This window comes from Aplidium turbinatum, chromosome 1, assembly GCF_918807975.1.
Source record: "Aplidium turbinatum chromosome 1, kaAplTurb1.1, whole genome shotgun sequence".
NCBI classification, from domain to species: domain Eukaryota; kingdom Metazoa; phylum Chordata; class Ascidiacea; order Aplousobranchia; family Polyclinidae; genus Aplidium; species Aplidium turbinatum.
In genome coordinates this window covers 16,326,427-16,470,605 of record NC_137472.1, presented here as the reverse complement: position 1 = coordinate 16,470,605, position 144,179 = coordinate 16,326,427, and the positions used below count along the sequence as shown (strand labels likewise).

At 37.7% G+C, this 144,179-nt stretch overlaps 4 protein-coding genes and 1 pseudogene across 6 annotated transcripts; 4 read left to right on the top strand and 1 right to left on the bottom strand.

Annotated features, from left to right (window-relative positions):
- Nucleotides 1-9,870: 9,870 nt before the first annotated feature.
- On the bottom strand, nucleotides 9,871-26,721 carry LOC145784066 (uncharacterized). Its single transcript, XM_082595852.1, has 8 exons — nucleotides 26,064-26,721; nucleotides 20,952-21,086; nucleotides 20,120-20,164; nucleotides 19,244-19,285; nucleotides 18,321-18,362; nucleotides 17,462-17,503; nucleotides 11,563-11,731; nucleotides 9,871-10,634 (listed from the first exon to the last, which is right to left on the bottom strand). The coding sequence occupies exons 1-8, from the start codon at nucleotides 26,719-26,721 to the stop codon at nucleotides 10,388-10,390; spliced, it is 1,380 nt and encodes a 459-aa protein (XP_082451978.1). The 3' UTR covers nucleotides 9,871-10,387.
- On the top strand, nucleotides 12,816-13,857 carry LOC145775253 (uncharacterized; annotated as a pseudogene).
- A 9,609-nt stretch (nucleotides 26,722-36,330) lies between the features above and the next one.
- LOC145774383 (glutathione S-transferase 3, mitochondrial-like) lies at nucleotides 36,331-47,027 on the top strand. The gene is made up of 4 exons (XM_082585623.1): nucleotides 36,331-36,351; nucleotides 40,939-41,116; nucleotides 43,303-43,425; nucleotides 46,771-47,027. Exons 2-4 carry the CDS (start codon nucleotides 41,000-41,002, stop codon nucleotides 46,942-46,944), a joined length of 414 nt encoding a protein of 137 aa, XP_082441749.1. The 5' UTR covers nucleotides 36,331-36,351; nucleotides 40,939-40,999; the 3' UTR covers nucleotides 46,945-47,027.
- A 27,927-nt stretch (nucleotides 47,028-74,954) lies between these two features.
- LOC145768687 (glycerol-3-phosphate dehydrogenase, mitochondrial-like) lies at nucleotides 74,955-92,124 on the top strand. The gene is made up of 15 exons (XM_082580255.1): nucleotides 74,955-75,107; nucleotides 76,168-76,333; nucleotides 77,317-77,401; nucleotides 78,599-78,736; nucleotides 79,716-79,879; nucleotides 80,350-80,499; nucleotides 82,456-82,600; nucleotides 83,578-83,771; nucleotides 84,042-84,176; nucleotides 85,060-85,224; nucleotides 85,694-85,839; nucleotides 86,156-86,365; nucleotides 86,751-86,885; nucleotides 87,506-87,604; nucleotides 90,507-92,124. Exons 1-15 carry the CDS (start codon nucleotides 75,006-75,008, stop codon nucleotides 90,624-90,626), a joined length of 2,154 nt encoding a protein of 717 aa, XP_082436381.1. The 5' UTR covers nucleotides 74,955-75,005; the 3' UTR covers nucleotides 90,627-92,124.
- A 9,791-nt stretch (nucleotides 92,125-101,915) lies between these two features.
- Nucleotides 101,916-138,423, top strand: LOC145768612 (mitogen-activated protein kinase kinase kinase kinase 5-like). Of its 3 annotated transcripts, XM_082580152.1 has the most exons (27): nucleotides 101,916-102,105; nucleotides 103,152-103,209; nucleotides 105,790-105,880; nucleotides 106,502-106,566; nucleotides 107,448-107,503; nucleotides 108,177-108,224; nucleotides 111,013-111,180; nucleotides 111,374-111,513; nucleotides 111,975-112,059; nucleotides 112,335-112,421; nucleotides 113,128-113,260; nucleotides 113,901-113,950; nucleotides 115,050-115,099; nucleotides 121,414-121,452; nucleotides 123,297-123,323; nucleotides 124,616-124,712; nucleotides 125,067-125,516; nucleotides 126,039-126,092; nucleotides 128,635-128,700; nucleotides 128,997-129,156; nucleotides 129,856-129,955; nucleotides 131,046-131,208; nucleotides 132,047-132,167; nucleotides 132,537-132,689; nucleotides 134,117-134,212; nucleotides 134,849-134,975; nucleotides 136,145-138,423. In XM_082580152.1, the coding sequence occupies exons 1-27, from the start codon at nucleotides 102,004-102,006 to the stop codon at nucleotides 136,239-136,241; spliced, it is 2,883 nt and encodes a 960-aa protein (XP_082436278.1). In that variant the 5' UTR covers nucleotides 101,916-102,003; the 3' UTR covers nucleotides 136,242-138,423. The 3 variants fall into 3 exon arrangements, with proteins under 3 accessions (XP_082436278.1, XP_082436285.1, XP_082436294.1); XM_082580159.1 differs by lacking the exon at nucleotides 121,414-121,452; XM_082580168.1 differs by lacking the exon at nucleotides 125,067-125,516.
- Nucleotides 138,424-144,179: the final 5,756 nt, after the last annotated feature.

The window sequence follows — 144,179 nt, the reverse complement described above, 5'->3', positions numbered from 1 at the left end:
GGTCTAGGAGGCCTTCCCCAGAAAATTTTGAAAAATTGCTTTGAATTTAGGGCATTCTGAGAGCATGTTCAACAAAAATTTGGGTATGAATATTATTGTAAAATGGTGCTGTCCGGTGGCATAGCAAAAGGATGAGATCATGCTTTCTTTGGCATTTTTTGGAAATAAAGCTATGTCTCTATGTTGAGTCTGGATGCAACCTATTTCGTCCCCAGAAAAATTCGTACCCCGATTTCGTACCCTGAAATCGTGTAACAAAATCAAATTTCGACCTATTTCGTCCCCTGAAAAGATCGAGAGAAATTTTGAAATGTTTGCGGCAACTTCGATCAGCGACTTCGGCTCTGTTGTTTTTTTCTCTCGATCTTTTCAGGGTACGAAATGTTCAGAGGACAAAATAGGTTGCATCCGTTGAGTCTCTATGTATTGTTGTTGCTGATTCCTTTGTTGAATTCACTTGTGGTATTTTTCCATTGGAAATGACAAAATTACTGCATTTTCTGAGTAAATTGCGGGCCCTGTGCGATCGCACGGTTTGCACACCCCAAAGACCGGCACTGTTGTAAAGAATCTTAGACATAACTTACTTGAAGATGTTAAACTTGATCACGTTACTCGGCTTCGTATGCCTATGGTTCAACAAGACAAACTCTCTACCGAAGCTCAATCTTAGACATTCATTGTAACATAATAAACGCCATTGTTTTGCGGTGAAGTGAGTAGACCTATTGGGGGTGAGCGGTGAGAACAGAGCTGCGAGCACTGGGGCGCAGTGATCGCTTCCATTTGTGAGAAAATTTTCTCATTCGAGGAAACCTGATCAACAAGTTCATAAAAAAGAAATTTGTGAGAAAAAATTAAGAAAATCAAAAAATGAGGAAATCATGAAGAAATAAGACATTAAAAAACATCACTTAAATACAAAAAATTGCAAAAGGGTTGGTCGCGTTTAATTTTTACGGACTTCACACTTAATGAAAAAATTAGTATTTTATTGAGATCTATTTTATGTTGATTCAACGCTTGTAGACGTTGCTGATTACCAACTTTAACAGTAGCCTTTGTCTAGTTTGTTAAGTGAAGTGAATCGGGAAAAATGTCCAGAGCTCGTCGCATAACACAGACAGCCCAATCTTTATGCAAAAAGAAATCGTGGCTATAAAATGTCGAGTTTTTATTGCAGTATATAGTAACATTGTTTATATTGAAATGCCAAAAAAACGCTTCACCAACTTAATATGACTAAGGGTGAGCCCCTCAACAGAGATTTGGACCCACTAACTGGGGTTTTGAAAGCGGTAAATAGGGCCTTGCATAAATTAAGCTATGTTTTCATAATATCGAGCGTCTGTAGCAACATTTAGGCTACAACATCTTTTTTCATTTCAAATAGCCAAAAAAAATTAAACGACTTGAAATGAGTGAACCCCCAAAACAATTGCGCCCCCCAGGGGTATGTCGGGCGGTTAGTACAGCCCTGCTACCGAAGACCACTCTTGAACAATAACATGTTTGCACTACACAATCACAACATCGCTGAAAAAAAATCAACATTTTTCCTGCGTACGCCACTGGCTATGGGGATGCTACTGCTAGCCAGTGGTGCCGAAGTAGGGGGGGATGGGGGGGATATATCCCCCCCAATATTTTGGCAGCATCCCCCCCCAATAATTCAGAAAAAATTAGTTGCTATGAAGTTGTACTTCGATTTAGTTGTTTGTAAGCATCTCGAATTGCTGTTGTTTTTCTTTTATTGATGTTTAATCACAGTTCTAATTGTCTTGGATTTGACGCTAGACAATGAAGGACCTTCATTGAAGGTATTCCGGAAAAATTTGCTGCTAATTTTATTTGCAAGCACCACGGCAAAGAAGAGTCCCTGAAAGATTGGGTGGAGGCTCGATGGCAGCTACTGCAGACACTCAACTGCATTAAGTTATAAAATACTTTACAATCAGTTCATGGACAGAGTTATGTCTGAACTGACCGAGAGGTTTGAAAGTAGCCTGAATTCTGATTTGGCAAAGTATAAAGAACTTGCACGAATTTTCAAGACCGGCTTAGTTCCTGAAATGGTCAAAAATTATCCAGAGCTGAATAGACAATCGATGAGTTATCAAATTGATTCATTCAGCAAGGCAACAGCACCAAAATCTCTGTACGATGCCAAAAGAGCTTACCAGGCGTTGTCCGAGTTGAAAAAAACCTCTCTATTCTCAAATACTCCAGCTGATTAAGAACCTCTTTTTGCCCGGTAAGCTTTGCTGCTTGTGAGAGGTCGTTTTCCAATCTTCGTAGATTGAAAACCTGACTGAGAAATACTTTGGGACAGGAAAGGTTAAATGCTAGCATTGTTTGCAACATTGACCAAAATATTCTTAATGACATCAGCATAAATGACAGTGCTAATGTATTTTCAATGAGCACTATCGTAAAACGCAATTTGGTTGTAACAAGTTCTTGTGATGTGTTTGAAAGTTAGCATTTTTGTCATAAATTTGCAAATGTTCTTCTGTAGCTTCGATTGTTTTCAGTCTCCTGACTAGTGACTTTGTCCTATAGCGCACTAAGTGTAGTGATTCTAGTGAAGGAGAGGGTAAAAAGAAAAGTAGCCTATAACTTCTGTTGTTTTTTTTGGAAAAACTAAGTATTCATTGGAAGGTCATAGCTTCGAATCCAGCTGGAGGTAGCAATTTTTCTTTGCTTGTTTCTTAATCTTGCAGCAGTCATTCACAAGAGCACAGGTAGCGCTTTTATCTCCACTATTTCTTGTCTGTGTATTATGCTGTTAGCAGCTAATTTACCGAGGTCCGGTGATTGTTTAATAAACCTAATAGGCCTACCACAACCACTAAAATTGTGTATAAAAGTATGCATCCCCCCCAATGTTCAAAATTGTCTAAAATTTGATAAAATTTTGATTTATCCCCCCCAATCCTGAACTAACTTCGGCACCACTGCTGCTAGCCATTGTGTTTCGACCCTTGTTGTCAACGGAAACCAGCCAAACACTTTAGCAGTGCAATGCAAGATAGCGGTTTTTACGCAGAGACACTTTAAGACTTTTTATTGGTGTACTCCGCTCATGACAAAGCTTCCAGGTTGTGTAGATGAATAGCTGTCGCTTCGCTACCGTTTTGTTTCAGATGAAAGCTAACGCCACCGTTTTGACGTGTCTGCCACATGACATGAGTTGCATAATGAAGACCAGTTAGCTTGAATCTTACACACATTGACGTAAGATGTGCTGACGATTCACGTTCCGCCATACTATTACTAAGAGAGTTTACAACATAACACGCAGTGTCGAAATGGTTAAACATATATTATTAGACAGGCTAACAATAGTACTATGATGCTCAGCTTCAGGCATGACTTGCAAAAATATCCACCTTGTGCTGCAATTATTGTTCTCTTCCGTATTCTCCCGGGACTTCGACTAGTACAAGTAAAGTCCCGAGTATTCTCCAACAATTATATCACGTCAAACTCTAACAACGCCAGCAATAAGAAGAGTCGGTTGTCTAAGCCAGTGGTTCATACTCAATTTTTTACTTTGATCTGGCGTCGTCATTGACACGCAAACAATTCTATACTGGCCAAGGATAAAATTGAATGGAACAGCACAGATTTACTGTATATAACTTTGCAATAGGCCAACTTTGTTAAAATCAGGGTTTAGGTTAAGGGTATCAAACTCAAATTGCTCTAAGAACCAAATGAACACTGTCTTGTAAAAGCATGAGGGTGGGTAGCAATGTACATTGTACAATAAGAAGTCAATAAACAAAATAACACAGCTAAAACGCAATAAAAAGGGTAGTAAAAACACATCAAGAACGTTTGTTAGATCGCAAACAAAAGTAGTAAAAACAATGAGATGGAAAAACACTGTACCCACGCAAACGAAAAAGAAAAACAGAAAAGAACGCGAACTAAACGATGGACCTGAACAGTAAAAATTTTGCAATCAACTTTCAAAAACGCGCAAAAATTTGAAGAACTAACTTCAGCAAATATCAAGATTACTGTAGGTCTACTATTGCGATTACGACACAATAATTGAATAGGCAATGTGATTGTGATATACAGTACCGTAACAATGCCAGTTTCCAGCACGCAATAAAATGGCTCGACAGAAGAGCAGAACAGTCGTGTGAAGTTTGATTTATTGAGCAATTTTAAAGTGCATTTTATCTTTCTAAATCTATAGAAAAAGTTGCACTGTAATTGTTGATTATTTTAAAGTTTAAAAATGCATCGTGGGCCGCACCAAAAATCCTTGCAGTTGAGATCCTTGGTTTAGCTCAGGGGTGCCCAATCTTTTTGACCTAAGATCTACTTCGTAAGTAAACAACCTCCCGAGATCTACAAGATCAGCGCCAACATCGCAAAGCCGCACAGATCGTTATCAATCATCAACATGAGCAAGAGCAATAATTTGATATGTCAACCTATATTTATTGAAACATTTTCGAGCAGAGTAGCGTACCTGCTTCTCTTTAACAAAACCTATACCATTAATATAGAAATAGATTATTATGTAGTCGACAGGAAAACACGTTAAATATATGCACTATGCAGTTCAAACGAATAACAACATTTTAGCTGTTTAACCACCAAAAACTACCAGTGAAATCAACACCACTGCAGTGTCGTACATGCGCATTTGAATGAAACGTAATGTTTGTCGCAAATCTCCCGTTTTTTTCGTATTCAGGTTTACGCTTGACAGTTGAAGATTTGGATTAAGTGGGTGGAAAAGCAAGGAAGTTAATCTTTGTGTCCACTTTTAGGCATGCATTTTAAGTGTCTTGCAAAAGACACAGCCACATGCTTTAAAAGCGGTGTCAAACCGGCGCTCTTTTGAACGTTGAACCATGGCACACACCAGTGGCGTACGCAGGGAGTGGCCATTGGGCCATGATCCCGCCCCCCGCCTTGAAAAAATGTTGTTTATTTAGCGTTTTTGTGGTTGTGTAGTGGAAAAATGTTATTAACTTATTCAAAAGTGGTCTTAGGTTGCAGGCCGTGTTTACCGCCCCTCATACCCCTGGAGAGCACGGTTTTTTAGGGGCCCACTCATTTCAGTTTATTTAATTTTCTTTCTTGGCTAATTGAAATGAAAAATGTTGTAAATAGTGCTGCAGAAGCCTGATATTTAATAGCTTAAATTATGCAAGGCTCTATTGAACGCTTCCAAGTCCCCAATTAGTGAGACCACATCTCTGTTGAGAAGCCCACCTATATTCATGTTTAGTTGGTGCAGCGTTTTTCGGCAATTTTAATAAAAAATGTGCAACAATGGTAGAAAAAACTCGATGTTTCATAGGCTCATAGCTTAGGCTGCATCCATCGGTTTTGTATTGTTGATCATCATTTGGAATGACTATTTTAAATCAGCGAAACCAGTAAATCTATGCCGTTTTGTTGAGTTTACAGTACGGTAGACATAATAGCCTATTATTACGCTCTCGCTTTTTTGAAAAATGTGTTTCAACGGTTGATGGCATGAGACTTGTTCAAAATTAAATGCTCATGAAACGACGAAGATATTCAATCATAGCATCCAAAAGCGTTGACAAGGTGTATTTTTGTATTCGAGATGATTTTTTTAATTAATAAAAACATTTTATTAGGAGGAGAGAAGGAGCTTGCAAACGGAAGGAAACTTTATGTCGCCAATTTTTGTAACTGCCTTGTTGAAATAGGTTGTTTTGCATTCAACCCAGCGTCTTATTTTATTTTTTCAAGACAAACACTGCGTCATTCTTTTTCCTAGTTTTTCGTTTTTGTAGAAGAAATGAACTACAAGCTCGTATAAGAAACACGATCGACTAGATTGGTAAAAAAGGGGGCCTTTGCTCAATAGTGGGCTACTACAGGTTGAAAATGATAATGATGATGAAAATTTTTATTAAAACTCCTTAGCCCTTTACATTGTTATGTAGTCAAACATGAAGTCTTAACAGATTGTGAAGTCAGTCTGATGTGTTTGATCCGAATTCACAACCTATGGTTTGAAAAACATTTTAGGCATCTTTATTAAAAAGTAGAGACCCACTAGTGAATTTTAGAGAGGAGGGAGCAAGATGGTGCTCACACGCCCTGTGAGGCAAGCTTTCTTTTCGTGATATGTGTTGTGAGTGCGATACTTTTTGTTTAAAGTACTCTAATCAATTACATTCGGCATTTAAACTTTCACAGAGATTCGATGTAGGTCTATGCTTCAATCTGAAGACACTGCCTCTAATTCAAACTATTAGGCTACAGTTTTACTTATCTGTTTAGGCCTACCACAGTGGCGTATCCTGGTGGGTTGAACAAGGGAAGCAATAAAACTCGTGGCGGTGGGAGTAATTCTGGGGGGGTCCGAGGGCATGCCCCCACGGAAATTTTATTTAAAATTACACTCAAATAATGGTTTATAGTGCTTTCTGGAAACATTTTTAGGGTAATATTTGTATGAAATTTATTAGCAGATAAACAGCTATTAACTTATTAAAGGTAGCTTTCAGACGAACGGGCAAAAACTGCGGCTCAAATTAGAGAACACCAAAAATTCAGTTTAACTGCTCAGTTACAGCTACCTACTGCTGTAGTAGCCAGGATAACAGTGTAAATCTAACATTAGGCTCAAACTTTTCCTTGCGAGGCAGATATAACCCTAAAGCAGTGGTTCCCAACCTTTTTGACCTTGCGGCACCCGATCAAAGAGATAAATAGTTTGCGGCACCCTGGCAAAACTGGATCAATTCTATGAGGTTTCTGTATTTCAAATAACTGTATGAAATAACACAGAATGAGTTGTACAGTATAGCGTGCGTAAATAAATGTTGTTATTCAAAAGTCAGTGTGAAATTTGGGCTTGACTTCTTGCACAAAGTCCCTTAATATCTGGGGGCACATTCGATAAAGCCACCCGCATTTCTTCCTCGACTATAAGCAGTCGTTCTCGTTTTTTAGTTCGTTACGCAAAATCCACTCTCACATAGGTATGACGTGGAAACCTGCAGCAAAAGCACAATAGCTTTCTTTCCAACGCAAGGATATTGATTTTGAGGATATTTTTAGGATATTTTTATCCAGAAGTCGTCGAGAGGCATCTGCTTGTGCATAAGTTTAAAATTTCCATCGTTACGAATGTCAATTAATTCTTCTTTAAGATTCAAAACAATATGAGAGTCCAGTAAAACTGGATTTCTCGATTTCTTTGCAAAATAAAATCATGAAACCTGGTAATAATGATGCATTTCAAACGTTTTTGTGGAAAGAACTGCAACGAGTCAACATCTCTTTCACGCTGTTTTTCCTGGGCGAGAAAACAAAGGCTTACCGCGGATTATCTACTTACCGCCAGCGACTTCCCCACTAAGTGACTCTCCAGAAAGGAGCCAGGAATAACTACGAGACGCGAAACTTAATATTATACGCACTGAAACTCGGTTAGAAATAAATAAATTCCGCACTTAACGGGTTAAAGTTAATGTAAAAAATGGGCCGCAGTATTGCAATACTGTATCTCAATATCTCGCGGCACCCTTGAGCATTGCAATTGGCACCCCAGGGTGCCGCGGCACCCCGGTTGGGAACCACTGCCCTAAAGCCTTAGATTTTCTCATTACGCACCGAAATAATACCCAACAGTAAGCAATTCTGAGATTGCTTCCACAGAGGCACAGATTAGTTGAAAGAAACCTAAATCGCGTAAACTTTGCTCTGCTTTTTTCCTTTGTTTCTCACCTTGTTTGTTCGTATAGCAAAAACAAGAGCAATGGATGCAATACGAATCTCTGATTCCTTAAGTTTCCAACTTTTTTATAATTAAAACCTACCTGAAATCATACGGGGAGATGAGTTTGAAACTGTTCTAATTCGTATTCAGGTAATGAAATTACGAAATCGTTTTACTTAAAAATATTATCTTCTTTTTTTCAATTTTGATAGGGAAAGCAATGCTTCCATTGAGGATACGCCCCTGGCCTATCATCATGCTTTTCGAGCTTATATTTCACCAACAAATAGCCTTGGCTACCTTAAACTTTGGTTAGACTGTAAAGTTGTATTGGGATACTCTTGATAAAAAAAATGTCAAGTGATATCGATAAGGGTGCCGTTTTCTGATGAACTCGCATTCCAGCAGCGTACAAGCTTGAAATTTTACTGAAGGCCGACCTGCTATAGGCATAGTGGCAGACAGAATGGCTGATATAAGTTGCTGATCTGGTAGCCTATATAGCAGTTTATAAATACAGACACTGTGAGATTTTGAGCTAATTTGGTGCTGTTGTAACTGTAGCGCCTGCGACTTTTCTTATGTTTCTTTACGTCTTGTTGCGGTTGTGAAACCTGTGATTGTTAGGAATTTGAAACGCTGGTACAATTTGGGTGTTTCCTTAAGGCCTGCGGCTTTTCTTATGTTTCCTTGCGTCTTATTGCCGTTGTAAAACCTGTGTTTGTTAGAAAGTTGAAACGCTGGCTACAATTTGGGCGTTTCCTTGAGAATTTGTACCACTTATTTGGGTTTGATACACATAGGCTATACGTAGTTTTACGTCGTTTTAGCGCTGTGAATCTGCCACATGCTGCATTGCTTGGAGCACTAAGCTTCCCTTAAATCATCCGTCTAGCGTAAAACAAAAATTAGTATCAGTATGGTTTCTCTCAGTCATTAGGTGGTGCGTTATTTTCAGTCAGAAGTCACAGAGGTAAACCGTATACCTCCGTGGGAAAGTTGTATGATAAAATTCCTTAATCCTTCGTCTGTATGCGATGACCGAAAGAAACACTCTTCTGAAAAAGTCTTTTCACGAATTGTATTTCAGGACACAGGACAGCTACACGAACTGTTACAAGGGATAGCGCAACACGTATGCACAAAACAACTCGTCATCACAAGACAGATTTCTGGATAAAGAACGGAAATTTCGTCTAGCTAGAACGCAAAGCAGAACTATTTAATATCTGACCAGCTTTCTCATCGACAATCTACAAAATAAAGAAACTAATTGTCATACTTCAAATGCACATAACTTGCCTCTATGACGTAACAGTCAACAAGTTTGTTGTGTAATTTCACACGAGTTAAATCTGGCTGATGTAATATTTCATAATTCGGAATGAAGCAAGACCTCATCGTTTACATAAATATTCCATGACGTAAGACGCCAGGTAAATTATGACTATTAACGGTTTTATGTTTGATCTGGGGAACGATTGCCCGTAACATCGGTTATCCACGAACTTTTTTCTTGAAAGTCACGGCGTCAGTTCAGTTATGGTCACAGTTTAGTTTTATGTTCTGAATCATAATTTTGATTAAGTTCAATTCATTCTGTTTGTAATCTAGTTAGTCATTATTTGGCTGCAACGTTTTCGATAAGGAAGTTTGTTTTTCTTTGTAATTTACTCATACTCGCAAAAAACCAAGGTATCCTTATCAGATCATCCCCACTACCACGCTGGTACTCGGGATGTTGCTGTAGCAGCTACAGGTAGGTATGAGCGGATGCTCTAGTTTAGACAATTAGACATCTGCTACATAACCAAAGAATGATAAAGCTTTGGTAGAGAGTTTGCTTTGTTGAACCATAAAGAAATAAAACAAAGTAACTTCAGCGGGTTTAACATGATGTATTACATACACATTACATAAATATAACATAATTAAAAATAAACTCTAATGTTTTCGACACGTACTGTGTCCTCATCAGGAATTACATATCTGCAATATACATAAAATGAAAATTGTAAGGTAAATTTGTCTTTGCACTATATTCTGTAACTGTTACAGTTATAGTGCAAAGTCAAATTTACCTTACAATTTTCATTTTATGTATATTGCAGATATGTAATTCCTGATGAGGACACACGTACGTGTCGAAAACGTTAGACTTTATTTTTAATTATGTTATATTTGTGTATGTAATACATCATGTTAAACCCGCTGAAGTTACTTTGTTTTATTTCTCTATAACCAAAGAAATAGTAGACTTACTGGACGAGATATTGGCACGTGCTAGAAATACAAATAACATCTGGCAACGTTGTTGGCAGAAAAAGTTTTTTTTCTTCTTTTTTTTAACGTGAAGCTAAGAGTTTTGCAGTGATCTCTAATTCAAAACTCAAATTTCAGCGATTTAAATTCTCAGAGCTATCATTTCAGAGATATAACGTAGGGTAGGCCTATATTTACCCTAGAGTTCAAAATCAAAATTACATCGACTTCCAGTCATGATTTTAGGTTATAGCACGTTGGCAAAACCTATGTTTACAGACGCAATGGTTCGGTTTTGTTAGTCGGCCTACAGTGCGGGTTTGGTAGTACTTTTCCAACAATGGATTGCTGCTGGTCGCCATTTGTCCGATAGAGAGCTGACTGTAATGTTTAATTCCATTCTCTTTCGCACACGGTTAAGAGGAAACTTGAGCATAGAGTGTCGTAACTGAGCCGGTCAAGATTATCCATGGCCGCACAATCATGTGCATTTTCGTTACGCGGTTCTCCAATTTTCCACAAAGCTTCAGCATCAGTTACAAGATCGCCATTAATCCATTTCCACGTTCCCTCCACGTCGATATCATTCATTCCGAGCCACATATCACTTTCGAAGTCCAAAGCATGATTGATGATCCTTAGAACAGAGTTAACAAAGTACGAAAGCGGTGAAGCAGGTTAGAAGTAAAACAATAAACAATTTCCTTGAGGGCTGCATGCTAGTGAAGTTTATTTTGTGAATCAAGACAACCATGTAGGAAAACATCTCCTTCATCGCTATCTGCTATTCCAGTGGTAGGATATTTTATATTGTTGAAATCAAAACCAGTACATTTGTGATGCCCAGCAATGCAAGAGAATATAACACAACATTTTTTCTTAAATGACAAACTGAAATCAAAATCGCTCCATTTAAAGTTTAGAAGTTTAGAAAGCAGTTTACACTTATGTCATAATACATAGGGGAAGATCGAAATGAAATTCTTTATGAACATATTAATTTAAATGAAATCAAGACAGAATTTCGTGTCAAAACAAACAAAACGTAATCTTAATATTTACATAACAAAGTAGCTTTTGTCAAAAAATAACGAGCCCAAAATATAGACACAAAATATAGTAACCTCAAAAACTAAACGGTCTTTATCTTCAGTGTTAATTATGTTTGATGAAGATGATAAAAAACAGGGATGAAGAAGATGATAAAGACAGTTTAGTTTTCGAAACGTTTGCTTGATATGAGCTTAGTACCAACATTTAAAGCTCGTTAGTGTTTAAAAAAACTTTTGTGTTGAACAACTGCAATTATTGCAGTCTTACTAATTAGCCAATCGCTTCGAATTCACTAAGAAACACTATTGCTTTTATTTTAAAATAAAAGCCAAAGACAAAAATTGCTTCCTAACAAAATAGGCTATTTTTGTTAGGAAGCAATCCTGATAGCGAAATAAGCAATTTGTCGCTTGAGCATTTTAGTAGCAAGAATGCTTTTTCAGCTATCAAGGGACAACTAATTTGCTAATAATTCTCATAACGTATCTTGCAACCACTGCTAGTAACCTCACCATCTATTAGTCCTATTTCGGACCCCGTAATTTGCCAAATCAGCTTCAATTCCTTTGCAAAACTCTCTGCTTTCTGTATAGTTTAAGCGGAACTTAGCTCGGTTATATTGATAACCATTCGACAAGCCAATCCATCCGTCATCTAATACTGCAAATCCGCTTCGGAATGCTAAGAAAATAAGTTACTACTTATTATTCACTGTTAAGTTGAATGTTGTTGAAGAAAATGCTGTGCTTGCATATTAGTGTGAATGCTGTTTAATTCTTTATGCTGATAAGCATGCAACCACCCAGTGCCGGATTAAGGGGAGGGGGGGGCGGACTGAGCTGAAGCCCAGGCCCCCCACTTTTGGGGGCCCCCACCTCAAAGAAAAAAATCTATTAATTTTTTGAGTTGCACAGCTGAAAATTGCTGCTTTAATTCGTATCTCAAACAAGCAGGGGCGGCTCGCCCACATGTGCTGCGGTGCTGCAGCACCCCTGCCCCGCCCCAGTTATTCCGTTTTTTTTTTTATCAAAAAACGTATTTATTTGTTACTTTCATATCCGGAAATAATAGGAATTTTTTTTTTGAAAAAAAATTATTTCAGTATTGGAAACACGGCTTGCGCTGTTTTTTTCATTTCGCCGCCGCGTCGGTTGGGTAGATTGGTACTTAGGCTAAGCAGCTGGGTAGGGCGATTTTTAAAATTTGTACCAACGCACTTTCATACAGGAGCAGAAATCGCCAAAATTGTTTTGGAGTTTTTGGAAAAGCTTAATATCAACATTGAAGACTGCCGCGGTCGAAATTATAATAATGCCAATATGAGTGGGCAAGTATAACGGTCTTCAAGCTCTTCTGCGCGAGAAATGTAGTGTAGCTCATTATGTGCTTTGCACAGCACATTCACTTAATTTAATCGGTAAATGTGCTGTAGAAACATGCCGTTCTGCCGCTGAGCTTTTTGAATTGTTGCAAGCAGGGCCGGATTAAGGCGGGGGCTGATGGGGCTGCAGCCCCAGGCCCACCAAAAAAATAGGCCCACCTATAACAACTTACAAAGAGCAACTGACATGCTTATTATCAGGATCGAAAAAATAAAGGACGAATATCATAGAACGAACGCTAACTGTGTAAACCAGTGGTTCTTAACTCATTTGCCAACAATTAAGCCTTCGTCTGATACACGTTGGGAGGCACACGATATGACGTTATAGGCCTACATGCGCCAAGAAAAAGTTATCAAGCAGTTCTTCAAGTCTTGAAAGCAATGTCTGATGACAATGACGAACAATCACAGACTAAAGAAACAGCCAAGGGGTTTATCTTGTCAATGGAAAAGCTTGAAACCGTTATTTTAATTGAGTTATGGTCTTGCATAATGGAACGGTTTTATAAAACTAGTCGGGCGCTCCAGGATAGCAAAATTACTTTGAATAAGGCAACAAATCTGCTTCAGGGTCTACATGACTTTGTTCAAAAATTTAGATCCCAATTTCAAAAGCTCAAAGAAAAGGGTAGAGCAGGGCTACTCAACTGGCGGACCGCGGTCTGAATCCGGACCTTCTGGGGGTTGATGGTGGACCTTGAGCTTTTGGAAGAATACCCTCTTTGCCACGTTTCAGGGCTTTTTTAAACATATTTCTACTGGAAGGAAGCAATTTCTACTGTGATTATCCTAATTGCTGGGGTCTTCGACTCCCAACCTCTCCAATACTTCCTCAGAAATGTAATTCGAGTTACATTTTACCTAAGAAAGTGGTTTGATAAAATAGTTTAGCTTTCGTGGTTGCGTGTGAAATAACTTGTTCACCGGACCGCTAAAAATATACAACTTGTCAAACTGGACCTTTGTTAAGATTAATTGAGTAATCCTGGGGGGGAGTATTAAATGGCTATCATCATTATATTGAATGAAGAAATTTCAAGAAGGAAGAGAAGAAAAGTATGCTTGGATAGCAAAGGTGGATCTGAAAACACATCACTTGATCCATCGTGCAGATTCAAAGTAGACTCATATCTGCCAATCATTGACCAAATTGTTTTGTGTATGAAATCCCGCATCGCAGCATACGATCGTCTTCAAATAAGATTTTCGTTTCTGGCGGAATTAAACACCATGTCTAACTGTAAAATTGAAGAGAGTGCTAACACATTGCTTCACTATTATCCAGATGATCTAGATTCTGGAAGAATCACTGCCTGAAGAGATGATTCATTTTTCTGCACTGCTTAAACAACACTATTTTAACAGCGAATGCAGCAAAAAAACTCGAATGTTTAGATTCATCAATGAAAATGAGTTTATGTAGGCTATGCATGTCCTAACGTATTTGTTGTAGGCTACTAAGAATGTATCTTTGTCTGATGATTTCTAATTGTTCAGGTGAGCGCTCATTTTCAGTGCTTAAAAGAGTAAAGAATCAACTGCGTTCATCCATGGACCAGAAAAGATTGCATTCCTTTGCTCTACTCTGCATTGAAAACAAAATTTTGGAAAAAAATAGACACCGATGATGTTATTAACAGCTTTGCTTTGTTTAAATCCAGAAAACATGTCATTTGAATGAGTTTAATATGTAAATACTGTACTTCGGGTATAATTTTTGTTATTTCATTTTAATTCTGATTGGTACAATGAGGGGAATGAAATATAGGCCTCAGATTACCAATAGCCCCAGGTCCATGAAAACCTTAATCCGGCCCTGGTTGCAAGCCTTTATTCATGTCTCGTCTAATCATCGTTGGCAAGTCCATCCAAAATTCCTAGATGGTTTGCCTGTTTTAAAGACATTATCTAATACAAGATGGTCAGCTAGATATGATGCAGTCTGTGCATTAAACAAAGGATACAGTGAGACCATTTTAGCGCTTGAAGAATTAGCCTCTGATGATGCTCAATCTCGAGAGAGCAAAGTCGAAGGAGAAGGATTTGTAAAAAAGAGACAGCTATTTTGCTTGAAATGTGGAGTGCAATTTTGAAAAGGTTTCCAAAAACAAGCCTGTCCCTTCAAAAAAGTGGATTGTGTTTGAATAATGCAGTAGCCTACAGTTGTTACAAAGTCTCATGAGCTTTGTCAAAAGCGAAAGATTCAACTTTGAAACGTAGGCTATGAAGACAAAGGTAGCCTGAAGAAATGTGGATCCAACACCTACGCAGGTTTTTCAAAACGAATTCAAACCCAACGTTATCGGCATTTTGATGAGCCCTCTACAGAGCCAACGATTTTTCCCCAAGAGATAAATGTAGAGTTGAAGTGTATCTTGCCATAATTGACAAACTATCTACAGAACTGAAGAAGCGTTTGAAAGCATACCGTGACGTCGAAAATAAGTTTGGTTTCATTTCAAAACTGACGGATGTCAGCCCTAACGAGATTCATCAAGCTATTCTGTGGCATTGATGAAAGAATATCCCATGGATTTCGAAGCCAATTTTCCAACTGAAACAGTTCATTTTGCAGAATTTTTCAAAGTGAAAACTGCTGATGGTGGAAAAGCAGCCTCAGAAAACCCTGATAAACACAAAGTGAAAGACAGTGTTGAGCTCAACATGTTCTTACTTCTAAGGGAAAACAGGTGCGTTGAAACCTTTCCCAATGTCTTCGTTGTTCTACGCATGTATTTGTGCATGATGGTCTCCAACTGCAGTGGAGAAAGATCTCTTTCAAAATTAAAGAGAATCAAAAACGAAGTTCGAAATTCTTCGCGGCAAGAGCGAGTTTGCAGTTTTGCAGTTTTATTTTTGATTTATGGCCTATACATGATATGAACATGATTCTGTTTTTATCGTGTGAAGCTGACAAACAATTCACAGTTCATACATAAAGTTGCGGCCAAAAACAAACGTTTAGTTTTTTTGTGAAACGATTAAGCATACTTTGACCAGGCTCTGCTTTGATCGCTCTGTATCTCAACAGTTTTGTGTTTAAGTATTCGATACCAAGCACTAAAAGTTTATTGCCATTGCTAAATTTGCTTTTCAACCAGAAAACGAATCTTTTCCAAAGAAATACTGTTGAAAATTAACCAGGTTTTTTTCTCACAATTTTCTTGGGCAAAATTGTTTGTTTTGAACACTACAGTATTGCACAAAATGAACATGTTATCGTACAGTATGTCAATAATCGCCTATAAGCAATTTGTATTGAAAGTGTTACCACTAAAAATTGTGGAGAAAGGATCGAGTTCACTTTGAACAGTGATAGCCTATCTCACAAACGGATACGTTTGTTGATCTGCTCTAAAATGATTGGTATAGCTTTCAAAAAGACAACTAGAGAACAGTGGCATACCTAGAGAATAGTGGCGTCGCTCGGGAAGTTTGAGCCCCTCTAATAAAGTCAGCATTAAACGAATTATGTCATTTTGTTGTTCTAAAAATAATATTCCTGTATAATCGCTTTTTTCGACCCCAATCGCAGCAAAAGCACAGTACCAACTACACAATACACACAACTCGGGGTTTGGAGGCCGAGCACCAGCTGCTGAGAAATGCTTTTAGCGTCATTGATCGATAACTTTTTTAGCGAAAAATGTCACTTGATAAGGGCCCCCACTTTCAGCTTAGCCCAGGGCCTCATAAACCTTTAATCCGGCCTTGAACCATCTATTTACTATTACAACACAGATATGCCTTTTATCGACAGGGCTCTCAAAGTTACGCACACAAAACTTTACTAGTTTACTAAACCATACCTGATTTTTCGAAAACAATAGGTTTCGTTTCAAGGTAAATTACTTTGTCTCACAGTTTGAGAAACACCACAATGGTGAAATACAACTTTGCCAACTATGTTGCTAAATGTTACCAAGTTTTCTCTATAAATTTGTCAAAATAAGCTACAGTAGCCTACGGTTTTCTACAAGGAAAATTTTGCCAACTTTTCTAATGAGAAGTCTATCAAAATTGTTTTATAGCCACAGGATTCGTCACAACTTCATTATTTCGTCACACTTGGATCCGATTTGACAAAATGGCGATAGCAGCCTAAAGTTGCACGTTATCAAAATCAAGCAATAGACCAGGGCTACTCAACTGGCGGACCGCGGTCCGAATCCGGACCTTCTGGGTGTTGATGGTGGACCTTGAGCTTTTGGAAGAATAACCTCATTGCCACGTTTCAGGGCTTCTTTAAACAGACTTCTACTGGGAGGAAGCAATTTTTACTGTGATTATCCTAGTTTCTAGGGGGCCTTGCCCCTTCATGTTAATTCGCCCTTCATGTTAGGGCTTCGCCTCCAGAGTCCCCAACACTTTTTCAGAAATCCAAGTTGAGTTACATGTTACCTAAAAAAGTGGTTGGTAGGCTACAGATAATTTAACTTTCAGGGTTGCGTATGAAATAACTTATTCACCGGACCGCTAAAAATATCCAACTTGTCAAATTGGACCTTTGTTAACATTAGTTGAGTAACCTTGCAGCTGCAATAGATGCAAACCGGCATTGAAGAGTTTCCCAGTGCTGCCGGATTGATATGTCAAAACAACTATGGAGATTTTATAGAACTCATAGATAGCACACTTTTATTCATTCATGTTTTTTATTTTCGACAATCAAAGCGAAAAAACAATATCTCTTTCCATAGCATAGCAGGGTTCTGAAAAAAGGTAGAAGCGACAAAACGCGAATATTAAAGCGTGCTCGAGAGAAAAATGATTTAGGCTACTAAATAGCCTACAAGAATTTTGGCACGGTCGCAATACATAGGCCTAATGAGAAAGAATTAACAGAAAATAAGAATTAAATGTTTTGCAAAATTAAAACTATTGGGTGATTAAGCTACTGTGTATTGATAATGATGAATATTTTATTAGATTTACAACGCAAGATTGCTTCAATTTGTTGCTAACTTATATATAGTGCATTACCGTATGCAAAATTTAAAACATTAGAATAAACGAGTTGTATTTACCTGATTGATTTGCCAGCTGTTTCTGCAGAGATGATGTTTTATCTGAAACAACCACAACACGAAATCGATAGAAATAGCATTTACCTCAGTAATTACAAAATGAACGTGTAATCTACAAAAGGCAAGAGCATGCAAAATTTGCTTTTATATCTACATACAACCATTCCTTTGTTGGCTACTTTAACAGTGGTGGCCTAATGACATAATATTCAAGCTGCAAGCAGTACACGTAGGTTAGTTATACCTACAAGCAGGGAGGGGGGGGGGTGATTTTAATTTCAACTTTAGCCCAGATTTTAGACACAACAGTATATTCTACGAATCTTAGAAAAAAAACTTTGAAATTTCCCTCCAAAATCCCCACCTTTACCGATGAAACCAACAAATTTTTTTTAATGTGTTTTAATACAGTAGCAAAAAATATTTGTACTTTAAATGCCATAAACAAAAAGTGACGTCCACACAATATAAGCAAATAAAACGCTAAAAGTAATTTTCAGGGTAGAAGAGAGGGGGGGGGGGGGGTTGGACCAAAATTAAAAAAAAAAATAGAGGGCGTAGAATATCTTGTTGTAGCCCATTCTAAAACCAGGGCTAAAGTTGGATTTGAAAAAAAAAACAATTACCCCTCCCCTTACTACAAAGCCGTATGCAAAATTTTGCTACGGGTGGAGAGGGGCATTCAATTTGAATTTTTTTGACGAATATCTAACTTACACTTGAAATAGTTAACTTCAAGTCAAATTACTGCACTAAGTTAAAAGCAGTGTAGTCTATATATACGCATATCCAATACAATTAGCAGTAGCAATAACACAAAACTATTGAACTTACAGTAAAACAAACAAATTCTATTTACCTGTTTGATTGGTCAGTTGTTTGTGTAGAGACTCTATTTCTTCTAAAACAACAAATCGACTTAGTTAACATCTTTACTTACATCAAAACATAAATTAAACTTTTTCAATTCAATTTATTTTTCTTTGTCGGAAAACAACAGCAATGATAAAGTTACCAACAGTTTACGGGAATAAAACCAACAAAAGGAAACGGCGGCAAAACCAAAGAAGTTTAAAATGCGCATGCGATGGAAATTTAAACTTTAAATTTACATTTAAATTTACATCGCCTTTAAATTTTAAAGGATACGTCGATGAAAGTAAATTTAAGCACGGCTACCAAACCTAACAGTTTAAAATAGATGAATTAGTTGAAAGAATCAGTTGGCTCCACATACCTAAAGCAACTGGAGGTCTGACAGTTGATGAAGCCATGCGGGGATGACTGAACCTTACAACCAATACAAAAAAAGAAAAATCAAAAACACGAGCATTTAAGAATAAACGTACGGTGAGCTTATTATACAAAAACTCTGTACAGTGCTTCGCTTTTAAATATAATGAAGTGAAGTGTTCGCAGCAACGACAGTGGTGGTGCAGTTTTAAAATGGGAATCGACAACTGATGTGTTCAGGAATATACACTAAGTTAATTATTGTTTGAACATGATATTAAAGTGATGATCATAAATGATGAAAAATGTAGTAAAGAAGATATGAAAATGGTCTTGATGGCATGCGGGTGACTTCGGTATCGGAGAGGGATGGAGTTTCTTGGCGTTTTTCAAATGAAAACTTATTTCTAAAGTAAAGTTTTGAAGTGATTATGCTATATGATAAAATGTAGTTTTAAATCGACTACATAATATTGCATGTGTTTTTTTGCTACAATGCTAGTGCATCAAAACCAACCTCAAAAACTTAAAATGAACAATTTATTTTACCTGATTGATTTGTCAGCATCTTTTGCAGAGACGATATTTTATCTGAAACAATAATAAACGTATAAAAATCACATTAACTCTTTAACAACAGTGTCCGCCCCGTTAGCTCAGTGGTTACACGTCCGGCTCAAGATGACGCGGTGCAAGTTCGACTCTCGGGGTGTGCGCTTGAGCAACGCATTCCAAGACTGCTGTCCATTCAGCGGCACCTAATGAATGGAATAATTCCCCGGCAACAACACTTCAACAATCGGAAAACTTCACTCTACCAACCTCGGTAACCGGCCCTGCGTCAAAAGCCTATACAAATATGCGAAACAACCAATAATAACCTATCAAGGCTTTGTCAGTCCGAGAATAAAGATCCAAAACCAACCAACCAACAACAACAAAATGAACTTGCATATCTACACTTACATACGAAAGTTGTTTACATGCGTGCAGTAGATCAGTCACCTACATAAGCTGCTCTTCTCAGTTCTACTGATAGAGTAGGCTACTCAAGCTGCGAGCACTAAGGTGGACGTCGCTATACGTCCACGCACTGAGCGTAGCCTACATTATGGTAGCTTATATAATTATTCAAAATACGACAGCAGTAACCCAAAGTTGTTAAACGTACACTTCGAGATCATAATTAAAAAGCTATTGAATTTGCAGATGGTTATGGACTCATTATACTGTCTTCTTTTATATCAATGAAAAACAAGAAATAGATGCCTGCATACGTATTATTTATTGTTTTTGCAGTGTGAAAATTTCATTGTAACCTGATCAGTCGTGGAAAGAAACACTTTTTTCAAAGAAAAATTATTCATTACTTGAATGGAACTAATCGCTAGAAAACAAACTCATGTAGATGATTTTTACATTAACCTGTAAATTTTGACTCCAGCCTTTTTTCCAAGTCCACCAACGTATCTGAAAGGTAAAACCAATTGCCAAAATTTGGTAAAAATGTGACAAGAAAACATCGATCTATGCTTGCTTGCTTGCTTTCCCAGTAGATCACAAACTTTAAAGGGTGAAATAAATATTTTTTATAATAATCTCTTGCAACCAATTTTTCATATCAGTCGTTGTATACTTTAATTCAACGTTTCCATTTACAATGCCAAAAATTGAAAGTATTTACAGTATAAGCATTTATATTGATCACGTATTAAATATAGGCTACTGTACTTTTTATTAAAAAAATGAGGCTGGTAAACTGTTTGTGACGTTAGTGCAAGGGTTATTCTAACGATATAAGAGACAGTCAATCGCTTTAAGTGGGCTGTTTGTTAGGTTGGTTCACAGAAACAAAAAGGTGCTTTTTATTATCATCATCATCAACAACCAACTTTGATCATACAGGCCATGAATCCTTTTGTCGAAGATGTGGCCTGTCTGTCTGTCGAGAGCGAAGTCTTCCTCTCCACCCCTTGCGGTTTGTTTTGTAGGAAGAGTCCATGTTCATTGTTTAAGGCTACAAGGTCACGCTTTACGAGTTCTTCCCAAGAAAGGTTTGGTCTACCTTGACCTCGCTGTGTTGCAACGTTGACGCATCTGACCTGAGAGATCCAACTAGGGCTGCGCTCAACGTGTCCAAGCCATCTCAGTCTTTCTAAATTGGAAGACCTCACTAACGTCTCTTATTTATGTGTATAAAAATTATTTGGCACAAAAAAGGTTTTTCTCAAATACGAAAACAACGATTTACCCTCACCACATTTCGCCTGATCTTGTCCATCTTGCTGGCTATTTGAATGCATGAAGACAGTCTGAACACCCTCGCTGTTTGGCCGAGATTCTTTTTCAGAATCATACGTTCTGCAGACAGTCGTAAGCTCTTGGTGGCTTTCTAAAATTGATGTGCAAAGAGTCAAAGTAAAAACAGTACATTTTACAATCATGTTCATTTTGAACAGTTGAAATGGTTGACTAAGATGCGCTTTTAATTCTGGCTTGTATCGGGAGACAAACAAATTGTCAAAATGACCAATTTGGTCGATCGTGGGCAAAATATATTCGCGGTTTTATCCACGGTGGAAAATAAAATTGTGTTATTCACGTCACGTGTGTAAGTAGCCTAAGGCTTGACGCTTTTTGCTTCTGGTGACAGCTATCACCAGAGATAAAGCGCTTATTGTGGTTGTGATGTTTCACAGCATTGTTTCAATGCAAAATGTATCTATCGTGGTGTGTTGCTGAGTCTGCTTTCACATTATTGCAAAGCCATCACATTATTCTTATTATTTTGAGGGCATACTGCATTTTTTACAAAGCTTTACCCTATTATTTCCATCTAGTCTCTTGATCCTTAATTTTTTCATAAAATGCAAGATCCCTGCTTGCATGCCGGAAGTTCTACCGCAGCATTGAGTCACCTCAGAACACATCTCATTCAAGAATATCGTGACAAGGAAAAATACAGTTTTGAGTAGACTATAACTTCCTGGAAAGTCTGCGTCATCTGGGTTGTGTGTAAATTAAAGGAAGTTGATGAATAACATTTAGCACAGGGGGACTTAAAAAAAACAGCAAAAACAACAAGACTGCTTCCAATGCAACTGGACTGGATGCTACGGACGTCGGACAATCGTTCCCCAAATCAAACGTCACATAAAACCGTTAAGGTCTACTTAACCTGGCGTCTTACGTCATAGAATATTACTAAAAAATGAGCAGAGGATGCACAATCCTTTGTAATACCTGTTGAATTGTATAACAATGCCTATGGATTATTACGTCACAGAAGCTGGTTACGTGCATTTGAAATATCGCAATCAATTCTCTCATTTTAGAAGTGTCGCTAGAAAGGTTGGTCGAATATTAAAACTGTTTTGCTTGTGCTTACCAACTAGACGAAATTTCCGTCTTTTATCCTCAGTAATTTGTATTTTGGTGACAAGTTTTAGTACGTACCGCGTTGCGCTTCTTTTCGACAGCCCGTGGCTATTTTTTCTTGAAATACAATTCGTGAAAAAACGTTTTCAGAAGAGTAATTTTTCGGTGCCATCGCATTAGGGATTGTAGATCATAGGGATGCGAAACTTCATCCGCTTTTGGCTTATCCGCAACACTAGAAGGGTTACGTTTTTTTCTAATTTACAAAATATTTTACTTTTTATGGGTTATATAAGAAGAGTTAAGTTGGTTTTAAAGTAATTTAAGGTTTTTAGTTGAAAGCAAGCCTGCAGTAAAGCGTAAAAAAAATGTCAAATTGGCAATTGACCCTTCTAATGTTGAAGGAACAACGGAGTTGCGCGTCCCGTAATGTACCGTCCCTACATCGCATACAGACGAAAGGATTTGGGAATTTTATGTTACAACTTTCCCACGAAGATATTATGGTTTATCCGCTGTGACCACTGGGTAATAATAATAATAAAAGGCCTAATCGTGTTTTCATTTGCGCCCATTGCGATAACATACAGTACACTGCGATCACAGATGCGATACAACAGACCAGGGCTTCCCAAACTGGGGGTCGCGACTAGAGATGTAAATGCAAAAAAACGTGTTTTTTTTCAAAAAAAAAATTGGGCCAAAAAAAACAGTTGTTTTTTGTTTTTTTTCATATTTTTCTGAAAAAGTTGCAAATTTTTTACAATTTGCAGTTTATTTTCATTACAGTGCTCTTGAAAAACATTGAACTAGTAAAAATGGTTTTTATGGTTGTGCTGAAATTCCTAAGTGTTTGTGCTTGGCAGCAGCATATGTTTTTTGCATGGTCCTACGTTGTTTCGCTTTCTTCTTCATTCTCAGGCATGTTTGTGGCAGTAGACCTGACAAACATTGAATTAATGCAATTTGATACATGACATAATGTAGATGAGTTAATTTCTTTTTCTTTTTATGGAAGTTAGCCTACGATGTTGGTATACCGGAACTGGTTATTCTTGTACACACTCAATGGGTTGACGAAATTTTGGCGAAAACAAGATGGCAGTATTCAGAACACACATTACCTTGTTTGTGGTAATTTACTAATGTAAGCTATTGCCAATAGCTTGTTTAAACATGTTTTTTAACTGATAGCTTAACAACGATGTATATGCTTTATAAATGTTGAAACAGAAGTATTCTTTTCGTGTGTTGTAAGGTCTTAGACACTTTGTCATTGATGCTTCTTGCAGATCATTTGTGACATAATCCAAGAGATCTTATCACTGATATTTTTAGCTGTCAAAAGTAAGTGCATTTGTCAGAAAAGGTTTAGGTTAAATGTTCCTTTCAAATGCCCACCACCCATGTTGACTATTGCTAGTAGGCTAACTACCAACCCTGAATAAAGAAGTTTTCCCTTTAAAGTGGAGTTTTTCAGCACTGCTCAGTGTTTACATAGTGAATAAATGCTTCATAATACTTTTAGATAAACGGTAAAAGAAGTAAAGGCAGACCAAGAATGATTTGGACAACAAACACCACAAAATGGACAAAATTAACTTATGAATGTGCAGTACGCACAGCTCATGGTCGAGAACAATGGCGCATTGTATCCAACCCTCCATACGAGGAAGGAACAAAATGATGATGATGAATACTTTTCCTGACAAGTATAAAGTTTTACCCATATTCCCGCAATGCAGGATAAAAATACAAAACAAACATCAAAGATGAAAACTTATTTTATTTGAGAACTAGGCCTACTACTGTACTTTTTGAGATAAAAAGAAATTGACCTCTTGTCGTTATGCACCAATAAAACCATAATGCATAACTTTAATTTTTTTTTTTTTATTGGGTAGAGGAAAGATTGACGAAAAGGTTGGCAAAAACAGAAAAGTGCTAAAGTCTCATCAAAGTCCTGCAAACTAGTTCAAATTGGATGGATTAAGTGCAACACATACTTTACATATATTGATTTCCATTAAGGATATGCTAGGGGATCTCCTGACTAAGAAGCAGCGGGCCAGCGATTCTCCATCAAGTATCAATTAATCATTCTTTATTACAAAATACATGGAAAATCAGCAGAGCCCTATTGGCATATGCATTTCGCTCTAACTTTAGAGCATCTTTAGTGCCTAAAAAGCAAACATAAAAAAGCAAAACCTAAAAACTGTCACTAAATAAATAAATAAATGAATCTGCAGTGGCCTAAGATACTGACCAAGACTAACTGCCAAAACTAACTGGTAGAATACTGCATAAATATTAACTGGCTGCGTAAAATATTTATAGGCAAATTTAAACTACAGTAGAACTCGGTTAATCCGGATTCGGTTAATCCGGATCTTCGCCTAATCCGGATGAAATTGGAAGTACAAATGATTTGTAATCTTTTTCTTAAGAAACAGCTTCGGATTATCCGGATTATTTAATCCGGATCTTCGCCTATTCCGGACAAAAGTTGCGTTTTCTCTATCGCTTTATCCGGATTTTCCCGACAATTTTGCCACTTTATGCTAAAACGTAACGTGGCTTATTGCGAGAAATTTCTTATCTATTGTTCCGTTAATGTGACGCAATAAATTATTGCGGATTTCTTCTTTTCATGAACAGTAATCCCTCCTAACGCAAAATTCGTGCGCAAATGCCCAAACTCGTACTGTCACTTGAAAAGATGTCAATCAATCAATGTTTTATTTGTCAGTAACAGGAACATAGGTACATGTTTGAAATATGCAATATACACAGTACAAAAGTTACACAAGTTCCCATACCGATATATATGTCGGTGGAATTTTCGGCGGTATGTCGGTGATGTTTTTCCAATAGAAGACTAATGTTTGATTTTTTGTAAGTTTTCCAAAGAAACTCGTCTTCCGTAACTGTTTTCAAAAGTTTTGAGTGACTACAGATTATTCCGACACGCATGTCTGAAGATATAACTTTTGCCAGTGTGTTCTTGCGTTAGACGCAGAGTCTACAAATACAATCGTTTTACATGCATAGGCTACTGCATTTCAAAAGAATTCTATCGCTAATATGGTGATCGCGCGTCTCGGAATTGACAGATGACCACACTAATGCGTTCAATTTCGGTGATTTTTACCGATACCCTTCTATCTAGGTAACGTCAGGCTTGATAAAAACCGTCATCGGTTAATCCGGATCTTCGCCTAATCCGGATGGAATCGCCGGTCAAATCGAATCCGGATTAACCGAGTTCTACTGTATATTTAAACTAAACTACACGAACCTAACTACTATGACAAAATAATGATGACAATGCGCAAAAACAAACCAAGGTTGATGAGAGTCGAATGGCTAAAGCAATACGTACAAAATGAAACTGTGTGAAGATAGCATGTCAAAATAAAACTAAGTGATAGAACATAGCAAAATCAATGGGTCCATGACCTAAGTGTTAAGTGCAAATCAATAAGATAGCGCAGCGATAAATTCACAATAAAATGAAGCTGGAAAAGCAGGACCAGCGATCAAAAACCTCTACTTAACAAGAGGCAAAATCATTCTCTTAATGTTAATCGAAGATTTGATTAGTGATGCCCATTTATCTTCGCACATGTCCAATTGTCCAAATCTGCAACGGGTGGCTTTTCAACAAATGTTACTGTGAAACAGTCTGCAATAGATGGTTTTGTGTTTATGTACAAAGAGTGGCAGGAGGCGTAATGTTTGAGTAATGCCGCCTTATCACCCCCCGGACTGGTGTCAAAAGTGTTCCATGCAGACCTATGGCCGGACCACCTGGTAGAAAAGCGATTGGAGGTTTGGCCAACATATTGTTCCGAGCAGAGTTTGCAGGAGGCAACATATATCCCGTAATCACTACAATTAAGGTCTTGCCGAAGTTTGATTACACTATCCCTAGATTGTATTACCCGGGTCCAAGGAACCATATTTTTATTATGGTTCCGGAAATTACCGCACAAAGCACAATGTCCACATGGTTTAGAACAGCCGAGTGTCTTTTCAAGATTGTCCGAAACTGCAATGGAACGGTAGTTGGTCAGGGTGTTGCCAAGAGTGAGAGGTCTTTTATAAACAATGCATGCTGTCGGTTGTAGGGCTTTTTCTTTGGCAGTAAGTTTCATGGTAGTGGAAAATGAAGAAGCCCAAATTGTGCGTTTATTGGTAGTTTTGTGATTCTTGGGGCCAAACCGTTCCTTCCAATTTTTTGCTAATGTAGTGATGCGTTCTACCATGTCCTGTTTAAAACCAGAAAAATTACATTTATTCTGTAGTCTTCGTAAAGAGTTAAAATAATCTTCATCCAGCTCGTTGAGACGTCTTAAACGTACACATTCACTAAAAACAATAGACTGGAAAATATGTGGGGGGTGAAAAGAAGAGCCGTGGAGGAAGGGTCTGTGTTTTGCTGTGGGCTTTTGGAAGTCTCTCGTGGTAAATCCTATTAGGTCAGATTGATCCGTAACATGAAGCACATCTAGGAATTCAACCTCTTGGTCCTTCAAAGCTGTATTAATGCAGCGAAATTTGAGCGAGAGGCCATATTTCGTAAACGCTTCTGTGAGCGTCTGTTGGATATTGCGTGTGTATTCGGCTCCTTCCGAAATCCACATTATGTCGTCGATAAACCTAACAAACAATACAGTATGTTTCAGTTGCTGGGCTAAGGACTTAATAATATAGTGGACTGCAATGTTGGCAATAGAAACCGAATGGTTGTCACCTGTGACAATACCGTTTTGCTGTTTGAAAAACGTTTTAAAACCCACAAACTACCTCCTGAAGTATTAAACACCATTTCAGTCTTTGATATTCCGGTTCGAACTTTACAATCTGCTGGAAATATTACCACTTCCAGAGTGACAGCCCTATTGGAATCCATTCTCAACCCCATTAGCATTGATTACTGCAAAAACATGGTTAATGAATACTGCAAAGATAGCCGGGACTATCTCATGAAATTGGTTAAATGGAAGGAAGGTTGGTTGAACGATAATTGCTCCTCACCACCTGGTGAGCAACCTATTTTCTTTTTGGTTGCCGCTGACGTTGCTGCTCTTTACCCAAGCATCCCTAGACATTTAATCGTACAGTCATTGCGAGAAGCTGTAAAATTGCACTCCGGTTTCAACGAAGTTGGTTCAACGAAGTTGATTGAGTTAGTTATGTTTTGTTTGGACAACGTTGTCACTCAGTATCGCGAGACGTTTTTCAAACAGCAAAACGGTATTGTCACAGGTGACAACCATTCGGTTTCTATTGCCAACATTGCAGTCCACTATATTATTAAGTCCTTAGCCCAGCAACTGAAACATACTGTATTGTTTGTTAGGTTTATCGACGACATAATGTGGATTTCGGAAGGAGCCGAATATACACGCAATATCCAACAGACGCTCACAGAAGCGTTTACGAAATATGGCCTCTCGCTCAAATTTCGCTGCATTAATACAGCTTTGAAGGACCAAGAGGTTGAATTCCTAGATGTGCTTCATGTTACGGATCAATCTGACCTAATAGGATTTACCACGAGAGACTTCCAAAAACCCACAGCAAAACACAGACCCTTCCTCCACGGCTCTTCTTTTCACCCCCCACATATTTTCCAGTCCATTGTTTTTAGTGAATGTGTACGTTTAAGACGTCTCAACGAGCTGGATGAAGATTTTTTTAACTCTTTACGAAGACTACAGAATAAATGTAATTTTTCTGGTTTTAAACAGGACATGGTAGAACGCATCACTACATTAGCAAAAAATTGGAAGGAACGGTTTGGCCCCAAGAATCACAAAACTACCAATAAACGCACAATTTGGGCTTCTTCATTTTCCACTACCATGAAACTTACTGCCAAAGAAAAAGCCCTACAACCGACAGCATGCATTGTTTATAAAAGACCTCTCACTCTTGGCAACACCCTGACCAACTACCGTTCCATTGCAGTTTCGGACAATCTTGAAAAGACACTCGGCTGTTCTAAACCATGTGGACATTGTGCTTTGTGCGGTAATTTCCGGAACCATAATAAAAATATGGTTCCTTGGACCCGGGTAATACAATCTAGGGATAGTGTAATCAAACTTCGGCAAGACCTTAATTGTAGTGATTACGGGATATATGTTGCCTCCTGCAAACTCTGCTCGGAACAATATGTTGGCCAAACCTCCAATCGCTTTTCTACCAGGTGGTCCGGCCATAGGTCTGCATGGAACACTTTTGACACCAGTCCGGGGGGTGATAAGGCGGCATTACTCAAACATTACGCCTCCTGCCACTCTTTGTACATAAACACAAAACCATCTATTGCAGACTGTTTCACAGTAACATTTGTTGAAAAGCCACCCGTTGCAGATTTGGACAATTGGACATGTGCGAAGATAAATGGGCATCACTAATCAAATCTTCGATTAACATTAAGAGAATGATTTTGCCTCTTGTTAAGTAGAGGTTTTTGATCGCTGGTCCTGCTTTTCCAGCTTCATTTTATTGTGAATTTATCGCTGCGCTATCTTATTGATTTGCACTTAACACTTAGGTCATGGACCCATTGATTTTGCTATGTTCTATCACTTAGTTTTATTTTGACATGCTATCTTCACACAGTTTCATTTTGTACGTATTGCTTTAGCCATTCGACTCTCATCAACCTTGGTTTGTTTTTGCGCATTGTCATCATTATTTTGTCATAGTAGCTAGGTTCGTGTAGTTTAGTTTAAATATAGTTTAAATTTGTAGCTAACTGCTCTTGGCTGATGCTGAGCTTCGTCGGAGTCTGCCTCGCTTTCTGACCTAGTCTTATTCTGAAACGATCCCTGTTCCATATCTAGAAAGCTAAAACCTCAATTGCTAAGGTAACAGGGATCAGTTGTCAGTAGATGTTACAGAAAATATATTTCGCACTTATTCAGTGCATCGTCAGTTATGATCAGAACTGACGATGCACTGAATAAGTGCGAAATATATTTTCTGTAACATCTACTGACAACTGATCCCTGTTACCTTAGCAATTGAGGTTTTAGCTAGCTAGTTTAAATTTGCCTATAAATATTTTACGCAGCCAGTTAATATTTACGCAGTATTCTACCAGTTAGTTTTGGCAGTTAGTCTTGGTCAGTATCTTAGGCCACTGCAGATTCATTTATTTATTTATTTAGTGACAGTTTTTAGGTTTTGCTTTTTTATGTTTGCTTTTTAGGCACTAAAGATGCTCTAAAGTTAGAGCGAAATGCATATGCCAATAGGGCTCTGCTGATTTTCCATGTATTTTGTAATAAAGAATGATCAACACATACTTTTTAAACATGTCTATGACAGCACAATGGTGCGATTAAGGGAAACAAACATGACTATGACATCACAAAGGAGTATTGAACCTCTTCAGGGAAAAGAAAAAACATCAAAATGTTTCCATCTTTCACTACATTTAAATGTAATTTGGGCTAAAAGTTGGGACTTTAGCACTACACTGCTTTTGCCAAACTTTTCATCAATCTTTCCTCTACCCAATGAATTTTTTTTTTTTAAAGTTACGCATCATGGTTTTATCGGTGCGTAACGACAAGAGGTTAATTTCTTTTTATCTCAAAAAGTAGTAGCCAAAACTTGTTTTAATGTTCATAAACAGATCACCCACCCAGAAAACATGGGGGTAGAGCTAAAACTTATCCAAATATGTTGAGCGCTTCTTGAGATATTGCCGTTTTTCTGTTGCTCCTTATCTATGAAGCCACCTAGTGGCTAAGGTTATTTCACTTATACTGTAACTCGAGAACCGCTTATGTGGTTTTCATCAAGTTTGCACCAAATGCACATCAACTGGAACAACTCTTGACGTTGTACTGGAAAAGGTGTGGTGTGCTGGTCAAAAGTGCCTTTGTGAAGCAGAAAAACAGAACACTGACCACCTGGTCCCAACATGCCCATTAACCAAAATCCCAGGTGGCTTCGAAACTGTAGCCTACACGAGTGTGGTACTGCATTTAACAACTGGCTGGACCAAATTACAGACAGTACTTGAGATGTGCCAACCATAAGACACTGTTACTACTATTTGAGACGATGAGAAATCTTTATGGCTCGTGTGTTGAGCCTTGAGATCTACAAAATTGCAATGAAACAATATACCAGACATACAGTCTGATTTGAAATAAGTTATACGAGTTATGAGACTGTTTCTTTGTTGAAAAAGACGCTATTGCCATGAGTTTACCCTAATTGCTGCATATTGTGACATTTAATGTCAAAATAGGTAAAAAGAACAAAAAAAAAAAACGAACAAAAAACAAAAAAAACGATAAAAAACAAAAAAACGAGCTTGTTTTTGTTTTAAAAACAAAAAAAAACTTTTTTTTTACATCTCTAGTCGGGACCCTTTGAGGGGTCGCGTAACGAACTTAGGGGGTCACAGAAAGTATACAAATTTTACACAAAGCACTGCATATTAACACGTATGTGCAAGATGCTGTAAAAGAGTTATTAACTTTATTAAGAGTCGTGCACTCAATAGGCTACCCGTATTTTGTAAATTTACATAAGTTAGTGAAATATGGAATAGGAGTTAAAAACCCTCTTTGCTGCATTGTAAACGTGGATTTCAAAACTAAAGTCAATGCTTTCAAAAGTTATTAGGCTAGTGTTAAAAAATTAAGTCGTAATTTTTTCAACGGAAAAAAGTTTAGACTTTGTCCACCGTTTTTAAAAAGGCTTTTCAAATTATGCTATTTTTCAGGTTTGTTTGAAAAAGGAGAACGAATTTAATTTGTCCTTCCAAGGGAAAACATCTATGTTTTTACATTGAAATCTAAAGTTGGAGCGTTCATCAAAAATTAAACATCTAGAAACAAAAAATTGAAAATGATTCATTTGAAATATTCTCAATTATTGAAAAGTTTTTGGCTAACAATGGCGTGGAATCAAACGTTATTAAGCTTCTGGTTATCGACACTTTTCAAGATTGTTGAAAGAGTTTAAAAAGTATTTTTATCTAAAATTGGACAATACCAATTTAGATTGGATCCAAAACCCATTTGCAATGCAAAAAACAAAGTACCGAGCACCTCTCTTTCAAATCTCAGAAAAAATTTGCAGATCTATTTTTTGACTCTAAGTAGGCTAGTGGCTTGAATTTTCTGGAAAAAAGTTTCACACTTTTTGGCTTAACCTAACGTGAGAGCGGAATATTCACAATTACAATGGCTTAACAGTAACCGCACTCCTACTGTTTGCCTCCACGTATATGTGCTTGTCATTGTTTTCAATGTTGGTTGATAAAATAGCCTACCGTTCCAGCGGAAGTAACATTAAAACCGCCTTGAGACCAGCATTGACAAACATCGAGCGATGGCTAGACCTGCTTTTCAGTAGAGAGCAGTCGCACCCATCACACTGAATAAATGTGTTTACTTTTTGGTTTTGTTTCCAGCAGGCTTCAAGTTGTAAAGTAGTAGGCTTCGATTACGGATAGCTTGTTCTTAGTTTTCGTTTAAATTAAGCTTTTCAATTAATACCACAAACGTATATTTCGCATTGTTTGTTCTTTTAACGGTAAAGGGTCGCAGAAAATTTTAGAAGATTAAAAGGGGTCGCGAGCAAAAAAGTTTGGGAAGCCCTGCAACAGACGACAGGAAGCAGCGAAGTGACATATAGCTGCGTGCTCTGGAGCAGTGTCGAATCTACGTCCTTTGGATGCTTCGTGACAATCCGGCTTTTGGCTGATGACGACAACTACTCGATTTCCAATCACATTCATCCGCTGCCCTGGACATCAGGTTCAAGCAGGCCTGGATTAACCATTGTGCTAGGGTGTGCTAAAGCACAGGGGCCCCGCAGACAGAGGGCCCCACTTTTCCTAAAAATGAAATAAATAAAATAACAAATTTTTCCTGAAAAAATTTTTCAAGAAAAAAAATTAAGAAAAGTGGGGGCCCTCTGTCTAAAAAAAGTAACACATTTATCAATATATCTCCCCCTTCACGTGAAATAAAAATATGGTTCTTATATTTTTTCTTTCAGCATAGAGTGTGATAAACTGCCTTCTCAGCGTAGAGTGTGATAAACTGCGACTTTTCAATTTTAATGCTATCCTTACAGACAGGCGCGGATTTATGGGGGGGGCCCAGGGGGCCCGGGCCCCCCGAAATTTTGTGAAAAATTGTATGTTTCCGCATCAAATGGTTTGATATGCTTCTAACCAGCTGATATTAGTCCCTCGGCATCACAATTGATGAAAATGGTTGTTTTAATGTCTATTTTCTAGCATATCGTAGCTATATGTCGTAGTATCATTGTTCATATCTGTTTAGCTTTTTCTTTCTTTTTAATTGATTTCCAAATTTTCTGCCCCCCCCCCCCCCGAAAAAAACTCTTAGATTCGCGCCTGCTTACAGACTTTGCAGCAAAGAAACCCAGAAAAAAGTCGTTCGACTGAATTTCATGTTAGTTTTCTAAATCCTATTGGTAGTTAGTAGTGAATGAAAGAGCAGTTTAGAATAGAATTCAGAATAACCTTTCATTGCAATTTGCAGTGTAGTGTGCACAGGGCCGTTGACAGGATTTCTCGGGCCCGGTACCCATTTATTTTCGGGCCCCCTTCATCGACAATGTTATGAATATAAAGGTTGTGTACAAAATTTTATTGATGTGCTGTTAAAATGAGGATGACACATGCCGTTCAATGTAGAAAATTAAGAGGAATATCATTTATATATTCTCAAAGATTTGTTGTATCCACAAATTTCCCCAACTGTGCAATTACGCATTAGGGATTTCTTTATAAACCGCAAAATCCTTGCTCTCAATCACGATCTTCGTCGATATGTTTAAAATTGTTGGAGTTTTCGACTGAAATTAATTTTTTGTAAAGTAGAGTAGCCGTAAGAGAGTAAAACATTTTTGGGGGGCGAAAATAATTTTCCCAAATTTTGTCTTTGCATATATATTTTCAAAAATACAAAATTATTCACAACCTCTGTGAGTCATCAACTTGGCCGTGTACAAAATACAAGCAAAAAAACACGTACAACAGCAAAACAAGGCTGAACTTACTTTAATCTACGTTCATAGACCTGCCTGTGTCCCAATTAAATAAACCATCAAATAAAAACATTCTTATGTATCACAAAAAATATACAGTATATTAAGCCTAACTGGATTAAAAAAAATTTGAACTGAGACTTTACTAATAACTGGATAACAAAAATTGCTGAATATTCATGTCACCAGATTATATGAAAATCTCCAGCCCAACTTCAATGAAAGGCCTGACCAAAAGTAGCTCAATCTTTTCAATTAAAAAATAGTCCAAAGACTCAATATTTGTAAATTTGCATTGAAAAATACTAAAATGACAATCCGCTTAGGCCTACTTATCAAACCAGTAACATTACTTAATCCATGCTGCTTCAAATCCTACAGCCTGAAAAGAATTGGACAGTTTACCATGCTATGTGCATCAAACTTCCACCTTTGAACAAAACTAGTTTTGATACCAAAAATATTGATATTATATTACAATATAATCATAGTCAATGTTTTTTCAGAAGATCATTACAAAGATAATCTTACTTCACAATGAAGCTGCTAGGCCTACTCAAATCACAAGCACTGAAGAAAAATGACTCCCAGATAATAGCTTCAAACTCAATCGTTGCCACAAAATACAGACCACATTACCAAAACATGACACAAAAATAGCACTGCTTACATTGCCTGATATATTAACTGCATGAATTGGATGACAAAACAACATAACATGTGTCTTTAGATTTGATTGTTGTTGCTCTAATTCTGTGTCATAGATAGTAAATAGCTGAGCATATCAACCCTGGGACTGGCAAAGACAAACAGCAGTTTATACAAAAAAATTCAAGGTTCAAAAAAATTCAATACAGAAAACAGTTAAAACATAGCTCACAAAAACATGAAATTAAATCCAGGAAAATTCACAAGTTGTTTTCATTTAATACACTTTTTCACTTTGTACTACAGTTAGTGGCCGGGATCAATGGTCACAAAAGTGGTGTATAGGCCTACAGTATGTGGCCTCACAACTGTTGTTTATTAAAGTTTATAACAAATGCTTATTTTGTTTGACCATATCTAAAAATGATAAGCTATCTTTGTAGTATTTAAGTCAAGTTTTGCAAGCATAGCATAACTCATGGTAAAATTGACTTATCCAATAATTGGATATTTTTGCCAAAATATTTTTACAAACAACTACATTAGTGGGATATAGAGAAAAAACAAAAACTTCATAAGTTCACCAGAACCCAGCAAGGTTTCAAAATTCTACCAATGAAGGAATGTAGGCTAGTGTGATATTCTAATGAATATCTGTAATAAGCTTATCTCAGCTTGTCGAAGCATTATTTTGCATTTTTTTCTGCAAATACTGAATCGAAACTTATTCTGTCCAAATTTTAATACCAAATATAAAAGTTTTCAAATTGCCGATACTCTGTTTTACATTGAAAGCAAAATGTTTTTTATACAAAATGCAACACTTTAAAGTTACTAAACTGGTAGAATGTTGAAAACTTATGGTAAAAATTGATTTGTCCAAATAACTAGACATTTTTCCCAAATGATTTTTATAATCAACTACATTAGTAGGATATTAAAAAAAAAAAAAACCTTGTGAAGTTACCAGTAGCCTACATAGTAGGCTTTTAAATCTTACCCATGAAGAAATGCAGCCTACAGCCCTACATGTTAGTGAAAATCAGTAATAAGCTTACCTCTGTTTCCCAACTGTACTTTTTACAGAGTGTTCTATTTTGCAGTTGTCGAATCGAAACTTTTTCTGCCCAGATTGCAATACCACATGCAACAGTTTTCAAAGTCGGTGATAATACATTTACATTCATTGGAAAATATTAATGTATCTCATAAATTTCAACAATTATGTAAAGTTTTTTAACTGGTGAGGCATCGAAACATTGTGATAAGATTGATTTGCCCAAATAACTGGACATTTTTGCCCAAATTTGCGACATTTTTTTTTTCAGCGGGGGGAGCAACCGCCCCCACCCCCCTGCCCGCCCACCTCCTATGGCTATGATTTGCAAGTAGCTAGAAGTGATTACCACCAAAAAATATATATATTCAGAATTAAAGAGTGGGTGAAGAAAAATATTTCGTGTTTTTGAAAAAACAATCCTGGTTAGGGAAATCACTATACCCGGAAGGGGGCCCGTTACTTTACCATCTGACGGCTGAAGTGGCTGTTTTAACCTCTGATGGCAATTCCTTTAGATCTGATTATATTAAGATCTTGATAATGTTTGAAGTCGCGGGGAATCTTTTAAATCCGGGCCCCCTAAATATTCCGGGCCCGGGTCCAAAAGTACCACCTAGACCCCCCTGTCAACGCCCCTGAGTGTGCAGTACTAACAGTGGTCCCTTGCTACAATGTTTTCCCTTGCACGGTTTCGTTGATTTAATGTGTGTGATTTTGCATCCATTGTAACGTAAACATTGTTGACTTAATCTGCACATGCTTATTTAATCATCGATCACGTGCTATTTCAAAGTTATCTAACTTACTTAAGCAAGGCTCGGTTTCCTTTGCAAGTGAAACCAGCTTACTTCCATTACGCTCCACGTAAGCTGGTAAGGGCCCCCATAAAATTCATTAGCACAGGGGCCCCATTTGACCTTAATCCGGGCCTGGGTTCAAGCCAATAAATTGTACTTGCAAAAACACTTTCAGTACAGTATTACAAAAACAATCACAATTTAAAAAAAGGTAGCCTATGCCGAGTAGTTGTCTTTGAATAGAATTATTGCGAATCATATGGCCAAGATACTTCAATTTTCTTGGTTTAATTGTTTGTACAATTTCCATGTTGGTTTGCATTCGAAACAGTACATCTTCGTTTGTGATTTTATGCCTCCAAAAAATGTTAAGCATTCTTCTTTGGTATGGTTTGATACTATCACAGTCTCTATATTACAGAGACTGTGATACCATCAGGATATAAAAAAATTAGCTTTGTGCAATATTTCACGCATGATTGCTCTGGTTGCTGAGCAATGACGACATGCATAACAACAGATGACAATGCACAACGTTTCCGAAAGTTTGGATAAAATTTTTTATTTGCTAACTTTGTTTGTAGATGCCGATTCTGAAGTCCAGAGGTAGGGTTGCCTAAACTGAGCCTAGGTGTACAGTATTTTGGACGAGAGGAATCTCTGGCAATATTGTAATTGATGTCCTTAGCCTTTTTGAACAATACTAGGTAGCCTACACTAAGTTTATTTGTTAATGGTTTACTTTAAAGACTCTTTAGCTTACCACCATCTGCACTTTACTTGGATTGCCCAGACTAGTTTAAGTTACGATATGATTGCTACTTAAACTAGCAATTCTTTAAATATGTGACAGTGCAAATGATTTATTGTATTTTAGCTACTGGTAGGTCTTTATTATAGGAAATCAAAAAGTTGTTTATCTGTAATAATAGGCAGAGGCTATTTCAAGTCATTATGAATACAGTATAGCATCTGAGGCTATATTTCCATGTTCACGCAAGCAAGATATTTAACTTCAATGTGCGCTCAAGCATGTTGTAAATACCGTTTTTTTTGTTTTTGCAAAACGTAAAGTCGGGCCAGGGAGTCGGGCATGTCATTCCCGATTAACCATTAGGCAAAGTAGGCACGTGCCTACAGGCCAGTCAAAAATCCAGGCCACTTTAAAATCAGTAGAAATTTAGTCATGTTTTCAAAATAATTATTTTCTAAACTAATAAGTAAGCTATTTATCTTAATAGCTCTGTTTTTCTAGATGAATTCAATCGCAAAAACGCGCAAAGTTGTTATTCAGTTAGGCATATGACCAAGTTTTTGCACGGTATAGGCTACCCTGTGTTGTAGTTGCAACAACGATCTTTGTGACAATGATTTGGCAACACTGATAATTCTAATTTTTTTTTAGTTGGCAACCCTAATTTTCGGGCCACTTATAAAATGTGCCTACAGGCCAACAGACCCTTAATCCGGCACTGGGGCATGTATAGGCCTAATAATCAACTTATGAAGACGGAAAATAAAACAAAAATAGCAAAACCATTAACCAACACGAAATTATTCAATACAATTAACTACTACAGTATTTTGGTATAACTAAATGTAATAAGCCCATCAAGTTGAGTTTTTGTCATAACTTTTATGCAAAATATTGTGATTGCAGTCTAAAGTCTTTCTGCATGGACTTTTTCAGAATCAGAGAAAAAGTTTATGCTTCAGATTAGAGCATATCTTGATGAATAGTTAGAAGATTACCAAAAAACTGACCTTCTTGTGTCTATTGCACAACCAATTTGAGAAGAAGCCATGCTAAATATTATCTTAATATAAAATAGAGTGAAGTAAATATATGCAGATTTTTTAAACGCTTTTTGTCAACTGGTTCTGTTGCAGCGCGGTCCAACTGCAGGCCCGCGGGCCAAACTTGGCCGCGAGTTCCGTTTTATTGGCAGGCAAACTGATAGTCACTAAGTCAGCTTCGCTTTAATCTAGCAATATCACTTCAATTTTTGTTTCTTTGTTATTATAATTGACAAAAAAGTTTGTGAATGATCCTTTGTGATGCATAACTATATCACTTTGTTCAAAAACTTTTCCCATGGGCGTGAGATTTAGTACACAGCCCCCAGGGTTTCAACGTTTTTGTTGTCAAAGAAAATGGAAAATGCTGCAAGCTTTTGGAAGTTAGTGTCAAAGGAGAAGTTTCCCCTTTAAAAGATGCTGTTCTGAACCTGTAGGCCACTCGATGTTTGGAAGTAGGCTACATACATTTGCGAATGTACGTTTTCGGCAATGTAGCCTACAATATTAAAATTAAAAATCGAAATCACCTTGGAAACGAGGCTCTTTGTCTTTACGCTTGCGTTCGCATGGCCACAACCAGTGTTTTTTAAGGTGTTTTGGGGGACCGAAACGGTCCCCCAAATTTCTCCAGCGGTTTCCCAAAATTTGGACTTGCAACTACAGTAGAAAAGTAATGGTTGTTTCTCCCTATGTCTTGTCGATAATACGAATATAGCCTACGATCAATAGTTCACGTCCGGAAAAAAGAATAAGTGGAGGTACAGCTAACAGCTGAATCAAAGAGTTCTTCACAAAAGAAGTGCACCTTCGATACTCGTCAATGTTTATTTCTGATTTATGGCGCATAATGATCAGTTTTTACGTGTGGAAACATAACAAGCAGAAGTCAACAAGCACACTTTGTTTGATTGTGCAGCAAACTTGTTTGGCGGCCGTGTTGGGCAGGCTGTTTGGTCGCTGTCACAATCATTTAAGCCAGTGTTTCTTAACCTTTTCTGACTTTAGCACCCCTGTAAATAGGCCTGAACAGTCTAGCACCCTCTAACTATCGTTAACATACGACTACTACAGTAGCCTACTACAATGCCGGACAAAAGTTTAGTGGAGGGCGAAATTTTGATATGCTTGCAGATAGTTGGCGATATATTTTGTAATGAAGTCTCTTGTTGTCTAACAAACTGTGCTGTTGTTTTAACGAAGTTGATTCAGGACTTGGTATTTGACTTTCATTCACCAACAGAAATTCAATTGTAACCAGTGGCGTAGCCAAGGGGGGGGTTTTGGGGGTTACAACCCCCCCTTTGGCACGCGTGTGACGTCATGATATTGAGAATGATGCTTTCAGTCTAAAAAAAGAATTGCCTAATTTTAAACAAAATTGCATTAAAAGAGCGAGTTATGCCAATACCAAACATTCAAACATCTCAGCCAGGAATTTGCAACAAGAAAACATAGAGGCTTAGCTTTATTTCCGAAAAATGCCGAAGAAAGCATGATCTTATCCTTTTGCTATGCTACCGGACAGCACCATTTTACAGGAATATTCGTACCCACATTTTTGTTGAAAAGCTCTCAGAATGCACCAAATTCAAAGTAATTTTTCAAAATTTTCTGGGGGAGGCCCCCCAGACCCCCCGCCGCTGGGTGGTCAAGACCCCCCCCTTTTAAAATTCCTGGCTACGCTACTGATCGTAACCATAGCCTATGTGCTATGTGCGTAAGTGTATCAACTCTATTAAAGCAACAGCACAGTTTGTTAGACGACAGGAAACTTTACCTCACTACAAAATATACCGCCTGCGATCAAAAAGCATGTTAAAATTTTGGCGCCGCCATTAAACTTTGTTACTTTGGCGAAGAAAAGCGATGTGCAAATTCATCATTTTGTTTATTCTTCAAAGCTACTCTTCAGGGGTACACAGTGGCGTAGCAGCCACTTGGCGGTTCTGGCTCTGCGCCAGGGGCGGAAAAATGAGCACACAGCACTAGAAATGAAGTAATGCAAAAATAAATAAAAAGTAAAACAAGAAAATGATTTACAAAGAGACAGCTAGCACACCTTGAATTTTTTTTGAGAGGCTAGTGCGAAGCAGTGAAACCACGTTTGATCGTAATGCAACAGCGTTTGATGTTTTACAGTGGTTAGCTAAATCACACATACTTGATTCGACACCATATTTATGCTTGTGTCTGAAACTTTATCTTACCATTGGTGTTTCAATTGCGAGCTGTGAGAGGATTTTCTCAAAGCTCAAAATGATAAAGTCGTATTTGCGTTCTACCGTGAATGATGATCGGTTATCAGCTCTATCGATTCTTTCTATAGAAAGAAACTACGTTCAAAAACTTGATTTTGAAGATATTATCGCTGATTTTACTTCGGGAAAAGCTCGAAAAGTTCAATTTTGAGGCGGCTATTGATCTTTTATTTGCCTAATACATTTGTTGTCCATTTTTTGTCTTTTATTTTTGACCTTAACGCTGATACAGAGAGGCTTCTTTCTCAAGCAATATGGAACCTCTGAGACGCGGCACATTATTTGTAATTATTTTTATTGAATAGATTGCTTGAACATGAAACTATTTCAAAATTTGCTGCAGTCTACTTAGGGCGGCATTTTCAACGAAAGCCAGGGGCGGCAGCATATGCTCCTACGCCACTGGGTACACAGGTCCTAATAAACCAAAATTTGTGTGTTTCAATGCGCGCAAATTCACGCATGCGGTGAATACAAAACTGCAAATACGTACCCACCAGGTAAGTTCTCACAAACTACTCAGGATCAAGTTGCGTACTTAAGAGATGACTACAATAAGTCAATAACAGCAAACCATATAGGCTACTTCGAAACAGCAATCATTGATATGACAACTGCTGATACTGGCAGAAAGACGAAAAAATGCAGAAAAGTAAAATGGAATTTTTTGATGTTATAGGCTACTGCATGCATTTAGCACCCCCTACAGTCTATTCCAGCACCCCCAGAGGGTGCTAGCACCCCCGGTTAAGAAACGCTGATTTAAGCTGTGCCTTGTCGAATAATTCATTTTATGTTGCGTTGATTGTATGTAGTTATGGCTATTTTTTGGTATTTAAATGGAACACTTGCGGTCTCTTAAAACTACTTAGCGGTCACCCAAACCAAACCTTAAAAAAACAACTGGCCACAATTACGATTCTCGTGGATTCCAACGCTGTTGCCTAAAATTAAAATCTAAAGTTGATAAAGTTAAAGATGATCCCCCTTTTAGAGTGAAACAAGCTGTAGAGATTTTAAAGAGTAGTAACTATAATGCCATAGGTTATGCATAATTTTCCAGCAGTAAGCCTATGAATCGCTATTTAAAAAACATTGGCCCGCAAGATAAAAAAAGAAAAGTGTTTGGCCCGTGATGAAAAGAAGTTGGACCACGCTGTTCTGTTGGATGCATTGAGCGCAATGTTACATGTAATTGTAATGCTAAGGAGTTTTAATGTCAATTTTTTGTTTTAGATTTTTGCCTTAATACATTACTTTAATCCAAATTGTCAAGTTTGCCTCTGTGTAGTTCAACATGTCTAGCTTACCCAAGGATTATGGCTTTGTAGCAGCTTCTGGCGTAGCAACATGTCTGCTAGTTCAAGGAATGGCATGCAGCGTGGGAAGAGCCAGAAAAAAGTACAACGTTCCTGTAAGTGATAGGCTATGACAGTGGTTCCCAACCTTTTTTAACCGGTGGACCCTTTTAGTCGATATTCAAGTCTAAATTCCCCCCCTATAAATTTCGTTTGTTAAAAACTCGTTTAGCCTACATTAATATTTTAATCTAAGTCTTGGAAAATAAACTAAACTTTCGCTAGTAGCCAAATAAGCTTTTTAACTTGTACGCCTAATATTCATTTTTATACTAAAATAATTTTCTTAATGAAGCACGGTGCTAAAAAGTATTTTATTCAAAGAATACACTCAAAATGCAGGAGTCAATGCATTTAACAGTCTGTGTGAAGCTTGTGATTGTTTGTTTCGACAACTCATGGATGTGGTGGAAAGTATTGGAAAGAGCACAACGAATATCATTGTCCACGTCTAATCTGTTTCTCTGTTTTGTTTTCATTTCGAAGAGTTGAAAAACTTGATTTGCATAGATAAGTGAAAGCAAACGAAAGGATACTTGGAATAGCTTTCTCTGTCACTTTGATAAAGTGAATGTCATCTGAAACACCGAGACCTAACCCTGGCACGCCGTTAGCAAGAAGCGGTTGACTTGATCACATCGAAATAAGTTGAGAATTAAAATAAAGTTTAACCAGCCTCATGTTTAAAAAGAATATATATTTCGCTACTTAGTAATGAGCATCTTCAGTTCTTATTCAAATAGAATCACTTTGAGGTAGGAATTACACATTCATGGCCAAAATCCAGTGACTGATTTTTCTCTGAATAAGTCTCTTGTGCAAGAATCCGTTTTGAGTTCTAAAAATTCATCCTGCAATTTATCGGAAGGTTTTCCATCAACAATGTGAACGAATTTCGTATTAAATCGAGCTCATCGTCATAAATTTCAGGAAAATATCGAATGAATTCTAGTTATAAAGCTTTAAGATGTTGCAAAATCAATTCTTTTTCCAACTCTGGAAGAACTTGTTCTTTGCCGTCAACAACCAGCGCCGATGATAATTCTAACTTTGTTTATTGACTAACTAACAATTGTTTATTCTAACTTTTCTCTTTCAATGATCAAGCTTGCTGGTGAAAGTTTCCAAAGCATCTTTAAATGCTGAGCGGTACTGGCATTTGCTTTTTGAAGGGCCACTCAAGCCAGGCTGGTCGAAAAGTAGAGGCCAGACCAAATTTAGTCCCCCTCGACCAGGACAGCAGAGCCTTCTAGTACCTTAAGACAATCCCCTAATAACAGTGACATTAATCAATCACTCTCCTCCAACCTGCCTTGAGCCAGCATGGAAGCAGTACAGCTTGTAAATTCACATGGTATCAATATGTCAATGGTTCATAGATACAGATAACCAATGTTGATGCGCAATCTGCTTTGAACGGAGATGGCGATTGAATATATACCGCATATTGGTGTGTTTCTCTTGCATATTCAGATTTAGTTTATTCAATGGACCAAACAAATAAGCAAGGAATCTAATCCATCTGTCATCATTCAGCAATGTAACAAATTCCAATTTTATTTAAAGGTCAAAAAATAATTTCAGCTCGTCTCTGAGCTTAAGCACTCGCTTGGTTACGTTTCCTCTTGAAAGCCATCAAGCATTTGAATGAAAAAGTGAAAAAGAAGTAGGCCTACGTGATGGTCTGCATCCATGTCAATGCATAGTTGCTTAAATAGTCGGGAGTTAATCTAATAATACATTCCTCTTTAACGCTCTAATGTAGACCAACTTACTGGGCTTAAAAAGGTTTACAATCCTAAAACCAAATTTCCCCCAGAAAATTGCAAAATTTCCCCCTAGTGGGGAATTCCCCCCGGTTGGGAACCACTGGGCCATGAGATGTGTTATGTGCTTTTGTTCTAATTATTGTTTTAAATATGATAATCTTCTAAAAACTATAAATGTATCATAAAAACTTTTTCTTAGACTCAGTTAAAACAATCAGTTGATGTTTTTCCTTTTCAGTCTCATCAAAATACTACTGAAGAGTTTACTGTTGCAATAAGTATAAAAAATTGAGGTCTTAGCAGGGCTGTGGAATCGAAGTCGTGGGGTCGGAAGAGTTTTGGCATGTCTGGAGTCAAAGTCGTTAAAAAAATGCCTAGTCGACCAGTTATAAATCGAGGAGTTGAAATCTTATACGGTAATTTTCGGCCTACTCCACAACCCTCGGTCTGCGAGATGTTTTCTTATTTTTTAGTATCCCACCATGTATGTGGACACGGAAAACAAATTTAATTGCATCCAGCGGATCCATCAACATACTTTGGAAGAGCACCCATGCATTCTTTTTATGCTAGCTTATGGAGGGCTTGAATATCCGGTAAATATTTTTCATTTTTACTTCAATGTCGCAATTTCTTCTAGTTCTGACACCTAAGGAGATTTTGGAAAGATTGATGAAGTAGTTTATTGGGATAGTCAAACGTTAACTAGTTAGATAAGTGGTCGAATAGTTCTACTTATGAGATGATAGATGAAAATTCTCAAACTGGCGAATGGTTCACCACTTCCAGCACATAAACAAATCAAGTTCTAAATAACAAACGTCTTTGTCGATTTCAAAATAAACATACACTACCACTTGCAACAGCTACTTTACAATTGGCAATAACTTCCACTTTACAATCTATTCATTATCGGCTGGAACTTTACAATCGTCTTCAATATTTTTTTATTACATTTCTAATCCCTATAATACACAACTCTAAACACAACTGTAATCAAATCAAGCGGCTATTTATAACAGGTTTGCTTGGACCAGAAGCTTCCAGAGACTAGGGTAAATATTGCATAACAAAAACTCATTCTGAATACTGAAAAGTTTGGGTGTTCATCAGGACAATTATCGTTTCTAGCACTAGTTGCTACGTTCATCTGATGAAATTGAAAGTAAAATTAACAACAAACAAGATGGTTTATTGCTTCACTGACGTTTCGCGCACCATGACAATGCGCATCCTCAGAGCGAATAACATACAAAATAAAATTTCACCAGGTTATATACTGCAGTGCGATTGAAGGCAAGAAAAAATAAAATAAAACACGCAATATTTTAAAAAATTGGCCAATAATGTGTGAGCGGTTACTTTCCTCGTTAAATTACGTAAAAACTTGTCTATTGTTGGAAGTTTTTACGTAATTTAACGAGGAAAGTAACCGCTCACACATTATTGGCCAATTTTTTAAAATATTGCGTGTTTTATTTTATTTTTTCTTGCCTTCAATCGCACTGCAGTATATAACCTGGTGAAATTTTATTTTGTATGTTATTCGCTCTGAGGATGCGCATTGTCATGGTGCGCGAAACGTCAGTGAAGCAATAAACCATCTTGTTTGTTGTTAATTTTACTTTCAATTTCATCAGATGAACGTAGCAACTAGTGCTAGAAACGAAAAACTCATTCTTCTGGTCAACAAGTATTGTGGTCAACAACAATAAATTTCCAGAATGTCACGTAGGCCTACATAGCAACTTTCTAGAAGCAGATTTCACAAACAGATTGCGTAAGGTAACTAAAGGTTACTATCGGTCAGTATCATCGAAACACCACAACAGAATTACGCAATAACATAGTTCAACCATTTTAGAACAAAAATATAGCTTGTCGCCCGAGCTACGCACATTGATTGTAACACTCAAACGTTACTCAATTTTATCAGAAAAAATTAAGTAAGTGTAGTAAGCCTTAAGTTGCTTTACTTTTGCTATATTCAATCAGTGACAAAAACAAATTTCGTTTTGATGGGTGTGAATTTACCTTCCTGACGTTGACGCATACCGGTATCGCTTGTGCTGAAGGGGCACGCTTGTTTTGATAAAATTAATATTGCTGCCGAAGTGATTCAATTTTTTCACTACTAAAAGATGCATTGGTTTTTCATTGTAATCGGGGCAACCAAATGTAAATGAAGTTATGTTTTTCTGCCATAGCCTTGTTATAAACTTGATAGAGCATTCCAGCCTAGATTTCAGTCTGATGCTGGGGCAGTGGCGTAGCCAGAAAAAATTTTTGGGGGGGCCAAATATTTGATAAATTGAAGAGAACGACAAAGTGTTTGATTTAAGACATCGCCACCTGATGTGAAATGGCGTATCCTGATGGGTTAAGCAAGGGAAGCAATAAAGCTGGCGGGGGTTAGAGCGTGCCGAAGGCACGCGTATTCTAGGGGGGTCCGTGGGCATGCTCCCCCGGAAAATTTTTGCAAAATTACACTAAAATAATGGATTATAGCGCTTTCTGGAAACACTTTCAGGGTAATATTTTTATGAAATTTATAGGCAGATAAACAGCTGTTAACTTATTAAAGGTAGCTGTTACACACGAACGGGCAAAATCTGCGGCTAAAATTAGAGAACACAAAAAACTCAGCTACACAAAAGCCCAACATAGTAAGCGATTCTGAAATTGCTTCCACAGATTAGTTAAAAGAAGCGTAAATCGCGTAAACTTTGCGCGATTTACAATTTGCAAAATTTATTTGTGTCTTTCTGTGTGTCTAAAACAAGTCCTGGGTGGTGTTAATAGCCAGATGTCTTGGAAAACGATATAAATTTATACAAATATTTTCAACAAAGGAACCCAAAATTTGAAAATTTGGGGGGGGCCATGGCCCCTTTCGCCCCCCCCTGGCTACGCCTATGTGCTGGGGGTGATTTGAAGAAACACTCTTAAGTTCTAAACTGTCCATTCACGGTTGTTGCAGAACATTGCAAATTCTGTGTAGGCTATCGCGTATTGAAATGTTACAAATAATTTGTTCCAACCCCAAAAAGCTAACATCCAATTGCGGACTCCCGCAACTTCTAAGAATGATGATACTTGGTGAAAAGCTTACAGAATTATTCCTGTAGCCTACTGTATTTTAATTTTAGTTATTTCTCTTCATTTAGCTGTTTTATTAAAGACATGTTGCATGGCTGGCTTATCGATCAGGAAGAAATAAAAAGAAGCATAAAAACAACATTTTGCAATGAATTTGGTTGCACCTTCAATCATTCTATAGATCCGGGGCACTAGCTCAGTTGGTTAAACTTTGGAGTTCATAAAAGAAGAAACGGCAAGATCAAGCGGCGCTGGCTTGACTCTCGAAGTATGCGCTTCAGGAGCGCATTTCAAGAACAGCTTTGTAGGCTACTCAGGGCACCCAGTGAATGATATAATTTACAGCCAACACTTTATCCACGACCGAAACCTTTGTCAAACTCGGGAACCGGGCATAAGTCAGTAGGCTAGTTCAAAGTCTCGAAAGGTTTGGGACGATTAAACCTTAGAAGCTTTCTCAGAGCGAGGGTAAAGATTTCCACAATTCAATTCCTAGGTCCAGACGTTAGATGCTGCACCCGATACCCGTAGGCCTACATTTTTTTGAATCATTTTTTGGAACAAAAACTTATAAGTACCTTATCGTAATAGCCTAGTTATTCAATTGCATGAAACCTTGAAATTTGTAACTATTCACAATACACAGCATGGATTTGGCACTACCAGAATTATTTCGGTACCAAAGCAACGGTTAAATGGGTAAAGGCCTACGTGTTTCTCAAAATTCTTTGCGGAAACGAGTTGACTAAAAATTTATTACTCACAACGCCATGTTCATCATAGGCCTAACTAACCTTTATTTTAATGAGTGAGGGTTTTTTTAACCGAACTGGTATGTTTAGAGAACTTCGGCTGGCCTCGCTTGCCTGTGGATTTTGGGAAGATTGGCGTTTGCTGCTGGTTACTCCACCGGTGACCCCAAAAAGAGGTCATGGGGGGCATTTGGTTGTTTAGCAACGTTGGGGCTGTTTGCCACCAGTACTGCATTCACTCTTAAAAAGCTAGATCTTATTTAAGCTTTGTTTTATGGAAGCAATATTGATTCAAGGTGTTTGTTTATTATGGTTGCTACAATTTTGAAGTAAAACTGCTATTTTTATGAGTTGTGTGTTATTTTTGTCATTGGTTTGTACAGGGATATTTATAACTACGGGATTGGAAACTATGTGGAACTCAAAATCATATTATGCACCAGTAGGGTCACTTTTCTTTGTGCGCTGCTTTGATAAATAATCACATAGATTGACCTCAAAGGGACGAACAACCAAAAGTGTAACAACCAATTCACCTGCTGTAAATTGTAAGGTCTACGCTTGCCTGGTTTGTTTATTTGCTTGTATTCCATTAGTGCAGTCATGTTGTATTTTGTTTGGTGTTTAAAAAATTTCCAGAATGACTATTGGTTTAAGTTCTGATGACATCTTAAACGGATTGGTTTCGTACCGGATTGGTCTGTGAATAAGTTGATGATACAACAGCATATTTCACTGATTGCTGAACACTTCTGATCCGTTTTGCAGTACGCAAAATGCTAAAGAACAACAGTACCGTAGGCGGTTTTTGGACTCGTTGCATTCATTCATTTTTTGGATTCATCTTTTTTTTCTAGCAGCGTAAATGTAGGCTACTTTTATAATCAATTAGGTTTTAATGTGATTGTACATTTTGTATTATTATTGTAAAATCGAATTTTGTATATCTTTTAGTAGGTATTTTATTTTGTTAATCTTTCTGTAGTCGTAGTAATGTGATGACCCTACTCGTGCATAGCACTGGATAGAATTTCCAATCCTGTAGTTATAGATATCCTTGGGTTTGGAACGAAAAAATAAGCGTAGGCTAAATGTTTAACAGGTTCATCATCTATTTTGCCGAAACATGAAGGTCGACTAGTTTGCAGCGACTCTTCCATCTTTCTATATTGTTTGCATCTTTTATTTTCAGGTTTCTTTTTGTCATGTCATCTTTCATGCTGTCATCCCAGGTTTTCTTTAGCCTTCCTTTTCTCACTTTTCATGTCACTACCTTATTCTAAACTCTCATTGTCAAATTGTTCTCATCCATTCGTTCAAGATGACCACACAAGTAGGCTACTCTTCATTATCCTCAACATCACTCCACTCTCTCAAGACATCATTTTAAATTTTGCCGAGAACTGTCTTGCCACGCATTAGCCTATCTACAAACCATCCTCATTTCTGTCTGACATGCTAATAATTTTAATGTTTAACATGTTAGCTGCATAAAAACACTTAACAAAAACAAGTGAAATTTCTTGGCGTGTGGGCTTGAGCAACGCATTCCAAGGACTGCTTTCCATTCACCGGCAGTGGATGGAATAATTAAAAGACAGCTCTTCAACAACCAGTGGAAACTTCACTCTGTCAATCTCGATGACGTGGTCTCCGTTGGCGAAGCTATCTCAATATGAGGATAAAGATTTCAACAATCAATTAACGCAAATCATGTCAGTTAAATTGACTTGTAGTCTTATGGCTGTAACTTAGCCTAAATCATCTTAAGGATACCGTAGCCTGCGTATGTTTACATATTGCGACCTTAATTGCTGCATAGGCCTTATAAAAAAAACAACTTAAAATGCGCATTTGAAGCAATTTCAGCCTGAATTTATAGTGAAACTTCGTCAAACAAAAAAAAACTGCGAAACTTGATGTCCGATGCAGAGGAGATATTTTCAAACTTAAAAAGTAGCCTATTAGGCTACTCCAACAAACCAACCTGCCACGCGCTAACCAACTGAGCTATCGGGGCGGACTAGAAATAAAACAATAAAAAAAATCTTTAAGATACATTCGTTACCTCTGCATTGTTGATGGAAGACAGTTGCGTTCAGCAGTGGTCTCCTGTCACCAGGGTTTAATCACCATCAACATAACTATATAGTAGAAACCGTGCAAATCAATCAATCATCGTGAAAACAAATAGTTTTTCTCCCAAAAGCAGGATTTGTCTCTAAATATAATGGACTTGGTGCAATGAAGTAGCCTATGTAGCCTACTTGACCTTAGATGTAACTGTGGAAAAAATAAAATAAGCGCACTTGCTTCAACTTGAAAATGTTACTTTCTGGCCTTTGAAAGCATCTCAAAAGTAGGCTTATGCCTGTTAATGTTATTAAGGCTGGGACTCACCTACATTGGTGGTCACAGCGGTAAACCATAATCTCTTCGTGGGAAAATTGTAACATAAAGTTCCCGGATCCGTTCGTCTGCATCTAATGACCGAAAAATAAACACTCTTTTGAAACGTCTATTCAAAAGTGTATTTCTGTAAAATTAGCCCGCGGCTATCGAAAATGGGACGCAACACCGTACGCCTCTAAAACTGTCACTACAGAACAGATTACTTGGATAAAAGACGGAAAATTTGTCCAGCTAGCAAGCACCAAGCAAACAGTTAAACTTGCGACTGACTTCCAACAAACAATTTTACGAATGACTAGAATAATTTGCGATATCTCAAATGCACGTAGACAGTAACTGTGACGCAATAATGAAAGACAATTATGAAGTCATTCAAACAGGTGTTCAAGCAGCTAATGCAATATTTCATCAGGTCTTACGACCGATGGTGCAATATTTGGACATTTTCTAGCAATTTCCATGACGTAAGATGCCAGCTAGGTTAAGTAGACCATAACGGTTTTTATATGACGTTTGATTTGGTGAACAAAATTGTCGGGAACATAGCGGCCCCTAGTTATGACAGTCTAGCATGGCATAACTAAAAAAGAATTGACGACAATTGTGAGCCAATGAATAAAAACACACGATACACAAATTGTTTGAATCACTCACTTTTAAGTTAATACGTAAATACAAAGGGCATGCAAAGAATGAACAACAATACGGAATAATACACGACGATACATGAAATTGGTACCATAGGTACATGCTAAAATGACGCTATATACAATGGTTGCGATAATAACCGACTGTTCCGGGCTCAGACAAGGGCGGCCACCGCAGACAAAACCAGGCTCAAACCCTAACACTTAGGTGTTCTTTACGGGGGCGAGGCACGAAATATCCCTCAACACGTAGTCTACTTTCACTTTCCCCGTACTCTCATCATAATTGCAGACGGCAACTTTAGCTCTACAAACCACAGGCTTCCCTTTCCTAATTTGTGGGACCACCTCATGCACCCTCCCAAGTTGATACTTCCCACGTTTACCAATGTCTTGGAGAGAACCCACCACTACAAGTTGACCAGGCTTCAAATTCTCGGCCATTTTTAACCATTTTTTCCGGCCCTGAAGCCCTGGCAAGTAAAAATCGATCCATTTACTCCAAACTGCTGAGAAAGTGACAAATTGAACCGATAGTCCCTCCTTAGTTGGTCACGATCATGTGGTTGCCCAACAGCACAGTATGGGTCTAAGTATGGGGTCAAAAGTGAGGCAGGGGTGATGACAGTAAAATCCCTAGGGTCGTCTTCAAAGGTACCAAAGGGCGTTCGTTCACGATCCGAACGGCACTGCCTGTGTACGTAAGCAGTTCAATAAAATTGGGCTTACGTACTGAAGAGTCCAAAATGTAAAAAAAGTATTTAATCACATCGGCCATGAAACCAAACTTACCAAGCCGAAATCTAGCCAAGACATCTACCAGAAGGTTTAACAAATCAAGACACGAAAACAATACATCATTAACACAAGTTCCTCGAAATTCAGACTTGCCATCGTAAACAATGCGCTTTTTTAATTGTGACGTCACAAAGTATGGTAAATACCACTGAAAGCCTTATACATTTTCTGCTTCACCAGCACGCTCAATATAGCCATTAGATTTAAGATCCTTCATGGTGTCAGTAAGGAAATCACAAAGTTCAGGTTGTTTTAAAGCCTTCTTCCTTAAAGCAGCAGCTCTATCTGACGCCAACACAAAATTGTTAGGTAAAGCAATATCTTCCTTCAACGGTACAGGTATCTCAAATCGACCATCTTTCAACTCAATATTCGGTTCAACAAGTTCTCTAGCCAAATTATCATTGCGAGACAATTCACAGGTTTCATTTTGCAACGTCAAATCCTGAATGACTTTATTCAGGTCTGCTATTTCCATATCACGAGACTCAATTTTACGTTGAAAGCCAGAGATGACATCCGACTCTGAAGACGTCTGCACTCTGCACACGTTAGCAACGCTTTCATCTAAGGGTGACTTACCACCACAAGCCAACCAACCGAGAGGAGTGAGCAAAGCATGCGGTTCACTACGATTTTCACCAACACGCTCCTCTTTGGCCCACATCAAATAAGCGTTGTCGTTGCCAATCAGTACATCTACAGTACTACAATCATTCAAATGAAACATATTCACGTCATGAAAATGACGGAAACCACTTAAATCCTGCTTGTGCGGTAAAGTTTTAACATCGTCAGCCCAAGCTGGGTTAACCACCGAAGTTATATCACAAAACAGTTCATCCGTCTCTAACGATTGGATGTTGAGTTTGACAAGGTCAGCACAAGTAGGTTTCTGACCAGCCAGAGTATCCATTTTAAACGACGCTTTATCATACGGTTTAACGCCAAGTTCGCACACCAAATCACTCGAAACAAACGTCAACTGCGAACCAGGATCATGCTGACAATACACCAACTTCGATTTGCCAGTCATTGGATTCAAAACACGAGCAGCAGTAACGCGGTTAAAGGCTGCTTTACCATTTCCAATCTTAACATTACGCACAGGAACTCTGGCACGAGCATCATCTTTGCCAATCGAATCCAGAGAATCACGTGACGTCACATAAAAATCATGCAGAAGAAAATAGTGTTTCCTATCATTGTTAGGGACACACTTACGACAGTTGTTTGCATGAACGCAATCCCTAACCATATGCTGGCGCAAACAATTCAAGCATTTGCCAGCTTTCACAATGACATCTCTCCGACCTTTAGGTGTCAAGCGCAAAAATTCTTTACAATTAGACAAAAAATGATATTCAACTTGACCACGTGACGAACAATAAAAACATGCCGGTATGTCTCTACGTCTGGCCACACCACCGCGCGGTGCGCCAACAGCAGTCGAGTACTGCGAACTCCCTGAAATCACATTATCATGGGGTTTTACCGACGTCTGCCTAACCGGACATGAAGGCAATTTTCCTTTGCCAGACTTTTTAGAATGCTGCGACTCACCAGAATCGCCCATTAGCATAATGCTAAAATCAGTCGACTTGCGCGTTTCCTCCCGTACTACAAATTCAAACAAACTCTGAAAGGTAGGCTCATCAGTGCCACCATACTGATCACCTAAAAAGTCAAGATAACGCTGCTTAGCGTCAAACGGGAGTCGCTTAGCCAAATCCAAAACAAAACGTCCTTCCAATTTGTCACGCTGACCATAAGCTTGCGCGTAAAGCAGACACTGCGACAATTCATCTTTAAACTCTTTCAAATCACTGGAAGAGATCGAAGTCAATTTGCTACCATAGCGATACTTTCTAATTTCCGGTTCGGCGAAAAGACCTCCACGAATCCCAAAACGCTGGGACAAGCGAGCTAACGACATTTCTATCCTGTCTTCTTCTGACAAGCCAGGAGTGTCGGAAACCAAATTAGCAATCGTTTGCGCAGCTGTTCTAACACAAGCTGCTTGTAACAAAGTCAAACGAGTTCCTTTAAACGGTGAAGCTGCCATTAAGGCCGTAACACGATTTTTAAAGAAGATAAATGGCATATTATTACCATCGTAACCAATCAAGGCCGCCTTATCGAAAAACGTCCTACTATTTTGGTATTCAAAAAAGCAATCCTGCTGTTGAGAACTCGATTTCGCGGGAGAAGACAAGCTATATTTCTTAAGGGGCTGAGTGGGCTCAGTCACATGCACAGCCCGATCACGATCCTCACAAACGTTAAAATCAGGAGACGCGATACGCCTCTCACAACCACTCAAATTACGTGTAGCTGGGCGATCAAAAACTAGCGGCGCAGAAAACTGTGAAGGGGGCAAGACATTACTTCTGATAGCGGCCCCGTGACCTGTACGCTCTGGGGGAGGAGTTCGGCTATAATTCGCAGACCTTGGCTCTACAGCCTTCGGAAGACCCTTAGCCACGGCCCCGAGACCTCCTGAAACAGCTTGAAAAGATGTGGATTGTACTGGTCCACTTACAGATTGAACAGGCGTCTGGAAAAGGTTATGTAAATTAAACTGCAATTTATGTTCACTTCTGGAATGGCTAGAAGAACCCTTCTTAGAACTACGCCGGGAGCCCACATCTGATCGATATTCAGCCAAAGCTACCTCTTTACGTTGTTCAGCCCTCAACTGTGCGTCTTTGAGTGCGAACTCAGCAGCTCTCGCTTCGGCTTTTGCGGCAGCCTCAACTCGTATGGCCTCAGCTCTCGCGGCGGCCTCAGCAGCTCTCGCTTCGACCTCAACTCGTATGGTCTCAGCTCTCGTGGCGGCCTCAGCAGCTCTCGCTTCGGCGTCAGCTTGTATCTGGAGCTCCTCTCGTCTTAGCTGCAGGTTAATTTGTGCAACTATCCGTGACGAGCTCTCAGACATCCTAGTGCTTACATTTGAGGCGCTATCCTCAGGATGTATGTCAGCACCCAACATATCTGAGAACTCATTTACTTTTTGTTCGAAGTTATTTTTTAACGAGTTAAATTCGGGGTCTACCCTATCACGAAGTTCTGCCAAGGTTGCAGAGTTAAAAATTTTAGTGAAAAGAGCATGGAAATGCCGTAAATCCTCTTCCAAGGTAGAGAACTTAGATCTAAAAATTAACAGTTCCTGCTTATCACTCAAAGAACCTAGGGGTACAGAAAGTTCCCCAATTTGAGTCAAAATATCCCTTCTAAGATGCCGGGCCTCTCGAACTGACTTAGCCTCATCGTTACTGGGTCCCTCCCCAGAATGGCCTGTCCGACCGCAAAGAACATCATCAGGCTTAAACTCAGTCGAGTCGACGGCGGTCGAGTCCTTGTCGCCACCGAGTGTAGACATATTAAATGTTGGGGCTAAATTTAACAATTAAAAAATTAAGTTACACAAACACACAAAATTATTACAGTAGTTATAAAAAACTTAACTGCAAAGACCGTAAAAATACAAAAAAGAATTTAAATGCACGATACCGTAGCTGTACGAGTATATGAAGTCCAAAAGTCCACAAAACTTGCTTGGATTCTTCGACTTGAATCTTCAAGCACAGATCGATTGTCTTTAATCTTCTTTCTTGCCAATGAATGTCAAAGTTATTTTTCGTCAGTACCAAACTGAGAAGAAATGTCTTTAATTTTCTTTTGCTTCTGTAGACTACCAACCAACAAGATCTTCTTTTATTATTTCTTTGCTTCTGTAGCCTACCAACCAACAACTTCGTCTTTTATTATTTTATGTGCTTCTAGTGCTTCTTGGCCTACCAGCTAACAAGTCTCGTCTTTTATTTTTTATGGTCACAGCGGTAAACCATAATCTCTTCGTGGGAAAATTGTAACATAAAGTTCCCGGATCCGTTCGTCTGCATCTAATGACCGAAAAATAAACACTCTTTTGAAACGTCTATTCAAAAGTGTATTTCTGTAAAATTAGCCCGCGGCTATCGAAAATGGGACGCAACACCGTACGCCTCTAAAACTGTCACTACAGAACAGATTACTTGGATAAAAGACGGAAAATTTGTCCAGCTAGCAAGCACCAAGCAAACAGTTAAACTTGCGACTGACTTCCAACAAACAATTTTACGAATGACTAGAATAATTTGCGATATCTCAAATGCACGTAGACAGTAACTGTGACGCAATAATGAAAGACAATTATGAAGTCATTCAAACAGGTGTTCAAGCGGCTAATGCAATATTTCATCAGGTCTTACGACCGATGGTGCAATATTTGGACATTTTCTAGCAATTTCCATGACGTAAGATGCCAGCTAGGTTAAGAAGACCATAACGGTTTTTATATGACGTTTGATTTGGTGAACAAAATTGTCGGGAACAATTGGAGATAAAATAAATTGTAATTCTCACAACAAACAAAAAAATGTTTTTTTCTTTACTGCTCTTTCTTTCTGTTACGGACCATTTTCATTTCAAACGTCATATAAAACCGTTCAGGTCTACTGAATCTTGGCGTCTGACGTAATGGACTATTGCTAAAAATGAGCAGATTGCAGAATCGTTTGCAAGACCTCTAAAACATTTGCAGCTGCATGCAGCATAACATTACATCATCGTTAAATCTTTAATTACTTGAACAAGTGTAAGCCAATCTTGAGCAGGTGTGAGCTAGACTTGAGCAGGTGTGGGTCAGGCTCGAACAGGTGCTTGAATAACTTATCATTGCCTATCATTATTACGTCACATAGCTGCTTACGTGCGTTTGAGATATTGCAAATTATTCTCGTCATTCGTAAAATTGTTGATTGAAAGTTAGTCGCATATTTAACTGGTTTGCTTAGTGCTGCCAGCTGGACAAAATTTCCGCCTTTTATCCAAGTAATTTGCATTGTAGCCTAGTGATAAGTTTAGTGGTGTATCGCGTTGCACCCGATTTCGACAGCCTTGGGCTATTTTTACAGAAATACAATTCTCGAATAGACGTTTTCGGAGGAGTGTTTCTTTTCGGTCATTGCATGCAGACGAACGGATCCGAGAATCTGGTACCCGGACATTTTGCCGAAAGACATTTTGCCGAAACCCATTTTGCCGAAACCCATTTTGCCGAAACTCATTTTGCCGAAAGGACTAAATGCCGAATGGACAAATTGCCGAAATTATACAAATGCATTATATGTATTATCATAACCTAATAACACATAAATGTCATTCACAAACAGATTTCACTCACAAATTATGTGCGACAGCGCGTAAGTATCCGACAGAAGTGTTATATGTATAAGCGAACGTCTAATACTGATCTCCAAAACCTGTGGAGACTGCATAGCCTATAGCCTATACTTATAGATGAGACTTGGTGTCACTAAGATTATTATTTAGGTTGGTTTGGAAAAGATGCATGAAACAACTCAGACACTACATCCTTCATCGGCGCTACCAAAGAGTCTCCACCTCTCATTAGCGATACCAAAAACACTCCATCCCTCACTGACGCTATCAAAGATGATTCAACTCTTATTAGAAATACCAAAAACACGCTGCTATATCATCATGCTTGTTATGCTCTTACATGCGCAGGAAATTAATAAAACAAAGCTTTTTTAACTATTTTATCTTGATAATGAGCTGCCATATTATGTATTTGTTCTACAATATATAGGCTACTTAATATCGTTGCTGCGAACACTTTATTTCTGTATGAAATCTGTAAATAGTCCTTGTTTTGATAGTCCGTTATGTAATTTCAATATGTGTGTGTAACTGTGTATATTAGTTTGTTTTTGTGATGTTGGGTTCAGTCGTGTTCTCATTGCTTTAAGAATTGGCGCTCCAGTTGTTCCAGGAACGAGGAGGCGACTGATTCTTAACTAATTCATCAACTTATTTTAAAGTATCAGGTTTGGTGGCCGTGCTTGACTATATTTATTGATGCATATACCGCAATATTAGATCCTTTCACGCACGTCTTAAACCATTAAGGTTTTGCCACCTTTTCCTTTTGTTAGTTTTGTTACTGTATTTCTTTTTCTCAATATCATTTCTTTTGCATTCTGACAAAGAAAAATAAATTGAATTGAATTGAATTGAATGAACTTCAAACTAATACTGATTTCCAAAAACTGTGGATACTGTAGCCTATATAAAGCAATTTTTAGGCAAACAACAGTAGCAAAGTAATTACTACAGTATTTCAAAGCCACTGCTTGCATGGTAACGAGACTTGGTGTCACTTCAAAATAATTATCAGTTCAAAGGCATTGCTTGCATAGCAATGAGACTTGCGACTTGGTGTCACTTCAAAATAATTACCAGTTCAAAGGCATTGCTTGCATAGCAATGAGACTTGCGACTTGGTGTCACTTCAAAATAATTACCAGTTCAAAGGCACTGCTTGCATAGTAACGAGACGTGGTGTTGCTTCAAAGTAATTTTTAGGCAAACAAAAAGTAGCAAAGTGATTCTATTTCAAAAGCACTGCTTGCATAGTAACGAGACTTTGTGTCACTTCAAAGTGATTTTTTTCCAAATTGTTTCGGCAATTTGTCCATTCGGCAATTAGTCCTTTCGGCAATTAGTCCGTTCGGCAATTAGTCCTTTAGGCAATTTGTCCATTCGGCAAAATGTCCTTCGGCATAATGTCATTTCGGCAAAATGTCTTTCGGCAAAATGGGTTTCGGCAAAATGTCTTTCGGCAAAATGTCCGCGCACGTTTAAAACAACCTGAACTTCATGATTTCCTTACTGACACCATGAAGGATCTTAAATCTAATGGCTATATGGAGCGTGCTGGTGAAGCAGAAAATGTAAAGGGATTTGAGTGGTATTTACCATACTTTGTGACGTCACAATTAAAAAAGCGTATTGTTTACGATGGCAAGTCTGAATTTCGAGGAACTTGTGTTAATGATGTAATGTTTTCGGGTCCTGACTTGTTAAACCTTCTGGTAGATGTCTTGGCTAGATTTCGGCTTGGTAGCTTTGGTTTCGTGGCCGATATGACCAAGTAGCCTACTTTTTTCACATTTTGGACACTTCAGTTCGTAAGCCCAATTTCATTGAACTGCTTACGTACACAGGCAGTGCCGTTCGGATCGTGAACGAACGCCCTTTGGTACCTTTGAGTGACGACCCTAGGGATTTTACTGTCATCACCCCTGCCTCACTTTTGACCCCATATTTAAACCCATACTGTGCTGTTGGGAAACCACTTGATCGTGACCAATTAAGAAGGGATTATCGGTTCAATTTGTCACTTTCTGAGCAGTTTTGGAGCAAATGAATAGATTTTTACTTGCCAGGGCTTCAGGGCCGGAAAAAATGGCTAAAAATGGCGGGGAATTTGAAGCCTGGTCAACTGTAGTGGTGGGTTCTCTCCAAGACATTGGTAAACGTGGGAAGTATCAACTTGGGAGGGTGCATGAGGTAGTTCCACAAATTAGGAAAGGGAAGCCTGTGGTTCGTAGAGCCAAAGTTGCCGTCTGCAACTATGATGAGAGTACGGGGAAAGTGAAAGTAGACTACGTGTTGAGGGATATTTCGTGCCTCGCCCCCGTAAAAAACACTTAAGTGTTAGGGTTTGAGCCTGGTTTTGTCTGCGGTGGCCGCCCTTGTCTGAGCCCAGAATAGTCGGTTATTATCGCAACCATTGTATATAGCGTCATTTTAGCATGTACTTATGGTACCAATTTCATGTATCGTCGCGTATTATTCTTATCGCTGTTCATTCTATGCATGCCCTTTGTATTTGCGTATTAACTTAAACGTGAGTGATTCAAACAATTTGTGTACCGTGTGTTTTTATTCATTGGCTCACAATTGTCCTTAAATTCTTTTTTAGTTATGCCATGTTGGACTGTCATAACTAGGGTCGCTATGTTAGGGACAATTTTCATATCAAACGTCATATAAAACCGTTCAGGTCTACTGAATCTTGGCGTCTGACGTAATGGACTATTGCTAAAAATGAGCAGATTGCAGAATCGTTTGCAAGACCTCTAAAACATTTGCAGCTGCATGCAGCATAACATTACATCATCGTTAAATCTTTAATTACTTGAACAAGTGTAAGTCAAACTTGAGCAGGTGTGAGCTAGACTTGAGCAGGTGTGGGTCAGGCTCGAACAGGTGCTTGAAAAACTTATCATCGCCTATCATTATTACGTCACATAGCTGCTTACGTGCGTTTGAGATATTGCAAATTATTTTCGTCATTCGTAAAATTGTTGATTGAAAGTTAGTCGCATATTTAACTGGTTTGCTTAGTGCTGCCAGCTGAACGAAATTTCTGTCTTTTACCCAAGTAATTTGCATTGTAGTGACAAGTTTAGTGGTGTATCGCGTTGCACTCCAATTTCGACAGCCGTGGGCTATTTTTACAGAAATACAATTCTCAAATAGACGTTTCCAGAGAGTGTTTCTTTTCGGTCATTGCATGCAGACGAACGGATCCGGGAACTTTATGTTACAATTTTCCCACGAAGAGATTATGGTTTACCGCTGTGACCACTTTCTGTCGGCACAACTGGAAAAAAAACATGTGTAGGCCTATATATTTTTTTCTTAATTGCAATTAAATGCCGTGTGGTTTGACACACACACATACCACCAGAAATAGGTTCATCCAATGGTGTAGCCAGGGTGGGGGTTGGGGGTTACAACCCACCCCCTTTGGCACGCGTGTGACGTCACGATATTCAGAATGATGCTTTCAGACTTTATGTCTCTAAAACAAAGTTTGCCTAATACGAAACTGCATTAAAAGAGCGAGTTTTGCCATTACCAAACATTCAAATATCTCATCCAGGAATTAGCAATAAGGAAACATAGAGACTTAGCTCTATTACCTAAAAATGCCTAAGAAAACATGGTCTTATATCCTTTTGCAATGCCACCGGACAGCACCATTTTACAGGAATATTTATACCCACATTTTTGTTGAAAATGCTCTCAGAATGCACCAAATTGAAATAAATTTTTCAAAATTTTGTGGGGGAGGCCCCCAGGCCCCGCCTCTGGGTGTCGCCTTTGTCAAACAAGCCGTTGGGCTTCGCCCGCCGGTCATCAAAAACCCTCCTTTCAAAATTCCTGGCTACGCTACTGGGTTCTTCAGTTTTGATTGATTGAATCTTTATCCTCGGACTGAGAAAGCTTCTTGCAGAGCTTAATCCTGGCAGTGTCGCATACTTGTAGAGGCTTTGAATCACTGACGCTAAAAAAAGGTAAAGGTGAGTCCCATACTTGATTCAAGCCTCGGGGAACGAGAAGATAAGGTTCTCATTAGACTAAGCCTTCGCTAGATGCTAGACGCTAGATGCCGCTGAATGGAGAGCAGTCCTTAACGTGCGTTGCTCAAGCGCACACTCCGAGAGTCGAACCAGCGCCGCTGTTGATCTTGAAGTTTCTTCGTTCCAGAAGTGACGCGCTAACCAATTGAGCTATCGGGGCGGTTTAAAAATTTTAAAATAATATGATTTTGCAATTAAGCCACGAGAAATTTCAAAACTTTATCTGCTGATCAAAAACGAATTGATTTCCTAAATTCATTTTCAACGCAAACGAACAGAAGGCCTAGATAAAAGAAATGAAGTAATTTTAATTTCCAAAGTTTTAAAGTTTCGTTACAAAAATCTGATCTGGCAATTTTTGTTTTTTTTCTGTTTGTTGTTTTGCAAATGACAAAGTTGCCAGTTTTGCATTTTTTCCGACAAATTTGGCAAGTTTTGTTTTGGAGTCACAATAATATTTGAGCAGTTTCAGGTTTTGTGCTGGTTGATTTTGTTTGGTTTCATTTCAAACCATATTTCACAAAATAGGTGCCATTTTTAGTTAAAAATGTGATTTTTTTATTTGTGCAAATGTTCAAATTTCGGACTACTTTTAATTTTAGGCTTGTTTCAACTTATAAAAAAATTTGGTCACATTTCAGCGGCAGCTGGGTGGAAATCAAAAAAATATCTGGCAGCTTTGGCAACTGATTGCAGTTTTGCAACCACCGTCATTCTGGCAGAATAATTTTGCGTGATCCGCCTAAAAAAATGTTTCGTAAAAAATTGCGCGGTTAACAATGCGATGAAAGCAGCAACATTCGGAAGCTGATAAAATCACTTCTCCTTAATACATCAAAACAAATGTTATATTTTTTCCATAGCCAAATGAACAGTGAACACAGAAATTTAAATAAAAAACTCAACTTGTCAAAGATAAAGCAACTGCAATTGCGAAAAGTTAGACATAAAATCGTATCTATTAAGACTGCGATATGTGATATGGCAAGAAAAATAAGCATCACAAAAACGACTATAAAAATATTTTCCCGAAATATTTTTCGGAATTTTATTTTTGAATCGTGTTCAGAATTAAATTTCCTTTCCAGGGGTGGCAAGCTCGTGGTGGGGCAGACGAAGGAAACGCGAGCAGAATGGTTTAAAAATGGGGTAAATGTCTTACGTATTTAAAAATAAATAGAGATTTTAACGTTTATAGACGGGTTCGACTAGGCGTCTATAAAAATATTTTTCGGAATTTTATTTTTGAATCGTGTTCAGAATTAAATTTCCTTTCCAGGGGTGGCAAGCTCGTGGTGGGGCAGACGAAGAAAACGCAAGCAGAATGGTTTAAAAATGGGGTAAATGTCTTACGTATTTAAAAATAAATAGAGATTTTAACGTTTATAGGAGGCCTTCAATTAAGCGTCTATAAAAATATTTTCCCGAAATACTTTTCGGAAATTTATTTTTGAATCGTGTTCAGAATTAAATTTCCTTTCCAGGGGTGTCAAGCTCGTGGTAAGGCAGACGAAGGAAACGCGAGCAGAATGGTTTAAAAATGGGGTAAATGTCTTACGTATTTAAAATTAAATAAGGATTTTGACGTTTGATTGATTGATTGAATCTTTATCCTCGGACTGGGAAAGCTTCTTGCAGAGCTTAATCCTGGCAGTTTCGCATACTTGTAGAGGCTTTGAATCACTGACGCAGGCCCGGTCACCGAGATTGACAGAGTGAAGTTTCCGATTGTTGAAGTCTTGTTGCCAGGGAATTATTCCATCCATTAGATGCCGCTGAATGGAGAGCAGTCCTTAACATGCGTTGCTCAAGCGCACACCCCGAGAGTCGAACCAGCGCCGCTTGATCTTGAAGCTTCTTCGTTCCAGAAGTGATGCGCTAACCAATTGAGCTATTGACACGCCTTCAATTAAGCGTTTATAAAAGATAGTTGAAAAATTGGAAATTACAGAAAATAATGGAAAAGACCTGTACAAAAATAAATTCCTTGTGTTACATTTGTTTATTAAGTTCTGTATTGTTGTAAGGTTTTCCCACCGCACCTTTGAGGCAACCTTATGCGGTCGTTAGGTTTTTTGTTAACGCAGGACCTGTCGCCAGTAGCCATTAGGGTGCATCATCTGCCCCTCATTTTTTTGTTTGGTTTTCTGCAGTGGATTAAAATGTTCCTTTTTATGATTGTTGAAGATGTGCAACTTGTCAGAAGAATTCATTAACATCTAGGGGTACCACAATTGGATTAACTTATGTCATTTTTTGTTATTTTGGGGTCATTTTATGGCTATTGGTACAGTTGTGGAACCATATGTCGTAGATTTTTATGAAATTTCATATGTTAGAATCTCTGTGCAATTCTGAGAAAAGTGATACCAATTTTACTAAAATCGGTGCAGTACTTTTTGGGATATCAGCGATTGAAAATTGGCCCTTTTCGTAATCGCTCATGCGTAAAAATTAACTGCAAATTTTGTTTGACCTATTATGAAGGTGTTTCAAATGGTAACTTGAAAATTTCAATGCATATGAGTTATCCAAACTAAACACATTCTGAAAAGATATATTGTTTGTTTGTTTTTATATCACTACAGGCCACCAAGTGGCTAGTTTCACACAAAACTATTTGTGATCAGTCATGCATGACGAAACTTTGATCGCTTATAGCAAAAAACACTCTACTTCGATTTTTCTGCAACTTGGCTTAAATGAAAGGTAATTTTCATGCTTTTCTAGCTTCCAAATATGAAGTGGGATATTTGCGTAGAAATGAGGTAGTTTGCTGTAGTAAGTGTACCATGTATTTTTTAAAGTGAAGGAAGGATGGGTAGCACAGTTTAAACAACTGACTGAGGGGAGACGTTAAAACCAATTCCGTGACCGGTTACAACGTCTTATACAACGGTGACAACGTTACATTGGGATTCTTATGAATTAGATAAACACAAACTGAATGGGTTCTGGAAGCTCCTCCCAAAACGCACCATTTTGGCCTTAATGTGCAAAATTTTGGCAAACCAATCTTCATATGTCTCTTTTTAAACTCCTGATACAACTCATTTAGTGTCACCAAAACCAATCTTCCAAAATCTCAACCACGTCAATAAAGGGCTTTCCCTCAAGAGATTATTGATTCTGTGTTGAAGTTCTATGAAGATGATGAATTTAGTAGGTTACTTCCAGGTCAAAAGGATAAAGTGTCTTTGGGCAAAAAATGCTATCAACAAAACAGATTGGTTTTGGTGACACTAAATGAGTTGTATCAGGAGTTTAAAAAAAGAAAACCAGATATGAAGATTGGTTTATCAAAATTTTGCACATTAAGGCCAAAATGGTGCGTTTTGGCAGGAGACCCATTCAGTTTGTGTTTGTCTAATTCATGAGAATCCTAAGTTACTGGTAGAGGCGGGAAACTTGGCAGAATCTTACAAAGACTTGCTTTTTTTAATGGTCTGTGATATTACCTCAAGAGAATGCATGTTTTGCAAGTGTGACCAATGTGCAATGTCCATCTTTAGAAGTTTTGAGAAGCCACCTTAACTCGCTGTTTAAGGATCATGATGAAGACATCACTTTTAAACAGTGGACGACAGTTGAAATAGCAGAAATTGTTACGATGATCACGAGTGTTTCAGATTTCATAAAAACCTTGATTGAGAAGCTGGTCTAACTTCTTCCAAATAGTTATGTGTCCAAAGCACAATCAAATTATTACAAGTCCAGAAAAGAAAATTTGCAAGAAGGTCAAGTTTTGATTGCAATGGACTTTTCAGAGAATTATTCCTTTCATGTGCAAAATGAAATCCAGGGCTTTCACTGGAAATACGCCCAAGCAATTGTGCATCCAGTACCTTGTTATAACAAAAACACCAACTCCGACATGGTTGAACACTTATTTATTTGCTTTCTATCAGACATACTTGTTCATGACGTGCAAATGGTGTATTACATTCAAATTGCAAAGTTTAAACGTCTGTCAAATTTATCTTGTCGTGCTATGGCTGGTAGGCTACTGGTTTTTAGCACCGTGCCAAGTCAATGCACCAACAAACGACTTGCGCTTTATTGAAGTCTTACACCAATACAAAGATGAAGACAAGCTGGTAGCAGAGGTAGCGCTCAAGTATTTCACGCTACACGCATGGTACTTGTCAGGAGAACTTGCTCCCTTTTCAGCACCAAGACACTGCCAGCTGAGAAAGCAGCAATGGCAAGAGCAATACTAAAGAAAATGAAAAGTTTCAGACAGCCATTAAAAAGATTTGGAGAAGGTTTTGGAAAACCAATGTTGATTCCAATGTTGCCAGCCACCAAGTTGGCTGATCTAATCAATGAAGATTCCTGGGTTCCTTTTTGCAGCACTAAAGCTTGGCCATTGTACAAGTTTCATGGACGAAGATGTTCTTCAGTGAGACAGCTGTCCTTCATATGCAGCTTGCTGCACAGTTGTAAGGCAGGATGCAGCTGAACTGGGGTGCGACTATCTTTCATCGGCAAAATCTGAACAGAAATTCCAAACTGTTCTGCAGACTGTTGAAGGCAGCTATCGGCAGTGTCCGAATTTACGGAAGAAGGAAATGAACAACAATGTTCAATGGATACTGCATATTTAGTTGAACAGGAAACTGTGCCTTTTCTAACTGTGTTATTTCAATTCGAAAAATACATAATTTTGCAAATTCGGCAAAACAATGTGCATTTATTGGTGTTTTGTGACCAAAACAGTGAATGTTAAAGTTTAGATAAAGTTCAGCGAATATTTTTTTGCAATAAAAAAATCAAAAGGTGTGCAGTTTAGAGAGAAAAACCCTAAAATGAATGATTTAACGCTTTTGGACTAACGGTACATTTGTGTACCACAGACATGCCATCTGAAGCTAGGCTTTTCGCATTTTTCGCTCGACGTCTTATGTCAAAAATTCATTTGCGATGTGGTACCCCTAGATCAAAATCATTTTGCATAAAACTTCACAGATGTGTTTACTTCGACTAAAGGAACACTTCTGACAACTGCAGAACAAAATCTAAATGAAAAAGGGCAGATGATGCACCCTAGTAGCCATAGTAGCCTACACCTGCCTATAGTATGCAGCACATCTTGAGTAGTGCAAGAAAATTGTACAGAATAGTTAATGCCTTATCAGTATTGAACTTTTCAGAATTTGACAAAATGATGTGTAAATTGAAGAGATCTTAATTTGAAAACTTAAATTTCTCTAGAAAGCGATTATAGGCTATACATTTCGAATGGGTATTTTTTTAAGTTTTAATAGATTACTGCATCTACAATGATTTGATTTAGAAATCACTAGGTTTGTTTGTCGTATCCAGGCTTACACCTGGTGGTTGAAGATTTGGATTAAGTGAACACGAAGGCAATGAAGCCAATCTTCGTGTCCACTTTCAGGCATGCCTTTAAGTGTCCTGCCAAAGACACAGCCGCATGCTCTTGAGCGGTGTCGAACCCGGTGCCCTTTCGATTGCCGTTCCAAGTTCTCACCACTCGGCTATGCAGCCGACCTCACCACTCGACTATGTAGTAGGTAACAGTTAATGAAGAATAATTTGTATTCTCTGAGCACAACATAAACTTCTAAACATTTGTTCAGCAAATCGAGTAGGATGCTGTGGATTCTTTTGCTATATTCAGTCTTTAGCTTTTACGTAGAAAAACAAGTATCCGCGATCCTGTATTACCTTTGTCATTTCGCAGAACGAAATACATCAAACTTTTTTGTCATTAAATTCCCAAACTACATTGGCTCCTTCTAGACAATAACAAATGTAATGGCCGTTTTCCTTCCCTTCACCAAAATGTGCAATGGCACTTACGAATTTGTAATTACATTCAACGCCATTTGCATCCTCAGGAGTAAAAGTTTCATCTGCTGTGACACATCTTTTGGATTTGATTACACCAGTATTTCTACCTAAAGACAGAACCAAAACTTTGGGGAAACTAAATATTTGTTTACTCGTAGTGCAGTTCACACTTGTACATTTACAACATGGTGACATTTCGTTGTCAACGAGCAAGTTCTTTAGATATAAGGATAAAAGATTATTTTCTGAAATCCAGTGGTACATTGGTAGAAATAATACTTTTTCGTTATTTCTATGAAGCTCACTTTTTGAACCGCATTCAATACACTGGTGATACGTGACGTATTCCAGTGCCAAAGTTATATCAGACCGCTCTAATAACAATGGCAATGACGATTCGCTAAAAAACTCGGCAGGGTCATGTTGCAAATCCAGTGGAAATTACTTCTTATATCATTCAACGTGTTTTTAAGTAGTTTTTCTTCTACGTTTCTGTTAACAATAAGGTTATGCATTATAAGAAATAAATTTCTGTCCAGTTTTGCAATACCTTTGTCGTTTTCCAGCCACGATATTGGCACATCACATGTTATAATTACAAATTTAAGCGCTTGCAATGCAACGTTCAACCAACAGGAGTTACTTACATTTACTAAGCCAGGAGGAAGATTGCTATTAGGAGTTCCAGATAGAATCATTAAATCGGGATGAGCTTTGATAGCGTTTGTAACGATGTAATATATCATCCAATGGCGATAGGTTGTGAAAAAATCAACATCCAAATTTCTTTGGTTAAGCTTTTCATCGCTGTTGTTGCAAAGAATATCCGCTGTCATGCAAACGGCCACTCCACAAGTATTGTTGTCTGGTTGCATCAAGATGTGTTTAGTGTCTACGGCACAATCGTCCTTACATCCCAGCTAGAAAGCTACGTATATTACACGTTGATTTTTGGTTGATTTTAGGTAGTATGGTATCTTAGGTAGAATTCAGGTGTTATTAAGGAGTTTGTGTACACCAACAAAAATTCACTTGTTTAAAAAACATTTTTTTAGAGACATATTTTAGCTATCATTTAGTATGACTAGTGTGTAAATATGATTCTAGAAGTTTTATCAGGGATTATTTTGTGAATATAACTCTTGCAAAAATAACACGTGTTTTCCACGTATATTACACGTGTTCAAAATCCTATGATTATTTGACATATTTTTAAGGTATATAAGGTAAAATCACACCCAGAAAAGGGCATACAAAAGAGAAAAAATGTTTACCCGAGCAGAAGGATGTTTTACCGGAATTTTTTGTATGTTGATTATATGTTGTTTCCACGTGTATTGCACGTTTCCATCTGTTGAAAAGTAACACGTGTTTTCCACGTATATTAAATGTGTTGAAGTTCTTTCGTTCATTTGGGCAATTTTTAATCTGTGTTAGGTAAAACTACCTCCCAAGGACGGTATAAACAGAAAGAATTCTCCACTCAAGTGGATTGGTGTCAACCACGCTCCTCCGCATTTTTTAGGATATAAGTTAGATTATGTGTTTTTGTAGGTGTCTTTACACGTTTTTATTACGTTATGTAAAAAGGAAACTTCATGACATTTTTTAGTCGCAAATTAATGTGATCTTTTAACTATAGTTCTTAGTGTAAATTTAAGTGGTCTCGCTTACTGATATTAAACAATTACTTACTAAGGTTTGGTACGATAGCCACTTTAACAAGTCGAAATTCTGCCACTAAAAATGACTAGAATGAAGCCGCCAACCAATCATAAGCTCCGGTTTAAGTGACGTAAAAATGGCGAAAAGAAGATGATAGAAAGCAAATTAAGTGATGGATTTTTTGTCAGCTGGTTGGCTTAGGGGTTAAGGTTAGGGCTAGAAAGTAGTCATTTCATTGACGCGGGTTCGATTCCCACCACTGCTATTGCTCTTTTTCTTCTCTAATTCCAAATAAAGTTCAAAACAAGCATTAACTCTCCGAATGAGTGCTAGAAGGGTCACAATTGGACGGTAGCCTCTTATAACAATATGTGTTATACAAATGTGTTAAATAAATACAAATGTGTTAAATTGTTGATTTCAGATACAGTACGCGGAAATTAGGTAGAAGGTGGGTGTAAAAACACGTAAAATCCACCACCAAATATACGTGTAATACACGTGAAATAGTGTCGACACATATGCGTGTATTATACGTGAAAATTAACGTATAATACACGACCCAAGGTAAGTAGAATCTACGTGTAATACACGTGAAATTTCTAGCTGGGATAGCCCGTAATCAACCAAGACATTTAATAAACAATCTACGCCGTCACGAAAGAACTTTGAAACATCACTGGACATGCCATTGTTTAATGAATCATAGCAATGTAACAACTCCTTTTGGATGGAAAAATGTAACAAACGAAAATGACCATTGCACAAGAAAGGCAGAAGAACGACGGGTCGCAGTTTGTCCTCGTTTTCTATCATGGCCGTTTTGAAAATTTTTATTGACTTTACGGGTGTCCCTTGAAGAAGCTTGCTTGTGGAATCGCAGTCTAAAGCCCCTATATGGCGTTAATGTTGCTCGGTTCATTGACTTTTAGCAAAATGTAAGCGTCTACCAGACGTTTGCTTAGCCAACCAACGGCCGATGGATTTGTATAGTGCTTTTCCAATTCGCTCTTAATTTTCCTACAGGGATTATTACACGCCGTAAGTAAATCTAGCCAAGACACTTCGTGGTTTTTGTCTATTACGAAAGCGGTATCAGATAAACAGTTACGATTTATTGCCAAACCGTGCCACACCTTTGTTGAAAATTCCTTCATGTAGCCTACCGGTACCCGAAATCTTTTTTTATAGTAGTCCAAAAGTTATTTATCCGTTTGTCATCAGTTATTTATCCTTTTCATTCCATTGCAGTCTAATTTCTTTGCTGTCTTATTTCTGTATATATATACTGGTTTTTCCCATTTCTTCTTGTCAATCTTCTGAATATTTTCAAGTAAATCCGTGCTTTTATTGAGAACTACGCTTCTGGAGACTGTATCAAGATATCTTTCACCATAAATATTTATCTTGTAGTTCGCTAATCCGACACTACGTTCTTCAATTTTCACCCAGGTTATAGACTGGCAGATTATCCAGTTTCTGTAGGACATCATCACTTGCCGATCCAATTTTCAACAGCGATCCTGTGTCCTCATTCGGTCCACGACATTAAGGTGCGAACAAAACGGCGCGAGACAAAAAGGCGCAGAAAAAACGGCGCAGAGACAAAATGGCGCAGAGGCAAAACGGCGCAGACAAAACGGCGCCAAAGTCAACGTAACAATTTTTTTTTCTTTTGAAAATACTTAACTCAAGCGCTATAGTTGATCAATAATAGTTTTGATTCAAACGCGTTGCTCATTTCAAGTTCATTTGGGAAGCACGAAATAACATTATTGTAAAGAGAAACTACCGTGCAATAGTATCTAATTTGTGATAATTAAATGAGTTCAATAACACTCAATGACATTCTTAATTCAAATGCGTTGCTCCTTATATTCGAAGTCAAGTTCAGTCGGGAAGTAAAGACCACATTTGGTCGGGGAGCAATTTGAAACAGCGTACATTTGTTTGCAATAAGTTCAAAGATTAAGTTGTATCTATGAAGTATCAGTTGTACTGTGCGTTGCTGCCTAGTCAGCACAGACACCTTCTCAACAATTACGCCCATTCACAATAACCTTTTTTTAGTAAATTGGTTTAAACCAAGGGTCTCAAACTCAAATTGCTTTGAGGGCCGAAAAGACACTTGTAAATTAAACCGAGGGCCGCAGTATACAACGAGAACGAGAAGTCAATAAACAACATAACACAGTTAAAATGCAATAAAAAAGAGAGTAAGAACGCTCCAAGAAATTGAGATCGCAAGAAAAAGTAGTAAAAATAAAGAGATGGAAAAACACTGTGAGAACACAAGAATGAAAACGCAAAAAAAAAAGAGCGCAAACAAAACGACGGACCTGGAAAGCAAAAATCTTGCAATCTACTTTCAAAAAAAGCGGAAAGAACTAACCCTTGAAGAACTTTTTATCAGCAAATACCAAGGTTACTGTTGCAATGACAACACAATAAGGCTCAAGTTGTCAACCTCCACGTGGTGAGCCCTGGATTCGACTAATGACAACAAACCGACAAGTAGCAAAGTCAAACGAGAGAAGAAGAATAAGTGAATAGGCAATGTGATTGTGATTTAACAATACGAGTTTCTCGCACGCAATAAAATGGCGCGACAGTGCTAAAAAGTCATGTGAAGTTTGATGGGCATTTTCAGATTTTTTGAGCAGCTTCAGAGTGCATTTTATTTAATTTTGTAGAACAAATATGTACCGTAATGTAATAGTTAGTTATTTCAAAGATTAAAAGTGCATCGCGGGCCGCACCAAAAGTCCTCGAGGGCCGCATGCGGCCCGCGTGTTTGAGACCCTTGCTTTAAACGAATCAATCGTATCAAAACGTCTGGCAAATAGGTGGTTCGATTAACCGATTTCGTCTGTATAAGGAATGTATTTTGAAAACGAATTTGCATATGTATATGAAGGAATCAACGTTAGACGAATTTGATTTATCATAAAATTGACTGCCTCCAATGATTGCACAAGTGGACATCGTTTGTTGTTACGTTTCAAAAGATAAGTGCTGTTAGAATAGAACATTGTTGTTTTAGCTTTGATTTATTATCATCATGGTTGAATCAATGTAAAATGACGTAACTCGTGAGTATAGACTGCGAAAAGTCTGTAACCATATATTTTTGCACTACGTTTTGTTTTGCATCTGTTTCTGCAGAAACGTGGTAAATAAACAATTCCTGATTTCGCTAATTGAATCGTTCTAAACATCGGCAAACCGTTGCAATTTGTACCCAGCTCGAAAAGTAAAAATAAAACCCGTCTGGTAAAACAATGGAATTGTTAGCTGTGTAAGAATATATTTTTTGCGGCTTGTAGCCAAATCTGCCTACATCACAAGCAAACAGTTGTTTCCGATCTTCGCACCTTTCAAAACAAACAATTTTTACGTCTAAGCACTGTGGTCGCACTTTTGCCAGCTGGATAATTACAGAATAAATAGTTTATTCTGTAAACATCATTCTGTATTCTGTAAACATATTCTGTAAACAAGCAAACATCGATCGAGCTGAGAATTGTTGGTTTAGGCAATGTCGATTTGAACATATCAATTGACGAAAAAGAAGTAACACACTCTGATGTTTGCAGGAGATGATGTGCCTGAAGCATAGTCAAGTTGGGCATATATGACTCATGAAAAAATATTACAACTCTATCATAGCTTATTAATCAAAAATTTTAGGCCCATTGCTAACTCATTAAGGCCAATTATTGCCAAATTTTCGATTTTGTACCATCGCGGTAGGCTAAATGGGTCATTTTGGGCCAAACTTGGTTTGTACGGACCAAACTATTCACCTGACAGTTCTGAAACTGTTACATTCCTATCTTAACTTTTCAAGACGAAACTTTTGAGACTAGTCCGAGATTTCTATGATCACCGGTTCAAAAGTTAGGTGTCAAATCCCATGCATTTTGGAAATCGCTTGTTAGACCCCCCGGTAGCGGGGAGTTCCCGGAGGGGCAACCCAAAAATTTTTTCATAATATATTTTTTTACACCCAGTGGCACAATTTTGGGGGGTACTGAGATTTTTTTAATTTTAACATACCCCCCTAGTAGTATGCCTTTATTTTATTATGCTTAATTATATCTCTATTTTTATTTACTTTTTTCTGAATCCGCATGGTCACACTGAGCCGGTTTCCTGCAATTGTTTATTTTTTTGAGTCTTTTATGACATCACAACCAAGTTTTGAATGCGAGACTCTCAAAGTAAAAACTTCGGGAAACTTGTCACTTTTTGAATTTCTTTTGTGTTAAATCGCCCTTGCTACTCTAGCAAGTGTTGTAGGTCTATCTTATTATCGACGAAATAAAAGTTTTCTTTTTTCGCTTTCTTTTCTAGGTTTGGTGGCTGTGCATTTTTAAGATTATGTTTTTCAAACAGTTTTATTGATGCATATTTTAAACCTTTTGGTTTTGTCATCTTCTCCTTTTGTTGGTGTAAAATTCGTGTGATTACTTTATCGTTCTCTACATGTTCGCGCCAGCAAAGAAAAATAAATTGAATTGAATAAATTGAATATATACTTTTTTGGACATTTTGACCGAATTGACTATATTTTTTTCAGACATTTTGCTAAAAAATCAGTCAATGACTGTTCCGGACAATCGTTCACCAAATCAAACGTCACATAAAACCGTTATGGTATACTTAACCTGGTGTCTTACGTCATGGAAATTGCTAAAAAATGAGCCGAGATTGCAACATAGACCTGTAAAACATTGCACTTGTAGCATAACATTGCACAAACCGTTTCAACACCTGTGAAATTGCATAACAATGCATATGGACTATTATGTCACAGAAGCTGGTTATGTGCATTTGAAATATCTCAAAGTCAGTTTTGTCATTTAGAATTGTCATTTTCAAAGTTGGTCAAATATTTAACTGTTTGCTTGTGTTTACCAACTAGACGAAATTTCCGTCTTTATCTTGACAGTAATTTGTGTTGTGGTGACAAGTTTTCTACTGCGTAGTGCATACGCGACCGTTGCACTAATTTTCGACAACCCGTGGCTATTTTTTGCTGAAATACAATTCTTGAAAATGATGTTTCAGAAGAGTATTTTATTTTTCGGGGTCATTGCATACAGACGAACGGATCCAGGAATTTTATGTTACAACTTTCCCACGAAGATATTATGGTTTACCGCTGTGACCAATGACCAATAAATGACTGAAAAAAACCCTCAAGATGGCACAGCGGATAAAGCGCTTGCTTTCCAATCATGCAATCCTGGTTCGACTCCCGGCTTAAAATAGTTGTTGAAGAACACTGCTCATCTCTACTCAGGGTGTAATAAATTAGGTGTGCATAGTGGCTGAAGGAAAGGCAGTTGAGAGAAAGGAACTGGCCACCCTACTCTTGTTAGTGCCTAAGGCTTAATATAATCAGATCATGAGAACCTTATCCTCATCAGCCTCAATGCTTAGATCAAGTATGGGACTCTCCACCTAATGCAAGCACTCACCAGCTAATATGTCGGCTGCTGCATAGCCGAGTGGTGAGAGCCCTGGAATGGCAATCGAAAGGGCGCCGGTTTGGGGTCCACGTCTTTTAGGCGCTGACAGTTAGGCGCTGGTCTAATAGGCGCGCACACTGTGGCGTCTGGATATTTAGGTGCGGAGCACTGTGGCGCCCGTTCATTTAGGTGCTATTCCTAGTAAAGTCTGTAGATTGTATCAGCTTGGCAGGTAGGCGCGTAGGGCAATGCTTTTCACACAAAATATTATATTGAACAGGAAAATATATTGTTTTGTTAATGCGTGTGTGTTGTTGGTCATGGCTTCAGTGCGTGAAGTTACTTAAACTGGCAATGCTTTTTCACACAAAATGTTATATTACACAGAAGAATATATGGGTGAAGCTGCTTGAACCGGAAATGCTTTTCACACAAAATGTTATATTGAACAGAAAAATATGATATGGCTTCCGTGAGTGAAGCTGCTTAAACCGGCAATGATTTCACATAAAATGTTATATTGAACAGAAAAATATGTTTGTTTTTTTTTAATGCGCGTGTTCAGCATTTATTTGTTGTTAGTCCAGGTTTGCGCCGGCGAAAGCTTTATCAATAAATTATTCAAGTTTCCGAAAATGTATGAGATTGAGTTCACTTTTAGTGAACTCAATCTCATATGATATACTTGATACCATGATATACTTTTCTGGCAAGCTGCCAAGCTGATACAATCTACAGACTTTACTAGGAATAGCACCTAAATGACCGGGCGCCACAGTGCTCTGCACCTAAATATCCAGACGCCACAGTGTGCGCGCCTATTAGACCAGCGCCTAACTGTCAGCGCCTAAAAGATTTGCTCCCCCGGTTTGACACTGCTCAAGAGCATGCGGCTGTGTCTTTGGCATAACACTTAAAGGCATGCCTGAAGGTGGTCATGAAGATTGGCTTCATTGCTTTCCCGTCCACATAATCTAAATCTTCAACCACCAGGTGTAAGCCTGGATACGACAAACAAAAACCACCTATATAATATATATAATTTTTACTGTAGCCATGCACATTTGGGGATTTCTTTCCTCAGTGGTCTGTTAGTGCAGTACAGGCAACAAATGCTGGCCATGTTATTCTTGAACAATATCATTGTTCAACTTCTGTTTTGTTCTACAAATTTGTTTTCTGAATAATGCATAAAATATTATAATACGTAGTGTAATATAGTTTACCGTTTTTTCCTTGTGTGGTTGGCCAACTTAGTTTGTTAGTACAGTAGTAAAATATCACTCAAATATAACAAGCCTACTGACTGATACAATATTCTAAGTATATAGTTTAGGGTGGTCCAAGACTGCAAACATGAAGGGCCTCATTAGGGTCTGAGAAAAAACTTCACAGGCCGCATAGTGAGAAATGATAACGCGTTGCTGAAAGTAGAAACGTTGTTAAATAAAAACTTAACTAGGTTGCGATTTTGAACTTCTTTTCTATGTATAGATTTTGATCTGTTTTAGCTACATTCTTACTGTTTGCAGGCTATGAACATTAACAAATCTTGTCGCTGACAAAATACAGTTGCAATGAAAGGACTGAGTTTGCTGTTCTCATCGACCTAATGTTTTGCTGCATGCCTAACTCACTTTTTAATCTCTGCTTGCCACTCAAAAAGTGATTTTCAGCTAGTAAAAATGATACGATACATAACACGTCAACAAATTAGCAAACCAAAACAATTGATTGTTTTTTGCTTTTGCATATAGTGTCGATCTCTGGTTTAAATTCAGTGGTCGACAGACGTAAGCAGGGTTTCATCAGCCATTCTGTTCAGTGTGTCGCTTTTTAATCGCTTCATAACGTAGAAAGTGCTAGCAACAAAATATCAACGCACGTTTGTGTCATCACAAACCGAAATTGTTCCTTCATGGTTACCTATTGACCTGATTATGCGCGATTTATTTAGGGTTGTGGCGAATGTAATGTATTTATAAAACGTAGGTGTCTTTTTAAACCTTGGATTTAGCACTGATAATTCCGGCATGCACAAAGTGTTCGCCGCGGGCCGCACAAAAGCTTTATGCGGGCCGCATGCGGCCCGGGTGCCAGAGTTTGGACCACCCTGATATAGTTCATTAAATGCTCTGAAACACATTTTGGTGTTTTACACTAGCATAAGATGGTTTTGGCATAGCTTAATGTTTTACAATTAGGAATTTGATTGTATAGCTTGTGCAATGGCTCATCGGTTAGCAAAATGGGGAAGAAGACACAGCATTAAAATTGCAGCAGTTATTGGTGTTTCTGGATTTGCTTTATGGCAGTTGGAGAGCAGAAAGGTGAGATTCTGCAGTATATATATGAATTGATAGTGTAAAAGTTTTTTTTTTATAAATATACTGATCCATTGAAGTGCCATTTTTTGATTATTATTGCTTTGCTGTTGTTGAATGTTAATAACTAGTTTTTTTTCATACTAATTATTCGACTAGTTGGTTGGTTTTGTATCTTTATCCTCGGACTGACAAAGCCTTGATAGGTTATTCCTGGTAGTTTGCATACTTGTAGAGGCGCTTGACGCAGGGCCGGTTACCTAGATTGGCAGAGAGAATTTTCCGATTGTTGAAGTGTTGTTCCCAAGGAATCATTTCATTTACTACGTGCCGCTGAATAGAGAGCAGTCCTGAAATACGATGCTCAAGCGCACACCCCGAGAGTCGAACTTGTGCCACGTAATCTTGAGCTGGATGCGTAACCACTGAGCTAACGGGGCTGACAATATATTTATTGGTTGATGGATTTATTGTGCACAGTAAAATATATAATACCATGTGAGGATTGTGGGGGCACCTTGACTTAGATAACCACATGTTTTTTTGTGGAATGGCCCGTTTCGGTGAGTCCGATCCCTTAACAGGGATTTTTTCATTTTATTTTTAAATTATCGGGTACCGTAGCCTAATTATCATTGCTTTTAGGGTTAGGAGTTAGGGGTTAGAGGTTATGAACTCACCGAATCGGACTCACCGAATAGTAGCAGACCCGTTTTTTTGGTGCCTCCATGGTATAGCTTTCATAATATATGAATGAAAACAATATGTCTATTTTCTGCTATTTGTACATTAAAATAAACTTGAAGCTATCCCGAAATAAACTTGATTGGTTGATTGTAAACCAATGCTCCTATAATGGGTCTGCTACTATTCGGCTAAGTCTGATTCGGCTAGACTGATTCGGACTGTAGCCGAATAGGGAACTAGCCGAATTGGACTAGTCGAAACGGGCCATTCCGTCCTATAATGTGATGTCATTTTGTAGGACAGTTAATTTGTAAAAGTGTTGTGGTCATGGTTATTAATTAAGCCATATTTTTTTAAGTACGCTAATTGATTCTTTCAGCTCCCTCTTCAAGAAAACCACCTTCATGTGCCAGAATGGACAAAAAACATGCTGCCAAGTCGAGAAACTCAGTTGAAGACTCTTTCAACCACAAAGGAGTTTGATGTTCTTGTTATTGGTGGAGGAGCTACAGGCTGTGGAGTTGCATTGGATGCCGTGACAAGGGGTATAGCCTATAATTTTTTCTATTGGATTAATAAATCCAAAAAAATCACACTTAATTAACCTTGAAAAGTTTTAGTTCTTTTGTTTCAATCTTCACAAAGACGTAAAAAAATCATACATCATTTTGAAAATCTTGGGTTGTTTGTGGTCATGTAAAGTCGCTGGATTCTAAAATACAATTTACCAAAAATTACAAGAATTTCTATTGTTTGTCGCTTAGATGTTATACAGAAGATACATTTGCTACCTTCCAAGATTTTAATTTTGTTACATTCCATTGCCAGTTTCAGTAACTGATCAATGCTTTTCATTTGAAGAATGCCAAAGAGGGCCTCAGCTCGATAACCTTGCGTTTTTTCGAGGCCTTTTGCTGCGCTGTTTTGTTTGTGTGTATGTTTTGCATGTTTGTTTATTGTATACAGCACTATAGGTCTATATTCGTCTGCATTGGTGTTTTTGCTCAACGAAATATACCTTCGCATTTCTATGTCCTGTTTGATGCAATGATGATAGATTTGTTGGAGCATTCTTGGTTCAACAAAAACACGCCCTTAATTTTTTTTTTTTTTGATTTCATGACAATCTACATTAAAGTGCTAGTTCATGACATTGTATTTTGTTTAAAACATGTGGTATTTAGATTTGAGATAATCTTTGGTCTGGATGTGGTTTTATATTGACTTATTTATTGAGTTTCATAGGTTTTACGTTTAAGTTTCACCAGACTCGGTCATATTGTGAATCCTTATGCTGTGTTTTATAACTTTTTTGATTACTTCCTTGTTCATAAGCGGTAAGGCTTATAAACATTAAGGCTTATAGGCTATTTTCAATATGAATAAAAGACTCCAACGAATCAAATTTTTGAAAAAAATCTTGATTATTATCTTTTGATTGTAATCTTGATTTGTGTATCGTGCCTGCAAAAGCATGTGGATTATAACACTTCATCGTGCTGTAATAAAATTATGGTTTAATTTGCAGGATTAACTACTGCTCTCATTGAAAAGCAGGACTTTTCATCTGGTACGAGCAGTCGAAGTACAAAATTGATACATGGCGGTGTTAGGTGGGTAGCAAGTATTTTTATATCATTCCAATTTTTAACCATAGTGCTCATAGACATTTTAAAATAGACACTATCATACTAGGTTGCATTGATGTGTTGTTTGAAAATGCTGACGTTTTCTACAATTTGATTTATCAGGATTTCAATGACTTTTTTGATGATTGTTTTTAGTTTTGTTTAAATGAGCCGAATTGCCATGTTATTTCTTAACCATTGTCTATTGTAGTTAAACTGATGTATTTTACATTGAAGAAAATGTTACGTTTTTTCAAGAATAAATGAACTTTGCGAAGTACGTGAAAACGCCTGATGCTGCAAAACAATGAAGGCCATTTTCCCGCTCAGCTCCCACAAAACGTACAGGAACATAAAAAATTGAATTAAAAACAAAATCATAACTTTGTTACCACTGGTAATTTAGTAATGATACACTAAAAGCAAAGCAAGTAGTTTGGGAGCGTTTGTTTTAATTTCAAAAATACCTTTTTGCATGAACCGGAAATTAGGGAACCAAAATTGAGAATGCCAGAACCAGATTGGAATACAAAATAAATGTTATCGCTATGTGAAACACTTTTCCTATAAACACTTGATCTGATAAGTTGGTTGTATTAATTCAGTTTTAATGGTTTGCCCTTTGAGTAGTGACAAACTGTTTCCATCCCTCTCTACTAGCTACTCTTCTATTATATACACCATAATATCAACAAATCAATAGATATGCAGTATATCATCAACTTGTGCGAAATGCCAATGTTTATGCAGATTGCAGACATACTGTTGTTACAATCATTTTGAAGTGTAAATCTTTAAGGTTTTAGAAATACCATAGTTTTAACAATATTGAATTTTTTTCGAAACTCTAGCCGAGTAGTTACTGCATATTATGGAATGTCATGTTGATCATAAATGCAAAAGAAGCTTTCTTTCACGTTGCAGACGCGATACCTACGTGTAGCAACAAATTGCTTACGGAGTTTGTTGGAAAAAAACTGTTTGTGTATTTCGGGCAACAACAGCTGAGTCTTATGAATATGATGAAGTAAAATTTTGACTTTCAAGCACAAGATAATTCTCTCAAAACTATTTAACGCCCAAAAGCATTAATAGGTTTATTATTATGATTTGGGATCGCTTTTAAAAAAGAGTATTTTTTTTTAATGAAATTTACAGAAAGTTTATGTTTCATTTTGCCAGGTATTTACAAAAGGCGATTATGGGATTGGACTACGAGCAATTTCGACTTGTTAAAGAAGCATTGCATGAAAGGGCTAATCTTCTTCAAATAGCTCCACATCTTTCAGCCCCCCTACCCATCATGCTTCCTGTTTACACGTGAGTGACGTAATGGTGACTTACCGGATGACTAGTGCTAGTTTGACGTAACACAGGTTGGATTTTAATGCATGATATGAGGTTTTCTGTTTAAAGACTTGTGATGGTGATTTCGTTTTGCGACGGTGTTTTCACTGTGCGCCGTGGAAACGTGCCAGACGTGTTTTGGCGTAAATGCCTCTCGTTGCGTGGAGGTGAATTAAAGGACTCTTCAAGTAATTTTTCAGAAATTGCCATACATATGAAATTGATCTACTCTGTCACCAAAAAGTAAATTTAAACAAGATAGTTGTTGAGCATAAAGCAACACAAATTGCGACATGTCGGGAAGTTTTTATATCTGTTTTGTATCGTTACATCACAAGCATATTTAGTTTTATCTGTTAAAAATGACGAGTTGACATTTGTGCCTCAACTGAATACAAATATTCCTTCCCCAAGTATGCATTGCCTTGAAAGGCCGAACTGTGTAGTGCACAAGAATCGCATAACAATAAAATTTATCACATTTTTGTTGTGAATTGGACGCATCAACATTGGAACTTTTAAGCGGTTCATTTTAATGTTAATCGAGGATCTGTTTGACTGAAGTTAATCGATGGATCAGAAATTCACGATAACAATCAAAGGGAAAAATCCAGTGTTGGGGCATCCGAATAAGTTTTAATTGCCACTGACTAAGTGACTATAGTTAAAACGTGACCGCTGAATACTTCTCATTAATCACGGTTTGGTTTTCTCTACACTTGCCCGTTCTATTTGTTTGGTCGCAATGCGCAATACTAAGTTGTTCTTTGCTGTTGCAAAAGTTTTACAAAAACTGCAACATGCTTTGTTTTTCAACAATATGTCATAAATTTGAGAATTTTCAATCGAATTTCAGATCATGTCAGAAATATGAAAACTTGGCGTAAAAAGACAGATATGTGAGCTACGATAGCAGCCTCCGCTTCATATGTGCTTTTGGCCTTATGTTTAGGTTATGGCAAGTGCCATATTTTTGGGCCGGGATCAAAATGTATGACCTTGTGGCTGGCAGCAAATGTGTCAAGCCCAGCTTCTTTCTCTCTAAACACAAAGCACTGGAGAAATTTCCAATGCTGAAGCAAGACCATCTGAGAGGAGCTATTGTGTATTATGACGGTATGTTGGTTTATCTTCAGCTAGAGAACTGCATTTTTAAAGCTCTGTTACATAAATTAGTTGTGCGATACTGATGAGCCCAGCCTCATCGGCGAAACACAAGCCTGTCGCAGTCAATTCTTGCTACAATCGACTGCCGAGAAACAGTTTTTAAAGCTCCATTAACTGCTAATTAAAGCCAAAGAGATATATATTTATGATGAAAGACAACAAATATATTAAATGAAGTTAAAGGTAACTTTTGTATGTATTTTTTTGCGCAGTATAACATTGTTGAGTGTTTAGGTTACCTGGTCAGTGCAAAGCGAAAATCAATGTTATTATTATTTCCATTACCACACTTTACATAATCCGTAAGCATTATTCCTAATGAAATGAATTCCCAAATTGTATTCTGAAGATCAGTTCTATTTCTGAAAACCTCACCCTCTTAAACAAAGCAGCCACCTTAAACTAATTCGCGTCCTCAGGTCAGCACAACGATGCAAGAATGAACTTGGCAATTGCGTTGACTGCTGCTCGGCAGGGCGCTTGCCTTGCCAACCACACTGAGGTGTTGAGTCTCCTGAAGGACAAAGATAAAAAGATTTGCGGCGCCAGAGTGAGAGATGTTGAATCAGGTAAAGTCATGGTATTGAAAGCAAGCAATTTAATTCTTTAACGCTTTTGTTGATGCTACACAGAGCGAAATAGCGCTGCAGAGGTAGTTATCCATACTCTCAGACTCAGTTATGGTGGATGATCATAACATGACAGAAGCATGAAATCTTCGACAAAAATACGTTTTGTCGTTTGTGACACCCTGTCTTTCTGCTAAGTCTAAACTTTACGTAATTTTGTTTCATATACATTTCATTACAATCCCGAAGAAACCAGGCACAAGAGAATGCGAAGAACATCGCACAATTAGTCTGATATCCCATATTATTAAACTACTGCTGAGAGTCATCATGAACAGAGTTAGAAACAAATTACACCCAGAAGTAAACGAATGCCAATATGGGTTTATGCCTGATAAAGGAACAAGGAATGCGGTCTTCATTCTGAAAAACCTCGCTCAAAGATCAATCGAAATGCAAAAAGACCTGTACTTGTGCTTCATCGACTATAAAAAAGCTTTTGATAGAGTTCAACACAATGAAATGTTATGCATGCTCGATAGAATTGGAATAGACGACAAAGATCTAAGAATCATTCAAAATTTATATTACGAACAATCAGCTGCTATCAGGATAAATGATGACTGCAGTGACTACACGCCCATTCAGAAAGGAGTAAGACAAGGTTGTGTGCTATCACCTGACCTTTTCTCATTATACAGCGAAGTAATTTTAAGACATATTGAAGATGAAAGAGGTATTAGTATTGGAGGAAACAACATTAACCACATACGATATGCTGACGACACCGTTTTGACAGCCGACTCGTACGTAAAACTGCAGAACATATTAGATATTGTGTGTACGAAAAGCAAGATATTTGGCATGGAATTAAATAAAAAGAAAACAGAAACAATGGTCATAACAAAGAAGAAAGCAACCGAAACTCCTATTTGTAATTTATCAGTTAATGGAACAATTCTTAAACAGGTCCAAAAATTCAAATACCTCGGTACTATGTTGAATTGGGATGCAAGAGACGAAACAGAGCTCAACATAAGAACAGCCCAAGCAAAAGCAAGCTTCCAACAAATGAAACCAATTCTTTGCAATAAAAATATCTCTTTCAAAACAAGATCTAGAGTTTTAAAATGCTATATTTATCCTGTTTTTCATTACAATTCTGAAACCTGGAATATTTCAACAAAAATGGCAGAAAAGATTAATGCTTTTGAAATGTGGTGCTTTCGTAGAATGCAACGCTTTTCATGGCTGGCAAAGAAAACGAATGAAGAAATTCTACACCAAGTGAACCAAACCAGAACTCTGTTAAAAAGTATGAAAACCAGACAATATAAATTTCTCGGCCATGTAATAAGAAAGCAAAAACTGGAGCATCTCTCTTTAACTGGTAAAATTTTGGAAAACGGGCACCTGGCAGACAAAGACAAACACATCTGGAACAATTTAACGACAAGACAGAAACAATCATCCATGCAACATATAATAGGAACATTTGGTCTAATTATTCATCTGAGGCCGTCGATGCCTGGTTCAGGCAAGGCAATTGAAGAAGAAGATACATTTTCTAGTCATGTGTTTTTGTTTTTTTTTTCATTTTACATCAACTGTTTACTGAAATGTCTGAGCACAGATGTTCGGCCCTTTGCTTGTACATTTGCTACAACTCTCCTTCAACACAGGTTGGCCCAGCACTTTTTACTTTAATAACTTTTTACCGTCAAATACCGCTTATGTGTCTCCCATCTACAATTGGAAGGACTTGCAGAAGATATTGGCAATCAAGCATTTGTCTATAAAACATCTCTGCAAACATGACGAGATTAGACGTGTTACACGTGTATTTACACATTTAAACTCTTTCATGACCAATCAAGCAATCGACTTATTTGCAAGTTTACAATAAAGTTCTGCTGCAAGACTTCAGTAACAAATCACTGTGCTTTGGTTATCTAGGGAGAGAATTTGACGTCCGTGCAAAAGCCGTTATAAACGCCACCGGCCCTTTCACCGACAGCATAAGGAAAATGGATAACTCCAAGGTTCCTAACATTTGCCAGCCCAGTGCAGGCGTGCATATTATCTTGCCTGGCTACTACAGGTATGGTCGGTTGTTCCACTTGCAAATATAATTACGCGAAAATCCAATTGTTTCGAATATCAGACGTCGAATCAATGCGCAAATGACGGATTTTGCTGTCTGGGTATGATGCATTTATTGAGGCATTGTGCTAATAAGTTAAACACATATATATGTTAAATTCTGCTACGGTTAGTTTTGCGATCTACCAACGTAAAACTCAAGCATTCTAGTGTAAACAACTGTTTGACTTGCTTTGATTTTCATTTTGCTTGCTAAAATCTACAGATCTGATTTTCCTTTTTTAATATTTTTGAAAATAAACGTTTTTCCCCTCCCCTTTAGTGTGGTACACGTGACATAACATAGCATTCCTTACATGGCCATCAACTCTTGTCAAAAGTTGGGCTTATTTACTTTAATTACATGTGTTATAGCCGACATTTCACAAATACCCACATTATCAGTTATCACAAGACATATGTATTATTTTGGTAGCTAGTAGCACTCTTTGACCAAGGGGAGTATAAACCATGGCTTTGATGAACTTTTTAGTTCGTCTCTTGCAAGAGCTGTAGTTTAACCTTAACAGTGTCTTGTCCGACAGTTTATGCAATTGCCGTTGCCGTGAACAACAACATCGTAAAACAAGTTTTCTTTTCTTGAATTGAGACTGAACCAAACGTATCTCTTATATATATATTCATTATTATTATGTCACTGTGTTATTATTTTGTTGGCTCGAACCCTGTCGGTTTACGTACAACAGTCTTTATTTAATGTCTAACATTCACTAATTGAAATTTACGCCGCATATTTTGATTTTTAAATTTATATTATCGTTAGTTTATGATTTTTATTTTATTTCTATTTTATCTGATACGAATGCTGTGGGCGTGTTATGGCTTTTGCTTAAAATGCAACATTCAAAAATTGAAATTAGCAAACCGCATATTTTCATGTATTTGTTATGAATGTTCAAATAATATTTTATTTAGCCCGAACGCCATGGGTTTGCTCGACCCCGCCACATCTGATGGACGAGTGATTTTTTTCCTCCCTTGGGAAAATCTAACAATTGCTGGGACCACCGATAGCCCTACGGCTGTCACAGACAGTCCTGCCCCCAAAGAGGAGGACATTCAATTCATCTTGAAAGAAGTGGAGAATTATCTTAGTCCTGAAGTGCATGGTAAATCACTTCCATGTTCAGTCAAGTTATTATGTTTTTTGAAACTTTTTTTCTGATAAAACTTGTTGGCCCTTTTTTGATTACTTGACAAAATACTTCGTATATTGCAAAAACACAACGTAAAGACGTCTTCATGAGCTTGATTTTTGTTGCTTGTCGCAGTGTTAAGTACGGTATCTGGTTTATTCCATCTTGTGAAACAGTTAAATTTGTGTTTATTTAATGTAAAAATAATAAAAAACGTTGAAAGTACATTGCTTTTGCTCGCAGTGCGTCGGGGAGATGTCCAAGCTGCCTGGAGCGGCATACGCCCTCTGGTGACGGACCCCAACTCAAAAGACACGCAGTCCATATCTCGAAACCACGTGGTGGAAGTTAGCCAGTCTGGTCTCGTCACTATTGCTGGTGAGTTTTAAAGGGCGAAAAACTCTTGATGATTGTTTATTCGCTCTCATTCATCTCGATAATTGACCAATCGAACATATCCCTTTGTTACGTCAGTTCACAATTGCGTTCATTTAGCAGTCGAGCTGTTCATATAGAATACAACTATGCGAAAGTGCGTATTTGCTCGCCCGTGTCTTTTCCACGCAATCTAGCGACGTCGCTCCTGACTTAGATCGATACGGCTTGATCAGTTTTCGAAATAGGACACTTAGTAGGGAACTGTTTGCAAATTTGCAGCCGGGCGTACACCTGATGATTGAAATTTTAGTTTGGTTAGGTTATGTAAAGCAAGATTGGAGATAGGTGGGCTTCATCTCCGTCCTCTACAACACTTGCCTCCCATGTAATTGAGTGTCGTTTCAATAACACAGCAGTATGCTCTTGAGAGGTGTCGAACCGACACCCTTACGAGCGTTGTACGAGAGGTCTAACCATTCGGCCATGCAGCTGAAGTTAATTTTTTTTTTACTGTGTCGCGCAATATGACTACTTTTTAATGGGTTTGCTACGGTATTCCTGCAACTTGAACCGGTCGTTTTCAAACAGTGCGATTGTACGTCAAGACGTTCTCGTGTGTCATGACGTTTTGTGCGTCGTTTTGATTTGTCAAATGTGTCGCACGAAACATAAGAAAGAAAAAACTAATTGTTTAAAAATTTTCGGGATACAGTAGATGTAGATACAGTATCTGCTTTGTTGATGTGTTAAAAGTCAGTTAGATTTATTTTTTTTGCGTCCCTTCCACCAAATAAGCATCACCGCCTTAATTTCGCCACCAGAAATGCACTGCTCTTCAAAAATAGTATAAACAGAAATGAAATTTCATTTTGTTGCTTCATAGGTGGCAAATGGACCACTTACCGCTCGATGGCGGTAGATGCGATGGATGCGGCAGTCAAGCATTGTAACTTGAAAGAAAAGCGTCCAAGCGGTACCGATGGGCTCATCTTGGACGGGGGGTACGGTTGGACGCCCAATTCGTACATTAAGCTTGCCCAGGATTATGGTAAGTTTTAACAGCTAATCTTCAAGTCAAAAATCCAAAATGGCTGCTTTCGAAAACTTTCCGGCGTCTCGTACGGCTGTTTTTGTATAGACTTGATTTTTTCGGTAATCCAACTTCGGTGGGTTTGAGCTGTTTGCTAAAACGTTGCTGCAATAGTGATGTATGCCGGGGAAAGAGTTTTATCGTTTTGGCCTTTGTCTGGGCTATCTTCCCAATCAAGTACAAACATCTGCGCAAGATGACAAGACCGTCATGAGATGGACAGATAGATGTTTATTGACTGCTGTGAAAATGATGTACGATAAATCAAACACTGGAAACATGAGGAGCTAAGATTGGTGAAGGCACTGGGATAGAGAAAAAGCTCTTTCCAGTTCCAATACTACATTTAAAATTTGTTGGCCCTTAACCCTTATTAAACGTCCAACTGTAGTTTTATCCATTTACCCCAAATCAACGTTGTTTATAGGTTTAGAGGCGGATGTAGCAGAGCATTTATCGAACACGTATGGCGATCATGCCGAGGCGGTGGCCAAGCTAGCCAAAGTAACTGGCAAGCGATGGCCCATCATTGGAAAACGCTTGGTCGAAGACTTGCCTTACATCGAAGCCGAGGTACCTTCCTGTAGAATTTGTAGTAATTTTACATAGGTTTGCCGGATGCTTACGTGAACGTTCCGTGAAAAGGGATATTTGTTACACCTTGTTATGTTATGTATAACGTAGAATACATAATGCTCAGTGAGATTACAAAGTGTGACGTAATTGAAATCCGCAACAATTCCTTGTATTCAGTTTTATTCTCGCCATGTTGTGCACAAATAATAACCGCTTAATTCATCTTGACATTTCACTGCAACTATCCAACTGCTGATTAACGTCACGTGAGTGTTGCAGCAAATTGTGACGTCACAATGATTTCCAACTCCAGGTCAAATACGCCATCTACGAATACGCAATAACGGCCAATGACGTGCTGACCAGACGCACGCGACTCGCCTTCCTGAACGCGCATGCTGCAGAAGAGGCTCTGCCGCGCATTTTAGAAATCATGCAGCGCGGATTAAAGTGGTCAAAGGAACGAGTCGAAAAAGAACGCAAATCGGCGCTAGAGATGCTATACACCGAGATGGGAGTGAAGGTGATTTTATTCGCTTTAAGGATTTTAGCTTTGCCTTTTGTAGCATAGTTAAAGTTTATATTGTTCATGACAGTCCTTTGTTACAAATAGAGTTGAGATGTTTTATTACGTAAGCGTTGGTTTATAACAAAAAAGGCGTCAACAATTAATTAGAAAGCCAACTCAATTCGTAATAATGCTTTTGTTTACGACTAACGACGTTGCAACAAAGCGGCTTTTGAGAAAGCATTCCACGAATTTAAAGCCATCAGAAATGGACATAAACGCCAGACTTTGAAATTGTCATTTAAATTTTGTTCTGCAAGCGGAACACTCGAAGCCAACGCCGTCTAGATAAAGGCCATACTTTAAAATTGACTTTTAAGTTTCGTTATTGTTGTTACAGGCCAAGGGAACCGCTGCAGTGCCAGGTATCTCGCTGAGTCCCGTTGAGATCGACAAATACAAGAAGCGATTCAACATGGCGGACAAGCAAAGGAAAGGATTTATATCTAGGAACGACATAAGAGAACTATTGACGGTAACGTGGCCCAAGTTCTGTGTCATTGGATAGAATAGTCGTGTCGTAGATGTAAACAACTTTTACAGCTGTTGATAATGAAAAAACTCTTTGCATGGTAAACAAAATAAAGATACAGTGATAGAAAGAAATGTTGTGTGAAACCTGGTTTCTCGGCGAACCATCCAGACAGCAATTTGCTTATATTTTACGTTGATTCTTTTTTATTGGTTCTTCATTTGCAGACGTTGAATCAATGCAAAAAATGACTGATTTGCCCGCTGTGCATTTAACACAGTATATGCCAGCACCTCCAACCCGTTCTTCATTTAAACTACGTAGTGTATACTGTACAGTATGCTCTTGTAGCGTTTTTCTTTACTTTCACATTCAAATTATCTTTGCATTCATTTCTTGAGGAAATCTTTATCTTTGAAGGAAGCAAGGCTCTTCAAAAGCTTAATCCTGGTAGTTTCGCGTACTTGTAGAGGCTTTGAACCACTGACGAGGGCCGGTCACCGAAGTAGAGTATGTAAAGCTTCCACTTACAGCTGAAATGCTGTTGCCGTTGAGTTCAACTTTTTCTATAGAAAATATGGTAAAAAAGATGGAAACAATGTAATGTTGCATGGTTGTTGCAGGGCATGAATGTGGGTCTGGATGACAACACACTCGCCGACATGTTGAACGAAGTTGATCTCAATCAAAATGGAAAAGTTGAATTAGACGAATTTTTAGAGGTAGGTTGACCTTGTGTTTGTGTGCCTGTTACTCTGCCCAGTCGTCGGAGTGTGTAAAGTTTATATATACCATTTCGACATTTTCCATGTTCCGTCGTTTATTCAATAAAGGGAAAAAATTTGGCTTAAATGTATGCTTCAAACAGTGGATTACTTTTTGTATCTAAGAATTTTCATATTTCTACTCCAATGTGTGACTGAAGCATCAATCATAGCACTATGCAACACACATTATTTATTTCGTTGGTGATTTTTTGTGCTTTTAGCCGCTGATTTCAGAAATCCAATAAATTTTTTCCATCTCCAATACTTTCAAAGTGATGTCAACTTTTCAATCCTTACATTATTCCCAGCAAGCAAACAACATTCATTTAACGTCTACTACTAAAAAGGACTGATTTGCTGGCTGGGTTAAAAGTCAATACGTTTGCGTCGCTTTTGCTAGTAACCGCATTCATTGTTCAAAGACATGACATTGACATGATACATATTATGTATAAAATAAGCTATTTTGCATGTTTTTTAAGTTAATTTATGTTAAGCTATTTTGCGTCGCTTTTTTTTATTAACCACATGCAGTATGCACTGTTCAAAGATATGATATACGCAGTATAAAATAAGCTTTTTGCAAGTTTGGTTGTTTTACAACATGGTTCTGTGTTCTGCAATGCTAGACAGGCAGCCATTACCTAATCTGGCCCCATGAAGAAGTCAGTCGTGTCTATTTGACGAAACGTCAAAATACATGCAGATTATCACTCGAAAAAACTTCTTGTGATTGGTTCATCTGATGTAAAATAAATTACAGTATCATGTTTCTGAATTAAAAGCCTGGTGAACAGTCTTTCAAATTCTAAATTATATTCATTGTTGATCCAATTTACCGTGTTTTTCACAGCTTTGTATTCATGTGCGCGGAAAGCATTATTTATGGTCACTCAAAAACGCACATATAGCTCGGAAAATGTGTGACTGATAGGTATATTTGATAACGGTAACATACCAATTCAGTATTTTTGAAGACAATTCTTAAGTTGTGTTGTCTTTAAAAATGCGAAGTTTCAACAAGACTTATTTTGGGATTTTGCTTGCGGAAGGCCTGACACATTGAGTTTCATATTTTCATTTTTTTACCATAAAGTACATACTCCATGAACAAAACATTCTTTTATTTTCTTGAAGTAAATTGTTCGTTCCATTTTAAACACTTTAAAGCAAGTCTACAATAAAAATATTAAAAATGTACTGAGAAAATGTACATCACCGTCCCTGGCAGCAACATCAAATGACGGATTTTTCTGTCTGGGGATATTAGAGGGTTGATTTTTCACAAAAGTTGGCAGGGTAGTGTTGAGAAATTCACTTTCAACAAATCGTTGCATTAATAAGTTCTTTTATTCTTCCAAGTCAAATAAACTGTGTAATTCGAAGGTAGCAGGACATGCAAATCTGAGTAACACTTCAGTCTTCACTATTTTTCTAATTATTTAATGTTAATTGAATGTCAAAAGTGATTTGAAATGCAAGCTTCCCAGACAGCAAATCAATGAAAAAAACGATGGATTTGCTGCTTGGGTTTTGACTCTGGACAAAGTTTCGCTAAATATTAATGACCAACTAAAATTACCAAAGAATTACTTAAAACTTGTAACTAAGGTGATGAGCGAAACGTCGCCAGTCGTTGAATCAACGTAATCTTTTGAGAAAATTTTTCATCTAGCGAAGTTGAAACAATATGAAACGGACAACGTTTGTATGCTTAGTTAGTTCCAAGGGGCGCATGATGTTGAATGCTTTTTGCATTGTTGCGTAGCCTGTAAGTTTGAAGAGTTGTCAGGTTAATTTGTCTTGCTTCAAATTAAAACGATTTTTCTACAAATGTTGTGGTTTTGCCGTGGAGAACATAGCCTTGTTGCAACTTTGCATTGTCATGGAATATGTATTTTGTAAGCTTAAAATACTGCGGTATATCTCAGGCTTTGTCGACCTTTTTTCTTGGTTTTTGTCAAAGGTTTCTTGACACGGTGTAAATGGACCCACTGGTGTTAAATTTTATCTTTCATTGTGGTGAATTGACTGGAATATAAATTGCACGATAAATGCATCATTGATTTGAAAAAGTTGGAGAGGTTACTGCATCTTGGATTCGATAAGGGGTTTATGGAGTTGGTGAAATTGTTTGGTTTTAAAGACAATTCTGCCATAACACAACCAAGTGACGTCTGCTCGCTCTGACCGATAGGGTGTCAGCTTGACGCTCACTGAGATCTTGAAACTGTGTCTTGAAAAGTACTTGGTGGCCTGCTTAAGGGGACACAGAAGTTGGCTTTCTTGCCTCCCGTTTGCTTGATGTAAAATCTAAATGATTCAGGCATAAACAGTGTGAAGTCAAGCGTGAAGACATGTTGTCATGCGCACGGACTTAACGGTTGCGTTGATTGGTTTCTTTTCGTATGACGAGGATCGAGGAATGACGTTTGCAATAATGCCTTTCATTCGTTTTGTCTTAAACTATGATGTCGTGGCGGCCTTTCTGATGATATGCGTACATTTCTCTATGATCGACAACTTTTTCCCTTTTTTCTTGACAATTTAAAATTATAATACTGTATTGAAAATATAAGCTTCAAAGAGTATTTTGCAACTGTGAAAAACATCAAACATTTTTTTTACCGATGAGTTTATGGGGACACATCCATGTGTATGAAAAACATATCTATGCATACTGTACCGCCTTGCCAAAATATAGAAAATTTTGACTGAATGTTAAAAAAATCGATGGGCACTCAAAACAATGTCGACACGTAAAGCCACACAAACAACGAAGACACTTGAATGGCACAGGATTAATAATGACAAATTATTCTTATTTTGGATCATAATGACGACTTATTATTTCTAGCTGATGAGTAACATTACTTCCGGAAACGTATCAGGAAACCGATTTGCCACCCTCCTCAAGCTCGGGGAGGAAAAACATAATTCCCCCCTGCCTGTGGACCGCAGTGGAGGAGGCGTGTGAAGACGGAAACGACACCTTTTTGGTCTGTTAGGGCTTCTACTTGCCCTTTTTTGTACTTAGATGGCAAAAACTGTCTTTTTAAATCATTTATATGTCGCCAAACGTTGAAAAAATGCAATAAGAATAACTTCTTGTTGACTAGCTGTTGCTTTTAGAATATCCTTTGCTGTGTGGGATGGAGTCTTTGGCATATGCTTAATTGCTTAGGCTGCCAAAAGCTTTCAGCATTATCTTTTGCTTCGTTTGTGTCAGTGTCGAATACACAAAACGACGATTTTATATCTGTTACAAAACTTTAAAGAATTTATTGCGTTAGGTTAACCGCATAAAACTTCATTTTATCACATCAATGCGAAAATCGTTTGTTTGTATCAGTAAATGCTCTATCCTTCGTTCTAGACTGTTGTGGGCATTCTCCAACAAACACAATATTCTGCACAATTTTTTTCACTCAAGCTTCCAAAAGTATTTTGCATTACTCAACGTTCTTTAATCATGATTGAGCGTTGGATCTTATTATTTTTATGTCTTTACTTTTTATGCTATGAAGATAAACCATTTGTAGGTAGCGTTACTGTGTTGACTGTTCACACACCTGCTTTGCAGAAACGGTTTTTAAATTTTGATAAAATTGTATTCAACAATCTAACTCTAATTGCTATTCAGAAATGTTTGAAATTATTTTTTGTGTTATTTACATTTACTTTTCTGATGGTACAAGCCTAGTTCGAAGTAATAGTCTGAGAAATGATATTAAAGTCTAATAATAATTTATTATATATTAATAATATATGTTATTATTAATATATCATATTAATAATAACATATATTTTTAAAAGAGCTGTTTTTTCCTTTTTTGGCTGCTTGTTTCAACGATGTACCGCGTGACATTTCTTGGATCAGCTTAAATTCCAAGCGTCGTTTTGGTTTGATGCCATTCATTCAGGCCCTGCATGTATAATATGTGAAGTTAGTAAACTTGCCCTTTGCAGCTAACCATTGGTTTTATTTTTATGAAAACGCAAATGTAACTATCTGACTTACAATTATCCTATTAAGCCAAACAAGGCTTCCTTTGCAATCGATACAAAAATCTTCTTTGGCTGTTGCACTTTTACCGAACTGTATTACACGTATGAATATGTTAATTGCAATCAATATACTGTTGTGGTAAGTCAGTTTTTGTGAAGTATGCAGTAGGCTAACTCTGAATCTGTATTTGTGTAACCGTAACTATAATCAAGTTTTGTTGTAGATTGCCGGAACCTATTAAATTATTTGATGCAGTTATATACCGGTATCTCATACAGCAAAATCCGTTATTTTTACATTGACTCAACTTCTGCAGACGTTGAATCAATGTAAAAATGACGGATTTTGTTGTGTGAGATGCATGGAGTTCCTCAAAGTTTATATTTTTGTTTTGTACATGAAATCGTGACGTTGTGTTTGTTCCTATTGCAAATTGAACCGATTAAAAAATGAGGTAATTAGCGTTGATGCGATTAATGTGCCCCACGGTTTGCTATACCTTTGCCTAAGCGCAGAAGTTTTTCTGTTGGATGTTTCATTTTCGACCAACAAAGCGAAAAAGATTACTTGCTATAACATAGTAGGGATCTGGAAAAGGTTAAAAGCGACAAAACGTCAACGTTAAAGCGTACTCGATATCGAAGTGCTTAACTAAACACAAGGAAGTTGCATTCGTATCGACTTGAAACGAGATCTCAACACTGGTGTCAATAAAAAATAAACAGTTGTGTTAGGTCAGCCGTGGAGCGTTATCAAGTGTGTTGATGGTCAACGTGGGGGCACAGCTTTTGATGCGTTAGGTTTAGCTCTTCTAAAAGAGCAACGCAGACAGAGAAAACTCCACCAAAAAGATATCTAACCATGGTCAAAATCATTTGAAAACACACCAGGCCTTGCAAGATACACAAAATATGACGATAGCCACTGTAACATGTGTAAGAAACATATGCTACACTGCATGAACGATAAGCATGCCTTGATATCAGGACAGGATCAAATGACCAGAGAACTGTGTTCCGAAAGGTGAGAACAAACCGCTACTGCGACAGCGAGCCCGAAAAATCATTTTGAAACAGGTTGTTGGTATCTAGCCTACACCTGTAAAACAAACAACGACCATGCGGCTACAAGCAAAACTAAATTTTATTATATTTCTATAATTAAGCTACGCAGAAGATTGTAACCTGTAGGCTATTCTTGAAATAATTCAAACACAAATGATATTTTTAAAGGCATGCTGCAATGAAATCTGATGTTTTGATGCAAATAACCAATCTGGGTTAGGGTGACATAGTGTATGTGTATGCATCATGTGATGAGACCTCTTTATCAATTGATACGAACTATGCAGAAGCCTTAGAACTATTTTTGAAGAGAAGTGTTTGTCTCAATAATCTCGTGAAGTATGTGTTTCCATATGTCTTTTTGATCTTTTATTGGCCTAGCATGTAGGCTAAGGCTGCACTGCAGCAGCCTATACTTGCTGATAGTCAAAAATTAGAATGTTGTTGATAAGAAAGTTAAGACGTGAAGGATATTTTGCAGTGTTCAACCATTTTTCTTTTGTTGGTTCTGTCACCATTTTAGTTCTGTAATATGTAGTTTATTTATTCCTTAACGTTTCTTCTGCATTTCCACAAAGAAAAGTAAGTAGTAACTTATTGAATTTCTGATTCAATCCCTTTGAGTGTGACTACATTCAGGTTCATAATAAGTAGAGGTAGGCATCCGCTAGCCCACTTTGAAAGTCGCGCGTTCCCGCTACAATATGCCAAAAGAGCTACTCGCTATCAGGCGATTAAAAGTAACCCGCCACTCGAACCAAAAGTACAGCGCCACTTTTGTTTCAAACTGATAGGGGAGATGTGGGACCAATGAGCAGGGTGGGACCAACGACCATAGGGTCGATTTCGCCATCCTGTAGGCGTTTTGTTCTTTTATTTATTGTTTTAGTGTCGAGATTTCTTTTTTCTCAAGCACATGTGTTTTGGTCAACTCAGACTTGCTAGTTTGATTTTAAGAGGCAGAAGTTGTTTTTAGAGGAAAAAAGTAAGTTTTTTCGGGCGCATTCATTTTTTGTTTTCGAATAAGAGAAAACATTTTTAAATACTTTTTTCAGTTTAGGCTATGCACCATGGGTTTGTTGATAGAACTGCATTGGTTTCCTATAGAAATTCACACCGGTGTTTTAACCATTGCATGAATGCCAATATGGAGCAGATATGGGACCATTGACCCATGCTTGCTATCAGGGTGGTCAAAGGTCCCCCAATGTTATTTTATTTGTTTTTAGCTTCAATATGCCTACTTGCAAAAATAAATATTTCTTGTTTTCACAAGAAGAGTTGAACAATTCTTTGAAGGAAGTATTAGAACATAGGCTAATGTCAGTTTAAGAAAGACTAATAATGATAGAAACACTTTGTGCCATTAGTCAGAAAAGTGTTACGTCATGACGCGACGACTTGGCCAAAGCAGAGTGATGAATCTGGTTGCTATGCGCTTGTGAAAGTGTATTCCAGTGAAGGAAGATGCAAGAGGTTTGCTGGCCTGTTGCTTAATAGTGCTGATGAGGATGGAGATTTTGAGATTTCTTTTTTGAAGAGGAGCGTCAAAATTAAAAATGCTTTTGTGTTTCCTGATATTGAGGACCTTGCGTAGGTGAAGCGCTCAGAAATTGTGTGCATTTTTGACAAACTTATACACAGGTAGCACCTACCAAAAGGCTTTCTGGGGTTATACGGTTTAACGAAGATTTATATCGCAATGACATTTAATGATGCATTGTGACTTTGTTGTGGCATTGCATAAATGAACACTTTTCTGATGCAAGACTTGAAATTTCACTTTTCGTATTGTTTTGATTGTATTTTTTGAGCGAAATCAAAAACAACACTTAAAACCGGAAAGTATTGTGTAGTTTTCGACTCGATTGTAAGGGTGGGTCAAAGGTCCCACGACGGTGGGTCATCGGTCCCACATGTATGGTACCAATGACCCACTTTTTAATTTTTTTATAATTTCAGTTTGGAGGATAAAATTTAGAGATATTCATTTGGTTTTTGGCATGTAGGTAGATGGGTTTGCTGACGACTTTTTTGCAGATTTTGGTGATTCTGAGAGTCAAACTTTGAAAAATTGTGGCCAAAGTGTGCTAAAAGGGTCATTGGTCCCACATCTCCCCTACTGGCAAGCTCTATTCAAGTAAGCTGCCTTGTGAAGTCAAAATGACCTTGAAAACAAATGACATGTCGATAATCTTTCAGAACCCCATTCGTTTACAATACTATTTCAACGTCTCTATAGAAAATAGGTTCTCCATGAACAATCTCCAGAAACGATTCATTCTTTTTCACTTTAAATTTGAAAGTAGCGGAAATAGCTTTGCGACTGAGAGACATGTGGCGCCTCTCCGCTTCCGCTACATTGGGAAAACAGTTGTGTCGCTACTCCAACAAAATATAGCGCCGTTACCAAACAGCAGCACGCAAGTAATGGCGCTACAAAAGTAGCGTGCTACTGCCAACCTCTGATAAAAGTGTAGCCTACATGAATGTGCCACTTCATTGCGTTGAAAAATGCTAGCATTAGCCTACCGTACATATTTTGTTTATTTTTTTTTATAAATGATTTTCTTGTTTTTATACAGGTTAGGCCTATTGGCTACATTGCATTAGAAATTGAACCAATTGCACAGGAAAATATTTGCCTGATTTGTAACCTGTTTAGCTTAGTTTTGAATTTGAATTCGTTACTAATTGAACAAAGAAGCGTTAAGATCCAGCGGCTGTTCGACTCTCGGGGTGTGTGCTCACTGCTCAAGCAGCGCACTTTATAAGGACTGCTCTCCATCCAGCGACATCTAAGGGATGAAATAATTGCTCAAAGAAACTTTTCCAGTCCGAGGATAAAGATTCAATCAACCAATTTAACTTTTTCTCACTTTTAGATTTGGTAACTTTGCCCTGTCCTACTCAAGGTGATCAGATTGGCGGTTTCCAGCCAAATTGGGCTCCTTTTAAGTTCGGCTCGGCGGGTGACGGTTTTTTGGGCTTCTTTTGAGTGTGTTGTTTGTCAATTATATTATTGTTGAATTTTCATCCATAAAAAAATCTCTGCTGTGTTTGCCATATTTGATTTTTGTTTAATTTTGAATGAAACATTGCGCTATGTGACAAGGAGTAAAGGTGAATAGGCCTATTCCCAGGTAGCAATAGTCGGCGTGCAGCTGGCGTCATCAGGGCTGCGAGCGCTCACATTGGCGACATCGAAAATCGTTAGCTGTAGGACAGCGCCTCACTGGCGAATATCGTCATGATTTTTTTTCTTTAAAGTCATGACGATATTCGCCAGTCAGGCGCTGTCCTACAGCTAACGATTTTCGATGTCGCCAATGTGAGCGTTTTCTGCTAGCTCTGCGCCGTCGACTTTCGAGCGAGAGACGCGCTTTCGATTTTCGCTCGCTTTCCGCTGGCAACGCGCAGTCGAGTTTCGTCAGATGGTGTTGGTTGAGCTTCGCGCTTGATTAGAAAAATTTCGTCATCATACCGTTTAGTTGCGCTTGATTGAAGTCACGTGTCATTTCAAACACGCGGTTGATTTGATTTGAAGAGCCTGTTTGTCTGATTAATTGTCTTTTCACTCTTTTGCGCTTGCTCAGTTATTGGGTAGACTGCTGTACAATAAAGCTTACTTTGCACTTATTTTGCTGTACCCGGTTACGCCTACAGCATGTAAGAAAGTGTCGAAAGAAGGAACTGTGTCCTAGTTTATTGTGTTTTAACCTTAATTACATGAAGATTTAAGCAAGCTAACAAACGCTTTCTTTTTGATCTGGAAGAAAAGTTAGAAGCAGATGCGGATGTTTTGGCAGCTATTGTAAGTCACTGTACTCATTTGTTATACACTTTTATGCCACAAGCTACATGTGTGGTAGGCCATGTCGGAATAGGTACATGCAATCATATCCCGACATGGCTACACCAGCCTTATGTCATGCAACAACCGATCAGTTAAATTCTAACATGACGTGTTGACAAAATATTTGTTATTGCACCTATAAAGTAACTGTTGTCATATTAGTTACATGTTTGTTTTCGCTTTGCAGGTGGTAACTACAGTAAATCATACTCAAAGAAGATTAGAACCTCCCAGACAGCAAAACCCGTCATTTTTACATTGATGTGACGTCTGCGGACATTGAACCAATGTAAAAATGACAGATTTTGCTGTCTGGGCTTTTAATTATTCAACTGCTCAGTTTCAATTTTTAAAACTTGTTTGTTTTGCTCTAAACGCTTCCACATAGATTTTGTGTGCAGAAATACTTTAGTTTGTAAAATAGAATCATGTTTATTAAACCAATTTATGATGATTTTTAAAGAATAACCTAACAATTAACCAATATACAGAACGTGTGGTTGTTTGGTTTGAGTTCACGATCTAGACTTCGCTTGTTACCTTGTTCAGTTCTAAACTGACTATTGAGTAACGCGTGGATGTTCATTTAACAGCGATGGAAAATAACGGTTGGAGGAAATGATTGTACGGAAACTGTGTGGAGAGTTATGCGACTTTTAATGAATGACGATCTGGCCGCTCAGTTTAATTGAAGTGGAAAAAACGAAAAAACTGCCTTTCTTGATCTGAAAATAAAAAAGTGTTATTTGGTAAGTTTGTATTTATATAATTGTATATTTAAGTAGTTTTACGAGCTACCGCCAGTAATAAGTGCTGCAATGCTATTGCTAACACCATGCATACTACAGTACGATGGTGGAAAATGCCAGGCTTCTTTGTTTTTATGAATGGAAGTTAAATATAAATCAAATCAACTGAGGATTGACAAATTGGAAGATTTATCAAGGAATGGAATATTTTTCTGTAATATAAACGTTAAAATGTGACAACGTCCTGTAATATATCAGTTTCTACTATTTAGCCATGCTTTCCCAATATCACATGCGTGGTTGTTGTTGCAGGATAAAACACTGGTTTCAGCAGCACCTTATCACAAAAGATATTTCAATAATGCTGAGTATTATCACTGATGAATTATATTAAACCCTCTCCCCCACCGATGTGACGCTAACGTAACGCTTTACATACCCCCCCCCCCCCCCGTCGCAGGCGTTACGTAATATTTGAACGTTCCCTAATTACAATTTTGTTTTATTACTACCCGTCTTGCTACGTCATAGGGGGGTTTATACAGTACATTTAATTGTAATGAACCCCGCTTATGTCCTCATGCAGGTTAAGGACACTTGCCATCGGTTCGATCCCTAATAATGAGTTAGTAGTGTAAGTAAGTTGTTGTTGTGAGCGAAATTGTTTTCACAGAGAGCTCATATTGTATTATTACAGATGTGATTCGAAGGCAAGCCAAGGCGACGGACAAAGTTTTCAAATCTGCAGTGAAGCGGTATTTGAAGGCGTCTGGTGACAGAAATGAAAAAAAAAAGAACCGGGCAAACAAAACTTCCGGCGCAGATAAAAATTCGGACGATACATGAACGCTATCTGTTTTTTGATTGTCTGTTGACCTTTTAGTGTTCTCTTTTAACATCTTGCTGCGAATTATTATTTTTGCGTGCCTCTTAATTCGGTTTGCTTCCTTCGTACAGTAGTTGTATTTGGGAAAATCTTATCCCGACAAGCTATTGCCAAACACTGTTGTGCCGTCTATGCACTAATACTAATTCTTGTGGTGAAGTCGAGTTTAATGTTATTAATCATTTAATTAATATCTTTAATGTTGTTATTCAAACGTGTTTTCGGAGGGGTGTTTTGCCGCCAGTCTTAATCCCTAACATTACCCCGAACCAAAGCTCTTTGGCATCAAAACGACCTGTTCCCATTTTTTTTATATTTACCTAATGGATGTCGGAACGCAATAATCACTCATGATTGTTGGTATACTGCATGTATCCTACGTGGATGTTTGAATTTTGTGCTATCTGGCTTTGAAGGTTGCCAGCATGACAGCCACAACAGATGTGCAAACGAAAATGCGTTATGGTCGTCGTTCAGGTGGCCCTTCCCTATAATTGTGGTTGCCGTGCTGGCAACCCTCAAAGCCAGATAGCACAAAAAACTCATTAATTTGAATTTCCCTGCTGGCTACGTATTAATCTTTATTACATCATAGAGTACAGTGGAAGCAATAGTAGTGTTCTTGATGTTGCTGTGTATTTTCTTCCAGTGCTGTGATTTTGACGTATTGCAATACCTATCATATAATTATGATACTGTCGTATGTAGTACACAATTGGTTTCTAACCGGGAGTAAATTTTACTCACCCCTACCCTAGGCCTAAGGTAAATCTTGCAAGCAAACATTTTAATCAAACTCATTATAGTTTGGAAAACCAAGAAAGTTTTTTTTAATAGAATTTTTTGCTTAAAAATTATTGTTTCGCGAAAACAGTCAAAATTCACTTAACAGCTGCTGGGCTTTTACAAATAATCTCATGTTTATAGTCTTTAGCTTTGCTCTCACATGGCTTGGACTTGTAAATTGTTCTGTTATTTGTATTACAAATGATCAGAAAAACCGCCATTCATTATTACTGAAACATTTTTTAGCATTGTGTTACGAAAATGGAGTTGTGGTAAGACAGTGTATTAAAAATCTTCATTGTTTTCGTTGTTTTACATTCTTGAATTGCGTCTCACTTTAACCACAAAAAGACAATTAATACACGAAATGCTTCAAAAAGTTTTAGTGTTTTGTTTTGATAATTTCGCAAACAACAGCTGCTGCTGGTGGCCGAAAAAAAAAGGGCTTCAGCAGGGCGACATTCGTCAGTCCAGCGACAGCGCGCGCAGCCGCAAAAACGTGCCAGTAAGTTTAGCGAAAATCGTTGGCGTACAGACAGCGCGCCGTTAACTAACTTGAGCGACTTTCGCGATCGAGGCGCTGACGCACAGCCGACTTTATTGTCGAATTTCGCCAGCGTTACGCCGGCTATGCGATGAGCAGATCGGTGGCGGCTGGCTGGCGATTATTGCTGGCGCGTCGCCAATAACTTCGCTAGCGTGGAGCTGGCTAGACGCCAATCTTTGCTACTTGGGTTGTCAGGCATCAGGAGTCGATCTCACCACGATTGGGTGAGCAGAGCCACTAACACTGGCTCTCCGAAACCGAGCTATAAACGTTCACAAATCACACTCAACATTTGCAGGTTACGGTTTTATTGTTCGTATTTTTTGAAGACTGCAACAGGGTTAGCCTATGTAGGCTATTTAATCAATGAAAAGTTTACATCTGTTTTTGATAGGCTACGTGTTTTTCTAAATTTTAAAATCCTCCTAAATTGTTGCGACCGTGCCATATTTTAAACTGACTATCCTGTTTCGGTATTATACACGTTATAGCATTTGTGTTTTGTCGCTTCTACCTTTGTTGAAATGGAGAGACACTTTAGATGATGTGACATTTGAAAAGCAAGAACAGAAAGCCTGTTTTTTCACAAAAAAATAGATCAATGCGCCAGAACTGAATATTTTATAAATAAACCTGTTTTGGAAGCGTTTTGGTCATTTTAAGTATGCATAAAATACATACTGTAGGCCTATACAAATTGTTTCACCTAACGGATAATCAGAAGGTCAGAAAAACATGCAAAAAGTAATGAATCGATAATTCCTGAAAAGATATTAAATATTACAACTGTAATTTAATCTGCAAAAAAACCCTTTAAACCTGTAATTCCTGAAAAGATATTAAATAATATAACCGTAATCCAATCTGCAGAAAAAAACCTCAGAATTACTAAGAGCTACCTCTATCCATTACTACAAAGTTTCAATTAATTTGTCCAACTGGAAACCAAGCAACTTGATGGCAACATCTACCTGCATTTAGGGTTCGATGTAAAGTTAGGTTTATGATCTTTTAGTGTAATAAACGCTGGGTTGCTTGATAATTTTTTAACCCGATCATCAACCTTTAATGCCTTGGCAATCTTTTTAGCCTCAGTATTGATTGTGTCACTGATAGCAGGATTCACATTTTTGTATTTGGCCGATACATTATCATTAAGTAATTTTTTGTAATCCTGGGTTTTAACTTTGTATAAGTTAGTAGTTTTATCTGCTGATATCAACAGATCCGGAAAGTTATTAATGTTCTTAATGTCATTAGTTAGTTTTCTCTGAAAAGAATTGTAAATGGGTTTGAACTTAATATTACGAACCATCTCGTATAAACCATTCTCAAACGGTATCAAGGCACCATGCTGTGGAGGTGTTCTTTCAGTCATAAAGCCAAAGTTATTAAAATGGTCAGACTGAGAAACATCCTACTGGTTAAGATCGAAAAAATAGGCCTTCCAACGTAAACGTTTAATGAAATTTTCAATCTTACCTAACATCATCTTCAAATATCGATCTTTACTTGGAATTAATCTTTTCCAGATTCATAATAACTGGATGGTAGTATCAAAAGGGAGTGCTCAGCTAACTCAGTGCCAGGAGTAAAATTAAAAACAATGAACACTATTAATACTACAAAAAGTGCTCAATGCTAAGCAAAAAGGCAAAGCACTGTAGGCCTATGTGCTTTGGCTCATCTTTTTGGCTTGTTGCAAAAAAATTGGCTCGTTTTGGGATGGTTTGAAACTTGTTTTGTCCGGAAAATTTCTTGAGGTCTGGCAACTCTGGTCCTTCTTGTGGAAAATCGAAAATGTAGATGTCGTATCGTAATCGTATTGTCTTTCTCGGTTTATTTTGTTGGATCTTTGTTTGAGTGAATACTGTAGGCCTAGCTAGTTTGAGAAAGTATATATCTGTAGAAAATTTAGCTATAAATTTTTAGCTTAGTCCGTTCAAGTTCCGCCACTGGTTTATATTAGTCAAGTTAATTATGCTAATATTCACAGTATTTTGTGATATACCGGTAAGCTCCATTGCTCCAATAGATAACTCAGTTGGTTAGCTCCTGACTTTTTGAACAAAAAAGCTTCAAGATCAAGCGACGCTGGTTCGACTCTCAGAGTGTGCGCTCGAGCAACGCACATTAAGAACTGCTCTCCATTCAGCGGATCCAATAAATGGAATAATTTCTCGGCAACAACACTTCAACAATCGGAAATTTCAATCTAGGTGACTGGGCCTGTGTTAGTAGTTTAAAGCTTCTACAAGTATGCGAAACTGCCAGGATTAAGCTCAAAAATGTTTGTTCAAATCTTCTTGTCATCATCATCATCTTCAAATCATCAGTCGACTGATCTTCTTGTTTTTTAAATTGCAGTGTTGAAATATGAATTGGTTGTCAAAACAACATGTTGCTTAGTCTGAATAACTTAATTTTATTGCGATTAGACATTCATATTTTGTAGCTATGATACCGAATCCAGCTACAGGTATCCTGCGTAAAAGCCCCACTGATGACTTTGAACTTTTGCAAAGAGTAGGCAGTGGCACTTATGGAGATGTGTATAAGGTACGGTAATTATTTGAAATATTATCTTACGTTTTAGAGTATAATATAGTTGGTAATTATTAATTAGTTGTAAATATAATGAAAGTTGTTGCTTTATAGTTTTTGATTTATAGACAAGAATGCATTTATTGTCCAATTTTATTATTAAAAATTTTCAAAGCTGGTATACAAGTCCCCCCCCTTGGTAACTCATGACAGAGACAGGACTCCACCAAACATATAGGGTGAAACTACTTTACCTTTGCTTTACGGGCAACACTAAAACGCGGAAATAAGCTGGGTGTGAAATGGCGTATTGTCCGCAGAAATAGTGATTTAACACCGATGTAGAAAACGCGGAAATACGATCTTGGCGTCCATATTGTTTAACATAGCGATAACTCCATCATGAAAGAATGAAATGTTTTAACATTTGCATTTTGCTTCTAAAAATAAGAAGAATGGTGCTTTAACACCAATGTAGAAAACGCGGAAATACGATCTTGGCATGCATATTGTTTAACATACCGGTAGTGATAACTCCATCATGAAAGAATGAATTGTTTTAAGATCGTATTTCCGCGTTTCCGCATTTCCGCCTTTTAGTGTTGCTCTTGCTTTACTGTTCACACACTTCAATCCACATGTTTTGGTCAATTCCTCTTTGTCAGGAGTTACCAAGGGGGGGGGGGGGGGAGACTTGTATACCAGCTCCAAATTTTCTATACAGGAAAGCCTTCCCTTGCCACATGTTGTTTTAATGCTTTGTAGAAAAGATTATACTGATAGATTGTATGATTACGTCAGCAAAGTTTATCATAAAGTGGGCAACTGAACTACAATAAAGTTATGAAAAATTTTACTCTAATTGTTGTACATTAAATAAACCAAACAGGTGTAGTGTCTTTATGGTGTGCTGGTGTGGTATGTCTCTGGTTGTGGCAAACTGTGTTATTGTTTTTGTCATGGTCATATTTATAATGACCATTATTAACATGCAACATCATTGAAGAACATTTTTTTTATATTGCCATTTAAAAACTAAAATTTGTTGATTTTTTCATCAGGCTCGACATCTAACATCAAAAGAATTAGCTGCAATTAAAGTGATAAAGCTCGAGCCAGGTATGAACACTAGGTTAATTGTTTATTGCTAATATTCCTTGATTGTTATGTCAACATAGCTTTCAAAAGAAGCACAAGTACTGGCATAGGCGTCGATTTTTTCTTAGAAGAGAGGAATTCTGGGTGGGCGAGAGTTTTCAAACAGATTTCATTGAATGTGTATGTTCGCAAATTCGCAATGGTTAGTCTTTCTCACAAAGACTGTGTTTAGCGTCGCTGCAGCAATTAAGCTTTAATAGGTTTGATGATTGCTTTCTTGCGCCTTGCGAATTGCGATCTTATGAGCGCTGCTAAACTAAACTAACTTTTTTATGCTTTCCTTTGCGACCTAAAAAGCATGTGACTCGTGACCTGTTATCTTTAAAGTGGCGCCTTCGGATTTGCCGCAAAATGTTCGGACAGGCGACTACAGTAACAAGTACCATCAGGGTTAAGAGTAAGACGTATCTACTGGAATTCTGAAAAAACTTCCTTTGCAACACACGACCTTGCTGAGCCGGATGCTGATTTGGCAGCATGCTAACATTAAATGGAGCAGGTAGAGATCCATGGCTCATGCTGTCTTCTACAACTACTGGTGCATTGCCTGAGACATTGACTTCACCACTGTCCAATCTCCATCCTTGAAGCACTGCTTTCTTCATCAATGTCATCTCTGCGTTCATTCGTGCTGGACGTGGCTTCTTCAGCGTTATCATCTCAACGCTTTTTGGAAGCTGGTTTAAAGAATGCGCGAATAGATGTTTGACTTTGCTTCATGTTTAACTTTTCAATAATGAAATGACAACATCGCGCGGTGCCCCAATTTATACCCAGCAACAGTTTTGTGAGGAAAGATTTGTAAAAAGTGATTGTTTCAGTATAATACGTCTTTAGTTTGTATCGGTTATTATATTGTCATGTTCATTATGATGTCATATTCATATTCCCTTACGCTGACCCAGAACTGAAGTTTGATTGTGACGTAACGAAAGTGAGACCATTCGGAGAAAAGATCAAATGTGGCTTTCTCTCACCAGGAATTGCCAGCGTGTGGCAGTTGCCGTAGCAACAACAATGCAGTGAGTATCGCCTTTTTTCAACGCAGCGTTGTTGCGAAAATGCTTTGTTTTGTCGGATACCTAGGGACAGGGAGAGACATAACGTAAAACAAGAAGTCGCGCTGCAATTGGTTGGTTAATTCAGCGTTTAACAAAAACAGAAATAATTGTAACAAACATTTCATAAGTGTCATGAAAACAGGGTGGGCGAAACATATTTTGCCCACCGTCGTTTCATGGCAGGGTGTGCGCCGCCCACCCTATTTCGACGCCTATGAGTACCGGTAAGCCCTATTTTTAGCTGCACAATGACACAAATTTTAACATCAGTATAAACTAAACTATGCACACTATCATCAAAAACAACAACATCTTCCTTTGTGTATCTTGTGTGTTTTTTTGTCTTTTTTTGCTTTGTACGTTGTTTGTGCTAAAATTTTGTGGCCATGCTAAACTACAAAATAGCAAACAAAAACTGTGGGTTTCCTAATAACTAACCTGTTCTTGTGAATTTTTAGCCTTTTAAGGTATTGTCACCTTACGATTAATTGATCTATTAATTGCTTGTTTTACATACTTTTTCTTTCTTACATACAATGACAAAACATAAAGCGATAAAACAATTATATACAATATTTGTTTGAGTATATATGTATAAGTCCAACTCAGGCCTGTTGAAAACAAAATTTTTTACTTGCTAGTGGCATGCTGCACATGTTGTGGTTGCCTTATCAAGAGACATTTATCAATGTTTTGGAAGCAGGCGTCAAACAATAAGAATTTTGCTTTACGATTTCACACTGTAGTGTACTGCTAGTGCTGTGTGTAAAAAAAGATTGCAAAGAACTGTATGAAGCCAAGATTACACTGCAACGTTTAATTGCTTGTGAGAATCTTTATCCTCTGGCTGCAAAAACTTTGGAAGCTTAATCCTGGCGGTTTTATATACCGCATATAATACTAATTGTTCAGGCTTTAAACCACTGAGCTATGCTTGAAGTACATTGGTCAAGTGTACAGCCGTACACCCTGAGAGTTGAACCATTGTTTTGTGATTGTATTACAGTATATACTTGAGCTATTGTTACTAAATTGTTGTTTTGGTTGACTTTTGTATTTTTTTTTTAGTTTTGTAAAAGTATTAGTATGTATGAAAGTAATATTTCTCACAAAATTCTGCATTGACCTAAGTTTTGAAAAAAAATTTGTCGAGGCATCGAAAAACTGCCATACTAAATTTTCGACTTGTAATTCACTAAAAATAATAAAATATCAAATTTTTTTGTTTTGTTTGCATATTAATATGGTATCATACTTCAAAGGTCAATGAATAAACGTTGCAAGTGAAATCAAGGAGATCACTCATGCATGCCCTATTGCCCTAACAATGCCCTACCCCTATTTTTAACCAATTAATACTAGATAAAGCAAAAGAATCATAGCTACTTAGCATGTTTGATTAGTTAAAATGTTCAATCTACTTTAGTGTCAGCTCCCTCAATGCGAATTGAATTGGCTGCTTAAAGCATTTTATTTTCAGGTGATGACTTCACAATTATTCAACAAGAAATTATCATGATGAAGGATTGCAAACATGAGAATATTGTGGCCTACTTTGAAAGTTATTTAAGGTACTTTACTTTAGGTTAAGGCTGTGTGCATTCACTCTAATTTCATTAATGTTAATCTAATTTTGTAGAATTTAGTGGGCAACGAAATAGCCATTTATGCTTCTCATCATACTGTGCAGTTTATATAATTATATATACTTAAACTACTGGTAGTTAAATATACATTATACGTTGGAATCATAAAATTGGCCTAGAGAATTTAATCTGTAACACAATACAGTAGCTTTCTCATTTGAATACCAATGATTTTCTCAACCAACCAAACTTTATCAGTGTTTCTCCTTTGTGCTATCCTCTACATCTGATACATTTTGCTCATTTATCTTGCCTTTTTTCTGTTATGGCATATCATAGCAATTCTTTAATTCTGTAGCAAGTTCAGTCATTTCTATTTTCTATCACTTGATAAATTTTTGTTTGTATTTTTATAGCTGTATTTATGGTACTATATATATATATGTTTTAATGCAATAATAGATCCCAAATTGGTTTGTTCTCTCTTGTATAAATATTTCAGCCACTTGTTGATTCCGTTTGTTCTTTTAGTAAGTGTGCAACAATCTATCTTGTTGTGAGCTCATTTGATACAAGTTTAGGGCATTATTGTTTCTTGGTTAATAGGAGGGAAAAGTTGTGGATTGCCATGGAATATTGTGGTGGCGGCTCAATGCAGGACATATATCATGGTAATTTTTCTATACGATTTATAGGCTACTGTGGTCTCTTGGGTTCATCATCAATTAATAAAAAAAAATACTGTATAATATAGTGTATATATATATATATATTTACCGTCCTGAATAATCTTCATCCTGATTTTTACTTAAGAGATCTGACGAATTTTACTTCTCTGCGAAACTCACCTCTCTAAGTAGAGAAGCTAAAAATTGAACAAAAAAACAAAACAAAAACAAACATATATATACATACAGTTTGTTTAGCAAAGCCTAAGCTCTAAGTATTTGATCGACTGTGTGTTATGTTGCATATTTTAATAATTTTACCTGTGACTGCTAATGGTATATTGTGTTCATGGTCTCTCATGTTGGTTTATTCCAGTATACAGCATTTATCTGTATTGCCAATTCTAGCAACTGTAGCCTACCATGATGGCACATACTACCGCCAGCAACTTCTGTGTAAAAACGTATCTGATGTCAAACGTATCTCACATCACAAGGTTTTTAACTCAGTTTGTGCTGCTACTTTCACCATTAAAGTAGAGTAGGAGATTGCTGGTCCAAAAGGATGGTTACTTAAAAGTCATTTGTATGCCTGCTAATGCCAGCATTTTGTCAATATTTTCTGTGTTGTGCCGTTTTGCTGCTGAACATGTTGTTTTAGCCCCTTAATAAAGTAATTCCTGCTGACTCATAAAGCGTCGAAATTAAAGCTGATTCAATCATTTCAACATCTTGTGTTAGCTTGGTTCACCAGGAGAAAGCAAGAAAATTTTTTATACTTAAATGCTTGGTAAACACTAAACACTCTCAACCTGAAGCCTAGCCAACTGGTGCCATATTGGGTTTAATTTTTTTCTGCTAATAATTCTTGTATATGTCTTTAGTGACCGGGTCATTAGACGAGAAGTTAATTGCATATGTATGCCGGGAAACGCTCAAAGTAAGTAACTTGAATATATTAATTGTTATTGATATAATGTACAGTATATGAATAATTGAATATTGTTATTGCCGTACACCTCTCGTTAACGATTTTTTTCAATCTAAGGGTTGCATGAGTTATTCTTTTCACACGCTTGTCAATGTTAAGTAAACTTCATATATATATCTTTTGACTGAAAATTGATTGGATTCAAAAGAAATGTAATGACATGCATGCAATCCTATAATAATGCATTTCTAATAATACCGTAGTTTCCTCATGACATCATTATTAATCATAGTCAATACAGAAAATAACCTACTTTATGAAATTTGTTCGATGGTTTAGACTTATGACTGAATTTATAGAGCTTCGTGCTTATTCTTCCGCCATTGATTAGAAAATAACTACTACTACTATAGTAAGATGTATTTCTGGCACAATAGCACTATGTGTGATGCTGCTCTGGCATATTTCCCACACCGTTGACTTGAATTATACATCTCATTAAAATTTTTATGTTGAACCTTCAAAACAAGAAAACAAGCAGCTATTGATTCCTAAAGTTAATGTTTTATATACCCAGTTGTGTTTCCAGTTAATAGAAGACATGATATTTTTTCTGGTATGCGAGCTCCTATTTGAACTGTCCTCAACTATAAATAGTAATTTCAGTATTTTGCTTTCATAGGGATTGGCATACCTTCACAGGAAGCAAAAAATGCATCGAGACATCAAAGTATGGAATATATATATCTTTAGTTTGTGGTTCTGATTGTGGCTAAAGCGCAGCTACCGCCTTTTTCTAGAATATTCCAGCATGTAAAAACGATGGATAGTGTTACAAAGTCGTAACTAAAGTTACACCATCTCCATTGCATCATAGAAGGTTTTGAGGACTCCTAGTTTGAATGACAAAGGTTTGCCCTATCCTGTTGGTGGCGATAAAATTGAATCAACTTCGTAAAATTAACACCTAAAATCATTCAATTATTTTGCAACAAGCCGCTATGTTAACGCTGATAATAGCAATAGGCTTTGGCAATCGTAGTTATATTTTTAGGTATGACTTCATGCTGTAAGTAGTGGTGCAATATTAACATTTAACGGTGATGGATAATGTAAAGTCTCGATTAACGTATGCTTATTTTTTTACAACTACAATGCCAGATATGAAAAAAAGCTGTAAATATTGTGAAATTTTTGTTGGACTAGGTCAGTGTAGTTTTTCTGTTTTCTTATATCGTTTTGAACAATGCATAACCAGAAACACTTCGGACAAGGCTTCCTTGTTGTTGTTTTTGCGTTGGTGGATTGTGCTGTGTTTGCTATCTTATAAAAAGCTCACTGATATCGACAGACATCCATTTCAACCTTATGGCCTAAAAAATCTGAAATTCGTCGCTCCAGGTCAAGCTTACAATGCCGCGATTATGTTTGTTGATGCGTTGTTGTTTGTGGGATTGGTTTAAATGACGTAATGTTCTTGTACGAAATCTTGTAGGAAGATTCTGAAACATGTTTGATGTCATAAACGATATTGCATCTGATCTATCAACACTTGTTAAAGCAAGTGTTGCAGCCCGACTAGAACAGTACGTACGCGGTTTTTAACGCGATGATTTCAGTTTGTATCAATTGTAGAGTGATTCGTATTCTTCCGCTCTGAAGACATACACCTTGCGCGGCTTCACGCGTTTCCACATTGGCCGTCTTATCATCTGTCTTGTGTTGTTTTTACTGCTAAAACAATGGTCTGCGCTCAGTAGCTTCATCACGTGTAGTGTCTTGCTATGCTATGGTGTGCATATGCTGTTATATGACGTCTGATTACTATAAAATTCGTAGATTCATGTCATGTTTTGATCTGAAAATATTTACTTCGAGACGCAATTTTTGATAGAAGGTTTTACCTCAAAGTTTAAACAAACTTTCAGGCTTTGTTGAATAACCTGACTTTAAAAGATTCCAACTCTGTGAAATCGCATGAACTTGGCTGTTCTACTTTCTCGCGTAGAACCAGGGTTGTCGGTATTTTGCCCGACCCAAAAGAACCCGGGTTGGTTTTTTGAAAATAAAACACTTAAAAAAACCCAAAAAAAAACATAAAAAACCCAGAGCATCATATTTGTCCAATTTTTATCAGAAAATTGAAAAAATGAACCAAAGTACTACAATGTACTTAAAACAAACTTCAAATTAGGACGGCCTCATACTTAAACAGCCCTAGTGCATTATTTTATTGAGTTATGCCAGCATGTACTGTGAGTGAGAGGCACTTCATTGGTAAAAAGTAGTATTTGAGGTGAAATACGCATGAATCTACCTTTTTTGCATCTTTTGTAAATAAAACCCAAAAAAACCTGTTTTTTTTTTAAAAAAAAAGCATGCGGGTTGGGCTTTTTTAAAAAAACCCGGGTTTTTCTCAACCCTGTGTAGAACCGTGTTTTATCTAGGGTTGCAAAATTCCCGGGAATTTTCAGAGCCGAAACTTTCCATGGAAATTTTGGGAATTAACGGGAATTTTGGGGAATTTTCGGAAACATTCAAAACAATCTTAATTTGATGTTGAAACAGGAAAATAATGGCTTTTTACTGTTTAGAATAAAAGTACTATGTATAACTAAAATACTTAAGAACATACAAACACATGGTTTAGTTTAATAACTCCAAAAATGAATTATCACCAATCTGTTTTTTACAAAGAAAAACAATACTGAGTCAGTTACAAAGTCGTTGTTCTAGTTGCTGCCGGTTAGCATCTCCTCCTGCTCGGCTTCTTCAGATGATGTACCGTACTAATGACTGTTCTGGCAGCGTCACCGACTTCAGAGTCAACTTCAATTTGAGTTGACTTGTCTTCACAGGGCTCAAACAATGCCAAGTTTGACCTGACTGATACTAATTTTTCCACCCTTTCATTTGAGAGCGTATTGCGGACCTTGGTGTGAGTGTTCCCAAATATGATCAGTATTTTTTTAAATATTGAAAAAGTATGCATAATAAGCCTCATTCTTAATTAACACCAAATTGGTGTTTAGAATAATTAAAGAAAATCAAAAATGCTTAAGATAGGTTTTTGATATTTTTTTCTAATTGATGAAATATTTAACAAATTTTTTAAACATAATAAATGCCAAATGAAAATACCCAATATTCCCTGGTCCTTCAAAATGCCCGGAAAGTTTCCAGGAAAGTTTCCAAAATTCCCGGAAACTTTCCACCCCTTTACAACCCTAGTTTTATCTTGATAAATTTAAATCGATATATAATGTATTGTATAAATCAAATGTAGTTATTACTATCTGAAGCCTTTACAAATTGTTTCACCCAACGGATCATCATGATGAATTCGCTCTGCTTTGCCTTTTTGCTTGGCATTGAGCACTTTTTGTAGTATTAATAGTTTTCATTGTTTTAATGTATTGTATATGTATATAGAAAATCGCAAAGTTATTTTGTCGCATGATCTTACTTATTAACCATTTTTGTTTAGCTTTTTTTTAACTGTGCATTTTGCATTGCAGGGCGCCAATATCTTATTAACCAACGATGGCCACGTGAAGCTGGCTGACTTTGGCGTTTCTGCTCAGATCACACAGACCTTAGCGAAACGAAAGTCGTTCATAGGAACACCTTACTGGATGGCTCCGGAAGTGGCTGCTGTTGAAAGGAAAGGCGGCTATAACCAACAGGTAAGCTGTGGATATTTTATGGTATATTATTGTCAGTTTTAGTTTTTTTTTGCTGCTAGGATGTTTTCAACCTTGCCTATGTTTCGAAACGTGGAGATGGCGCATGTACAATTGAGTAAAATTTGTCATAAATGTTGAAACGCGTAGTGTTGCCAGTTTTGTGCATTGACACAGAATATGTTCTTGGTTTCAGTGCGATGTCTGGGCGGTTGGCATCACTGCAATCGAATTTGCTGAGCTCCAACCACCTATGTTCGATCTCCATCCAATGAGAGCTTTGTTTCTTATGTCGAAGTCTAGTTACTCGCCCCCTAAACTAAAAGACAGACATAAGTAAGTTCATCTGCAATCTCTAATGACATTTTTTTACTACTGCATAAGGGTATGTGTTGAATTTTCTCAAGACCAACCAATGTTATCATTGTGGCGAGGTGGCAACAACGTATGCTACATAAGTTGGCTAAACGGCTCTGGCCTGGGGAAAGACTTGGCAACCTAGCCCAGAATTTCAGCCAAAATACTCCATGATAACATGGGCAGTGGGCATGGAAGAGCTGAAGGGGGTTTTTGTGGAAGAAGATGATTTATAGAGTGGCGAGAGTCGGAATCGACTGAACGGATGTTGACGATATGTTGAATAATTTTAACCAGCTTCAAACAGCAGTTACTGAATCTGCTTGGATTTATTTAACATTTTTTTCTATGCTTTCTTGTTGGCACATTTATGTTTTGAAAAATAGCTCGTTTAATTTCTTGTTTTATAGTTTCTGTTTTAATTACATTTAATTTATCAGGTGGTCGGTCGATTTTCATTCTTTCATCAAAGCAGCGTTGACAAAGAACCCAAAACGACGTCCTTCATCTGAAAAGATGCTTCATGTGAGTCCTAAGAAACTTTTTTAACGTCTGCACACGTTTAGTCAATATAAAAGACTTTTTTTGCTATCTGAGCCATAGAACTTGAACTCCAATGCTGAATGACATGCTCGCAGGTGAACACGAAGATTCCTTTCCTTCTCGTCTACCTAATCAATATCTTCAACCACCATGAGAAAGCCTTGATAGGACAAAATAAAGCAGCATCACGTCGTAGTTCACAACGCAAGAATCGTTGCATTCTTGATTTCGTTTACAATAATTTCAATTTCTTTCAGCATCCATTCGTGACACAAGAAGGCCTCATTGCGCAACTAGGAGCTGAGATAGTGAAGAGGTATCGGGAACCGAAGCTAGGAAATCCTGTAAGTTTAAGGCCAACAGTAGATCGGTACATCCAACAAATTACAGGATTTTTATTTTTTCAGGTTGTTGATATAGTTATAATAGTGCTATGCGACAATATATAGTTGCAATAGTGCTAAGGAGTAGAGCAGTGGATAAGGCGTTAGCTTTCCAATAATGCAAACGTGGTTCGATACCCAAGTACCCAACACCCAGCTGTCGTTGATAAACACGGCTCACCTCTACCCAGGGTTTAATAAATCGGGTGGCATAGTGGCTAAAGGAAAGGAAGTCGAAAGAAACTGGCAACCCTACTCTCATTATGATCGTCATGATGATTAATGATATCATATAATGTAATATAACTGCAAACAGACGTCACTGTTTCGACCTTGAGGACTCGTCAGTGCAGTAAACGTACGCTTAGGTTTGAATGCCTTATTACTATATAAGTAATTCAGCGTGGTGATTTTTCCATTTGTGGTACATAAGGAGTCACATTTGAATACTTTCACCCACCTTGCCAGAGTGCTCAGTTGGAAAACTAAGAGCATTAACCTATTCACAAGAAGACCGATGATCCCTATACCAACCCCAAAACATAAGGTACCCATAAGCATCTCATGCCAACACATGATAATGTATAACATGCAAAATAGTATATGCAATCCTTACTTATGTTTTATTTTGCTTTTTTTTTATTTTTTTTATTTCTTAATATTTAAGAATCCTGAAGAGCTGGAAGAGGAGGAGGATGATGATGAAGATGAGGTGCTCATTACTGAAACGTCGAAAGTTCGAATCCGCTCCTCTAGAGCTGGGGAAGACCGGCAGATGAAGACCAAGTCGGAAGCGATGAGTAAGTATTTGCCTCAAACGAATCCTATCTTTTATCTTTCACATTTGAAAACATCATGTTCTTTCTGCTCCACAATTACTTTGCTGCACCAGTGGGGAATCATATGGCCTCTTCCTCCTCCTGTGAATGTGGTGCCGAGGAACAGACCGCAGACCACATCATCAATGACTGCTCCATCTTCAAGCCACCTAACGGAGTCGAGTGGAAGGTCTGCGTGTCATGGATGATGAAACCAAAGACTGGCTGCTCTCTAGTAGGCTTCCAGTGTAGTCCGGGAACATCGTAAATCTGGGGTGGTAAAAGGATAGACCCTCAGCCCCAGACGCTCACACGACGACGACGAATTACTTTGCTTTTTTCTTAATTTTTTTTAAAATAACAACAAACAACGTATGTCATGTGATGTTGTTATATTATACTTAGATGTCGCGTCCCCCTCTGACAACAAAAACCAATGTAAAAATGACTGATTTTGCTATCTGTGCCCGGTCCATGTTTGTACTGAGACTGCTACGTGAAATACCTTTATCTGCACCTATATATCTGCTCTAAAATTGTCAATTGTGAAGTGCTAAGTACCACACATGTTCGTTCTCTGTTTGGGAATGTATATCACATTATCATTATTATTACTTTGCAGTGGAAAATGTACAGTTTGAGCCTCCTCTGCACAGAGAAACGGAACCTGAGGTACGTATTGATATATTTTTTAGCATTGCTTACTTGGGGTTGAGAGCAACCAATCAATTGGTGACACGTCACACGAAGTAGAATAGCAATCTACTTTCAGCATACCAACCTTCAGCATACTTAGCTCCAAGATGAAAGCAATGATGTCTTTCACGAGTTTAAATGTCGCCTTGCTTTTCGTCCCTCTACAATCCCTTGCGGTCAAAAATTTGAAGCCCAAAACCAATCTCACTGCACCTCAAATTTGGGCAGCGGTCTATAGTTCGAGGACCACCACTGTAATTCTTTGTACGAGACACTTCTTGACAGTAATTAAACCATCATAACTGCGTGGGTTGCGAAAGCCATGTCAGCAAAAATATTTGAATTTTGGGCCGCAACAAAAAAGGGTTTGAAAAACACTATTAAAGCATCTTAATTTAGATCGTAGACCTTCAAACACTGAACTCATATAGCACCTTTTGTAAAATATCCAATATGTATTCGCGAATGAATTCTAACTAATTTTGCTTCTTCACTTAATCCATAGGGTCACAACTTTATACAATACAATAATTGTACATACTGTACCATACTATAATCAAGCACCTGTGCTATCACAATGAATTATATGAGCTTGCTTTACGATTGAACGTAATCATTTAAATTATTTACAACTAGTAGAATAGGCCTGCTGCCGGCCACAAAAATTAGGTCTAGTTTGGATCACCTTACTTTATTCTCATGTCATTGACTGCTAAAAATTACTTCCCTAAAATGTTCTGTCAAAGTGGTGGCAGTTGTATCCCAAACAGCAGAATGCGTCATTTTTACATTGATTCAACGTCTGCAGACGGACGTAAAAATGACGTATTTGGCTGTCTGTGATCTTCTGTTTATACTATACCAAACTTTCAAGCGTCGTCCCCGAAATCAAAATCCGTCATTTTTAAGTTAATTCAGGGGGTGCAGACGTCGAATCAATGTAAAAATGACGGATTTTGTTGTCTGGGGTGCATGTATTGTACTCGTTGATTCAACTTTTGCCGACGTTAAACCAATGTAAAAAGACAAAATTTTGATGGCATGGCGACGTTTTAAAAAGCGTTTTTCTTCCCAGGAACCTGCCTTCACGGAGGAAAGATGGTTTGGAGACGGGAATCACAGCAAGTAAGCACACGGTTTTGTCTTTGGCATGACTTTTGCATTGGTTTGTGTCATTTGAGTGTTTTAACGTTGAAACAACGTCCAATGATCATGATTATCAGTTCTTTTCATCATCTGATAAAAGTGCGTTGTTTTTAATGTCTTTTAAAATACTATAATAGTAAACAGACAGATGGCCTACGAAATAGGCCACGATGAAAACCAATCAAAATCAAGTGTAATGTTAAATCTTATTTGTTGTCTCCGAAAACAATTATGGAGAATGTGTACAGTAATACAAGGCAAACGCATGGAAGAAGCAGGTTACCCAGATTTGTAAGCGGACTTTTAATGTTAGGCTCCAACTCGAAAATGCAGCCCTAAACTTGGCCCTGGCCCGAAAATGCACCGGTAACCCCGAATCCCCGCCATTTACCTGAAGCTTGAATGTAAAACGAAACAAACAACTTCTGAATGAATAGAACAAATAAAAGAAAACTGGTTAATATGAAGATCTAATCTTTGTTTTTAAATCAGTTGTTTACCGCCATGCTCTCGCCTAGATTCATATGAAGAAACTGAAATTACGACGCAGATGTTGAAATAAGTACATTATAAAGTTAAGGTCATTTTTAGAACACGAAACATACTACACCATGTTGTTGACACGCATGACTACATTGACTAGGTACGACCGCCTCATTGGTTTCGAGGTTGAAATATTTTTTTCTTCACCGCCAAGTTCCTTTACCATGTTTCGTAATCAGACATGGCGTTGAACATGAACACTTGAACAGCACTCACGGTCATTCAAGCTGGGATATGACAATGCGATATGCATGAAATATCGCAGCTGTGGTGGGCATCGTAGCTTAGGTTTTGCTCAGTCAGAGCTCCAGTTCGCGCCAGCTGCGTAGCCCAGTGGTAATAGCCCTTATGCGACGATTTCGATTTCACAGTATGACCGCAATGGAAGTATATATGCTACAGTGGTGCGGATTTGTTTGTACATTGCTCTGTGTTGCAAGAAATAGGCATCCAAGAATCAATTAAATGGAATCTAGAATTTTCCATTCTATGAAGAGCGTTAGAAGACATGTTTCGAAAGTTTAAAAAAATTAGATATCGTAGCTTTGATGTCATTTCTTTGCATCACAAGACATGTAACTGATTCTTTCATATCAAGCATTGTCGTGGGTTTGACACCTGTCAGAAGATATTTCATTTTTTGATCTGTGTGTTGGTTTGTAGTGACTTGTGATAGTCAATGTTATGCATGTTTTGATTCATGGTAAATGTTGTAAGTTACACGTTTGAAGACGTTGAATCAATGTAAAAAGGTGGACTAATCTGAATTAGTGTGTTCTGAAAACTTCAACACCCCAAATAGTTACTGGCTTGATGTTGTTATAACGTCACTGTGAAAGTGAGACCCGTCTTTGTCTTGTGAATTACTTTCAAATTATGCATTTCAGTTTTGGTTTAGGCCACCTTGCTGTCATGGTAACGTTGGTCTTTGTGTATGTGTGACGGTAAATATTTGGTAGGTTATCACACACTTGTCTTTGGAAATTCTTTGAACAAATTATCCTTAGTTCAAGAATGCGCGCATGACTTTGGTTCTGCTGTATGATTTGGGCGACAAAAAGCTAGAAAATTTTAGCCACCACCTACTTTTCATATTGTTTTGACAGTAACAAATGAATTAACTTTCACATATCAAAATATTTTTTCCACTGATGTTTTTGTGCCGACAATAAATCTCAGATTGCTGCAAACATTTGTCAACATGAACGTTTTCATGGTTTTTTAGACTTTGATGTCCTATCCAGTTTTTGTGCCTGGTAGTTGAAAATTTAGCGGTGTCGAACCGAGGACCTTTCGAACGTCTTATCAGGGCTTTCACCACTTGGCTATATTGCTGACATTTCAGACTTTGTTTTTGCTCCATGAAAGCGATTTAAAGACATATCACACCATCTAATGTTTAACAGTTTTGTTAAACTTCCTAAAACTAACACAGTGTTTTACCACCACAAACTTACAGTACCGATAAGGCCCGAAGATTGGAGCAGTGGCTCGTTTTTCACCCCACAGTTAACATGTGTATAGCTATACTTAGCCTTCACTACAGGATTGTGGTTTGGTTTTGGGGAAATAGCAAATAGATAATAATGTTTTAAACAATAAATACTATTAATACTACAAAAAAGTGCTCAATACCAAGCAAAAAGCCAAGCAGAGCGAATTAAATCAAATATAGTCATTACTATGTAAACCCTTGACAGCCTGTTTCACCCTGAAAGGAGGATCATCAGAAGGGCGTTATTCAAATGTTTTAGCTGTTTTGTTTGGAATAGTCAACTTAAGTTTAATAAACAGCATTAAAATATAAGTCACAGTAAGTAATAGCCCCAAAGCGATAAAATGAACCTTTTTTTCGATTATGTCAAGTCTGGGTCGATTTATCACTGTCTGCTACTATTCAGAGAATCCATTTCGGGGAAATCCCACTTCGGAGAAAGTCTTTTTCGGAGAATTCTAAAATTCCATAACGGCGTGTGTTTATTCAAAGGAATTAGTTTATAATAGAGGTTAATCAAGTAAAGTGTCAGCGAAAATGTCTCAACGAAAGAAAAAAAGCAGTTATCAAACGGCGTTTCATGATTAACAATAGAGGTTAATTGCATAAATTCTTAGCCAAAAAAAGCAGATTTGGTCACAATAAGTAAGTAATGTGTCAGCGAAAAAGTCTCAACTAAAGTCTTAGCAAGATAACCATAAACAGACATAACTCAGCAACAACACTACATTTAACATTATAAAAACAAAAAACAAAAAGCGAACGTTTTCGGCTAGTCATATAGCCCTTTTCAAGCCTATAAGAAAATACATTATTAAAAGAAATGCTAAAGAATCATATAGTATCACAGCAAAAATATGGTCAAAGCTAAACATTTGAGAAACTGCCTCGCTCACACAAAATGATAACTGAAAATTACACAGCACAACGGGTCAAGTATTTCAGAGGTAAAATTAATTGATTGTTCAGACAAGGACTCAGGCAGATTACGCAAGAAAGACAGAAGCACAAGAGATAGTGGCACAAAACAAAGTAAATGCGAGAAACACAAGACGTGATAATTCAATCAAAAAACTGCTAAAAGGTAAGAAGCTCCGCAAGCAAATAATTGCCTGTTGAGCCCTGGGTTTAAAGATTTGATGATCAATGCCTCGTGAATCTTGGTGTCGAATTCGGACAAACACTTACGAACAATTTTGAAAGACTGCAAAGACGGTTTATTGTTAGAGCACGATTGGCAGTTTCTAATATGGTCTTTAATTGCACTGTTTTTATTAAAATTAGCTAAATTCAAATGCTCTCCCACTCTCGTCACCAAATGTCGTGTCGTCATACCAACGTATGACGATCTCGCATCATGCGAGCAAGTGAACTTATACACGACGTTAGAACATAAGCGGAAAGGAGTTTTAGACTTCAACTGAAAATAATAACCAGCTTTAAATGTTTTATAAACGGGAAAAATCTTAACGTTAAACTTTAATGCAATAAATCTGGACAAACTTGTGGCAAAACGTTTGGATTCCTTGCCAACAAACGGGATTGTTAGAAAGTTTTTGAAATCAGGTTCCTCAACTGGAGACGTAGTGGAAACCGAATTCAAAAATCCTCTAAGAACCTTGTTAAAAAACCAAGTCGGATAATGATTAGCACCAAAGTATGAGCGTAATTTATTAATTTCATTGTTGAAACAGTCATTGTTCGAGCAAATGTCGCGAGCTCGCGAGATAAGGCACTTGATCAAAGCAGATTTGTAATTAGACGGGCAAACAGCGCTGAAATTAAGGAAAAGATTAGTGTTTGTAGGTTTACGCCAGACCCAAGTATCAAATCCATTACCATTTATCTTGATTTCTACATCCAAAAAAGGTATAGTCTCCGTTGACGTTGGTGACGAGAGTGGGAGAGCATTTGAATTTAGCTAATTTTAATAAAAACAGTGCAATTAAAGACCATATTAGAAACTGCCAATCGTGCTCTAACAATAAACCGTCTTTGCAGTCTTTCAAAATTGTTCGTAAGTGTTTGTCCGAATTCGACACCAAGATTCACGAGGCATTGATCATCAAATCTTTAAACCCAGGGCTCAACAGGCAATTATTTGCTTGCGGAGCTTCTTACCTTTTAGCAGTTTTTTGATTGAATTATCACGTCTTGTGTTTCTCGCATTTACTTTGTTTTGTGCCACTATCTCTTGTGCTTCTGTCTTTCTTGCGTAATCTGCCTGAGTCCTTGTCTGAACAATCAATTAATTTTACCTCTGAAATACTTGACCCGTTGTGCTGTGTAATTTTCAGTTATCATTTTGTGTGAGCGAGGCAGTTTCTCAAATGTTTAGCTTTGACCATATTTTTGCTGTGATACTATATGATTCTTTAGCATTTCTTTTAATAATGTATTTTCTTATAGGCTTGAAAAGGGCTATATGACTAGCCGAAAACGTTCGCTTTTTGTTTTTTGTTTTTATAATGTTAAATGTAGTGTTGTTGCTGAGTTATGTCTGTTTATGGTTTAAAAGAGTTACCTCTCTACCCAAATTGTATTAGCAAGATAAAATAAACAATTATCAAACGTTAAATTGCCTTTGAAATTATCGTGCGGTAGACCATGTAGTGCTGCTTCCACAAGCCAATATTTTTTCCATTTTGTTGGTATAACGAAATGTTTTTCTCTTCACTCGCATTCGCAATATTTTTTCACCAACAAGGCAAAGTATGAGCGTTGCTGTCGACCTATAAAAACTCGAAGACTAGCTCTACACCTACGTGGGAAGCAGTGCATTTAAATACAACTGCAAATATGTTTCAGATCCTTGTTTGCGATTTTCTTCTCTGACTGAACGCAATAACACGACATCAATTAACGGATATTTATACACACAATTTTTAACGGATTTTTTGTTTTGGCTGCTGGGCGTGAGAATTTAGCTGCGGGGAGGCAGCTCTGGTAGGCCATGCTTGGTCTCCGGAAAAATAAACGAGCTTAGAGGTCTGCTAGAGTAGCCTAGTAGTTAGGCCTACGTCGAATCCGATTTGATATATTTCTGCCATAGGAAATGAAGTAAACGCAAAATAAAGTCAATGTTTTTTTGCGACAACAGGTTATAGCCTCTCCATTAAAACGCACATTTTTTTGCAGTTGTACACTGTATAATTTATTTTTCTTTGTCGGAATGCAGAAGAAACAATATTGTGGAAATAAAATACAGTGACATAACCAACGAAAGGAAAAGGTGGCAAAGCCTAATGGTTTAAGACATGCATGCAAAGATCCAATTCCAAATTGCCTATCCATGCTTGTTACGCATGAATCATTACCACGGTCCACATATCAGTGGCGAATCTGGCAATCGCTTCCTCAAAACGTAATAAATTAACTTCATTAGCTCACAGGTACGCTTGTGGCTGATGGACAGCTTTACAGAATCAGAGGGTAACTGTGTACCTACTCTCTGCATATAAAGCAAAATTAGTTTCTATGTTCAATCAACCTCGTCTTGAGCTACTTGATCTGGCACTCATACTTGTTGCAGTCCTATTGCCAGCTATGCTAATAACAAAAATACAGCACTTTGAAAGCTACCTTATATCATACAGTTTAAGCTTCCAAAAGCAATACTAATTTTGACCAAGCACAGCACTGGCTGCGTATTAGTATTGAATTACTTATTTGGGCACCAGAATTACTTGGAAATGATTGTTAGTTTGTCTTATAAAAGTTTCTTGTTGATTAGTGTTGTAGGTTAAGTTAATTGCCTAACCTTTTGCATGGGTATGGAAAGATAAACGCAAAAACCGCTTACCTAAATAATCCTTACAAATTCTTAAATAATCTCCGAAATGGGATTTCTCCGAATCGGATTCTCCGAATGGGATTCTCCGAATGGGATTCGTCGAAACTGGCCATTCCGGATTTGTCACCTCTTCGTCTTTAAATGCTTTATCGTGAATAAGAAGACGTCGTTGGATTAAAAGAAGATGTCGCTGGCGGATGAAGCCATGGCCCAGCCAGCAGTTCCGTCCCTGTTTACATTAACTCAACGTCTATCGACCTTGAATCAATGTGAAAAAGGACAAATTCACAGGTTTAGTCTCATTTGGCTGAACGGTCGTGTGCCAGAGCTTTTTTCTCACTGTTGACTTTCAAAAAGTGACGATTATTTATTTCATTTTGGTAATGGATGTTTCCTTTTTTACCAGTTTCAAGCTTACTTAAAAGTTATTTTTTTCTATGTCTTCTCCCTCCGACTTCTCAGGAGTCTTCTTCGCTCTGTTGAGGAGGAGTTGCTATCACGGTAATCAACTTATCTGTGTAACTAATTAAGCTTGATGTGGTGACGTCACCTCAAGGATATTGACAGTTCACTAACAATCACTTTGCATTGAATGACGCACTTTTAATTTTAACGAATTTTAAAAAATAACGCTAATCACACAAAATACAGGATCACTCCGATCTATCTGTAACGTGAATGTATAATTGGATATGATTTACTTATTTGTTTCAATTCGAAAAGGCACTAACTTTTTTCACTTGCCGTCGCATGATTTCCTAATCAGGTGTTATTTTTTCTTTTTTCCCCTGTTTCAACGGGTCTGCTACTATTCGGTGAGTCCGATTCAGTGAGTTCCTAACTTCTAACCCTTAACCCTAAAACGGCAATGATAATTAGGCTACGGTACCCGATAATTAAAAAAAAAAAAAAAAAAAAAAAAAACCTGTTAAGGGATCGGACTCACCGAAACCGGCCATTCCGGTTTCAACAGTGTCCTCTGTGCATGACTTTTGTTCCACGGTTTATGATTTATTCTTAGGCTTTCATTTCCTTCGAAGTTTATTGTTGGCAGTTTTGCGTTCTTGCAGAAGCTTTAAACTACTGGCCCAGGCTTGGTTACCAAAGTTAACTGCATAAAATTTGGCGTTTTGTTAAATTGTTGTTGTCTGTGAAAGATTTCATCATCATCCCTGAAATTTGCTATGTCAAATGTTCATTGCGGTGTCAAACTCACAATCGACTTTAAACTTCGTGTACTTTGTGTTAGTCCATTTTGCTATTTGAGTGTTATCACATTGCATGTGTTTGAGTGCTTGCTTGCATGTTACTGTCTACCCAAATCTTTTAAATAGTCTTATTTATATTAAGAATCAAGGATATAATGTCAAATCATACAGAAAAATAGTTTCTTAGCCATTGCAAAACGCAAGTCTTCCTAAGACCATGCCAGTACTATGCATCGTACAAGACACTGCTACTTAGTGTAAACATAAGCCTGCAACATACACATCGCTTCAATTGAAGGATGCACAGAATATATCAGCTCAAAATTTTTTCTCCATCGTACTATGATTCTTAACTGTGCCGCCCTCATTTTTTTGCTGCTGCAGATACTGACATAGCCCACTGAAACAAAAGTTGACAAGTTTAGCTTTTAATTAACTTAAATCACCAATAGTCCTAGATGCGTTATTTATTGTGCCACAGTTGATGACGCCTTTTAGCGACTGGACTTTTTAGGCATTCTGGAGATACATATTTTGTCAACTGCTGCTAACGGTCTGACTGAAATTTTCTAAAAATTGCATTTTCTCATTTTTCAGTTTCTGGTAATATTATGATAGCGTTCACTGCTTGGGAGTGGCAGTGAAAGAAGAATAAGTGTAACTTGAAAGAAAATCAGTCAGACTGTTGGCCACAATCCGTAAAATGTGAAAAATCTTACAACATCTACAGACAGCCATTGATGCGCTACATTTTTGCGATATTTTTGCATTTATTCTTCTGACTGTGTGCAACTGTAGGTTGAAGACATGGGGATAAATACTGTCCGATTTGTTGAAAATACTCACTTGAAACCACAGTGGTCAGAGTGAGCCTTGAAATTTTGCAGCACAGCAGCCACCCTAGAGCTCATACTTGTAGATAACTTTAAGTTTGGTTGGTTTGGTGGCCTGTTCTAATCATACAGCTTCTAAGCGCTGCTGTGCATCTTTCGCTTACACTTGTTTTATGCATTTATGATTCTAAAATATATAACACTTTTTGTTTGTTATAAGCGTATACACAATAACCGACTGTAGTTTTTTAAGTCTATTCAAATAGCTTACAGAAAAAATACATATCGATTTTTTTGTTTTCAGAGGTCATGGCACCTGCTTCGATGATAAGTAAGTGTAGTTGTGACGTCATTCAAACTTTGTTATCATCACTAAAGCCACATCTTCGAGATGTAGACAATGATTCCAAGTAGACTAATTCTAAAAAACAAAGCAAAATATTTATTTTTTCCTTTAACAATGAATACCTCCGCGCCGGTGTTGGACTTTTGTTTTAGCCAGGCGCCAGTCGGATGCATCATCCCCAGTGATGTACGTGCATACAAAAAATATTGACGCCGTCAGCGTAAACGCAAACGTTCGAAAAACCATACGCCGTATGCGTCAACGTAACTTGTAAAAAAAGTTGGTGGCGTCAGCGCATACACTAGCGTAAACTAATTTTATTTGCTAGGTGCCAAACATTCACACGGTATAAACCACTCGAAACAAACAAGTTTTATTTTCAATTTCCACGAAGAAACACAAGCATCTGAAAGTGTTCATCTGACATTTTGCTGCGTTTTGGTTCCAATATGTCTTTGCCCATTGAAAACATTCTTTCAACTGCAGCGCTGGAAGGTATTGGCGTGTTGTAGCGAAAAAAATACATTAAAAAGTATGCGTTGACGCTATGCGCTAAAAAATCGCGAAAACTTTATGGCGTAGCCTCAAGCGCAAACTATCCAAAAAATGTGGTCGCAAGCGTTAGGCCGTTAGCGTAAAGAAAAAGTCTACGCACGTCAAGCCAAAAGAATTTGCGGCGTATACGTACATCTCTGATCATCTCTTATCCGATCGTGAGTATTGTTCTAGGAAACAGTGGCGGATTATATCAGCAACCACTGTACGATATTCTTGCTCACCAGATGAGCCAAAATTTTTGTTAGTCGTAGAAGATGGGACGAAGATTTTCTGCTTACTGGTAGCCTCTCAGTGTACTCCTAGCATCGTGGCGAACCGGGAGGGGGGGAATCAACTCTACTCGAAATGCTCAAACAAGTTAAAATTTAGGCACAATGGGTCGAGTGTATATTGAATCTTCAGGTCATTAATAAGCTGTAAGCAAAATTAACCAAGTAGCCTACGATTTGCTAAATTCCATTATTTATGCTTTGTTTTCTTGCCAAGGCTTCTGCAGACCTTCGAGTATCTTCATCCCAAGCACTTAGAAATCAGCTCCCCTTGAAATTAATCGTTGTTTTCTGCATTTATGCCCATGATCTATTGTAACTCAAAAGAGCTTCTTCGACGAGTGAAATGTGGTTGCGTTACGTCGAACCGGTCACTTCATTACGATTGGCTACATAAGGGTAGTAAGAATGATTTCTGTTTTTTAATTTGTAATGTATTATCTATTGCAGCGACAGCGGTACTTTAAAGAAAAACACAAAAGATACACCTACAGAAAATAGTAACAGTTCAAGTGCCGATGAATTGGGTCCATCTGTGCCTTCTGAGGTAATTAAACTTATATGGTGCCGCCTAATGCCATCATTTTATGCTATATAATATATATATATTCTCTTGGTTGTAATGACGAGGGAGTGGTATCTGTTGAATGAGAGGTGGACAGATTTTTATTTTCAAACTTTCACATTCAAAGTTGCATGCTATTCTTTCATTAGTCATTAAAAGTATGGATGAAGTTATCAATGCAACGATACTTCTTCGGTGTTTTAATTATTATAGAAAATCCTTTTTTCCTCATCAAGATTGTGTTAGTGCTGTGGATATTTTTAAATGCAAATGCCACTGCAAATGTTGCATGTATTTTTTAAACCATTCCAATATGGTTTTAACTGCCTGTTCCAGTCACATCAAACTACGAGACCTCCGTTCCACCTTTCCAAAGATCCTCCTCCACCAAGTGACACACCTTTAAGACCTCATTTGCCTCCACCGTATAGTTCAATCCACGCATCCGCCATAAATCCTCTTGTAAGAATAAATCCACCTGTTGTACCACCACGAAGAAGAAACTCGCCAGCATTAAGTGGTGTTCAACAAGGGGATGTTTTGGGTCCATCTACTGACCAAGTCCATCCACGTTCCTCTTCAAGAAAAATCAACGGGGTCTCCCAAGAGCGTGACTTCCCAGATCAACCCTTATCCCAATCCTCTTGTGTAAGCCGTGTCAACATGGCTTACTCGGAGGAAGAGGAAGAAGATGATGACCCCACCCCTACTGGGAGTCCTATTCCATCCCCACATCATTTTCCTCCACCTCATCAAGATAAAGAAAGTGAAAAATCTTCATCAATTGTAAGCATTTTGATCAGTTTCTTTGATTCTTGATTAGAACGTTTTTGTTTTATTTTTATTTTTTTCGATTTTTTCCTTTTTTATCTTTAAGCATTTCCATACACAAGCATGGCTCCTACAATGTCAAAATATGATTTTTCATGAATGTCGTTGAAATTTCAGAATTTACGTCAAATTTTCAAAAATTTGTGACACGATAGATTTTCGTGAGAAAGTTTTGCAATTTCATCTACACTTTCGCACATTACAAGTCTATGATTGGAAGTTTTGGAAGTTTTTCCGCATGATTTATAATATATTCTTTTAGTTTGGAATGTTCATCGGAATGCAGTTTTGACCTAGATTTCTCACGTTCAACTATCTTGTTTTGTGTTATTTATGTCAGTGTTTTGGTTAAACATTTAATTACCTTTAATTTTGAAATATGTTTTAGCTTTAAAGTAAAGATTACAGAGAAATAATAGTTGAAAATTAGATAAACAAATATTTTTAGTATGTTCTGATGGGCTTTTTTCATTTTAGCCCTCTTCGACTCCAAACGTAATCAACGGCCTCCCTCCAACTCCCAAAGTTCACGTGAGTTCAATCTTGTGAATGAGAGCGTTTTTAAGTTTTGTTTTTGTCGTATCTAGGTTTTCATCTCTGTTGTTGCAGATTCGAATCAAGTGCACGGGAAGGCAAGGAAGCCAATCTCCGTGTCCACCTGCAGGCATGCCATTAAGTGTCTTGCCAAAGACACAGCCTAAGCCTCATGCTCTCTTGAGCGGTGTCGAACCGGTGCCCTTTCGAGTGCCGTACCAAGGCCGCTGTATATTAGGGTGTCCCACTTTTAGGCGACTTTTCAGGAAAATTAGGTTCGGGTCAAATTCTGACTGGATTTTTGTCACTGATTTCAAAAATGACGTTATTTTTTCATTATGACGTCATCTTGATGCGCCAGCTAGCGGATTTTCGCTATTTTGGCCATATCACGAATATGGTAAGAGCTAGAGAGTTGAAACTTGCGCCAAAATGACCGGAAGGGACGATTTCCTATTTGTTGTCAACGCAATATGAAACGCTAACTGCAACAGAAAATGAGATATTTTGAAAAAACATGTTTTTGGTCATTTTTGGACAAAAAAGTGAAACGTGGCGATTTTGCTTGAGTTTTGCTACAGTGATGCTTTTATTTCGATTGTTAAGCTGCGCCACCTTGTTTAAAAATTAAGTACAGTGGTAGTAGCTTAACAATAGATATTGTGACGCTTTTATTTCGATTGTTATGTCATAAACAGTACATCCTAAAATAAAAATGATGCAATGTTGCATCATTTTTGTTTGGGATATTTTTCAAACAAGATTCATAAATTTTGTCTGGCAGATGGTGGTTTGATGAACAAAATTAAGAAAATACCAAAACCTAAGCCCCAACATCTGAAAACCCGACAAGATTGTAAAGTTTCCATCACAGATATAGCCGCAAAACATTTAAAAGCCAAGATCTTATGGCTTTCGGAGCACAAGAAAGAAGCTAAAGATTCATCTTTTCGGAGCGACCATATGTGTCTTCTTGCTCTGGAAACTGATTTATTGATGGATGTTTCAGGAAATTTGAAACCCCCACTTTTTTATCGTCAAGAAGGCGTGTCTCATGCGCGTTGGATAACAACAGCGAGTGGTTACTTAAGAATGCTGATTTTTGGGTATTGTGTTGAGCCTCAGGATATCCCTAAACTTCAACGTATTGTTTCTTTCATTGTTTGTGTTCATTTGCCAGCATCTTTGGTCATCCGTCTTAAACCTTCCGCTGCTGAAGGTCCCTCAATTGTACTGTTCACAAGAGGTTTATAACTTGCAGATAAATATGTTGATGAACCAGTATTCAACGCTGTTCTGATACATGGTTAAGCATGCATCCTAATGGTTGAGCACTAAAAACGTTGCTTTAAGTTCTCACGCTGAAGCTCCGCCTTTTGCTGCTGATGCTGTAAGACAGAAAAATTTTCCAAGAACGTTGATATCGAGCAGACGCTTTTGAAGTGTGGCAACTTACGTGATTTTTACTCCGAAGAAAGTAAGATGGCTCCATGCATTGCATGTTTCTCATCTCCATCAGTGTTTTGGCGTATGATCGACAACAACAACAACAGAGCGCTTCATTGGAAGACTGCAACGCGTTGTGAACGGCTTGATTCGAGATGACCAAAATGATTTGGCCAAAACAGACTTGCGCATTTGTGCTGCTTTGCACAGTATGGAGTGATAAACAATCCCATTGAACTGTGTTGTGTTGTTGAATGGTGAGTTTGTTTGATAGATTTTTGAACTAAATGACCAAGGGTTTAACGTTTGCTAGTATTTGTAATTGCAACATGCATGCAAAAATCAATGCTGAGGTAATTAATTGTAAATACAATATGCTAGTAGACTACTACCAAGTACCACTGTACTTAATTGTTAAACAATGTGGCGCAGCACAGCAACTTAATCGATATAAAAGCGTCACTGTAGCAAAATTGCCATGTTTCTCATTTTTTTTGTCCAAAAATGACCAAAAACATGTTTTTTCAAAATAACTCCTTTTCTGTTGCAGTTAGCGTTTCATATTGTATTGACAACAAATAGGAAATCGTCCCTTCCGGTCATTTTGGCGCAAGTTCCAACTCTCTAGCTCTTACTATATTCGTGATAAGGCCAAAATAGCAAAAATCCGCTAGCTGGCGCATCAAGATGACGTCATAATGAAAAAATAACGTCATTTTTGAAATCAGTGACAAAAATCCAGTCAGAATTTGACCCGAACCTAATTTTCCTGAAAAGTCGCCTAAAAGTGGGACACCCTACTGTATATGTTAACATGTCATAACAATTTTCAGCTCCTAACTCCAAAAGGAGATGGAAATGCTTTTCCTAATTATTTGCTCTGTTAATCTTGCAAAAATCATCTGAACATTTGACTTTGCGTAATATAAAACCCTCAGTAGTCGTCACCGATGCTCGGCCCATTGTGAATACACGTTCTATTTATCACTGTTGGTTGAAATCCTTGTACCACTGCATGTTTGCTTCTATTTCAACTACGCACATACATTTACTATCATTGCCTTACATAATTTCAACTAACCATTTTATGCAGATGGGAGCGTGCTTCACTAAAGTCTTCAATGGCTGTCCACTCAAAATCAACTGTGCTTCAAGTTGGGTAAGAAAATTATTAGACTTTTGTTACTGTAATTCTTTTTTATGACCCTTTTTCTAAACTTCATTTTTTTTCTAATCTTAACGTTTTTGAGCCGCAAGACATCAATGTTATTAAATGTTAGTTTACGTGAAATATCGTTAATGTTGTGATCAAAACAGGATTCCTGCTCACGAGAGATCTCAACTTATTTGCATCTTCTACCTTTGTTTCCATTCCATGGAAAAACGTTTTGCATGTCCGTGATATCAAGTGAAACACCACCACAACGTTATTTCAACGTCGTATCAATCTTTCAGGTCCACCCTGATTCACACGACCAATACATTCTGATTGGTTCAGACGAAGGGATCTACACATTGAATCTGCACGAACTGCACGAGAATACGATGGAGCGACTCTTCCCAAGGAGATGCGTATGGCTCTATGTGATAAGCAACCTTCTTATGTCAATATCCGGTAAGTAAAACACCGATACTTTCCATGTTGTTGGTTCTGTTCCTTGAGCGGTTGAGGCTTTCCCCCCCCCCCAAAAAAAACGGTTTGTTTCTGCCCCTGAACAGGTTTGTCCGTCGTCAATGAACAGAATACAGTCACTAGTTTGTCAAATTTTCGAACACTCCTCCCGTGTTGTTCAGTTTATCACTCCAGAAAATCTAAAATTGTCTCCTTGTTCATAATCATAGCTCATGAAATGTTTTATCTCACATCATGACAATTTTGACCATTTGTGATATGTTTTCCTCTTTGTTGATATGTTAAATGTTGCCACCATATCACGATCATTCCTGCAGATGTCATTGGTTGACGTCTTTATCTAACGTTGGGTTTGGCATGCGTTACATGGAAACTTTTTCAGGTAGCATTTGCACATCAAAGTGTGTTTAAGCACATTACAATTAGAGAAGAAGTCTTGGGTTTTTGCAAAGCGCTGAAATAATGTTACCTTTACTTTTCTACTAGCCGCTCTAGTTTTGATGTGGTTTAATCGTAGTTTTAACGCTTTGCTGACGTTTCATACACAGTAGCAATGCGCATCTTCAAAGCAAAACAACCAGTCGACTCAATCATTCAGTTGAATTTGTTCTGCAGTGTGGACTAGGCAGCGTGAAGCAATTGTCTTTTAGATCCTTTTCAAATACTGACACATTGTTCCAGGAAACCGCACTTCTCAGCTATATTCCCACAACTTGGTCAGTTTGCACGAAAACGCTCAAAGAAGCCAACGCATCCACATACCGGAGAGAATGGTGCCAAGGTGATCACCTTGTAAATTGTGCATTTTTAATAGCCTCATATTAAATATAAAAGATGTAATCTTCTGCATTGCGTAGCTTTTGCTTTTACTCATCTCCCTATTCTTAGGAATTTTCCAATTTAACCAACCGAAAAAAAAGCAAACTTGTCACATGTCTTTTAAATCCCATAATCGATGACTGCAATGAAGAACTGCAATTGGAAACTGTAAAAGTTTTGCTGCCATCTGGCCTAGTCTTGTAAGCTGGCAACCAGTAACAAGTTGAAAACGACACGAATCGTAAGGACGAACTTGTTTTTATGTAGCGCTGTACTGTATCCATCAACAATCTGCAACGGTCCAGGTGCTTTACAAAGCAGACAATTTCAGCACAGCCGACTAGTGGTGCTGTCGAGTACATTATTGCTTTGAAGTCATTTCCTTTGCCATTCCCAAATCGAAAAAAGACAAAAACTGCGAAACCAACTTAAACATTGGTGGTGAACGCTGTTCTGGGTAGCTATTCAACGCCGGTTCTGCCACAGAATCTCCCGATCACCATTTATACAACATTGAATTCTTACTCATGCCAGCATCGTCTCTGTACTGTACTTGTAACATGTACCATGTTTTAACCAACAAATTGAGTACTCATGAGTATGCGGCTGTGTCTTTGGCAGGACACTTAAAGGCATGCCTGAAGGTGGACACGAAGATTGGCTTCCTTGCCTTCCCGTCCACTTAATCTAAATCTTCAACCAACGGGTGTATTGGTGTAAGCCTGGATACGACAAACAAAAAAAAACAACAAATTAATATTTTGAGAACATTTCACCGGAACTTATCAGAATTGCAAAATGCAAAATTAAAAAGCCTACATACTGTACTTACTATAATCAATAATGTACTCTGCTGCACTTCTATACGCCTGCACTGACACTGTCTACTTTGTAATGCGCTGAGGACCAACGCATATCTGCAGTGGATACAGCGCTATACAAAAAACACAAATTATTATTCCGCTCAGTACTGATTGCCAGAAAAAAATCTTTCTATACTCAGATGTTGTTGAAGCTTCATTAACAACTAGCAACAAAATTTTTATTTGTAGGAGATTTGCAGTTTCCACCAAAGTCCCTGATACCAAAGGCTGTAGGAAGTGCTCTGTAGTGCGCAACCACTACAACGGGTCGAAATACTTGTGTGCTGCCCTGCAACAGTCTATTGTCTTGCTGCAATGGTACGAACCTATGCAGAAGTTCCTTTTGATCAAGGTTTGTTAGCATGATTTTTTTCTGAGGAATTTCAGTTTTTACAAGTGCTTCGGCCAGATAGCCGGATAGTTAGAGCTCTGGTTCGTCGTTCAATAGAGCGTAGGTTCGACACCGCTCCAGAACATGTGGCTGTGTCTTTGGCAAATACGGGCATGCCGTCGATTACGGAGTTGTGCGCTCCTTTGATAATAGCCCTCGATTTCTCTCATAAGTAAGCTGCTCTAGAGGGAAATGTTTACGACCCTTAAGGCTATGGCCTGCTGAACTGAACAAATGCTTTACCAAAAGTCGAACTGGGCTACTTTTTCGCTCTTTAAACAAATAAATGTCTGAATTGAGCGGCAATGATTCGATCTGAATGGGCGAAATATAGTGACGAACTCTAAACACAGAGTCAGATGGATGGAATAGTTTATAGACAACACTATAACGGTAAGCCCAACTCCCAAAGGTGGCTATTTTTGCCTTTTGTTAACATCACCAATAACAAAATGACGTCAAAATAACAACTTTTCCTATCTGGGAATGAAAAATGTGCTCGACCAATCCTAGTTGCCGGCTTTACGTGTTTCACAGCCACATCCATCAGTACGCGAAACTGCCAGGGTTAATCTCCAGGAATGCCTTCCCCAGTCTACTAATGCAGAAAGTATTACTGAGCTTAAACCCAGACAGCAAAGCAACCGTTTTTTTACATTGAGTCAATGTAAATCTGCTGTTTGGGAAGCAATCTCCCATGCATCGGCTTCTGTAACATGAAATTCACACAAGAAAAAGAAGCAACTTTCTCGACCTTAAATAATGAAAGACAGTGTCAGTATCAAATTTATTTGTTCAGCAATTCGATTACCATCTTCCCCATCCCCTGCATGTGTTCGAACTTCTTGTCACATCACTTGGTGAATATCCTCTCATATGCTATGGCGTCAGTTTGGTCAACTCTGCTGCTCCGTCTACCGGTGAGTTTTTTGGTATTATTAAGGATCAAAAAGTGTAAAAATGGTGCTTTTAGTTATTTTATTTTAATGGAGTTTAATTTAAGATAAAACTTTTACATTACAGTTTCGGTTCTCTATTTAATCCAGTGAGTGAAGAAAAATACTTCTAATCACTTACTTTTACAAACTCTTACGTTTTCTACTTTCCCACATAAAAAATACCCTTGTCTTCATAAGCAAAACATTTTTTCACATATCTGTCTACATTTCCCAAAGTTCAAAAGTTGACATTATTTCGTCGTATCAACGTCGCTACACGGAGATATGCACAAATGTCAACTTTCACTACTTATTTTACGTTTGACAGTTCCATGGTGTTTATTAATTCAGAATCCGATTCATCTCGCCCAGTCTACCATTTGAACACTGTCAACCTCAACGCCACTTCGTCATGGTTCGCTGACCAAGCCGTTGGGGGAAGCCCCCTCACAGTTGTCAACGTCACTCAGCTCGAAAAAGATACCCTGCTCGTTTGCCTTGAAAGTAGGTGGTGATGGAAGGGCATTTGAAATAGTGTTGGTTACTAGTTAATAGTCTTCCTGTGTGCGTGGTGCTTAGGAATAGACCACAGAGAGAGTGAGAGATTTTATTAGTTTTTTTAAATACTAATTAAATACTGGTTGTTGAAAAACACCGCTCACCTCTACCCAGGTGTAATAAATTGGTTGGGCGTAATTGCTGAAGGAAAGGCGGCCGAGAGAAAGGAACTGGCCACCCTACTCTCGTTAGTGCCGAAGTCTTAGTATAATGAGAACCTTATCTTCTCATTCCCCGATGCTTGGAACCAAGTACGGAGACTACCTTTTTTAGCATCTCATCAACGATTGCACCACCCTCCGTCCACCAAACCGAACAGAAGGCCTGTGTGTCTGGGACGATGAGATCAAAAGCTTACTTCTCTTTTGTAGTCCGAGAAACATTCCTAACCTGGAGTGGTGTTAGTGTGATAGATCCTCGGCTGCAAAGGCTTGAACAAAGACGACGATTTTTGTCTACTCGCCGATGCTAACTTTCCACAACGCTTGTCTGGCTGATATGCAACGTTCACTTCAATTACTGGTTCTTCCATTCTAACTGTGTCGACATCGCAACAGCCTATCAAAATATTGTGTTCTATAGTATAATGTCTACTTCATCTTATGAAAGAAAATCTTGTGCTCTTTTTATTTTTTGTTGTACAATGTACAATTGTACATGACTCTTTTGTATCATGTATGGGGTCTATGATATGCATAGCCGTAGGAGAGTAAAACATTTTTTTGGGAGAGGGGAACAAAACTTGCCCAAATTTTGTCTATACTTTCAAAAGCGCAACATTACTCACAATCTGTGAGGTGTTGAATAGTGTAATACAGGGATCGGGAACTTTTTTAGGTAAGGGGTCCATGAAAGCTACATTTTTAGAAATGTATTTCTGTAAGTACCATATATTGCTTTAACACTTCATACAACTAACATGTAGTGGCAGGCGATGAGTTATAAAAGTGTGGCCATGTTGTTACTGAAGAGAAAAACAGCGGGGGGGTCTGGGGGACCTACCCCAGAAAATTAAAAAATGCATTTAATTTGGTGCATTTTGAGCGTATTTTCATCTTTAAATTGTAATGAAAAGTAATTAGATAAAAAATTCTGTCAGCCAGATGGCGTCACAAAGAGCCATATATCGTTCGCGAGTTATGGGTTCCCGACCCCTGGTCTAATAACTCCACAGTCACAAACTTGGCAGTGTACTAAAATACAGGCATAGACCTGTCTGTGTCCCAATTACCGTTCGGTGTCACAACAATTGCATTTATGTAAAGATAATAATTGTTTTTGTGTAGTTGTTAAATGTTCAACAATTTACGTACTTGTGCGAAGTTACTTGGTTTTTGGTCGAAACTTGTTCTGACGAGTAATTGTATGTACAGATGGAATCGTGAAGGTTATCAGCATGTCAGGAAAGTTGAAGTCCAGCAAGAGACTGTTGTCCCAATTGAAGTTTGATTTTAAAACAAAAAATATCGGTACGTTAAATATCCTTAGTTTTTGTTGACTTAACAAGATGTGTAGTTTAATCGAACTCAAGTCCCCGTCCAGCCAATTCGTTTTTTTTACATTGATAAAGCGTTGAGTCAATGTAAAAATGGATTAATTTTCTGAATGACTGAAGAATACTTAACCATAAAATTATAATAGTTTAGTGCTTTCGGAAGTTTGTTACTTGTTAGTTATTCTTTTTTTTTTCTAAAATCTGGTCTTATATTATATATGAAAAACTCATTGGTTATGCGATAAATGGTATTAAAGCCATAAACCAAAGTGCTTATTGCCAAACGCAATGCTGAGCCGAACCAATGAAATCACCAATGAAACCGCAACATTCTATTTCGCCTTTCAGAAGGAATTTCAATGAGTTATTATTGGACATTTAATTATTATTAACAGACGTTTAAGATTACTTTAGTGATTTGATTTGCTAAGGCTCTATGCATGAAATTTGTTAATCTAGGTTAATTTCTAAGCTGAAGTTCTTTCACTAAACATAACCTGACGACTTCCTTCGCTTGGTTACAACAAACTTCAGATCCATAGCAACGTTTTTCTGACTCATGTGTGCAATCACCAACTTCTCTTGCTTTAACCGGACTATGGGATTTCAGTTTGTCTCCAAGACAGCATCCTCGCCTTCCACGAGCACGGAATGCAAGGGAGGAGCTTCCGGAGTAACGAGGTCACCCAAGAGATCTGCGACAAAACCAGAATCTTCCGACTTCTTAGCAGCTACAGGTATACTCAATTTACACATGTAATTTCTCCTTACTCCTGCACTTGACAACAGTAAGAAAACTGAATAAAGATCCATCAGTACACAATACAATAAGTTGAAGATCCGTTAGTACACAATACAGTCATAATAATCGCACAGAAATTGTTCACAGCTTATATTTTGTCTTGCTCTGTTCAGGTTTTTTATGCCTGGTAGTTGAAGATTTTGATTGAGTTGACGGGAAGGCAAGCGAGCCAATTTTCATGTCCACCTCAGGCATGCCTTTAAGTATTTTGCCAAGACACAGCCACATGCTCTTGAGCCGTGTCGAACCGGTGCTCTTTTGAACGTCGAACCAGGGCTCTTATCACTCAGCTATGCAGTCATTCACACACAATAATAATATTTATATTGATTGGGGCAACATATTGCATGCATGCATATATATTCTGACATTCTTACTCTGATTGGGACAACATGCAGTAACAGATACAACATAATAAATAATTCGAAGCAGCGAAGGGTCATGTAGTCATCGAGTCAACTGCTCCTAGTCATCATATGCCCATAAGTGTGTTGCCGAGACACAGCCACGTGCTTTGGAGCTGTGTTGAACTGACGTGCTTTCAAACGTCACGCGATAAGGTCTACCTCACTATCTGATTTGGAAAAACTTGGGTCTCATCTGCTCATTGACCTAAGAACCAAGAAACTGACCTGGGTTTCTTGGGTTTAAGACTAAGTGTTAGGGTTAGGGCTGTTAGTAAGCTGTTAAATTACCATGTTCATTTCTGGTTAGAACATCGATTACCTGGTAAGCACTCGCAATAAAGCTTAATTTTGAAGTAGTGCGTGTATTCTATGAGAAGAGTATGTATAAATTATAGTAGTACATTCCGGGGCATGGCTGCAGAGCAACTTTTTAAACCTTTAAAATCTGACCAACCGTAGTCACTGAATGATTGATCATTACGTTGAGAAATGTGTTGAAAGTCAGAACAATTTTTGTTATGATTTTATTAAATCATTCCCCTTTGTTTGTTTTACCTTTCGAAGAAATAATCGTTTCAAATTGCACTGCTTGAATGAAACATCATTTCAGGTCACATCCGTTTAGGCCTATATTTGTGTAACAAGGAAAAAATTGCAAAGAAATGACTCGATAATTTCCCTTGATGTTTTATTCAAGAACGATTGTCCTTGAAAGCAAACCAACTGACAACCCGAGCGAGCTTTCAAACCTCTACATACTGGCCGGCCACGAAGACATGGCATCAGGCATCTGATCACTGACGATTGTTCTGGAACGTTCGAACGTTGACGCCTTTGCTGTTTCGGGATCTGTTTGACGCGAAAGGTGTGAATTTTGCGAGTCGTGTTCGGGGCTGCTTTGAGTGACATTGTGCGTTCTGCATCAAAGTCATTTTCAGGCTTTTACCAAATTAAGATCTTAAGTTTTAACATAAAAATCAGCATCGCTTCCCAGACAGCAAAACCTGTCATTTTCACCTGTCATTAATGTGAAAACGACGGATTTTGCTGTCTGGGTTGCCGAAAGATGGAATTCCAGCAATTGTTCGGATGCGGGCTGTTGGCGTATACGTCGTTAAAAATTATGAAAACTTTTTTAATTTTCATGCTTAACAGCACACACCAAGTATACGTTGTTTCTGATCTGACGTTATGTGATGTTAGATTTACATCAGTTATTTTGTTTCCCTGCTTATGAAGTTGTAACATTTGACTTTGTCAAGATTTGGCGTCTGTTTATATTATGGCTCTGTGACTACGTTTTGTATCTTTCAACTCTGAACACTCACACACTTCCCAAATAAAATCAAACAGTTTATTGATATATGTTTACATTTACTAGTTATCGCAATTGAATACCTGAATTTAAAAACTAGTAACATTTTTGATATTTTGAGCATAATTTACAGGTCAAGACGTAGGCTATATTTCATTTCGTAAACTGATTGATTCTTTACACTAATCTATAAAATATCGTTTAATGCGTGATTTTCAATAGTTTGCAAAACTTCAACCTCTTGTTACTCGAAAACACATTTTTTCTTATGTAGTTTTTAAACTCAAGTTTTCAACCGTCAACCTGTATTCCGGTTGCAAATATGGATCTCTCGATGCACGTACGATGTGGGTACATTGCTGATATCACAAAACGCTGTTAAATCACACAAATTATAAAAAAAAGTTCGCCGGAAAGTTTTATTGAAAATTGGCCTATAAAAAAACTATTAGCCTACAGTTCGACATAGCATTTATCTTTGTTCAAGCTGCGTGGCTTCTGTAGTTTTATGAAAATTTTGAAACAAACCATTTGAAATGGCGTTACCGTACTATTTATTCGAGTAGAAGTCGCATCCCCTAACTTAGGCCTGGTATAATGATACAAACTTCAAAATCGCACTTTGAAGTTATTCTTGTAAAAACCGCACTCTGACTTTGTGAGTAAATATTTGGTGCAAAATCCTGTGTCTTACACTCGAGTAAATACGGTACCTACTTTTCAAGAAGGCTTTGCTCCAATTTCTTTGTTCCTGTCCCACCATACAGTTTTCTTTAGATTTTAAGCTTTGCGTTAAGAATTTAAACCTCCAATCTACAGGCTTCATGACTGGGAAAGTATTGAACTTTTTCAAATCTTTATCCTCGAACTCTGAAGTTCCACTCAGACACACACCTTCCCAGACAGCAAAATCGTCATTTTTACATTGCTGCAGCTGCATTGCTACACGTCTGCAGGCGTTGAATCAGTGTAAAAATGAACATTTTGCTGCCTGGGTTATGACAAATGTTTTTCTATTCAACACAATCTTATCAGAATTTTATAATTTAAACTTTGTGTCAGTGTCATCTGCTCAACATCAAGTTTTTGAAACTTAACGTTTTTATTCTTTCAATGCTAGGCAACGGCGGACAGACGTTGCGCAAGTGAAATTTATATGCCAGAAGCGTATCTTTTTTGTCCGTCCTCTTTTTTGTTATTTATTGTATCTCTCTATACTTGTTGCGTGCATGTCGCTCTGTGCGTTGTTTATTGCTGTAACTGCCACTTCTCTCAAACTTTTTTTTTTTGAAGTCAGCTGGCGAAACAGAGTACTTTAATATTGGTTCAACGTTAAACTACATTGAATCAATAAAAAAGTACTTTATTTCTTACTTCTTTAGTTTTAAATATATAATGGTTTTCCATCAGACAACCTTCATCAAAGCAGAATTTCTCGGGTAATCACACAGCATCACTGCCTAATATTTATCAGAAAATATTGCCTCTCTTTTTGCATATTATGATGTATTGCTGAACTCAACACAGAATGTGTGGCAAAATATTGTTTTCTTGACAAAGTGCTTGCGATTCTTAATCTGGTTGTATGCTTGCTTCTCGGTTTTATTTCAAAACCTTAACTCAACCTAGGAAAGTTATTTTGCTATTGAATACAGCTCTGCAATTTGTCTGTGCTTTTGATGCCTTTCTGAGACCAGAAGTGGAAGCCGATCAAAGTGTATAGGAGAATAATTTTAATACGACGTACAGGAGACGAACTTTGATAGTATCATAATGGCCATATGAATTACATGAAATATAGGGACATTATAATGCGGTATGGGAAAATCTAACTGTACAGAGCGCTTCATCGCCTCACGACAGAAATCCAATTATGAGCATGCAAATATGTCTTGGCAAGATAAGACTGATAGTGGACACCAGTTGTGTCTTTCCTGGTTGGTTGGTTTGGTTTTGAAGCTTTATCCTTGGACTGACAAAGCATTGATTGGTTATTCCTGGTAGTTTCGCATACGTGTAGAGGCTCTTGACACAGGGCCGGTTACCGAGATTGACAGAGTGAAGATTTCCGATTGTTGAAGTGTTGCTGCTGGGGAGTTATTCCATTCACTAGGTGCCGCTGAATGGAGAGCAGTCTTGAAATGCGTTACTCAAGCGCACACTCCGACAGTCGAACCAACGGTGCGTGATCTTGAACCGGGCGCGCAACCACTGAGCTAACGGGGCGGACGATTCCTGCATTACCGTAGCCTATGCTGAACGATCCAAATCATCCAACAGAAGGTTCGGGCAAAGATGAAGAATAAATTTAATCTTCTGTAGATAGACTCCCGGGTTTGTAAACAAAACGAAATCGGCTATGGTTCAATTTCCATCGTTTGCATTTGGGCTACCTCGAGGACAATTCGAGCGCAACTCCTTTTCAACGATCTCTAATGGTTAAAAATACAGCTAACTTATTGGTTAATAACCAGCGAAAACTTCATAATACACAACCTGTCGGCAGCGGTCTATCTCCAAACAAACAAAATTCTTTAAAAACATGATTCGAAATGAAACTAATTCGAAGTGTTTTCGGTGCTCGTACTAAGTTGTGTTAAAGCGGTTCCCGGCTTGCAAACGTTGAAAGTGGCGCAGTTTGAATGGGTGGCTAGAACAGCAGCGGTCAAAGCATGTTCAAATAAATCTTACTGTTACACTGTAGTGCAGGGCTACTCAACTAATTTTAGCAAAGGTCCATTTTGACAAGTTGAATATTTTTGCGGTCCGATGAATATTTCACATGCAACCACGAAAATTAAACAACTAGCCTAGTACGAGCACCGAAACACTTTTCAGGTAGTATGTAACACATCTTGGATTTTTGTCTGACACAAAGAAATAAAAAAGGAAAAAATGTATTGTGTTTCTTTGTAGTGTGGATCGCACATCAGAGAAGACGCAAAGCGTTGGGGGTCTGGGGGCAAAGCCCCCAGCTCCTTGGATAATCACAAAAAATTGCTTTTCCCTAATGGAAATCTGTTTTAAAGGGGCCCTAAAATGTGGCAATGAAGTTATTCCTCCAGAAGTCCGAGGTCCACCTTCAACACCCAGAAGGTCTGGATTCGGACCGCGGTCCGCCAGTTGAGTAGCCCTGTGTAGTGTACAGCAAGGAATTGCACGTTGAAACAGGTCGTTAGATTTTGCCAAAAAGAGTGGTCGGCAAACGTTAAACAAATGTAAAAACTTCCTGTTACCTTGCAGCTAATAGCCTAACGAGAGATAAGATGTTTCTTGATTCGTAACAACTCAAAATATAACCACCATTTACCAAGACAATATCTTGAAGAAACGACGGTAACTTACAGTGTAATTGATTAGCCTAGTCTACTGTATTTTGCAATTATTTTCACAATGGCCCAAAACTTCAAAGTAGACCACTGTAATCGATCAAAATCCCCTTCAAAACAATTAGGCCTACCGAGAATCTACCACAAGATTTCAGCACCAACAAAGCAATGAGAGCATCAATTTAAGTTTCAATGTGTACGAAAAGTAGGCTAAGTTAAATTTTAAGAAGACTGCAAATAGCGCAATCTTTTTAAGCAAGTGATACTTGCGCTTTTCGTTATGATTGTTGAAGTGTTGCAGTTGCTTTTCCATTTAGTGACTTGTAGACTGAAAAATAAGCAAAGGTTAATTATGGGTAAAAACAATAGAAAAATCTAGGCAAATTTTCAACTGTTTTTAGAGATTACAATGAAACAGCATTTGACATTTTACCAGTGATGTACGCGTATACAAAAAATATTGACGCCGTCAGCGTAAACGCAAACGTTCTGAAAAACATACGCCGTATGCGTCAACGTAACTTGTAAAAAAAGTTGGCGGCGTCAGCGTATACACTAGCGTAAACTCATTTTGTTTGCTAGGTGCCAAACATTCACACGGTAGGCTACCATAAACCACTCGAAACAAACAAGTTTTATTTTGAATTTCCACGAAGAAACACAAGCATCTGAAAGTGTTCATCTGACATTTTGCTGCGTTTTGGTTTCAATATGTCTTTGCCCATTGAAAACATTCTTTAAACTGCAGCGCTAGAAGGTAGCCTATTGGCGTGTTGTAGGAAGACATTAAAAAGTATACGTTGATGGTATGTGCTAAAAAACCGCGAAAGCTTTACGGCGTAGCCTCAAGCGACACCTATCCAAAAAGATGTGGCCGTAAGCGTTAGCATAAACAAAAAGTCTACGCCACAAGTCTACGGCGTAGAATTTGCGGCGTACACCATACATCTCTGCATTTTACGAGCTACGCTTATTCCACAACTAGACTACTAGCTGGTGAAAGAGCTCATGCAGGCTAGGCCAGTTACTTTGCAACCATAACCAATCCAATGGCTGGATTATAATAATCCCTTCACGTAAGTAGCTTAGGGTTAGGTTACATTTTTAATATCGCCGCTCAAGAGCGTGAGGGGGTTTCTTGTTTAGGATGCTTTCATGAAAAGCGAGCTTGAAGGTGGACATGAAGATTGGCTTCTATGTCTACCCATCCACTAAGGCTAATCTACAGGCTAACTCTTTCACCACAACTTGGTCTTTCACCACAACTAACTCTTTTCACCACAACTTGGTGTGAACTTGGTGAAGTTACAACAAAAAATAATTGAAATACGGTACTGCAAATCAAATTTCCCAGTGCATTAGCATCCTATAACAAAAAACAAAAATCTACCATTTGCTCAGGCATCTATGCTTGACCTTTATCTCCATTCTTTTGAAGATGGATTATTAGCTTGGAAAGGATGGATAGATATGAACCTTTAGTTCTTCTAATGTCAATGACTGGACTTGGTCGAACTTTGTGATGGGATTTGTCGTAAGGCAGAGATGCAGAGCGATCTTCTTTGTCATTGCTTTTGTCAGACACGCAATTACCGCGTTTCCTGCCAGGGTCAAGACAACGAGACCAATGTTGTCTTTTCACAATCTTTTCCGGAATATCAACTTCTTGTATGGTGGTTGGCTTTGCTAAACCGTTGGCGTCATCTCTGTGGGTTTGAAGTTGGATACTACTGACACTTTTTGCAAAATTGCCTCCTCTATGTGGCCACGGTTCCGCCATCAGATTGCATCCCATTTGTATAAAATTAAACGTAAACACTGCCAAGTGTAAAAACATCTTACAGCCTGTCAAATTGACAAATTTCATAATTCATTATGTAATATCTGTAGCCTGAAGCTACAGCTTTGATTAGCACGAAGCCACCCACGCACAGCAACACTCTTCAAAACTTGAACAGGTCACGTGATTCAACGCGTGAAAGGCACTTAACCGTGAGGAAATGGCAGAACAATGTTGTGGGCAAGGGCCAGGGCCGTTGACAGGATTTCTCGGGCCCGGTACCAATTTATTTTCGGGCCCCCTTCATCGACAATGTTATGAATATAAAGGTTGTGTACAAACTTTTATTGGTGTGCTGTTATAATGAGGATGACAAATGCCGTTCAAAGTAGAAAATTAAGAGGAATATCATTTATGTATTCTTAAAGATTTGTTGTATCCATGAATTTTCCCAACTGTGCAATTGTAACGCATATTAGGGATTACTCCGTAAACTGCAAAATCCTTGCTCTCAATCATGATCTTCGTCGATATGTTTAAAATTGTTGGAGTTTTCGGCTGAAATTAATTCTTTGAAAGTAGAGTAGCCGTAGGAGAGTAACACATTTTGAGGGGGCGAACATCATTTGCCCAAATTTTTAAAAATTTGAACAAATTTTGTCTTTGCGTATATATATATTTTCAAAAATACAAAATTACTCACAATCTCTGAGAGTCATCAACTTGGCCATGTACAAAACACAAGCAAAAAAAACATGTATGTACAACAGCAAAACAAGGCTGAACTTACTTTAATCTACGTTCATAGACCTGTCTATGTCCCAATTAAATATATAAACCATCAAATTAAAACATTCTTGTGTATCACAAAAAAATATACAGTATTTTAAGCCTAACTGGATTCAAAAAAATTTGAACTGAGACTTCACCAATAACCGGATAACAATAAAATCTTCAAACCCCAGATGTAAACCGGGATATGACAAAAAAACAACCAGATTATATGAAAATCTCCAGCCCAATTTCAATAAAAGGCCTGACCAAAAGTAGCTCAATCTTTTCAATTCAAAGATAGTCCAAAGACTCAATATTTGTAAATTTGCACTGAAAAAAACTAAAATGACAATCCGTTTACTCATCAAACCAGTAACATTGCTTAATCCATGCTGCTTCAAATCCTACAGCCTGAAAAGAATTTGACACTTTACCATGCTATGTGCATTAAACTTCCATCTTTGAATAAAACTACCTTTGATACCAAAAATATTGATATTATATTACAATGAAATCATAGTCAATGCTTTTTCAGAAGATCATTACAAAGATAATCTTACTTCACAATGAAGCAGCTAGGCCTACTCAAATCACAAGCACTGAAGAAAAATGACTCCCAGTTAATAACTTCAAACTCAATCGTTGCCACAAAATACGGACCACATTATCAAAACATGACACAAAAATAGCACTATTTACATTGCCTGATATATTAACTGCATGAATTGTATGACAAAACAACATAACATGTGTCTAGTTATATTTGATTGTTGTTGCTCTAATACTGTGTCATAGATAGTACGGTAAATAGCTGAGCATATCAACCCTGGGACTGGCAAAGACAAACAGCAGTTTATACAAAAAAATTCAGTATAGAAAACAGTTAAACCATAGCTCACAAAAACATGAATTTAAATCCAGGAAAATTCACAAGTTGTTTTCATTTAATATACTTTTTCACTTTGTACATAACTATAGCTAATGGCAGGGATCAATGCTCACAAATGTGGTGTATATGTGGCCTCACAACTGTTGATTATTAAAGTTTATAACAAATGCTTAACTTGTTTGGCCATATCTAAAAATGATAAGCTATCTTTGTAGTATTTAAATCAAGTTTTGCAAGCATAGCATAACTCATGGTAAAATTGACTTATCCAATAATTGGATATTTTTGCCCAAATACTTTTACAAACTACATTAGTGGCCTAGTGGGATATAGAGAAAAAACTTCATAAGCGAACCAGAACCCAGCAAGGTTTCAAAATTCTACCAATGAAGGAATGTAGGCTAGTGTGATATTCTAATGGACATCTGTAATAAGCTTATCTCAGCTTGTCGAAGCATTATTTTGCATTTTTTTCTGCAAATACTGAATCGAAACTTAACATTCTGCCCAAATTTTAATACCAAATATAAAACTTTTCAAAACTGTCGATGTTCTGTTTTACATTCAAAGCAAAATGGTTTTTATACAAAATGCAACACTATAAAGTTATTAAACTGGTAGAATGTTGAAAACTTATGGTAAGAA

Excerpts from the sequence above, each read along its gene's own strand:
- LOC145784066 (XM_082595852.1), bottom strand. The coding sequence starts at position 26,721 with ATGTGGATTTCGGAAGGAGCCGAATACACACGCAATATCCAACAGACG. Across the intron at positions 20,165-20,951 it reads ACAAGATCAGGCGAAATGTG|ATACGTTGGTGGACTTGGAA; the intron begins GTGAGGGTAAAT and ends TTTACCTTTCAG. Across the intron at positions 17,504-18,320 it reads ACAACTGACCAATCAAACAG|ATAAAACATCATCTCTGCAG; the intron begins GTAAATAGAATT and ends TGGTTGTTTCAG.
- LOC145774383 (XM_082585623.1), top strand. The coding sequence starts at position 41,000 with ATGTCTAGCTTACCCAAGGATTATGGCTTTGTAGCAGCTTCTGGCGTA. Across the intron at positions 41,117-43,302 it reads GAAAAAAGTACAACGTTCCT|TATCCCACCATGTATGTGGA; the intron begins GTAAGTGATAGG and ends CTTATTTTTTAG. Across the intron at positions 43,426-46,770 it reads ATGGAGGGCTTGAATATCCG|AGAACTTCGGCTGGCCTCGC; the intron begins GTAAATATTTTT and ends TGGTATGTTTAG.
- LOC145768687 (XM_082580255.1), top strand. The coding sequence starts at position 75,006 with ATGGCTCATCGGTTAGCAAAATGGGGAAGAAGACACAGCATTAAAATT. Across the intron at positions 83,772-84,041 it reads TCTTAGTCCTGAAGTGCATG|TGCGTCGGGGAGATGTCCAA; the intron begins GTAAATCACTTC and ends TTTTGCTCGCAG. Across the intron at positions 85,840-86,155 it reads TGCCTTACATCGAAGCCGAG|GTCAAATACGCCATCTACGA; the intron begins GTACCTTCCTGT and ends TTCCAACTCCAG.
- LOC145768612 (XM_082580152.1), top strand. The coding sequence starts at position 102,004 with ATGATACCGAATCCAGCTACAGGTATCCTGCGTAAAAGCCCCACTGAT. Across the intron at positions 129,157-129,855 it reads CCTTCTTATGTCAATATCCG|GAAACCGCACTTCTCAGCTA; the intron begins GTAAGTAAAACA and ends ACATTGTTCCAG. Across the intron at positions 134,976-136,144 it reads CGACTTCTTAGCAGCTACAG|AACGATTGTCCTTGAAAGCA; the intron begins GTATACTCAATT and ends GTTTTATTCAAG.